A 107,452-nucleotide genomic window follows, 5' to 3' on the forward strand; every position below is an offset into this window, starting at 1 on the left:
CCAGCGTTGCCCCCATCCGGCTCCCGGGGGACGGTCGCCATGCGGATGGCAACGGGATGTGGCCAAAGCTGCTGCAGGGTGAGGGTGCAGGAGCGGTGCCAGCGCTGGCTGTGCCGGGTGCCCGCGGGGATGGGATGGGATGGGGATGGAGAATGAGGAATGGGGATGGGGAAAAAGGAATGAGGAACAGGGAAAAGGGAAAGGGGAATAGGGAGTGGGGAAAGGGGAGTGAAGAAAGGGGAATGGAGAATAATGAATAGGGATTGCGGAAGGGGGGGTGAAGATGGAGAATGAGGAATGGGGAAAAGGAAAGGGCGGATGAGGAATGGAGAATGGGGATGGGGGAATAGGGATGGGGAATGAGGGACGGGGATGGGGAAGGGAGAATGAGGATGGGGAATGGGGAATGGGAATGGATCCCAGACCGTTTCTCCTCCCTCCTGGCAGAGGGAGGACAGGAGCTGGCGGGCATCAGGACTTGGCACTCAGGGGCTTGCGTTGCCTCGCCTGACCTGGCCCACCACTCCTGCACTGAGTTGCTCCGGGCTCTGCAGACACACACCCGGGCAGAGCCCGCCTTGGGGTTGGCTCCGAATCCAAGCCCACCCCTTTCCAAGAGCATCCTGTTGGCTTCGTGCCCCCCCCTTGGACACGGAGGACCCCAGCCATGCCTTAGCCCAAGGAGTGGGATGGGGGCTCCCTGGAGCCATCGGCAGGGTGGTGGGCCCGGGTCCAAGGCTGGGGTGTCCCGAGGGGACCCCGCAGGGCAGTGCCAAGGCGCCGGGGGCTTCCTGGGCTTGGCCGGGAGGGGAAGGGGAAATGAGGCAGTTTCTGCCCGCTGCCGACCCGAGCGGAACCAGGAGGTCCCGGCAATCCGGTGCCGGAGACACGGCCAGAGCCAAAGATTTCCTGTAAACAACCCCCCCCCGGCACCCCCTGCGCTGCGCCGGGACCGGGCGGGGGGGGGGGGGACGGGACGGGGACCACAGCCCCCCAGAACGGGCGGGACCCCCACCACCAGCCCCAGAGCGCCCAGTACCCCCAGTAACCCCAGTTACCAGCCCTGCATGCTTGGATAAGCCCAGCAGTGATGCTGGCCCCGTTAAGCCCTACTAGCCCCAGTAGTCCCCCAGTTAGTCCCAGTCAGTCCTGCTGCTCCCGTATCCCCCAGAAAACCCCGGTACTCCCCCCCCCATCCTTCCCAGCCCCGCTAGCCCCAGCAGCACAGACCGAGCAGTCCCTGCACCCGGTGCCCCCCCCCCGTACCCGGTGCCGCTGTACCCTGTGCCCGATGCCGCCCGGTACCCATTGACCACGTCCCCGCTGCCCGCAAAGCTCCCCCGTGCCTGCGCTCCGTGCCCAGACATCCCCCCCCCTCCCCGGTGCCCCGGTGCCCCGGTGCCGGTACCTGCGGGCGGCGGGCGGCAGCACGGCCGGGCTCCAGGAGCGGGCGGCGGGCGGCAGGAGCAGGCAGCAGCAGAGGCACAGGCAGAGCCGCAGGGGTGCAGGCAGCGGCGCAGGCAGCGGCAGGCAGCGGCGGCAGCAGCGCCCCCGGGCACGTCCAGCCATTGCCGGCGCTGCCCGGGCACCGGCACCGGCACCGAGCGGCGGGAGGGGCAGCGGAGCGGGAGGAGGAGGAGGAGGGATGAAGGAGGAGGAGGAAGAGGAGGAGGAGGAGGGACCCCCCCCGCCTCCCGCCTTCACGGTCTGGGCACACACACACCCGGGGTGGGGGGGGGCACGATGTGTGTCCGTGTGGGTGCGCACACGTGTGTGCATGTCCGTGTGCATGGGTGCACGTGTGTGCGTGCTTGGGTGCGCACGTATGTGTGCACGGGTATGCACATGGGTGTGCGTGTACATGGGTGCACGTCTGCGTGTGCTTGGGTTCATACGTGTGCGTGTGCACCCCTGTGTCTGCACGTGTGTGTGTGCATGGGTGTGCGTGTACATGGGTGCACGTCTGCGTGTGCTTGGGTTCATACGTGTGCGTGTGCACCCCTGTGTCTGCACATGTGTGTGTGCATGGGTTCACATCTATGGGTGCTTCCGTGTGTGCATGGGTGCACACATCCGTGTGCTTCTGTGCGTGCACGAGTGCACACATGTGTGCACATCCGTACGCACACAGGTCCACACATGTGTGTGCATGCACATGTGCATTGGCACACAGATGCGGGTGCATGGGTGCGCACATCCATGTTCACATGTGTGTCTGTCCATGCGTGCATGCGTTCAGCCCTGCGTGTGCATGAGTGCCCACGCGTGTGCATGTGCGTGCACATCTGTGTCCTCATGCCCTCACCCGGGGGGCTCCCATGGCCCATCCGTGTTGCGTGTGCTGCAGGTCCCTGCGTGTTCGTGTCCTGTGTTTGTGCGTGTCCGCAGCCTGGGTGTGTGTACATCCGCCTGTCTGTCTGCCTGTCTGTCTGCCTGTCTGCCTGCCGGTCCGCCTGTCACTGCTGCTCTTCCGGTCCCCTCTTCCATGTGTGTGTGTGTGTGGTCCCATGTTGGGCCGTGCAAGGAGGCCATGTGTGTGTGTGTGTGTGTGTGCATGGGCATGTGTGCGGGTGGTCCCTGCTGGGGGGGGGGTCTCACAGGCAGCGTCTGTCTGTGCCTGCAGACACAGCCCTGCACCAGCAGCACCCAGGACCCCCCACCCTCTGCTGTCAGCACCCATCACACCCCCCCCCACCACTTGCATGGAGGTCCCAAGCATCCGGAACCCCACCAATGGAGTGTACGGGGGTGCACCCTGCTTGTACCCCCCCCATCTATGGGGAGAACGGAAGAGCTGGAGCTGGTTTTGTGGGGACACAAGCAGGGCAGGAGGAGGGAGCACCCCCATAGCCCCCCCCCCAATGGGTGCCACCTTCCTCTGGGCAGGGGTGAATTGGGGTGATGGGGGTTGGCGCACCCCACACTGGGGGGACCCTCACCTTGGTCGGAGCACGGGGTGTCCCCGGCCCCCCCGGGGGTGGCCTTGCCGGGCTGTTTACCTCTGTGGGTGCTGCAGCAGCCGAAGGTCACCGTGCTCCTCCTCAGACTAAACAAGGCTGCAGCGGGCGCTGGAGTCCCGTGGGATGCTGCACCGAGGGATGCCCGTGTCCCCCCCTCCGGGTCTGGGTGCTCCCCTCCATGGGATGGATCCCACTTGGCTCTGCGGGGCTGCAGGCACTGGAGTCTCCGTCTTGTCCCCCTCAAGTGGGGCAGCCCCACTCCTGCTGCTCCCTCCTGGTTCTCCCCAGCACCAAGTGGAGCACACGGGGCCTGGCTTCAGGCTGCACAGGACATTGGCCCCATGGGTCTCTGAGTGACCCTCGGTCAGCCCTGGGGTCCCTTCTCCCATGGCCACCCCCTGCTCGAGGGCTGGAATCCCCCCAGGGCTCCTCGCCTGTTTCGGGGTGGCCCCATCCATGTCCACAAGCCATGGCCCTGGCCCAGCTCCAGGTCCCTGTCCCGGGTCCTTGTCCCCATGCCATGTTTCCATCCCAGTTCCAGGCCCCCATTCCAGGTCCCAGGCAGGGACCAGGGCTCAACGTGGGACACCCTGGGACGGGCACAGGCTGCTGGTGGGTCCCAAGGGTGCTGATGGGGGCCCCCCACCCCTGCCTGAGCCTGGCACAAGGCGCCGGCCCCTGCCCCATCTGCCCTGGGGAACGTGAGACCTGGGTGCAGCTCAGGGCAGGGATGGGGCAGGGATGGATGCGGGGCTCCTGCCCCTCGCGGGCTGGAGGAGACAGGGGGGTGTCCCCGTCCCCATACCCGAGGCCACCAGGGGTCACTGCGGGGCCACCGCTGCTCGGTCCTGCGCTGGTGCTGTGTGCTGGTGATGGTGCTGGTGCTGGTGCTGGGTGATGGTGCTGGTGGCGGGTTTAGGGTGCTGGTGCTGGGTGCTGGTGGTGGTGCTGGTGCTGTGTGCTGGTGATGGTGCTGGTGGCGGGTTTAGGGTGCTGGTGCTGGGTGCTGGTGATGGTGCTGGTGCTGGTGGCGGGTTTAGGGTGCTGGTGCTGGGTGCTGGTGATGGTGATGGTGCTGGTGGCGGGTTTAGGGTGCTGGTGCTGGGTGCTGGTGCTGGTGGTGGGTGTAGGGTGCTGGTGGTGGGTGTAGGGTGCTGCTGGTAGCTGCTGGTGGTGGATGCCGGGTACTGGTGCTGGGTGCTGGGTGCTTGGAGCTGGATGCTGGTGCTGATGCTGGATGCTGGTGCTGATGCTGGGTGCTGGTTCTGATGCTAGGTGCTGGGCGCTGGTGCTGGTTCTGATGCTGGGGGCTGGTTCTGGTGTTGGGTGCTGGGTGCTGCTGTTGATGCTAGGTGCTGGTGTTGGTGCTGGGTGCTGTGCACTGGTGCTGGTGTGGGTGCTGATGTTGGCTGCTGGCTGCTGGCTGCTGTGTGCTGGGTGCTGGTGCTGGGTGTTGGGTGCTGGGTGTTGGGTGCTGGTGCTGGGTGCTGGTGCTGGGTGTTGGGTGCTGGGTGCTGGTGCTGGGTGCTCCGGGTGCCCGGTGTCAGTGGTCTCCCTGTCGTGGTTCTGGCCTCGTGCTGGGTGTGGGTGCACTTGTGGCTGGTGCTCCGGGTGCCAGGATGGGTGCTGGTGCTGTCCCCAATATGGGTCCCCAATGCGGGGCACCGCTGCATGCCCTGTGCATGTCCCTTGGTGTGGGTGCAGCCCTGGTGTGGGTGCCCAGCCTCGGCGCAGGTCCCCGGTCCGGGCGCGTGTCCCCGCTGTGGGCGCCCAATCCTGGTCCAGGTCCCCGGTGCGGGACCGCAGCCCCGGTGCGTGTCGCGGGTGCTTGCTCCCGTTCCCGCTGCGTGACCCCGGTGCTGGTGCCCGGTCCCCATGCGTGTTCCCGGTGCCCGGTCCCGATGCGTGTCCCCGGCGCGGGTGCCCGCGCTGCCGTGCGCGCCGCCGCCGGTGCCCGTGGCTGCCTGGCGCTGGCGATCGCTGCCGCCGCCCGGCCCCGCGCCCGCCGCCGCTGCCGCCGCCGCCGCTGCTCCCGGTGCGGATGCGGGTCCCGCTGCGGCGGCCGGAGGTCGCGGTGAGGAGCGCGGGCGATGCCGGGCGGCGGCGGCCATGGCGGGGCGGGGGGAACCGGCTCCGGGGGAGGGGGCACCGAGCACCGGGGACGGGGGACGGGGGGCACCGTGCACCGGGGGCTGCGTGAACCGGGGGGACCGGGCACCGGGGGCTGCGTGAAGCGGGGGTGCGGGGGCTGCCGCGCACCGGGGGGACCGGGCATTGGGGGTCGGGCCTGGCCTTCCCCCCCCCCCTTCCAAAGCAGCCGGGGCCGGGGAAGGGGGGTCCCGGTGTTGGCGTGAGGCTCCCCCCGGCTCCGGCGGTGCTCGGGTCACGGAGGGCGCGGGGTGAGCACGGGGGGCACACGCGTGTGGCGGCGGGAGGCTGCGTGCGTGTGTGTGAGCATCCCCGGGGGGGCTGCGCTGCCGTGGGTCCCCCGTGTCGCTGTGTCTGTGTCCCGCTGGCTGTGTCACCGGCTGCGTGTGAGCCCGTGTCTCTGTGTCACTGTGTCTGTGCGTGCGGGCTGTGTCCGTGTGTCTGCTTACGGCGGCTGTGCAGCGAACACCCCCCCCTCCTTCAGACCCCCAACCCCATCCTGGGGGTGCTGAGGGTGGGCTCGGGGCTGGGACGAGGAGCGGGGGTGCCCGGACTCACCCCCAGCCCGATGTCTGCAGTGCAGATCATCAATCACTGTGGCTGGAGTGGGCTCGGGGTCTGCGGGCTCCCCGCACCCTGACAGCGCAGGGAGAGATGGGGACCCCCATCCTATGGGACCCCAGCCTCCTCCCAGGGCAGTGACCAGGGTCTCCTGTCCCCCCCCCCCGCGCCGTGTCCCCCTTGTCCCCACTGTCACGTTGGAGGCCGGCAGCCGGCCGGGGCTGGCAGGGAGCCCACGCTGCCAGGGCTGCGGGCACAGCGGCCTCGCTGTCCCCCGGCTCCATGGGGGTGATGGGCACCGTCCCCACGCTGCCACCCGTCAGGGACCATGGGGTGACCGTGTCCGGGGCCCTGTTTTGCAGCTGACACCCCCGTTTGTTCACCCGCGGTGAGGTGAGGCGCCGTGCGGCGGGGACAGCCCTGGAGCCAGCGAGGACGTGAGGAGGAAGAGGAGGAGGAGGAGGTGCCTTGGGGACCGGCGCGGGGGTCCCGGAGCCGGAGCCCTGCCAGCGCCGCACGGAGGAGCAAGGCCCGAGGAGGACCGCGGTGATGGATGCCCCCAGCGCGGGGTGCGCGGGGACCGGGCTGCGCGGGGACCGGGCAGGCAGCGCCCGCCTGTGCTGAGCGCCGGAGGAGCACCCCGAGGCGCTGCCCCCGTGTCGCTGTGCCCCGGCATGGCGCGGCAGGGAGCGGGGGCCATGCTGCCCGCCGGGGGCCTCGGCTTCCCCCCGCAGAACCTGGCCCGGGTGGTGGTGTGGGAGTGGCTGAACGAGCACGGGCGCTGGAGGCCCTACTCGGCCGCCGTGTGCCACCACATCGAGAACGTGTTGAAGGAGGATGCGCGCGGCAGCGTGGTGCTGGGCCAGGTCGATGTCCAGCTGGCGCCCTACATCATCGACCTCCAGTCCATGCACCAGTTCCGGCAGGACACGGGTAAGGGGATGGCGCCGAGACGGGAATAACCATCCGTGCATCCATCTACCCACCCATCCATCATCCATCATCCATCCATGCATCCTCTATCCATCCATCCTCCATCTATCCATGCATGCATGCATCCATCCCTCCATCCGTCCATCCATCCATCCATCTCCATCCATCTCTCCATCCATCCATGCATTCACCCATGCATGCATGCATGCATCCATCCATGCATTCGCCTGTCTATCCATCCATCCATGCATTCACCCATCCATCCTCCATCAGTCCATCCATCCATCCAAGCTTTCACCCATCTATCCATTCATCTATGCATTCACCCATGCATGCATGCATGCATACATGCATCCATCCATCCTCCATCCGTCCGTCCATTCATCCATCCATCCATCCATCCATCCATCCATCCATCCATCCCTCCATCCTCCATCCATCCACCCTCCATCCATCCATCCATCCACCCTCCACCCATCCATCCATCCATCCATCATCCATCCATGCACCCATCCATCCATCCCTCTATCCTCCATCCATCCACCCTCTATCCATCCTCCATCCATCCATCCATCCATCCATCCATCCATCCATCCATCCATCCATCCATCCATCTATCCATCCATCCATCCATCCACACACCCACCCATATACCCATCCATCCATTCATCTGTCCCTCCCATCCCTTCTTTCCTTCCCTCTTTCTTTCCCCCCATGGACCCCAGGAGGCTCCTCCAGGCCTTTCCTTTCCCCCTCCCCACTTCCCTCCTCCAGCATGGACCCCTGCCCAGAGGGGTTGTATCCCAATGTCCCTCCCTCCCCTCTCGCCCCTCAGTGAGGTGCTATGCTGTGTGACATGTCCCACTGGCCACCCCTTTGCCCCACAAAGCTGCTCCATCCCGGCTCCCCAGGGAACTGGGAATGCCCCAGTTTGGGCACTGGGAGCTGCTGACGGCACCGTGCTGCAGCACACATCCAGGCCATGCATCCTGGGGGAAATCAGAGCTGGTCCACAGCCCAGACCCCATTAATGTGTCCCATTAAAGTGGTGTGTGCCAGCTCTGCTGGTCCGGGCGCTGTCCTGGCCATTCCCACATCCCCCATCACTCACCTGGGGACACACAGGGGCCACCCCAGAGCAGGACCCCATGGCCACCGGTGCCACCGTTCCTGGTCACCAGCCATGGCAAATGGCCCTGCATGCGGATGTGGCTCCCACAGTGGGCTGGGGACCAAGACGGGGATGGAGCCAGGGACCTGTCACCCTTGTGCTGCCTCTGCCACTGAAGCTGGCTCCAAACTGGACTCTGGCTGGACTTGGCAAAGGGCAGCTTGGCATCCGCAGCCCTGAGTCAGCGTGGCAGGGCCCCATAGGGCTGCGGTGCCAGCGGGACACCCTGGCTGTCCCCATGCCAGCTCCTGCATCCTCTGACAGCAGGCGTCTGGTGTCACATCCCATGGCCAGGTGCTCCTGGGACCATGGCTGGGTTTGGGGGTGACACATCCCTGCTGGGAGCAAACTGGTGCTTCCTGGGATGTCTTGGGTACCGCAGAGCGTGGGGACAGGGATGCTGGGAGAGGGATGCATGGGAGGGGACATGGCTCCACCCTGTTGACCGTCACCTCTTTGTGCCCTATCCCAGTACCTGCCACCATCCATCATCGCTGCCCCTGGAGGCTGTTGGATGTCCTGGGGTCCCATGGTGCTCAGGAACATGAGGGTCCCTGTGTTGAGGGTGCTGCTGGTGCCTGCTGTGGCATGAGGACACCGGGAATGGGGCAGGAGGATGGGAGCAAGGAGGGGTTTGCTTGTGCCATGCCTGGGGAGGGAGGAACCCAATCGAGACCAGCAATGGAGTGAAACGAGGTGACCCTGTTACTAGTGCATTCCCTGCTGATGGCTCTTGGGGACACTGACTCGACCCTGCAGCTGGTGGAGGGGTCAGGGGATGTGGGGCTGGAGGAGCTGATGGCTCCTGGGGACCTATGTGTGCCCACATGGATGGGCTGGAATGTCCCCCCCCCATCCTCCCCTGCTCTGCGGCAGCGGGATGCGGGATGAGGCTGCGAGTGGAGAGTGGGATGTGGGACATGGATGTGAGTGGGATGTGGGATGTGGGATGTGGGCATGAGTGTGCAGCAGGACGGGGGACATGAGCACAGGATGGATGTGAACACAAGTGGAATGCAGGGCATGATTTGAGCAGGATGTGGGTATGAGTGGGCAGTAGGATGGGGATCGTGGACACAGGGATGGGTGTGAGCACAAGTGGGATGCAGGGCATGGATGTGAGCGGGATGTGGGCAGCAGGATGGGGAGCATGGACACAGGGGTGGATGTGAACACGAGCAGGATGCAGGACATGGACACGGGATGGGGATGGGACCGGGCAGGACGTGCAGGCTGGAGCCTTCCTCCCATGAGGCCGTGGCAGCGCTGCCTCAGCACCAGCTGGGCCGGGCCCTGCTGCCTGACCCGGGCACCGGCCCGTGATTAATGACCATCAATTAGCGCCATTAACGGGGCCAGGCGGGGATGGAGCCGAGCCAGGGGCAGCGGCAGCAGCACCCTCACACAGCGAGGGGCTGGGATTTGGCCGTGGATGAGGGATGGTGCCTCGGTGCCTCGGCTGCCAGCGTCAGGCAGAGCCACAGCAGCTGCCAGGAAACCCCTGCTGACCGGGAAGTGCTGCGGGGACACAGGGATGGGATCCTGGCAGGGATGGGCCTGGAGCAGAGGGATGGGGAAAGGGGGATGAGCGGCATCGCCCTTCCCATGGCGGCCGGGGCCGGGATCCTGCTACGGGAGCATCACGAGTGCCCAGGGAGAGCCCTGTAGACACTGATCCCTCATAGAGCCATAGAATCAGCCCGGTTTGGGTTGAAGGGACCTTAAAGCTCCTCCAGCTCCAATCCCCTGGCACGGGCAGGGACACTTTCCACTGGGGGTGCTCACCCCCCGTTGTCTCCCCAGGGACCATGCGCCCCGTCCGGAGGAACTTCTATGACCCCTCCTCAGCGCCGGGGAAGGGCATCGTGTGGGAATGGGAGAACGACAACAGCTCCTGGACCCCGTACGACATGGACATCTGCATCACCATCCAGAACGCCTACGAGAAGCAGCACCCCTGGCTCGACCTCTCCTCCCTGGGCTTCTGCTACCTCATCTACTTCAGCAGCATGTCCCAGATGAACCGGCAGACGCAGCGCAAGCGCCGGCTGCGGCGCCGCATGGACCTGGCCTATCCCCTCACCATGGGCTCCATCCCCAAGTCCCAGTCGTGGCCCGTGGGCACCAGCACGGGGACTCCCTGCTCCTGCCCCCAGTGCCTGCTGGTCAACAGCACCCGCGCTGCCTCCAACGCCATCCTGGCCTCCCAGCGCCGCAAGCTGTACCCGGGGGCCGTGCGGCAGAGCAGCACCTTCGCCGGCCCAGCCCTATGGCCCGTGGGCACGGGCGGCGCGGCCAAGGGCGAGGGGCTGCGGGTGCCCGGGGCCGGCTTCGCCCCCAGCCCCAACGCGCCCGGCTCAGCGCCGCTGCCGGGGCTCAACAACCTCAACCGGCCCGGGAGCCAGCGCGGGGCTGCGATCGGCGCCCGAGCCACCGTGCCCGCAGGGTGAGCGGGTGGGGATAAAGGGGGTGTCGCTGAGGGGTCGGGGCGGGCACATGGAGCTGCGGGGAAGGGAGGGGATGGAGGTGCCTTGTCCTCTGCTGGCAGCGCGCAGCAGAGCTTGTGGGACCTGCAGGGCAGGCAGGGAGGGCAGGGGAGGGCAGGGGCAGGAAGGGGCAGTCAGGACAGAAAGGGTCAAGCAGGGTCGGGCAGGACAGGCAGGGGCAGGCAGGAGAGGCAGGGCAGGCAGGAGAACGTAGGGTAGGCAGGGGCAGGCAGGGCAAGCAGGTGAGGGCAGGGGCAGTTAGGACAGGCAGGGATAGGCAGGGCGGGCAGAGCAGGCAGGGACAGGCTGGGACAGGCAGAGCAGGCAGGGTGGGCAGGAGCAGGCAGGGCAGGCAGGCAGGGGCAGGCAGGGACAGGCAGGGGCAAGCAGAGCAGGCAGGACAGGCAGGGCAGGAAGGGGCAGGCAGGGCAGGCAGGGGCAGGCAGGGCAGGAAGGGGCAGGCAGGGGCAGGCATTGGCAGGCAGTGGCAGGCAGGGGCAGGCATTGGCAGGCAGAGCAGACAGGGGCAGACAGTGGCAGGCAGGACAGGCAGGGGCAGGCAGGAGAGGCAGGACAGGCAGGGGCAAGCAGGGGCAGGCAGGAGAGGCAGGACAGGCAGGGGCAAGCAGGGGCAGGCAGGAGAGGCAGGACAGGCAGGGCAAGCAGGAGAACATAGGGTAGGCAGGGGCAGGCAGGGCAAGCAGGTGAGGGCAGGGGCAGTTAGGACAGGCAGGGATAGGCAGGGCGGGCAGAGCAGGCAGGGACAGGCTGGGACAGGCAGAGCAGGCAGGGTGGGCAGGAGCAGGCAGGGCAGGCAGGCAGGGGCAGGCAGGGACAGGCAGGGGCAAGCAGAGCAGGCAGGACAGGCAGGGCAGGAAGGGGCAGGCAGGGCAGGAAGGGGCAGGCAGGGGCAGGCATTGGCAGGCAGTGGCAGGCAGGGGCAGGCATTGGCAGGCAGAGCAGACAGGGGCAGGCAGTGGCAGGCAGGACAGGCAGGGGCACTCAGAGCAGGCAGGGGCAGGCAGAACAGGCAAGGGCAGGCAGTGGCAGGCAGGACAGGCAGGGGCACGCAGTGCAGGCAGTGGCAGGCAGGGCAGGAAGGGCAGGCAGGGGCAGGCAGGGCTGGCACGTTTCCTTCCCCTGCTGACGCACTGCTTTCTCTTCCGTGTGCCCTGTCCCTGTCCCCATCATTGTCCCTGTACCGGCACGCAGACCCCATCCATGCACCCCCATGGACAGGTAGGAGGGGGCCAGGAACACCTTGGTGGGGAACTGGGCTCTCCACCACCGCCCAGCCTTGGTGTGTGCAGGGCAGCTTTGGAAATGGGTGGGAAAACTCCTGCAGTCCCTGCTTGTGTGGGGCTGAGCACTGCTGAGCTCATCACTGCATGCAGCAGGGACCTGTGGCACCGGGCAGGGGCTGACCCTGGGGGGGGCTGCTGCCCGGCTGCTGAGCTGGGGCAGACCCCGCAAAGGAGAGCACTGGGGCACTGTGCAGGGCTCTGCTATGGTGCTTCCTGCTTGTTCTTCACCCCAGTGCGTGCCCTGTGCCTGCCATCCATCCATCCACCCATCATCCCTCATCCCTCATCCCTCCCTCTATTCCTCCCTCTATTCCTCCATCCATCCATCCATCCATCCATCCATCCATCCATCCATCCATCCATCCATCCATCCATCCATCCATCCCTCCATCTCCCTGCCCATCCGTTCCTCTGCTTCCCAGACCACACACACGTCTCTCCATCCATCTCTCCACCCCTCTGCTGGCACCGCTGTATCCCTACCCGCACATCAGCCCCAGCTCCACCCCCAGATGTGCCTGCACCCACATGTGCCTGCGCTTTGGGCAGCACTCCCAGCCTGGCACACATGGGTGCACACCAGCACCCTGCACACATGGGTGCCTGCCCACACACGTGTGCACACACGAGTGCACGCGGATGTGCCTGGGTCAGTGGGGTGAGCAGATGGGGAGGCCTCAGTCATCACCCTGGGAGTCTTGGTGCTGGTACCCTTGAAGGGGCTCTTGGGCCATGGGGGTGGTGACCAGGGTGATGGGTGAGCTGGTGAGGTACTGGTCTGTGGGGGGCATGAGGGGCATTGGGTATCACGGTGGAGCACCCCAATAAGGGACATGGAGCTGTTGGAGTGAGTGCAGAGGAGGCCACGGAGCTGCTGCGAGGGCTGGAGCAGCTCTGCTCTGGAGCCAGGCTGAGAGAGCTGGGCTGGGGCAGCCTGGACAAGAGAAGGCTCCTGAAGGGGAGACCTGAGAGCAGCTCCAGTGCCTGAAGGGGCTGCAGGAAAGCTGGAGAGGGGCTTGGGACAAGGGATGTAGGGACAGGCCAAGGGGAATGGCTTTAACCTGCCAGAGGGGAGACTGAGCTGAGCTCTGAGGCAGAAGCTCTTCCCTGTGAGGGTGCTGAGGCGCTGGCACAGGGTGCCCAGAGAAGCTGTGGCTGCCCCATCCCTGGCAGTGTTCAAGGCCAGGTTGGACACAGGGGCTTGGAGCAAGCTGCTCTAGTGGACGGGGTCCCTGCCCGTGGCAGGGGTTGGAGCTGGAGGAGCTTTAAGGCCCCTTCCAACAAAAACCAGGCTGGGATTCCATGATTCCGTGGTGTCCCCAGGGATGGGCACATGCCCTGGCTGACAGCCCTGCATGGTGGGACATCAGCCCCCTAAAGGCTGTGTCCCCCATCTGCCCTGTTGCCCATGGGGACTTCCATGTGCAGAGGGGACGGTGCTGAGCCCCTTCTCCTCCTGTCTCCATGCAGGGTCCCAGCTCTCCCAGTCAAGAACCTGAACAGCACCGGCCCCATCCACCCGGCCCTCGCAGGTAAGGGCTGTCACAGGAGGGGTGGCACCGGCGGTGGGAGGGATGCAGGGACATGGTGGGGATGGACGCACAGCTCCTGTTCCCGGCGCAGGGATGACGGGAATCCTCATGTGCGCTGCGGGGCTGCCCGTCTGCCTGACCCGTGCCCCCAAACCCATCCTGCACCCGCCGCCCGTCAGCAAGAGCGACATCAAACCCGTGCCCGGCATCAACGGCATCTGCAGGAAGACCAAGAAGAAGCACCTCAAAAAGAGTAAGGAGCTCATGGTGTCCTGCACACCCTCGGGTACCCTGCAGGGGGAAACTGAGGCACAGGCACTGCCGCTGCCCATGGTGATGGGACCCCAAGGGATGCACTGGAGGGCTTTAGGTGATGCCCATGCTCCGCATTGCCTCAGGCTGTCCCCGTGCTGGTGGCAGGGGGTGATGGGGTTCAGGGCCCCATAGGCAGGCTCTGATGGCATCCCCCCCTGTGCCCATGGCAGGCAAGACCCCCGAGGACGTGGTCCGTCGCTACATCCAGAAGGTGAAGAATCCCCCGGATGAGGTGAGCGGGGATCCCTGAGGCTGCCGCTCTGGCTGGGAGCTGGGGGTGACCTCCCCATCCCATCCATCCCATCCCGTTCCTGGCAGGACTGCACCATCTGCATGGAACGCTTGGTCACCTCCTCCGGCTACGAGGGTGTGCTCAGCCACAGGGGCATCAAGCCGGAGCTGGTGGGCAGGCTGGGCCGGTGCGGGCACATGTACCACCTCCTCTGCCTGCTGGCCATGTACAACAACGGCAACAAGGTGAGCGCATCCCTGCCCTGGGGACGCCGCCCCGTGCTCACCATTCCCTGCGGGTGCTGGGGAAGGAGGGTGCTGCCCCTGATGCCCCCGGTACCGGTGCAGGACGGCAGCCTGCAGTGCCCCACGTGTAAGGCCATTTATGGGGAGAAGACGGGCACGCAGCCCCCCGGGAAGATGGAATTCCACCTCATCCCCCATTCCCTCCCGGGCTACACCGACTCCAAAACCATCCGGATCGTCTACGACATTCCCACCGGGATCCAGGTGAGGATCCCAGTGCCGGGATGGGCACCCCGTCCCCCCTTCCTGGATACCTGCTCACCGGCTGCATTCCCACCAGGGCCCCGAGCATCCCAATCCCGGGAAGAAGTTCACGGCGCGCGGCTTCCCGCGGCACTGCTACCTGCCCGACAATGAGAAGGGCAGGAAGGTGAGGGAGCCAGGGCTGGGTGGGAGCGGGATGGGAGTGGGATGGAGAATGATGAGGATGGGATAGAATGGGATGGGAGAGCAATCAGACGGGAAAGGAATTGGGTGGGAGGAGATAGGATGGGAAAGGAATGGGATGGGACAGGACGGGACTGGGACTGGAATGGGAAAGGAAGGGGAGGGAAAGGAATCAGATGGGAAGGGAAGGGAGCATACAGATGGGATGGAATGGGAAAGGAAAGGGATGGGACAGGACAGGATTGGGATGGAATGGAATAGGAAGGGAAGGGAAGCGTATGGATGGGATGGAATGGGAAAGGAATGGAATGGGATGGGATTAGGGAAGGGAAGCATACAGATGGAATGGAATGGGAAAGGAATGGAATGGGATGGAACAGGACTGGGATGGAATGGGAAGGGAAGGGAAAGGAAGGGAAGCGTACAGATGGAATAGAATGGGAAAGGAATGGGATGGGACAGGACTGGGATGGAATAGGAAGGGAAGGGAAGGGAAGGAACGGGAATGGGATCGGATGAAGCATGATAAGGCTGGGATAGAATGCGAAGGGATGGGAAGAAATGGGGAGGATGCAGCACTGCTGCTGCAGGGCTGGGACGTGCCACAGGCAAGGGTGGCACCTGCAGGCACCGTGATGGGCACCCCCGGGGTGCTGGGGCCGTACCGGGCGGGAGGGGCGCTGGGGGTGCCGTGGGGCCAGCCACGGCCGTGCCCGCCCGCCGCAGGTGCTGAAGCTGCTGATCGTGGCCTGGGACCGGCGGCTCATCTTCACCATCGGCACCTCCAACACCACGGGCGAGTCGGACACGGTGGTGTGGAACGAGATCCACCACAAGACCGAGTTCGGCTCCAACCTCACGGGCCACGGCTACCCGGACCCCAACTACCTGGACAACGTCCTGGCCGAGCTGCTGGCCCAGGGCGTCTCCGAGGCCACCCTGAAGGACTGAGGCCACGGTGAGGGGCTCCCGCCGCCTCCTCACCCCCCCCCCCCGCCCCCGTGCCCCACCACCGCCTCCTGCGCCGCTTCGCTGCCGACTCCGCAGCCCAGCCGGGTGGGCTCGGGTGTCCCCGTGTCCCGTCCCCCCCCCGTGTTGTCCCCCATTCATCCCGCTCATCGTGGGCTGGTGCTTTTGTCACGCGTGGGCTCCCCACGGAGCCGTGTGTACATCTCCGGGTAACAGAATACACCCCGCGCCGGGACGGTGCCCCCGTCCGTGTGCCCTGTGTGGATCTGCTGCCTCCCGGTGGGAGTGAGGCTGAGGACGGGGGGGCATGGCGGATGCAGGGATGCTGGGGGGGCAAAGGGGCCGTTTGGGTGCCCCCCGAGGGCAGAGGAACACGTGTGTATGTGTGTGTGTGTATGTGTGGGTGCGGGGGGGCCAGTCCCGTTCTCCCCACACACGGGTACCGGGAGGGATGCAGGGACTACAACTCCCATCATGCCCCGCGGCACGGGCGGGCAGGGATGAGCGACGAGGAGGCGCGGGGCATGATGGGAGCTGTAGTCCACGCCGCCGCAGCGCTGGGCCTGGTGCCGGCCCCGCGGAGGCCTCGCCCGGCCCGGCTGGGCCTTGCCGTGGCCGGGCGGGCCGCGGAGCCGCCATGAAGCCGGTGGGAGGTGAGGGGGGCCCGGGGCGGGGGGGACAGCGGGGCCGGGGCGGGCCGGGGGCAGGCGGGCCGCGGTAACGCGCTGTGCCCCGCAGAGGAGCCGGTGCTGCTGGCGGAGCTGAAGCCGGGCCGGCCCCAGCGCTACGACTGGAAATCGAGCTGCGAGACCTGGAGCGTCGCCTTCTCCCCCGATGGCGCCTGGTTCGCGTGGTCGCAGGGGCACTGCGTGGTGAAGCTGATCCCGTGGCCGCTGCGGGAGCCCGAGCTGTGAGTGCGGGGCGCGGGGCAGGGACCACCGGGAGCAGGGGTTGGGTTGAAGGCACCTTAGAGCTCACCCAGCTCCAACCCCAACCCCTTCCACTAGAGCAGCTTGCTCCAAGCCCCTGTGTCCAACCTGGCCTTGAACACTGCCAGGGATGGGGCAGCCACAGCTTCTCTGGGCACCCTGTGCCAGCGCCTCAGCACCCTCACAGGGAAGAGCTTCTGCCTAAGAGCTCAGCTCAGTCTTCCCTCTGGCAGGTTAAAGCCATTCCCCTTGGCCTGTCCCTACATCCCTTGTCCCAAGCCCCTCTCCAGCTTTCCTGCAGCCCCTTCAGGCACTGGAGCTGCTCTCAGGTCTCCCCTTCAGGAGCCTTCTCTTGTCCAGGCTGCCCCAGCCCAGCTCTCTCAGCCTGGCTCCAGAGCAGAGCTGCTCCAGCCCTCGCAGCAGCTCCGTGGCCTCCTCTGCATCACTCTCTATAGTGAAAGCTTCACCTCTTGCTTGCTTCACCTCTCGGCCTGAACACGTTCCCCCTTCTCCTGCCCCTTCTCCAGCAGCTGTAAAGCCCCGGAGCGCAAGAGCCGCAGCAGCAAAGCGGAGGCCAGGAGCCGAGCGGTGGCCAAGGAGAAGACACTGGAGTGTGGTCAGATCGTGTGGGGCTTGGCCTTCAGCGCCTGGCCGGCAGCAGAGGAGGGGGACACAGACCCTGCCTGCACCGTGGGGCTTCCCTGCCTCATCCTGGCCACCGGGCTCAACGATGGGCAGATCAAGGTCTGGGAGGTGCAGACAGGTGAGGGGATGTTGCCAGCAGTGGGGGCACTCCTGGCTTCGTGTCTGTCCCCTTGGAGGGAGATCCCACCTCCGTCCTTCCCTGACTGCTTCCCAGTGTTGAGCAGAAGCCTCTGCCCTGTCCCAAGTGGGGCTGCCTGCATGTAAGGGGTGCTGCTTTGTGCCCTATGGAGGAATGGCGCTGAGCACGGCTCCTCTCTGCAGGACACCTCCTCTTCAGCCTCTTGGGGCACGAGGATGTTGTCAGAGACCTGAGCTTCGCTCCCAATGGAAGCCTCATCCTTGTGTCAGCCTCGCGGGACAAGACCTTGCGCGTGTGGGACCTCAGCAGAGATGGTAGGAGCATGCAGGGGTGTCGCTGTCATAGGTCACCCCCGGCTCAGGCTGGGCTTGAGGATAGGGGGGTGAAACCCCCCTCTTAGGGGAGATGGTGGGAAAGGATCTTTGGTGACAGGGATGAAGGCAGAAGGGGACAGTTCCACAACATCCCCTTCCAGATGGGACCTGCCAGGTGCAGGAGGGGGTTGCAAGTAGGCAGAGCTCAGGATCTGCCCAGGGAACCGCCAGCTCCATGTGTATTCCCTCTTGGGAAAGGGGGGGCAGAGCAGGGGCAGGGCACAGCACTGCCTCTGGTGCTCCCCTGTTGTCACTGCCACATTTCCTGTCCCCAGGGCGGCAGGTCCAGGTGCTGTCGGGCCACGTGCAGTGGGTCTATTGCTGCTCCATCTCCCCAGACTGCAGCATGCTCTGCTCCGCCGCCGGGGAGAAGTCGGTGAGTCCCAAGGGATGCAGCCATAGAATCGTGGAATCAGGGAATAGTTTGGTTTGGAAGGAGTCTTAAAGCTCATCCATTTCCAACCTGTGCCACGGGCAGGGACACCTTCCACTGGAGCAGCTTGCTCCAAGCCCCTGTGTCCAACCTGGCCTTGAACACTGCCAGGGATGGGGCAGCCACAGCTTCTCTGGGCACCCTGTGCCAGCGCCTCAGCACCCTCATAGGGAAGAGCTTCTGCCTTATCTCCAACCTGAACTTCCCCTGTTTCAGTCTGAACTCATCACCCCTTGTCCTGTCACTCCAGTCCCTGATGAAGAGTCCCTCTTCAGCATCCTTATAGCCCCCTTCAGCCACTGGAAGCTGCTCTGAGGTCTCCACACAGCTTCTCTTCTCCAGGCCGAACAGCCCCATCCCATGTCCCGCTGTATCCAGCACTGCCCTCAGCCCTCCACGTCCCCAGTGCAAGAAGCACCCATGGGGCCAGGCCAGATCCTCACTTGCCTCCACCCAGGCTCTGCATGGAGGAGCTTGGACCAGGGCTGGTGCTTCTTAAACCCTGAGATGTTTGTGCTATGCTCCCGCAGGCGCTGCTGTGGAGCATGCGTTCCTACGCGCTGATCCGGAGGCTGGAGGGGCACCAGAGCAGTGTGGTGTCCTGTGACTTCTCCCCGGACTCTGCTCTCCTTGTCACCGCCTCCTATGATGCCTGTGTCATCATGTGGGACCCCTACACCGGGGAGCAGCTGAGGACACTGCGGTACGGGGATGGGGACGGCACCGGGAAGGGGGACACGGCAAGAGGGGGTTTGGAAGGGCTGAACGTGGCCTTCTCCCCATGGCCACCACCTCTCCACTGTTTCCAGTCTGAAAAGGGGGCTCTGGCCCCTCTGCCAGCCCCAGAGCAGTGGGGATGGAGCTCATGGCAGCCTGGGGGTGATGCTGGGCTTGTTCTCCCTACCACAGCCACGTCCCCCTGCACTCAGCGCTGGATGACAGCAGCGAGGTCCACACCAGCTCCCTGCGCTCCGTCTGCTTCTCCCCTGAGGGCCTCTACCTAGCCACGGTGGCAGATGACAGGTCAGTGACCTCCTTGGGGACTGCCACTGGGAAGAGGGTCCCAGGAGGACACCACCAAAAAGAACCAGGAGCTCGGGATGTGTCAGTGGGGAGCAGATCTTGTGTGGAAGGTCCCCACCAATGCTTGGTGTTAAGGGGAAAGGGCAGGGTGCCTGGGACACCATGGCTGGGACAAGGTCAGGGCAGTGTCACCCCTCTAAGCAAGGAGCTGGAGCCTGTGTCCTGTGTGCTGTGCCACCCCCTCAGCACGGTCACTAGCTCTGTCTGCATCCAGCTCAGCTCTGCAGGGGACAGTGCCACCCAGTCCAAACACAACTTTAGGCTGGGCAGAGTGGATGGAGCAGCCCCGAGGAGAAGGACTTGGGGTGCTGGTCAATGAGAAGCTCCCCATGACCTGGCTTCAGTGAGTGCTTGAGCCCAGACCCCCCCCTGTGTGCTGGGCTGCACACCAAGAGCGTGAGCAGCAGCTCAGGGAGGGGATCCTGCCCCTCTGCTGTGCTCTGGGGAGACCCCCCTGTAGCCCTGATCCAGCTCTGGGGAGCAGCACAAGAGGGACGTGGAGCTGTTGGAGCGAGGCCAGAGGAGGCCATGGAGCTGCTGCGAGGGCTGGAGCAGCTCTGCTCTGGAGCCAGGCTGAGAGAGCTGGGCTGGCTCAGCCTGGAGAAGAGAAGGCTCCTGAAGGGGAGACCTGAGAGCAGCTCCAGTGCCTGAAGGGGCTGCAGGAAAGCTGGAGAGGGGCTTGGGACAAGGGATGTAGGGACAGGCCAAGGGGAATGGCTTTAACCTGCCAGAGGGGAGACTGAGCTGAGCTCTGAGGCAGAAGCTCTTCCCTGTGAGGGTGCTGAGGCGCTGGCACAGGGTGCCCAGAGAAGCTGTGGCTGCCCCATCCCTGGCAGTGTTCAAGGCCAGGTTGGACACAGGGGCTTGGAGCAAGCTGCTCTAGTGGAAGGTGTCCCTGCCCATGGCAGGGGTTGGAGCTGGAGGAGCTTTAAGGTACCTTCCAGCCCAAACCATTCTACAAACTCAGAGGCTTTATCTGACCTTAGGGCTGCGTGGATGAGGTCTGATGTGTTGTCTCCTTTTCTCCTTAGGCTCCTGAGGATCTGGGCCTTGGAGCTGCGCTCTCCAGTTGCATTTGCTCCCATGACCAACGGCCTGTGCTGCATGTACTTCCCACAGGGCGGTTTCATTGCCACAGGGTACGTATGTGTGAGGGACGTGTGGCTGCTCACCACATTCCCAGCTTCCCTGGGGCTGCAGGCTGGGAAATGCCTGTGCCTGCAGCAAGCTCAGGATATATGGGGATAATTGAGTCTTCTCGTGTCCTTCTTTGCCCTGTTGCAGGACCAGGGATGGCCACGTCCAGTTCTGGACCACTCCAAGGGTCCTCTCGTCACTGAAGCACTTGTGCCGCAAGGCTCTGCGCACCTTCCTCACAACGTACCAGGTCCTGGCGCTCCCCATTCCCAGGAAGCTGAAGGAATTCCTCACTTACCGGACCTTTTAAACCAGGGTGCAATGTGGATGCACGGAGGTGAGAGCCCTCTGCCTGGTGGCAGGGCTTGGCCAGGGTTGGAGGAGGCACCACACGACGACGTCTCGCTGATGCCTGAGCCATGGGGCAGGATTGCTGCTGCCCTCCTTTTGGGGCTGCCTCGGGGAGTGTGGAGGGGTTTTTTGGTGTAATAATACTAGAACCCAGCAAAAACGCATGCAGAGAGCAAGGGACACGGTGTGGTGGGCCCTGCAGGGGACATGGGTCCCACTGTCCCCCTGCTATCTGCAAGTTATGGGGTAGGTGCTTTTGCTTCCACGTGCAGTGTTGTGGGGTGAAGGTTTGCAGTCGGAGCAGAGCTTTTGGTGTTTGTGAGTTCAGGGCTACAACCACCCCTGGCAAAACTCATCCTGATGGGATCAGCCTGTACAGTAGCTTAATTCCCAGAGGAATGTGGGCTGTGCTGCTCACCGGTCAGGCTGTGAGCTGGAAAAGCCCCACAGCTCCCCACAGACTCAGTGGCAGTGATGACAGAATAAAGAATTGATTCCACCCATCTTTGCTCCTGGTTCTAGAGGTGACCTGGGCATTGCAGGCAGGGATGGCCCCAGCCTGGCTGTGGAGCTGCAGTGGGTGCTTGCCACCAGTGCAGCAGGTTCAGTGCTGGGAGGGATCAGTCCAACACAGCCCCCAGCTCCCATTGCTGCTGCTTGTCTGCGCTGGAGCTTGGTGGGATTGATCCGTGGGTGAGCCAGAGGCTGTGCCCCAGCTGATGCAGAAGGCAGGGAATGGCTGTAGCCTGAGCAGCAGGGCAAGGGATGCGCTTGGAGCAAGCTGCTCTAGTGGCAGGTGTCCCTGCCCGTGGCACGGGTTGGCACTACCTCTGCCCTGCAAGGAAGGGAGGCTGGGCAGGAGGGGGGTGACACAGGCAGACTCCAGCCTGGGTGGTTGAGGCACCTTTGCACTGGGGCAGGGTGTGAGCCTCAACCACCTGCTTCAGGAGGAAAAAGAAGAGCCAAGTGCAACCTGATGCGCTTTAGAGGTATCTCTATTTCCTGACGCACTTAGGGATGACGCTGCGTGACTCCTGCAGCCTGGCTGTGGGCTGGAGCTTGGAAAAGGGAAGTGGAAAGTGTCAGGGCATGGAGCCCATGATCCCTTCCTTCCACCTTCTGCTGATGCAAGGAAGGATCCACCCGGCAGGACTCAGGCTTCGGCCACGATCAGGTCCCTGGTGCACTGGAAAGCCGCGATGAGGGAGCTCAGCTGGATCTTCTCACTGGTCCCAGCAGCCAGCCGGTACCTGGAGCAGGGGCAAGGGCAGGTCTGGGTGCTGACACCGGCATCCTCATCCCACCAAGCAACAGGCAGGACCCAGCGTGGTAGCGGTGACCCCTATGGGGTGGGTGCCCTGGCAGCCCCCCAGCGATGGGGTTTGGGGGGCAAGGAATGGGGCTGAGCTGCACTTACTCAATATCTGCCATTTTGATCAGCAGCTGGATGCGCACCGAGGGGGGGAAATCCACTGTGGAGAGGACGAGATGGCACTTGTCATGCTGGGGGCACCCAGGGTTGTCCCTCGCAGGGTCAGCCCCACAAGCCCCTACCTCTGTGCACGAAGAGATGGATCTCGGTGAGGATGTCCTGCAGGGCCAAGCCCTTCAGTGTCTTCAGCTCTGTTATTCCTGAGGTGGGAGCGAGTGAAGGGTTTCATCCAGGCTTTGCCCCACTGCGAGATCCCACTCCTCATCCTCACCACAGTCCCAAGGACCCTCCCCATGGAGCAGCACCTCCCACCCAGCCGGAGCAGGAGGTCCCAGGATGGGAAGTGCCAGCAAAGAGGAGGATGTATTAGCAGGGATCAAAGCCAGGGGAGGGGAAAGGATACTGCGGTAGGCGGTGGAGAAGTCCTGGTTCAGCATCCAGTCGAGGATGTTGGCGATGTCGGACTCGAGGGGGTGGCCTGTGCATGTGTACACGTTCTCCCCCGTCACCTTCCCAAAGGCCATGGTGGTGCTCTGAGGAAGAGGAGGGTGGAGGAGGGATGAAGAGCTTTGGACCTTCCTCTGCTGACCCCTCCAGCTCCCTTGAGGAGAAAGAGGCCATGTCCATACCTGCAGGATATTGAGGGCTCTGCGCATGTCACCGCTCGAGAGGGTCACCAGAGCCTTCATCCCATCCTCGGTCACATCCACCCTGGAAAACAAGACCTGGGGCTGCCGGCAGGAAATGCAACCATGATGGGGCCCTCAGTGACAGGGGAGAGGGGTGGCTGTGACACTGCTGGGGAGTGGTTGGACTTGAAGAGCTTAAAGGGCTTTTCCAACCTGGTTGATCCTATGGGTCTGCTGGGGCTGTTCAGCCTGGAGAAGAGAAGCTGCGTGGAGACCTCAGAGCAGCTTCCAGTGGCTGAAGGGGGCTACAAGGATGCTGGAGAGGGACTCTTCATCAGGGACTGGAGTGATGGGACAAGGGGTGATGGGTTCAAACTGAAACAGGGGAAGGTCAGGTTGGATCTAAGGCAGAAGCTCTTCCCTGTGAGGGTGCTGAGGCGCTGGCACAGGGTGCCCAGAGAAGCTGTGGCTGCCCCATCCCTGGCAGTGCTCAAGGCCAGGTTGGACACAGGGGCTTGGAGCAAGCTGCTCTAGTGGAAGGTGTCCCTGCCCGTGGCAGGGGTTGGAGCTGGAGGAGCTTTAAGGTCCCTTCCCACCAAAACCAGACTGGGATTCTATGGAATACCGATCCCGCTGCTGCTCCCCGTGTCAAGACGGGGATCCCGGGCTCACCCCTCCTCCTGTATGACGTGTTGGAGCCGGGGCACCATGAGCTCCGGGGTGAGGGGCCCGAAGCGGAAGCGCGTGCAGCGGGACTGCAGCGCCGGGATGATCTTGGACAGGTAGTTGCAGATGAGGCAGAAGCGGGTGTTTTCGGTGAACTTCTCAATCACTGCAAAGGGGAGGGAGGAGAAGCTGGTCCGTGTCCACCCCCCCAGTCAGGCTGGGGCTGAGGGGTGTCAATGGGTCCCCCATGCCCCTCACCGCGCCTCAGGGCGTTCTGAGCATCCTGGGTCATGGCGTCGGCCTCATCCAGGATGACGAGCTTGAAGCCTTTCCTTAAAGAAGGGGGAAAAGGGAATGGGTTTGGTCCTGGCTGTGGCTCGGTGCTGGAGAAACCGGAGTGTGGGATGCTATTCCCAGCCTGACCCCCATGGATGCTTCAGGGGAACCCTCCTTAACCTTCACCCTCATCCCTGGCTCCTTCCTACGTGCTCCCACCCCGAGCCAAGCACTGGGGCAGGCTGTGTTGTTGGGGGGGGGGCAGTGTGATGATGGGATCGGGAACTCTGGGAAGCTTTGGGAAGCACAGACCCACCACTTACTTAAAGATGGTCCTGGTGCTTGCAAAGCTCAGGATGGGCCCTCGGACGATGTCGATACCCCGGTCATCGGAGGCGTTGAGCTGGAGGGAGGCAGCAGGGATCCGTATCCCCTCCTGAGGATGCTCCCGGGGGTGGCGGGACCCCCTTATCCCATCCCATCCCCACTCACCTCCAACACCATGGAGCCAAACTCGCGCTCCCGGTAGAGCTGCCTGGCGCAGGCGAGGATGGTGGATGTCTTACCGGTACCGGGGGGGCCATAAAGGAGGAGATGCGGGAGCCGGTCCTCGCTGATGAACCGCTGCACTGGAGCGGGGAGAACAGCGGGGCTGGGGGGTGCCCGGTACCGGGGGGGGGGTGTCGGTGCTTACCGGAGGGGGTATTTACCGGTGCTGAGGATATCGCGATGCGACACCAGCTCCGACAGCGCCTGCGGCCGGTACTTCTCCACCCTGCACCGGGAGAGGAGGGGGTCAGCCGGGGGTCATCCCGGGGGTCACCCTTGGGGTCACACCGGCCCCGCTCCGGTACCGACCGTACCACGGCAAGTTCCCGCCACCCGCCCGCGCCATGGCGCGCCGCCTCGCGAGAGAGCGGGAAAGGGGCGTGGCTTGGGCGCGGAGACCGCTTGGGGGGGCGTGGCTTGCGCCTTGGGGGTGTGGCCAGGGGCGGTTTGGCGGGGAGCGCGGCACCGCGTGGGTTTGGAGGGAGCGAGGGGTCGGTTGTGGGACTGGGAGGAGCGAGGGGTCGGTTGTGGGTCTGGGGGAAGCGAGGGGTCGGTTGTGGGTCTGGGGGGAGCGAGGGGTCGGTTGTGGGTCTGGGGGGAGCGAGGGGTCGGTTGTGGGTCTGGGGGGAGCGAGGGGTCGGTTGTGGGTCTGGGGGGAGCTGGCGTTGGGAGTTGCTAAGGTGAAGTTCTGGGGATGCTCGTGGGGGGAGCTTGGTGCTGGGAGCTGCTACGGAAGGTGGTGGGCCCGGTTTTGGGGAGAGAACTGCACTGGGAGCTGCTAAGGAAGGTTGCAGGCATGGTTTTGGGGAGCACACAGTGCCGGCTCCCTATGGGTGAGGGGGGCACCCATCGGTCTCAGGCTGAGGCTGATGCAGCAGCTCCAGGGGCTGGTTGTGGGGGGACCCGCTATGGTTCTCTGAGTGCAATGGGAGCAGCGAATGCCAGAGGTGCCCGTGGGGATGGGAACACCTTTATCCCTGCCGGTCTCTGGTTCCTGGTGACTAACTCAAGAAGCAGCTCTGTCTTCTGTCCCTCACTGCCGAGGTGGCTCCTGGCTATTCCCCGACGTGCCGGGTGCCTGCGTGGCTGCCCGGGGAAGAGCTGCTTCAGGCCGGGCTTTGGGAAACAGTTGGAATCTCCTTAGAAAAGGGGTTTAGAGGGAAAAACCACCCAAGTTTGCTGGTGTGGATGATGCTGCTTGGAGGGAGAAAGGAAAGCCGGTGGCAGCGAGAGAGAGCGCAGGGAGATGATGGGGAGCATCCATAGGGAAGTAGAGGGGATGGGGAACGTATTGGGGAGGCAAAAATAAGTCATGGAGAAATCCAGCTGGGAATGAAGTCATATCGAGTGGGACTGAAGCTGGCAAGGGAAGGGAAAACATCAAGAGCTCGAGGTCGAGCCCTATAGGATCCCAAAGAGCTGCCAGAGGGAAGATGTTCCAGGTTCCTGTTCCCGCCCCCCGCAGGGAAGGCGGGAGCTGGAGCCTGAGCTCCATAGCCTCGGCCGTCCCTCTGGGCACAGCACAGCGGTGGCAGATGGCATTCCTGACCGCAGGAGCAGGTCCTTCCCGAGCTGGGAACCGGCTGGGAGCTGCGACCTGGAGCCGTGACCAGCACTGGCTTCTGTGTGTAACGGGTCCGGAGCTGCTGCTCTCTGCCTGCCCCTGCTGCAGGCTCTTCTGCTTCCAAAGGGATTGTCCCAGGTGTTTCCTTGCTTCCCCCCCGTGTCCCATCATTAAGAAATCTTGAGCTCCGGAGCAGGAAAAGCCTTTGGAAGCGGCGGGTTTGTGGCTGGTGCACTCAGATCCATGGGCATGTTCTCATGGGTGATTTCAGCTCTTTGGAGCCATGGAATCATGGAGTGATTTGGGTTGGAAGGGACCTTAAAGCCCATCCAGCTCCAACCCCTGCCATGGGCAGGGACACCTTCCACTGGAGCAGCTTGCTCCAAGCCCCTGTGTCCAGCCTGGCCTTTGATGGATAAAGCTGTCAGGGGATGGCTCGTGTTCTCCATGGATTGGGATGGGTCCGTCAGCTGGGAACAAAGTCAAATCAACTGGGAATAAAGTCAAATCCCTGAAGCCAAGGAGGTGATTGGTGTGGGGAGGAATGGGGAATGCTTTTGGGACCGGAGCAGGTGGAGTTTCTTTGCAGCATCGTCCTGGCTCTGCCTTTCCCCAAGAGCTGCTGGGCTCATTGGCCTGGCTTGGCCATTCTGGCCTGGCTCTGGGTATCTCTTATAGATATATAGCTAAAAATGACATAAAGTGATGTTTCTGTGTGTATATCCACATACCTGCATTAAATGCTTTATGTGCGTCCACCAAGCTCCAGTAAAGCTTCTCCAGGGGCTGGCAGAGGGAAAGGCTCTTCCCCAAGGGAATGTCTTCAGCACAGGGGGGGTCAATGCCTGCACCCCCGTTCTTCTTCCCCCTCCCTGGGGCTGGGCTGAAGCCCCAGATACCTGCCTGTACGAGTGAGAAGTGGGGTTCACCCCCTACGTGTGTGGTCAGTGCTTCTGCAGGGGCTCTGGCTGCTGTGGAATGGAGATGCCGGGAAGAACATGGGGCTGGAAGGTGGTTTTGGCTTCTACCCATCAACCTGGCTGTGAGCGTGGGGCCATCACCGTGGCCTCTGGGTAGGAAGGGGTGTTGGGGTGCACCCTGCCACTGCATCCTTGGCTTTCCCTGCATCCTGCTGCAGGTTTCCATCCTGGCTGCCCCCTGCTCATTCCCCTCTCCACTGGGGACTCCCTTGGGGTCCATAGGGTGACCTGGCCCTGAGCAGAGGGGCTGCAGTAGGGGCTGGGGGCAGTTCCCTGTTGCACCACAATACAGCTTCCTTAGGCTTTGGGGGTGCACATCCCCTGTACCCCCCCTGCTGCTGCTCCTGCCCTGCACATAGCACAGCCAGGCCAGGGACCCCAATTGATGCAGGGACCCCCACTGCAGCTGCACCCCCAATGCACCAGGGTTCCCCATTACCTCAGCCCCCCCCGAATTGCCCCAGCCCTCCCCCAGTGCAGAAAGGTCCCTGCCCTCCCCAGCACCCCAGCTTCCCACATTGACCAGGGGCCCCAATAGCTCCCCAGTGCAGTGGGACCCCCATCGTACCTGCCCCCCTGTCCATTGCAGGAGCCCCCCATGGTGCTCCCCCCGCTGCACCATGCCAGGGGAAGGGGCTGGTACGAGGTGGCAGAGGGATGGGGTTGGAGATGGGATAGAAGGGGTTGGGATGCAATGAGATGGGACATGGATGTGATAGGATGGGGGGATGAAGATGGAGATAGGAATAGGGACGCGGTGGGATGGCATATGGAGATGGGATGCAATGAGGTGGGATGGGATATGGATGTGATGGGGGGGATGAGGATGAAGATGGGAATAGGAGTGGGATGGGATGGGATGCAATAAGATGGGATGCAATAAGATGTGATGGGATGGAGGGGATGGGGATGGAGATGGGAATAGGGATGGGATGTGATGGGGTGGGATGCAGTGAGATGGGATATGGATGTGATGGGATGGGGGGATAAGGATGGAGTGGGAATAGGGGTGGGATGCAGTGAGGTGTGATGGGATATGGATGTGATGGAATAGGAGGGATGAGGATGGAGATGGGAATAGGGATGTGATGGGATAGAGATGTGATGGGGAAGGGGGGATGAGGATGGAGATGGGAATAGGGATGGGATGTGATGGGATGCAATAAGATGTGATGGGATAGGGGGATGAGGATGGAGATGGGAATAGGGGTGGGATGGGATGGGATGTATAAGATGTGATGGGATGGGGGGATGAGGATGGAGATGGGAATAGGGATAGGATGTGATGGGGTGGGATGCAGTGAGATGTGATGGAGATGGGGGGGATGAGGATGGAGATGGGAATAGGGGTGGATTGGGATGTGATGGGATGGGATGCAATAAGATGTGATGGGATGGAGGGGATGGGGATGGAGATGGGAATAGGGATGGGATGTGACGGGATATGGATGTGATGGGGATGGGGGGGATGAGGATGGAGATGGGAATAGGGATGGGATGGGATGCAATAAGATGTGATGGGATGGAGGGGATGGGGATGGAGATGGGAATAGGGATGGGATGTGACGGGATATGGATGTGATGGGATGGAGGGGATGGGGATGGAGATGGGAATAAGGATGGGATGGGATGCAATAAGATGTGATGGGATGGAGGGGATGAGGATGGAGATGGGAATAGGGATGGGGTGTGATGGGGTATGGATGTGATGGGATGGGGGGATGAGGATGGAGATGGGAATAGGGATGGAATGTGACGAGGTGGGATGCAGTGAGATGGGATGGGGGGGATGGGGATGGAGATGGGAATAGGGATGTGATGTGATGGGATGGGTTGGATGTGATGGGGATGGGGGGGGGGGGTTACCTCGCGGAGCGGCGCGCAGCAAGCGCGGCCCCGCGGTACCGGAGCGCGCCGCCCCCGCCCCCGCCCCGCCCCCCCCCCCCCCCCCCCCCCCCCCCCACCCCCCCCCCCCCCCCCCCCCCCCCCCCCCCCCCCCCCCCCCCCCCCCCCGGGCCGCGCCGGTTCCCCCGCGGCGCTGCGGAGCTCTCGAGTGAGGCTGCGCGCTCTGCGGGTGGCCCCGCACCACCGAACCCTCCCGCCGGGGCTGCCCGGAGGGGTCCGGCCCGGCCCCGGCCCCGCAGCATCGCCCCCGGCCCCGCCGCATCCCTCCCGCCCGGCCGCATCCCTGCTCCAGCCCCCTGCATCCCCTCCCGGCCCGGCTGCGTCGCTCCCAGTGCGATTGGGATCCCACCTCCCCACCAGACTGCATCCCCCCCCGGCCTGGCTGCATCCCTGCCACTGCGCTGCATCCCTTTGGCTGCCCACCGGCAGCTCTTCTGCTGCGCTCCGGTCCTCCGGCCTGGCTGTATCCATGAGGCTCCTGCTTCCCTTCCTATCCCTTCCCACCGGCAGCATCCCCTCCAGCCCACCTGCATCCATCCCTCCCACCAGCAGCATTCCCCCGGCCTGGCTGCATCCTTCTCCCTGTTATTCCAACCTCCCAGACAAGCAGCATCCCTTTGCTGGGATGAAGGCCAGCATCCCCATCCCCGGTTCCTCCTCTATGGTACCCAAACCCTTTGGCCTATCCAGACAGTGGGAAGCGCTCTGGTGGGAAGGGGAGCCTTCACCAAGCCATGCTGCCGTGCCAAGGGAAGCACCAGCTGGATTTATCATGTTTCATAGATGGGCAATACACAACTAAGCAAAAGCTGCCAAGTGGGGCCCTGTCTGTTAGGAAGACGTAGGAAGACATTCCCCTTTGGAGCATGCCAGGCCCCAGCTGGGGATGGATTTGGGGTTCATTAGGAGGTTGTTGGGCTGGGATGGATGGGATGGTGTGGGCAGGTTGGGATGCTTGGAGACAGAGTGTGGCCATGAGGGTGCTGTGACCCCGTCCATGGGGCTGTGCCAGTGTGGAGCTGGGGCTGTGGGTGGAAGGATTTCAGAGCCTGGCCCTGCTCAGGCCTTTGGGATGGTGCTGGAAACACCAACATGGTGGCAAAGTGGTTCCAGGGCTCGGGTGCACAGGACCCTGCCCTGCAGCTGCTCTTCCGGGTGCCTTTTGGCTCTGGACCATGTCCCAAGTGTCCAAAGGCTCCCAAAGGTCCCAAAGTGCTGTGGGATTGAGCTGGGCATTCCCATGTGGCTGCTGTGCCCCTCGTGGGGGCACCCTGGGGTTGGGAGGCAGCTCCCGCTCTTCATCCCTGGCACTGACTTGTGCTGTGCTCCCACACTGATCCTGCTGTCACCTCTCCTTGATCCAGATCCCTGTCCCATCCCAGCTCTCCATGTGAAGGGCTGGTGGTCCATGTGTGGCCCTGGAGCAACTTCAGAGGAGGGACAGGGCTGTGGGGATGGAGCAGCAGCAGTTTTGGGGGGTGTGTGTGACTTTGTGGGGAGCAGACAGGCCCCAAACCCAGCCGGAAGAGCTGATGTGGGGAGGTGCAGGGCTACAGAAGTTTATCCCATGTGGGGTTGATCTCACATGGAGTTTATCCCACGTGGAGCGACGGCCTCGTTAGGGTCAGGATGGTGATGAGTTATTGCCTCTGGGTCTGAGGGATGCTCAGGAGTGTGGTGAAGCATCCTGGTGGATGTCCCTTCCCAGCCTCCAGCATCCTGGTGTCACTGGGGCAGCTCAGCCTGGCAGGTTCATAGCTGGCTGGGGGGATTCCACCCCATGAATCCCTTGTGCTCACAGGGAAGCATCTCTCCAGCCCTATGGATTGTGCTGCTCCTGCTGTGGGGAGCCCAAGCATCCCATTCCCTAAAAAAACCCCAAAACCATGTTGCCTGCTTCATGTCTCATCTACGGGCATCCCAGTTGATGCTCATCCAGGTCTTTCAGCACAGGGTGATTCCCAGGGTGAATCTGGGGCCAGATTCCCGATGCCGACACATTGGTGTGGGACTGGATCCCGCTGGTGTTGTCCTGGGGTGCTGCCAGCATAAGTAGGAGCTGAGCTTGGCCCCGAGTCCTGCTGCCACCAGTGTGTCCCAAGGACGTGATGCAGAGATCCGCTCGGCACCTCTTCCCTTCCCATCTGGCAGCAGCAGAGCGGGGCCAGGCACCAGCATGGCCAAGGGGATGGTGGCCAGGACACGAGCTTGTTATAACATGAGTGAATTCATGGTTTTTGGTTAATCCTCGGATGCTAAAGCCTGACTGTGATGAATTAATAGTGGTGTTTTCCTGTTTTTCTTCTTTAAACCACCCTAAGCTGCAAGCGAGTTCCCATCCTTCCTGTGTTGTGGTTGTGCGGGGAGCTGGATACAGCATCCTGTGGTGCAGCATCCTTACTTTGGGATGGGTACCACTGCATCCTGTGGTGCAACATCCTTCCTTGGATGGGTATCACTGCATCCGTGGTGCAGCATCCTTACTTTGGGATGGGTATCACTGCATCCCGTGGTGCAGCATGCTTCCTTTGGGATGGGTACCTCTGCATCCCATGGTGCAGCATTCTTCCATTGGGATGGGTACCTCTGCATCCCATGGTGCAGCATGCTTCCTTTGGGATGGGTACCTCTGCATCCCATGGTGCAGCATGCTTCCTTTGGGATGGGTACCACTGAATCCTGTGGTGCAGCATCCTTGCTTTGGGATGGGTATCGCTGCATCCCGTGGTGCAGCATGCTTCCTTTGGCATGGGTACCACTGCATCCCATGGTGCAGCATGCTTCCTTTGGGGTAGGTACCGCTGCATCCCGTGGTGCAGCATGCTTCCTTTGGCATGGGTACCACTGCATCCCATGGTGCAGCATGCTTCCTTTGGGGTAGGTACCACTGCATCCTGTGGTGCAGCATCCTCGCTTTGGGATGGGTAACACTGGCTGCAGCCGGGATTCAGAGGCACTTCTCAGGGCTGGAATGATTTGGGGTCTTGGTTGTAGCTTGGGATGGGCTCAAGTCAAGGCAGCGGCTGCGATCAAACACCAGCTACCACCACTTGGGATGTTTGTGCTGTTCTTTGTGTTACCCCCATCCCATTTAAAAGTATGGAACAGGACTCCAAGGGTAACCTCAGGATCAGTGGTTCCCCCGCTGCCTGCTGGGAAGGGGGAACCATCCTGGGATCCTTTTGGCTTCTGCTTGAACGTGTGGGTGAGGATGGGAAGAGGCACCTGGGGAAGAGCCATAGGAGGTGCTGCCTCAGCACTGGGGTTTTCCCTGCCTGGGTGTGTGGAATCTCTGGTACCTGACAGCATGGGTGAGCACAGCAGGTTTCTGCCTGGGCTGTATCCTCCTGGAGAGCCTGGCACTTCAGGATGCTGGGCTGAGCCATCTTGGCCCCTGTACTCCAGAGAGAGCCCCAGGGACCGTTCAGCAGTGCTTGAAACAAATGATGTGCGGAGCCAGAGATGGCGTGAGAGCCCTGAGAGGGAAAACAGAACCGTGGCCAGGAATTCCCCAGCCCCGGCTGCTCCAGGTGTCTGTGGAATAATGAGCCCCTTGGTAGGAGTCGGGGACAAGTCACCCTGGTGTGGCTGTGGAAAAGCTGGGAACAACAGGAGGTGCAGAGCATGAGGGCATCTGACACAGGCATGAGCTGATCCCACCATAGAATCCCAGCCTGGTTTGGGTTGGAAAGGACCTTAAAGCTCCTCCAGCTCCAACTCCAACCCCTTCCACTAGAGCAGCTTGCTCCAAGCCCCTGTGTCCAACCTGGCCTTGAACACTGCCAGGGATGGGGCAGCCACAGCTTCTCTGGGCACCCTGTGCCAGCGCCTCAGCACCCTCACAGGGAAGAGCTTCTGCCTGAGAGCTCATCTCAGTCTCCCCTCTGGCAGGTTAAAGCCATTGCCCTTGGCCTGTCCCTACATCCCTTGTCCCAAGCCCCTCTCCAGGTTCCCTGCAGCCCCTTCAGGCACTGGAGCTGCTCTCAGGTCTCCCCTTCAGGAGCCTTCTCTTCTCCAGGCTGACCCAGCCCAGCTCTCTCAGCCTGGCTCCAGAGCAGAGCTGCTCCAGCCCTCGCAGCATCCCCATGGCCTCCTCTGCACTCGCTCCAACAGCTCCACGTCCCTCTTGTGCTGCTGCCCCAGAGCTGCAGGGGGGCTCTCACGGCGCTGGGGTCCCCCCATGGCTCCCGGTTGCTCATTCCCAGGTTAATCCTCCCCTCGTGCTCCCGCAGGTGGATTTTCCGCTGCCTCTCCCCGGTCTCCAGGCTCGGAGCCGTCTCCATCCCGGCTGACGTCAGGCGGGTGCTGGGTGCCGGGGGTGCAGCACCCGCTGCTCCTTGGAGACCGCCTGTTTGCTCCCGTGCCCGCTGCTTGGTGCCGCTCTGGGTGCTGGGAGCGGGGGGAAATCCTGCCCGGGGTGATGGGAATAGGCTGGAATTCCCCGTTGGGTTTGCATGGGGACACTGGGGGCTCCAGCCCCTCGCCTCGCTGGGGTCACCCAAGGATGCAGGGGAGGACATGGAGTGGGGAAACCCGTCCTCTGCCTGCACCCATCGCCATGGGGCAGCAGGGCCCTGATGGGCTCTTGTTCTATATCCGGAGGTCTCTGCCTCAGGGAGGAGACGGGGAGCCCCTCAGCGTGGCCAAGGGGAAGGGGCTGCTGGTGTTTTGCCCTCTTCTGATAGAGCATTGCACCCTCAAACCGAGCCCCAGCTCCAGAGGAAGGAATATTGCCCCCCCCCCAGCATCATTCCCAGTTGGACCAGCAGCGCATCCCCCAGACAGCATCGTCATCTGTGCTGTTTGGACTCCAACCCCTCTGCTTGCCCCCCCCCCCCCAGCCCCAGCCCCCCAGGATATCCCCCTGCCCTTTTCCATATGGATGAAGTGAGGCAGGGAGCGGCTTGTGGGGAACACAGAACAGGACGTGGCCTTTACAGCAGGGCCGCGTTTAGCACATTGACCCGACCTCCATCCCATGCAGGGTGAGAGCATCACCAGAGCCATGGGATGGGGCTGTCCCCATAGCACGGGGCCGTCTCCATCACTTCCCCTTCCAGCCCCGCTGATGGAGCTTTTGCCTAAACAAGAAGTGCTTTTGGACTTATAGGGGCGGCTTTTCTCTCCCCATGGACCAAAGCATCAGCCTGGACATCACATCTGTGTCCTTGTTTGCCCTAACAATGCCCCCCCCTGTCTCTCAAGGGCTGGGGGGAGTGAACCTCCCCACCCGGAGCTGTGAATTAAAGCACCTCCACTTCCCACCCCTCCTTTCCCTGTTCCTGTTATGTCTCTGTATGTGGTGGGGGGGCTGCCTGGTCCCCAGCTCTGTCCCAGGACCCTTTTAGCACTAAAGAGGCTGCTGTGGCTCCGGCATCACCTTTGCTTCCCCCTGGGCTCTCAGCTTGTGGTGGGGACTGGAGGAGTTGGTGGACAATGGACGTGGAGCAGCTTTAAGCTCCCTTCCAACCCAAACCAGGCTGGGACTCAAGGTGCCTGCTGCTGCTTCCTCTCTGAGGCCTGGGGTTTAGGATGCGTGGTTGGGGCTGACCCTGAATCCCTTGGATGCTCTGCGTCAGGAGATTGATTTTCCTTAAGCAACTGGAGCTGGCAGCTGGTCAGGGTGCTGCTGGTGCTGCCCAGCCCCATGGGGCTCCCTGGGCATCCCCTTGGCTCTGTTTTGGGTGTTAATTGTCAGTATTTAAGCTCTACGGCTGTTATCCAGGTTGGGGCTTGGGACAAGTTGCATGGTTGGGTGTCTGGCTGGTGGTGGTGATGCTGGTGATGATGCTGGTGATGCTGGTGGTGATGCTGTCAGTGGTGATGCTGGTGGTGATGCTGGTGGGACACTTTGGTGGCTGCTCACTGTTTTCAAGTGGATGGGCACGAGCAGCCTCTTCTGTTTTCCCCCAAACGGTGCAGTGGGGCTGGTTTTACTTGTTACACATGTCTATGGGTGCATCCAGCTCACCCCAACCACCATGGGTGCGTGCAGGGGGCTGATTTCCCCCCCTTCTCTGCTCACATGCATCTCATCGCACCAAGCCTCATGCCCATCACTGGTGGTACCTTTGTGGGGTACCACCAAGGGCAGCAATGGGGATGCTCCCCCTAACGCTTCCATGGGGTTTCTCCCTTTGTCTATTCCAAACCATCGCATACTTTGCTCATCTGTTTTGGGGCTGGGCAGGGGCACAGCACCATCTAGTGCTGCTGCGGGCAGGGAATCACCCGGCTGGAAATCCAGGAGGAGGAAATCCCAACAGGATTCCAAGCCCGGCTCTGCTCTGTATCCCTAGGGATGGAGCCCAGTTGCTCCGTGTCAGGCTGTGGTTGCCAATGCAGCATCTTTGGCCTCACTGTGCTGGTGGGGATGGTTGGAGGAGGGATGAGACCGTTGCCAAGCACAAGGGGATTGAGGGTGATGAGGACGGTGGAGGAAGAAGGGCTGGGGCAGGTGTGGGGGGAATAAGGAGCAAAACACCTATATCCCAGCCTTGGGACTGTGTGTGCTCCCAAGGAGGGATGCTTGGGGGTCCCTTTGCATGGAGCCTGGGTGTATGTGAGGGGAGTGTGTCCCTTGGGTGCTGGGAGGGGTGGTATTTGCATCTGTGTCCCCCGTCCTCTCTGCTTTTGAGGGGGGGTGTTTGTGTGTGTGAAGGATGTGAATCCCCCAAGCAGCACCACAGCATTGGAGCACCCTGGGCTGGGGATAACGGGGCTGAGAAAGGGCTTTCTGGGGAGGGAAATGCTCCTTTTGGACACTCAGATGGATGCTAAAGGAGGCCTTGACTTCGCAGCAGGTAACAGGGGGTGTTTGAGGGCTGGATGGGCTGCGAGTGCCCCAGGAATGGGGCAGAGCCTGCGCTCACCCTCCTGCATCCCCATCCCGCTGCGGGAGCCATGGCAGGGGGGTCCCATGGGGCTTCCACCCTCTCTTCCAGAGCAAGCTGGTCAAGTACTTCAGCCGGCAGCTGTCCTGCAAGAGGAAGGTGGCCCTGCAGGAGCGCAATGCCAAGCTGGAGGGCTTCCCCCAGCTCCTGCACTGGTTCCGCATCGTCGACATGCGCAAGGAGGTGATGGAGGTGAGGGCCCTGCTGCGGCCGTGGGTACCGGGCACCTCCGGGGTGCTTCATCCAGGGGATTGTGGGGTCCTTGAGCAGAAGGGGGGAGCTTTTTCCATGATAGAGCCTGGTTTGAAGCCTTGTGCTTGGGCCTTGGTGCAGGCTGGGGCACCGGGATGGAGGAAGGAGATGGTTTCACTGCATGGAAGATGCTGCAGGTCCATGGTGGGATGCGCCTCTAGGGCCGCCCCACAGCTCTCCTCCAGTGAGGGCACCCCATTGGTGTTCCCACCGAAGGACATGGGTGCCAGGGGGACATTGTGGGTGCTGCTTCACCTTCTCAGTGGGGGCCTCCCATGTCCCTGTCACAGTGTAGTGATGGCATGGGCAGGTCACAGCTTCCTGCTGCTGCATCTGGGGCTCATGCAGGTGATGGGGGCAGCAAGGGGGTGGCACCCAGAGGTGATCCCATAGCAGCCTGGGGACAGGTCTGCACAGTGTCCCCGCATGTCCTGGTGTTGAGCTGGGTCTGGATGTGCCTGAGGCCGTGCAAAAGCTGAGGATCAAATGGTGCCCTTTGGGCTTTAGAATTACAGAATCCTTGCCTGCTTTGGGTTGGAAGGGACCTTAAAGCTCATCCAGTTCCAATCCCTGCCATGGGCAGGGACACCTCCCACTGGAGCAGGTTGTGTCCAGCCTGGCCTTGAGCACTGCCAGGGATGGGGTATTCACAAGTTCCTTGGGTTTTCCTGTAGATTGAGAGGGAAAACGAATGGTTTTGGGTCTGGGACCTAAATGGGGTTTCTCCTCTGCATGCCCTGATGTGCTGGGTTAGGGGATGCTCCAGGGGGGTTCATTCCTCCTTCCTCACCCCTGCCCCTGTTCCTCCCTGTCAGGAGATCACCCCGGGGCAGCTGAGCCTGGAGGAGCTGCTGGACATGACCGACGACCAGGTCTGTGCCACCGTGGAGAAGTTTGGGGCCAACAGTGAGGAATGCGCCCGCCTGAACGCTTCCCTCTCCTGCCTCCGCAGCGTCCACAAGTCCGGTGAGTCCGGCACCCCGGTACCCACAGCGGGTCCCCTGGAGCTGCCCCCCTCCCCGGTGCACTGGCGCTGCGGGGAGCATGGCTGCAGTGCATTGGAGGTGTTTGCAGGGTCTTCTCCATGGATTCAGAGCTCCTGCATCCCTGGGGGATGGCCGGGTACCACTGCCACAGGGGACATCGTCGCTCGGTGCATCCCTGTGGCTTGGGGATGTCTCGCCTCTCTAGGCATGAAATCATAGAGTCATGGTTTGGGTTGGAAGGGACCTTAAAGCTCCTCCAGCTCCAACTCCAACCCCTTCCACTGGAGCAGCTTGCTCCAAGCCCCTGTGTCCAACCTGCCCTTGAACACTGCCAGGGATGGGGCAGCCACAGCTTCTCTGGGCACCCTGTGCCAGCGCCTCAGCACCCTCACAGGGAAGAGCTTCTGCCTAAGAGCTCATCTCAATGGGTCACTTCTCTGCAGGGAGGTTCTGCCCCCCAGTGTTCCTTATGGGGTCCCCGTGACCCCTGTTCCTTGCAGGAGCACAGCCGGTGCCGTGGGTACCGCGGGGGTGTTGATGGCGCCGGGGGGCGCTGGTGGTGCGGGGGGTGCTGTGTGTGCGGGCTCCGTGTCCCCGGGCGGTGGCAGCAGAGCTCTGCGCTGGGGATGCTGCTGCAGCGCTACCGGATGCTGTGGATGCTCCCGCTGGAGCAGCGGCCGCGGGTCCGTGGGCAAGGGGCGAGCGGTGCCTGTGCAGGGCCTGCGCCTTGTCCCGTCCCAGCTGGGCCAAGGGGTCCCTTCCCTGGGTGGCTGTCGAGAGGTTGGGGTGAGCTGGGGGCTCCTCTTTACCTGTGATCCCAAGGAGAGGCCCAGCCTCACCCCCCCGTGTGTGATGGGGACCAGATCCTGCTGGCATCATGCTCATCCCTGCTGCTGATCCCCTGCTTTGGTGCTTGCCTGCGGGAGCGCTGCCAGCACAGGGTGCACATGGAAGGTAGCATATGGGTACGTGGGGAATGGGCATTCCCTTCTGGAGCAGATGGGGGCATGGTGAACCCCAGTTCCCAGTCTAACCCCCCCTATTGTCCTCTTACCAAGAGCTCCCCTCCTGCTCCTGGCTGGGACGATGGCCTTGGGCTGGTTTCGCTGTGGCCCCTGTGGTCTGGCAGCGAGTCTGGCCATGACCCTTCTGTGGGATGACCCCAGTCCTGGGGGTGTGGGGGCCTCAGACCCCTCTGCCTGGCTCCTGTCCCCTTGCAATGGATGCGGCTGCATCCCAGGGGCTGGGGGATGGAGGATGAGCCATGCTGGGATGCGCAGGTTCAGAGCAGCCCCTGGTGATGCGATGTGGATGCAATGAGGGGCAGCTCTTGGGGACCAGCAGCGTCTTCCCCGTTACCACTGGCACAACACGGCCCAGGTCCTGCCCAGGAGGGGACTTGGCCACATCCACCCATTGTGGTTCCTGCAGCTCCTCCGGGCATCCTCATGGCACGGTGTGGCACAATGGCAGCGCCAGCCTGCGCAGGGGGTGGTGGCAGAGGGTCCCTGTGCCGGAGCAGCGATGGCTGAACCCAGCCTGACATTTCCCATGGAGCACGAGTGCCTCCATGCTCCTTAACTCCTAAATCCAGCTCCCAGCTGTGCTCTGCCCTCCTTCCCTTTGGCATTTTCACTAAGTCTCTCTGCTATTTGAGGAAGGCCATCAGCGCTCCCTCAGCCTGCTCTTTGTTTAAACACCTTTGACTTCTAAAGACCATCGCAAACAAATCCTGCTTTGCTCTCTGTGCTGCCTGCATCCCCCTTCCTGCCCCTCCGCTTGCTCAGCCATGGGAATTCCCCCCCTGTGCTTTGGAAAACCCACGTGAGCCTTTGGAGCAGCTGCAGTGGAGATGCTGAAGCATCTTCTGCTCCTCTGGTGGCTTCAGAGCTGGGGGTACCACAGGGCTGCGGGATGCTTGCTGCTCCATTGGCGTTTTAATGGGGCAAGTAATGGGGCTGCTAGCCCCCATGGTGGGACGTGGCTTGGTGGCCCATTGGGTCCCTGCAGGAGGGAGCTTGCTGCTATCCAGGCAAAATGCCTTCCCCAGTGCTCCATTTAACTCCATCCATCACCGTGCTGTGGGCTGGGATGTGTGGGGAGGGCTCGTTTGGTCCCTCTGGCACTGCAGGGATGCTGCGGTGTCTGTTCCTGCTCTGCAGTGGTCCATGGGGTTTCCAGCTGATGGGGGTCCTGCTGGGGACAGGGAAGGGACCGGCAGGTGGGATGCAGGAGCTTCAGGGGACCAAACCTCTTTGACATTCCGGAGGGTTTGGGTGCAGAAAGCTCCATCCCGGTTGCCAGATGGTCTCCTTGTATCCCACTTGGCACCGCTGCGTGGTCCCTGTCTCTGCGCTGGTGTTTCCCTGCCTGGCAGAGCCTTTGTGTGGTCAAATGGCCCCATCTCAGCAGTCCCCCTGCTTTTTGTCATGTGGAAGAGAGGGAGCACAGCCCCTGCCCTGCTTCTGAAGGTGGTGGTCCCCCTGCCTGGCTGAGGGTGAGTTTGGGTGGTGGGATCAGATCACCCCATCCATGATGGGGCTGAGGCAGCACGGTCCAGGCATGGACCATGGACCGTGCTGCAGGGATAAGGAATGGGCAGGACAGCTGTAGTGCGTTTGCCATGTCCCTGTGCTGCAGGAACCAAGCAGGGATGGGGTGCAGCTCTGCAGTATGGGGTGTACTAAAGCAACAGTGTGCTCTTCGCGTCCTTCCATCCACTGTGTTTCAGCAGATGCTGAGCTCCACATCTCACAGCCCCTCCGTAAGCTGTCACACTCTGTGATGGACATGGGTTTTTACCTGCCTCCTATCTCCTTGTGAAGCAAGGACAGTCCTAGTCTGAAAGGATAATTAATGAACAACTTGCTGCCTCTTTAAGCCATTGTGTAATTCCTTTGCAAGTGCAGTAGTGGTCAATGTCTAGAAGCCAAGATGAGCATTAATAAAGCAGGAATGAGGTACAGGATTAACCTGTTCCATCAATCTCTATTTATTGAGTCATTAATTAGAGGCATCTGATTTCCCAGGGCCAGTTCTGCCTGGGGGTGGTCTGGGATGAAGCAGGGATGAAGCAGGATGCTGCTTCATTGCTTAAATGGGAGGAATTTTGATGGCTTGAATGATCCCCTTCCCCAAGCATCCTGGGGGCAACTCCAGCATCGGGAAAAGCCCTGGAGCACCCTTATAAACCAAAGCCGTGTTGCGCTTCTCAAACCCAGTGGCAGCCCCACATTAAAGCCCTGCTTTCTTGTGCTAACAAGTCCATACTGGGTTCTTCTGGCTGTGAAACCTTCCCCTTGGCAGGAGGATCTCGGCAGCCCAAGCATTGGTTTGGAGCTGGGAGAGGGATTAACTGAATGTTAACTTGGAGCAGAGCGGGGCTGCTGTGGATGGAGGAGCTGATGGGCTGTGAGGAAGAGCCGTGCGGGAGGACGGGCGCTGTCCCACAGGGCGCAGTGATCCAGAGTGGAACATCCATGACTTGTTCTGGCCCTGGGAGGGCTGCAGGGAGCTGGGGATGCTGCAGGGTGAGGCAAGGCCATGAGCAGCTGCTATGGGGGATGTAAAGATCCTGCCTGGTGTCTCCGTGTCCCTGTGTCTGCGGAGTGTGATGGAACAAACCTCCTCTGTATCATACAATAGAGCCTCAGCACCCTCACAGGGAAGAGCTTCTGCCTCAGAGCTCATCTCAGTCTCCCCTCTGGCAGGTTAAAGCCATTCCCCTTGGCCTGTCCCTACATCCCTTGTTCCAAGCCCCTCTCCAGCTTTCCTGCAGCCCCTTCAGGCACTGGAGCTGCTCTCAGGTCTCCCCTTCAGGAGCCTTCTCTTCTCCAGGCTGACCCAGCCCAGCTCTCTCAGCCTGGCTCCAGAGCAGAGCTGCTCCAGCCCTCGCAGCATCTCCGTGGCCTCCTCTGCACTCGCTCCAGCAGACCCATGTGTGTTGGGGCACCCAAAATATCACCAGAAAAGTCATTTTCCTCCTGTTCCACAAGAAAAAACTGCAACTTTTGCTTCCATTTCCTAAAGCAAAAAAATGCTGGGAATAATTTACTGCCCTTTAGGGAGCCGGTGGCTGTAGGGATCCGTACCCAAAGCAGCTTTTCACCCTGACTGCTCCCTGGGAGATGCTGCAGCCACTCTCTCTCCTTCGCTATAGCCAGCATCCAGATGAGCAAATGGAGATGTGCACAGAACCAGGGCAAGATCCTGCCTTGCTTTGCAGTGAGGGAAGCTCTTCCCTGTGAGGGTGCTGAGGCGCTGGCACAGGGTGCCCAGAGAAGCTGTGGCTGCCCCATCCCTGGCAGTGTTTAAGGCCAGGTTGGACACAGGGGCTTGGAGCAAGCTGCTCTAGTGGAAGGGGTCCCTTCCCGTGGCAGGGGTTGGGACTGGAGGAGCTTTAAGCTCCCTTCCACCCAAACCCAGGCTGGATTCTGGGATCTTCCATCTCTCTGCAGCTCTCTCTTTGCTGCATCCCAGCACCGTTTGCTCTCTCCTCCTCCTCCCAGGAGTTTGTTTCCTTGTTGACATTAATGGAGTGGTTCAGCGAAAGCTTCTTCCCTGGTGAAGCACAGTGGGGTGGAGGAGGCTGGGCTGAGCACGGAGGCAGCAGCAGCATCACAGACATAAGTAAAGCCAGATCTGGCCCCGACGAGCATCTCCCTTTGTGCCGGTGTCCGGGACTCAGTGGCCCATGGGGTTGGAGGGATGGTGGGCGGCTGTGGCTGATGCTCGTTTCGATATGCCCTCCATATTCCCTCTCCATACAAAACCAACAGGCTTTTAGGAGTGAACAGCACCGTTGAGGCAAGCAGGGCTTGGGGAAAACTGGGTAAAGGGGACTTTGATGCTGTGTGAGCTCTTCCCTTGCTTTTCCAGCTGGGAATCTGCTCTGGCAGAGCAGTGAGGCCTGGGGGAGCCCTGGCAGGGAGTGACATCCTAAAGCATGTAACAGGCTTTGCAGAAAGAAGAGCTTTCTGTTGTTGTATTTTCCCTTTCAAGTGCATTCTCAGTTTAAGCTTATCCCATCAAGCGGATGCCCGTTACCTGCAGCGTTCCTGGAAGCATCCGTGTGTGGAAAATGCATCTCCCAGCTTCTCCTGGGTATTTTTAACCCTTGCAATGAGTTGCTTCTGCTCTCAAGTGCATCCATTGTGCTCTGAGCCTCAAAAGGGGCAGTGGCAATGGGGGATGTGGTGGCCACAATGACCTGGTTGAGTTTTGGGTGGTGGGAAGCAGCCTTGGTCTCCTCCTTCATTAACTGCTGCTAATCACTGTTGGGGTGCTGCAGTGTTGAGTTATGCAAATCTATGCGTGTGGAGCAGCCAATGGGGAGCACCTTGATTTGCATACGTGCATGTTAGTGTGCGGGTTAATTAACCAGAGGGGTTGATGGTTTCCAAGAGGGTTTAATTAATGATGCCGTGTCCTTCCTTGCCTATGCACGGCTGGGGTTCCACCTATCTGTGTATGAAGCCATCAGCTGGGGTGGCCTCAAGGACTGGTGGCTCCAGTGGCCCTGGGGATGAGGAGGCAGCCTGGATGGGTGGCACTGGGTGCTGGTGCCTGCAAGGGTGGCCTTGCTCAGGGGGTATGGCCCCATGCAGGGCTGTGTTTGCTGGGGGTTGACAGAGAATCCCAGCCTGGTTTGGGTTGGAAGGGACCTTAAAGCTCCTCCAGCTCCAACTCCAACACCTTCCACTAGAGCAGCTTGCTCCAAGCCCCTGTGACCAACCTGGCCTTGAACACTGCCAGGGATGGGGCAGCCACAGCTTCTCTGGGCACCCTGTGCCAGCGCCTCAGCACCCTCACAGCGAAGAGCTTCTGCCTTAGATCCAACCTGAACCTCCCCTCTTTAAGCTTGAAGTGCTCCATGTTGTCACTCGCAGTGTCCCCACTGGGCTGTGCTGGTGAGGGAGGGCTTTGGTGTGTGCCCGTGGTGGGTTTGGAGATCATCTCCAGCCAAGGCTTCCCTACGGCGGGGTTTTGTCTTTAATTAATCAAAGCAAGGTGTTAACGTCCTCTTTACGAGCCTCTCGCTGAGCCAACGGGCGTTTGCAGCAGCCAGAGATGCAGCTTCACAGCGCTCGCTTTAGTTTGTGCTCTGGGAGCGCGATCCAGGAATCCTCCTTCTCCTCCTTCTCCCGCAGAGCTGCTTTTTCAACCCATTCCCAAAGCTTTCATTCCCAATGCCCTTTTCCTCCTGAGCTTGAAAGGAAACATTCCCCTTGAAAAGGCTGCGAAAGGGCCAGGCAGCTCCTGATCAAAGAGGGGATGGGGAAGGAGGCTTTTTGGATTAGAGCAATTAGGTTTGTGCCGGTGTTCCTGGCAGAGGTGATCAAAAGGTGTTGGAGAAGAGACCTTGCGTTGGGTCTATCACTTTGGTGCTCTGAGCTTGCTGCCACCAGGCCTTTGCTGGAGGGATCAGTAATTAGCTGTGGAGAGGAGCCCCACTTAATTACAGTCGCCCTCCTTGATGCAAATGGCACAACTGGGTAGCACAGGGCAGAGGTTTGCAGGAGCGAGATGGGAGCATCAGCCTGGGCAATGGGTGTCGCATCCCTACAGCTTGTTTGGGGGGTGGGGGGGTGGGAAGGGGTGACAAGTGGGGTGCTCAGAAGGTGGGCAAAGCACCTCTGTAACACTTGTAAAGGACCTGCTTGGGTTTGTATGTACATAACAGGAAGAAGCTTTCTTATAGAATCATGGAAGTGTTGGAAGGGACCTTAAAGCTCCTCCAGCTCCAATCCCTGCCACGGGCAGGGACCCCTTCCACTGGAGCAGCTTGCTCCAAGCCCCTGTGTCCAACCTGCCCTTGAACACTGCCAGGGATGGGGCAGCCACAGCTTCTCTGGGCACCCTGTGCCAGCGCCTCAGCACCCTCACAGGGAAGAGCTTCCTTATATCTAACCTAAATCTCCCCTGTTTCAGTCTGAACCCATCACCCCTTGTCCCATCACTCCAGTCCCTGATGAAGAGTCCCTCTCTGCATCCTTGTAGCCCCCTTCAGACACTGGAAGCTGCTCTGAGGTCTCCACGCAGCTTCTCTTCTCCAGGCTGAACAGCCCCAATGTTCTCACCCTGGCTCCACACAGGAGCTGCTCCAGCCCCTTCTTGCTGGCACTTGGGATGCACCGCTGGGTTGGGGACTCGTTTTGCTGTCCCCTCCCCCATAACCCCCCCTCTGTGCTCTATTGCAGGTGGCAGCCTCTCCAAGCAGGACTGGACCATCCAGTGGCCCACGACGGAGCCGGGGAAGGAGAACAGCCCGGGGTGCCCGGCGGAGCCGGCGCAGTGGGGCAGGACTCACCTGGTGCCGAGCCCCAAGGCGCAAGCCAAGTGCGGGCAGCACCACTGCCACGCGGGCTCTCCGCACGGGCCCATGTACACCCACGTGGACCGCTTGACCGTCGAGGGTCACCCTGGGCTCTGCCCGCCCGTGGAGTCGGGGCACCGGTCCCTGCCGCCATCGCCGCGGCAGCGCCACGCGGCTCACCCCCCCCCGCGCACCCCCAACATCGTCACCACCATGACCCCCCCGGGGACGCCGCCGCTGCGCCGCAGGAACAAGCTGAAGCCCCCCGGGACGCCGCCGCCGTCCTCGCGGAAGCTGATCCACCTCCTGCCCGGCTTCACCGCGCTGCACCGCAGCAAGTCCCACGAGTTCCAGCTGGGGCACCGCGTGGACGAGGCGCACACCCCCAAGTAAGCGGGAGGGCCCCCGGGGGGTGTGGGGGGTGATGAGCCCCATCCCAGAGCCTTCCGAATGGGTCCTGGGTCATGGAATGGGTTGGGGTAGGAAGGACCTTAAGGTCATCCAGTTCCAACCCCCTGCCATGGGCAGGGACACCTCACACTGAACCATGGCACCCAAGGCTCTGTCCAACCTGGCCTTGAACACCTCCAGGGATGGAGCATTCACAACCTCCCTGGGCAACCCATTCCAGTGCCTCACCACCCTCACAGTAAACTTCTTCCTAATCTCCAACCTGAACTTCCCCTGTTCCAGTCTGAACCCATCACCCCTTGTCCTGTCACTCCAGTCCCTAATGAAGAGTCCCTCCCCAGCATCCCTGTAGCCCCCTTCAGACACTGGAAGCTGCTCTGAGGTCTCCTGCAGCTTCTCTTCTCCAAGCTGAACAGCCCCAATGTTCTCAGCCTGACTCCATACAGGAGCTGCTTCAGCCTCTGCTCATCCCCGTGGCCTCCTCTGGGCTTGCTCCAACAGTCCTTCTTACCAGTACTGAATGCAACACCTTATTTTCACCTTAGAGGTAGAAAAGCCCTTTGCAGCTCAAAGTAGACACCACCCCAGTGGGGATGCTGTTGGGATGGTGGCTACTTTGCTCCCTGGGAACGTGTGGTGGATGGGGAGCACCAAGGGGCTCCAGGGCTCATGGAGCATGGCATGGGGTGGGCTGGGTGGTGGGATTTTGATACTGCAGCGTGGGGTGTAAGAACTGAGTGTGGATTTGAGCGTGTTCAAGAGGGACTCTTCATCAGGGACTGCAGTGATAGGACAAGGGGTGATGGGTTCAGACTGAAACAGGGGAGATTTAGGCTGGATCTAAGGTAGAAGTTCTCCACTATGAGGGTGCTGAGGCGCTGGCGCAGGGTGCCCGGAGAAGTGCTCTTGAGCTCCTGCAGAAGGCTTCCCATTCTCTGCCCATCCTTTCCCACTGCTCTTGCTCTGCGGCTCCGGCACCGGCAGAGGCTGCTGCAGTGCAGGGAAAGGGCTCCCAGCACCGAGGAGCTGCATCTCCATCCCCTGTGAGTGGTGCAGAAAGCCCTGGTGCTGCCTCGGCGCGGGGTGGCAGAGGGGAGCGATGCTCACCCCGGGGCATCCTCTCCTCTCCTCTCCGCAAGGATGCGTTGGGATGGAGCCTGGCTGGTCCAGGCTCCCAAAGCAGGAGCTCCAGGGCAGGCCCTGCTGCCAGACCCTGGTCTGCCCCAGCTTGAGCAGGAGGAGACCAGAGCAGGTTTGGAATGGGCTTGGGGTGGCCGCAGCATCCTGGTGTCACTTGTTCCCCCATTGAGTCCCTAAGGCTGCAGCATCCCCCGGGCTGTGGTTGCTGCACTAAATGGGGTGTTTGTTAGATGGGGAGGGTGGTTGCTGGTCTGGCCTGTGACCTGTTGGTGTCTAAAGGCTTTTAGAAGTGAATTTGTTCCATCTGCTCAATGCCTCCTGTCAGGCCGGCCTCCGCCTCATGCTTAGGCACTGGGAAGCTGTATTTACTTTGGTCCATCCCGGTGAGCATCCCCACGTTTGCAGGAGCAGCCCATCTCCTCATACTTACATTTGTGTTCCAGCATCCGATCCAAGCCCTACCCTCATTAACGGAGTGGGTATCTCCAAGGGCAAAGCCTTCCCTTGCTTCCCCACAGCCATTTGATCCCCAGCATGGTCATCACATGCTCCAGCTCACCCTGGTGTGGGTCTGGGTGAGGTTTGGACACAGATGTCTGGATCTTACTCCAGCAAAACCCCTTTGGTTGCTGATTCCCCAAGCCAGGCAGCAAACTGCTCTAGTGGAAGGTGTCCATGCCCATGGCAGGGGTTGGAACTGGAGGAGCTTTAAGGTCCTTCCAACCCGAACCATGGTTCTTTTGGTCCCTGTCTGTGTCCGGTGTCTCTGGTGCTCCCCTTCCTGGTGGTGTTGGACAACTTTAATTCACGGGTAATGAATTAATAGAGGGAAGAGAGAGCTGATGCTAACAGTGCTCCCCTGTGCATACGACTGGGGGTTCATCCTGTCTGTGTGGGGGTCCCAAGCTCCAGAAAGCCACTTGGAGAACAGGAAAGGTGAGTTTTCCCTAATGGCACTTCATGGGGTTTCAGGGGACAACCGCTAAATCACAGTTGCTAATCCCATTAGTGCTTTGGGAGAATAATTAGTGCATTAAAGAGGCAGCTGCTTCTCTTCCTCCTTTTCCCCAGCAGAGGTGTGCTCAAGTTTAGCTGTTCATCAGCCTGGATGTGATGGGTAGCACAGAGAAAAAGTGCTTTTGGGGCTGCTATCAGTTAATTCTTGTTCTGTGGCTGTGTCTGTGCAATGCACCTGTATTTTGGGGTGGGTTTGATTCTTTTTAGCGTCATAACTGCGGTGTCTGGGTCCTCCATGCTCTCTGTAAGAGGGAGGCTTCATCCTGACCTCAGACACGAAACGGGGCTCATCCCTGAGTTATGATTTCAGGTCTTCTCCCATCAAGCCCTTCTGGTTTTAGCTGTTCCAGTGGGCTCTTGGCTTGCTTTGGATCATGGTTTTCTGTTCTCTGTTTGTAGCCCGGCATGGAAATGGGGCTAGACCTGGAGAGCTGATGGTGTGGGGACACTGCTGGGGACCCCAAGTGTGCGTGGGCATCTCCTGGGGTGATTTTGGGTCTCGATTTGCCCCCATTCCTGCCTCTCTGCAGACTGGCCCCTGGTGGGACCCGTCTGAAACCCTCAGGAGGGAGGCTGGTGTCCCCCGAGGCTGATGTACCTGGTGAGCCCCATCTCAGGATGGTTGGAAATGGGCTCTGGGGAGCCAGGGATGCCCTTGGCAATAGCAAGGAGCTCTGTCCCCATGAGCTGTGGGTCAGTATTGATGGAGGGCAGCTCTCAGGGTGCTGTGGGGCTGCCCCACAGGTTATTCCATCTCAGTGCAGGCACTGAAGTAAAGCACCACCATGTACTTGTGAGAGCAACAGCGACTGAGTTCTCTCTGGAGCAAAAGGCCACCAGGTACCACTTGATTCTTGATGCCAGCTCCTCAGTTTGCTTGTATTTTGTGGTTTGGAGCTTATTTCTAGGGTTTAATCCATTGCTTTTGTGTGCCAAGACCTTCTGAAGCAGGGGTTAAGGGTTTTGGAGCTTCCAGACTCAGATTTTCCTGCATGGAGCCTCCAGCTGTTGACCGTAACTCTGGCGTATGGAACATTACTCCTAAAAAGATCCCCTGGCTTCCATAAAGCCCCAATCCAGAAACATCCTGGGAATGGCCTTGCAAGGGAAACAAAACATTTAGAGTGCTTGAGAATTTAACGCCCATTTACTACCTGCTGAATTCCACGGCCCATTTCAGTCCTTCATGGGTAGTTAATGGTTATCCATCAGCAAGAAGGCAGGAGAAAAACCCAGCTGAGTGCAAGGGCTGAAGAGGACCTCAGCTGGGGAGTAAAAGCCAAGCTGGTGAAGGGTGAGCCCAAGAGTGTGCGTTAACCCTTGAAGGGGGTGTGTAAAACAGCCTCTGGAGGGGAGATCTGCCCCAGCGTAGGGGGGTGCTTGGGTCCTCTCCATCCTTAGAGCCGTATAAAGGGGAGCTGAGCCAGAAACCTCATCGCCTTCCCAGCTGCGGTTCCTTTGGCCACGCTGGTGTCTGGCCAAGCTCCGTGGCTTCCAAGGAGCAGCCTCTGGGGATCAGATGGGAGGGAGGAGCAGAGCAGGTCCACAGTGGGTTAAAGCAGCGTGACCTGGCCGAGCTGAGCCCCAGGGGATGCTGGGCTCTCCCCAGGCTCTGTGGGTGCTGTACCCAGGGCAGGTTTGGGCTGGGAGGAGGCTCCTGCAGCTCAAGGCAGCTTTGGTCTGGGTGTGTTTTCAATGAAGATTCTTTATCCTGTATCATCGCAACCCCATCCGAGGCGTGGGTGCACGTAGGGTTGGGTGCTCTGGTGCCGAAGTCTTGTTTATCCGAAGCCATGCAATGGTGCCTCATTGATCCTGAGGGTGTATCCTGGTCAGGTCTTCTCCCAGTGCCTAAAGGGGCTGCAGGAAAGCTGGAGAGGGGCTTGGGACAAGGGATGTAGGGACAGGCCAAGGGGAATGGCTTTAACCTGCCAGAGGGGAGACTGAGCTGAGCTCTGAGGCAGAAGCTCTTCCCTGTGAGGGTGCTGAGGCGCTGGCACAGGGTGCCCAGAGAAGCTGTGGCTGCCCCATCCCTGGCAGTGTTCAAGGGCAGGTTGGACACAGGGGCTTGGAGCAAGCTGCTCTAGTGGAAGGTGTTGGAGTTGGAGCTGGAGGAGCTTTAAGGTCCCTTCCAACCAAAGCCAGGCTGAGATTCCTATCATACCCTGAATGGATGAAGTCAGATGTGACGTTCGCATCTGCTCTGGTGATAGAGCACTTATCCGCTTCCTTATTTTCCTCTTGTATTATTTCCAGCTTTAACTCGAAGCTTAGTGTATTGTGGGTGGTTTTCCCCCTCCCGTGTAGCAGAAAACCCCCTGAGAAACAGGACATCTCCTGCAGCACTTGGTCAAGTCCGGTGTAAGATCCTACTTGGGGCCTCGAGGCATGGAGGTAAAACTGAGTCACAGACTTATAGAAACCCGGGACCAAGTTCGTCTTTAGCACACCAAGCAGCCTGCGGTTGCACTGTCCCTAGAGTTAGCAATCTAAGCTGGAGTTCAATGCTACTGAGAGATGGGTCATTGATTCTGCTGCTCTGCAACCTTTATAATAGTGATGTTTTCCCTTGCATCGATGCCAATCAACTCTTCTACCAGGTAGATCAATTATTTGCTATTCCACACGGCCTGGATTTGAAAGAGCAGCATTGAGATGGATCTCGTGCTTGGCGCGTCTGACATTTCCCAGCCTTGGAGAGGCAAGTGGGCTCCTGGCATTGGGGATGAGCAAGGGATTGATGTTTGCAGAGCAGGTGGGTGCAGCAAGCCACTACCAACATGTGCAAATAACCCATCTGCAGCCCTGTGTTATTCATCCTCCAAAACGCAGAGACCCGCTTGGTACATCTGCAACGGGGAGAGCATTGAAGTGAGGGAATTTGAATAGCAAACCAAGCAGCATCTCTGTGTGTTTGCAAATCATCTTTGTGATGCATCTCGGGGCCTTTGGTGAGTCAGGGCTGTGGAGCTCTGCACAGGTCCTGGCTTGCCTCCAGCTCTCTCAAAGTACGGTCTGCACACCCCGGCTTGACAGTGATGGGTAGGCTCCGTAACCAACTGGCGCTCTGCTGCCATTATCCCACTGCTCTGGGCTGCAGCTCTCCTTAGCTATGCCATTAATGTTAATTACTGCTGTGGCATCCCATCAAGAGCAGCTTTAACGTGCTTGGAGGAGAAACTTCTCACCGTGGCCTTTAGTGAGAAGCTGAGCTTCCTTTTGCTGCTTTGGCAACAGAGAGTGTGGTGATGAGCTGAGGTAAGGATTAAGAGCATGAGGTGGGAGGTGGCAGAGCTCTCCTGCTGCTGGCACTGCTGCCTCCATGGTGTCCATGCTGGAGGGGAGGGCAAGTGCTGTGGGCAATGGCCCAGGGTGGTGAATAGGAAAGGCATTGTGGTGAATGTGGTGAATAGGAAAGGCATTGTGGTGAATGTGGTGAATAGGAAAGGCATTGTGGTGAATGTGGTGAATAGGAAAGGCATTGTGGTGAATGTGGTGAATAGGAAAGGCATTGCCCGCTCTCGGTCGTGGTACAACCAGGAGGACACGCTCCAGCTCTTCACAGTTCTCTCTCCCAGTTGCAGCTATGCAGGAAGGACATGAAGCAGCTCCTCTGTCCTTTTCTTTGTGGTCCAAGAGGTTGGTGAGCTCATTTCATCACCATCCTACAAGTCCCCATTGACCCATTGCTGCGGCCCAAGCACGTGGCGGGTTGGCCAAGTGCTTTGGTGGCTTCCTTGGTGATGATGAAGTGAAATACACGCAGGCAGGGAGAGCAGGCTTCCCCAGAAGCCATGGGACTGCTCCTGCTTCTCCTTTTCAATGAAAGAGCTGCCCAAGCCCACCGCACATCAGCAACCTGAGACCCAGAGGCAGGCTGTAAGCAAGGCACAGGGCAAAGATTGCCCCAAGTCTCTTCCGAGATGCAGGCTTGCAGAGGTGTAGTTAGGGTGATGCACCTCCAGCTCGGGGCTTTCCTCCAAAACCAGCTCCAAGTGCTCGTGCAGGTGCCTGGGCCACACTGTGTGTTACTCTGCTCATGTTAATGCCAGGGGTGTAGGCAAAGTGCTTGAGCTGATCACATCCTTTTCCGTAGCTGGGTTTTGCAAGCATGAAGGTGGTGATGGCTGGGGAATGGGGTCTAATACCAATGGAGAACTCTGGTCTTCAGCCCTCCCATTAGGACAGGCTGGGAGCTGGGGTTGTTCAGCCTGGAGAAGAGAAGGCTCCAGGGAGACGGTGCTGCAGCCTTTCAGTACTTAAAGGGGGCTTATGGGAAAGGTGGGGACAGACTTTTCAATAGGGCCTGTAGTGGGTAAAGGTTTTAAAGTAAAAGAGGGAGATTTAGAGGAGGTGTAAGGAAGAAATTCTTTATGATGAGGGTGCTGAGGCGCTGGCACAGGGTGCCCAGAGAAGCTGTGGCTGCCCCATCCCTGGCAGTGTTCAAGGCCAGGTTGGACACAGGGGCTTGGAGCAAGCTGCTCTAGTGGAAGGGGTCCCTGCCCATGGCAGGGGTTGGAGCTGGAGGAGCTTTAAGGTCCCTTCCCCATTCCCCCCTTCCAGGGGATGGATGGGGAAACTCGGTGCAAACAAGGAACACCCAAGACTGACCTGGTGCAGAAGTGGCTAAAGAAGACTCAATCTCAGCATCCTTAGTTGCCCATAGCCAGTGTTGCTCATCCCCAGTGCCCTTGTGTGTCCCTCAAAGAAACAGAACAGTGGAAAGGAAGAAAACAGAAGGGGCTTAATGAGAAACAGGATCCTGCTTCAGGATCCTGGCAATTAGCTCCTGGAGCAACTTCCACACTGCAGCCTGTGTCTATCCATGCGCTGCTCCTGCTGCCCTCCTGCAGCAGCATCTCATCGGCACACGAGTGCTGGGAGAGGGGAAAGAAAACCCCTGCTTGGCTCAAGCTCCCTTCAAAGAGTTTCCCAGCTCTATAATTTGCAGCTGTAATAAAAAGTTCTGCTTTGTGCTAGGAAAAGGGAATAATAGATCAGTAGGACTCGAACGTTAAAGTGCAGCCATCCAGGGAAGTGGGGACAGGCACTTGGATAAATATTTAACTGTTGAGGCTTTGATATGAAACTCCTGCTTTTCCTCTGGCTGGAGGAGGAGGAGGAGGTTTGTTGCCTCTTACAGTAATGGGGAGGATAAATGTAACATCTGGTGGCTATTCTCATTATACGATATCAAGCAAGTATTGCACAGAGCTTGTGCAGGCCTGGGTGTAGAAGGAAGAAATTTCTTCTCTTCAGATAGGTTCAAATAATCCCCTGGCTTTAACTCTGTGTTTGCCTTGACCACTGGTTATGCTGAAGCAGCTGGTGCTGTCCTGGCTACTCAGGGAGAGATGCTTAGTGGCAATGGGTGTAGATGCTGTTACGTTGGTTTTCATGCATGAAAAGTGATCCAGTGCCTCCTTTTCTGACTGTGGTGGCTCCAGCCATGGTGGTTTTGGTCCGAACTCCTCAAGGTTTGGAGGCAAGAAGAGAAGGCTCCTTAAGGAGAGACCTCAGAGCAGCTCCAGTGCCTAAAGGGGCTGCAGGAAACCTGGAGAGGGGCTTTGGACAAGGGCCTATAGAGACAGGACAAGGGGAATGGCTTTAACCTGCCAGAGGGGAGGTTCCTGTTCCCATCCACGTATTCCACCTTCTACTCTCCCATTGTACCCTGTTCTTCCAGCCTGTGACATCCCAGCTGCTTTTGCACAGCAAAACTCCGTGCCTCCTCACCAGGTACCTTTCTGTCTGGGACCCTAGAGCATCCTCACCATTCCCGCATCCCTCCTCACACCACAATTCCCCATCAATCCCCGCCCTCCCACCGGTCTTCCATGCCCGTAGAGCCTCGCTGGAGCTGAAAGGAGTGACGGGCCCTTTGTCCTGGGTGTCTGCTCCTGTTTTTCACGGCCTCTTGAAACCCTCTATTTGTTTCCCGCAGCCGGTGCTGAGCGTTTGAGTGATGGCACAGAGCAGGCGGGGATGCGCCATCCAGCCTGGATTGGCACCTGAAGGGATTTGCATTAAGTGCTTCAAACTCGCGGGGCTTTTATTTCCCCTCCTTTTCCCTAAAGCCTCCATCATATATTTAGCAGATCCTTGCATGAAATCACCTCTCTAATAGTTGGCTTTTACCTCTCGGAGCATGGAATCGCTCCCAAATAACGGTGTTTTATTTGCCCGAGCATCCGTGTCAGGCTGGGGCAGAAAATAGCCCTGATGCTCCTGTGACCCCTGGTTTTAGGGGGCTGGGGTGCAGGGTGCTGTGTCTGATGTCCCTGCTGAGAGATGCATGAGGAAGACATGGATTAAAGTAAGGGTGGTTTTGGCCCTGCGGAGGGTTAGGGGATGGTGAGAGGTAACGTTAAGCAGGTTGACTGAGGATGTCAGTGAGGGTCTGTGGGTCCAGGAGCAGCTGTGAGGCTTGTGATGTAGGAACCAGTGAGCTTGGAAAAGGTCTGCAGAGCTGAAGGCTGTGTGGGGCAGGATCCAGCCCCGTTTTCCCAGTGGGAAGCCTGGAATCCCTGCAGCAAGGGCTGCTTGGTGCTGGCAGAGCACCAGGGGCTGCCTGGCTTCACAGCCTCCTGCAGTGGGGCTGGGGCTGGGATGAGCATGGAGAAGGGACCTGAGGCTCCTGGAGTGTCCAAAAGGAATAGCCGGGATGTTCAGAGTTGGGATCTGCTCTGAATCTGTCCAGAAAGGAGCCACTGGGGCGGTGGTGGCACTTTCCCTGCCACCCCTGCATGATTCTGGGGGTGCTTCAAGCCTAGAGATGGGCTGTGTGTGGTCCGCTTTGCTCCCCACAAACCCTTTAAAGCCAGAATGAGCCCTCACTGGTACAGAACTGACTCCCCATGTCCCTGACTGGCGTTTTGCTCCCTTCCTCGGCTGGGTTGGTCTCATTTCAATGGTTGCCCAACTGTGACTGGAGGAAAATGGTCCTTCCCGCGGGCTGGGAGGTATCGGCACCATCTAAATAGCTCCTTACCGCAGCCCCGAGCTTTGCCAAGCCTTTTCCCTTCTGCTGCATTTGCTTCTCCATCAGCATTCCTGTGTAATCACCGGGATGTTTTAAGCAGCGCTTACTTCCCCCTTCCAGAGCCAAGCAGTGAGAACTTCCCAGCGTCTGGAGAGGTGTGAAATGGTCCTTAATGGGGGGATTAGTGCTGCCAACCCCCCCTCTTCCCCCCGAGCAGCCAAGCGAGCCCGGTTTGCATCCTGCAAGCACCCCGGACTTCGCTGCTCCCTCCCCATCCGTCTGGGGTTGCAGGGCTGAGGTTTCCATCAGTGTGCCCCCTCTTCAGTAGGGGGGTCTGCTGCAGTGTAGAGGGTTTATCCCTATGGAGAACTGACTTAAGCTGATGTTTTTCCTTGTTTTGAAGTAAGAACCCCCCTGTTTTGCTTCTGCTGCCCTCGGTGGGTTTGGGAGCGTGTGTGTGGGGTGATTCCCAGCGGGGCCTGGAATGGGATGCAGGGTATGGGGACTCGGGGGGGGAAGGGGGGGTTAGGCTGGCAGAACCACGATGCATTTCCAGCACTCACTTTTCCCCCCACCCCGTGGGATTTACACCCCTGTCTGCACTCACCACCTCAAAAGTGAGACACAGAGAAAGCCTGATTCGGGAGTGGCTTGTGGAGGAGAGGCTTTTGCAGCAGGGCTGGGATGCTGCAGCCCTAAGTGTGGTGGCCTCATCCTGCACCATCCTGGTAGTCACCAGCCAAAGCGCATCCCTCTGATAGCCAGAAGGGCTTTGAGCTTTACTGAAAGTCCTGTTGGGAGGTGATGGGGTGTCTCATCCCTCTCCTGGTGCTCCTTCTGTGGGCTGAGAATAGCACGGGGTGGGCTGAATGGTTGGACTCAACGTTCTCAAAGGTCTTTTCCAACTTGAATGATTCCATGAAACAGCATTCCCCAAAACCGCTGCCGGTGTGAGGCCGAGGGGAACCATCCCAGTTTCACACTGGGATGCTGCAGTGCAGATGGGTGATGTAGGAGGCCGGTGAGGAGCAGGCTGTGATGTATCCCCCTTGCCAATGCATCAAGTTCCTATGGATGCCCTCACTCCGCACGGCTGCTCTGAAGCCCATGCAGCGAGGGCACTGTTTGACCCTGGTTTTGCACAAGCAACCCCAAACTGGACTTGGTTTGCATGGCAGGGAGGGGTTTGCTCTGTGTCCTGTTGCACCCTGGGTGCCTTGTTCCCATATTGGTTGTTGTGGCCTTGGGGCTGCTTTGGAGCATCCAAGAGAGGATTGCAGAGGAACCGCGTCACCTCTTGGATGTCTTTGTAGCTTGTTTGTGCTGGCAGGGCTTGTGCTGCTCCAATGCTGGGTTATTTGCTGCTCCTGCCTTCTTCCCCATTGCCTTTGCTAGAGGATGGGGCGGAGGATTGCTCCCTGCAACCATGCACGGTGTTGGGACACCCACTGCCCACATCCTCTACACCCCAGCCAAGGGCTTGCCCATGGACCAGGGAAGAGGGGTCAAGGCCATTGAGTGGCCAACCCTCAGCTGGTTGGCTCATGGGGGTTGTGTGTATTTCTGAATTCATTTTTCATTCCTGAAGGAATAGGGAGAGAGAAAGATCCCTCCAAAATCAGTCATCCTTCCGAACAACGAGAGCTCTCACAGCCCTGCTTGGCGCGGAAATGATGCTCGTGGTAAATATTTGCTCTGGAACTGATTTATGGGTGGGAAAAATGGAATTAGTGGCTAATCAGTGCGTTTCAGGAAGCGCTATAGGATGGGTGCTGGGGCCGAGCTGGGGCCATGCATGTGCTGGGGGAGATGCTGTGGTCATGGCACTGGGATGGAATCAAGTGACAGTGATGGAGGGGTTGGTCTGGCTCTGGGGCTTCTTCTCACAATGGTGGCTGGCAGGTTTGCTATAAGGACTTGGGGTTTAGGACTTAGATTCCCCCTGGTAAGGCATGGAAAGCATCATCTATGGGGCTGCTGGTGCATTGGACCCCGATGGGCTCTAAGAAAGGGTTGTTCTGTTGGACCTGGCTGGTCCATCAGCCCCATCCCAAGGTTGGACACAGGGGCTTGGAACAAGCTGCTCTAGTGGAAGGGGTTGGAGCTGGAGGAGCTTTAAGGTCCCTTCCCACCCAAACCAGGCTGGGATTCTGTGATTCATTCTATGGTCCCATGCCCAGCACACCCAAAGAAGTCGTTGCAGCCACCCCAAAGGCAGCAGCAGCTTTTCCTGTGTGAGGAAACAATTAACTTATTAAAGGGTGGTTTAATTTTCCTCTGCTGAAGCTGCTGCAGTCATTTCCTATCTGCTGGCCTGGCCGGATGCCCATGGGTGCTGCTGGACCCAGGGCAGTGGGAGATGCGTGGCCCCAGGCAGGATGGTTCTCCTGTGGTGTCTGAGCTCTGGTCAGTGGTGCTGGAACGATGGCAGCTGAGCAGGACCCTGTGCTGGGAATGAGTGTGGAAGTGTTCAGGAAAGCAGCTGCTTTCCCCTCTGGCAGGTTAAAGCCATTCCCCTTGGCCTGTCCCTACATCCCTTGTCCCAAGCCCCTCTCCAGCTTTCCTGCAGCCCCTTCAGGCACTGGAGCTGCTCTCAGGTCTCCCCTTCAGGAGCCTTCTCTTCTCCAGGCTGCCCCAGCCCAGCTCTCTCAGCCTGGCTCCAGAGCAGAGCTGCTCCAGCCCTCTGGAATCAAAGGCAGGGGTTGCATTAGAGGCTGTGATTCAGTTGTACATCAGTGCTGACTGCATCACCTGCAAGGAAACCACCTCCAGCTCCATGATGCCCGTGAGCTGTCGCACTGCCCACCCCCTGCTCAGATTGGGGATCTCTGCCCCAAATCCTCCGGATCTCCAGTGGGACTGAGCTGCCCTTCCCTCAGCCTGCTTTGAGCAGGGCAGATGCTGCTCCTCTCCACCTCACACTGTCGCAGCGTGGCCAGGCTGGGCATGGCCGAGCCAGAGAGGCAGAGCAGAGCCAGGAACCTGCAGCCCAGCTCTTCAAGCTGTCGGCATCGCTCTGCATTGCAAACCCTTCGGTTTGTGTGCTGCTTTGGTCCCCTCTGAGCCACTGAAGTGATGCTGGTCCTTGTCACAGCACAAGGCAGCTGGAAGAATGGGCTGATAAATGGGAGCTGTGGGTCTCATCCCCCCCCTGCTCCCATGAACACCCCCTGGTGCTTCGGGTTGTCTGCCCCATGGTCCTGTGCCCTGGTGAGCTGCTCCTGGGCTTTCTGCTGGGGCTGCTCACAGTGTTAACCCTGCCTGGATTGCTCTGTTGCAGTGACCCCTCAGCTGTACTCTGCTCCCCTGCTTGGGCCCTGAAATGGATGTAGGTGACTTTAAATGACCATAGAATTGGAGCTGGTTCTATAGCATGCTGGTGATCTGGGTGCCTTGCTCCTAGCGGGAAGGAGCTGGGACCAGCACTGCTATGATGCACAGAGAGCAGCATCTTTCCAGTTTAGCAGCACTGCGAGTGCCTAAGTCCTTTCGAGGTGCTGTAATGAGCAGCTTGAATCTGCTCCATCATCTCTCCATGCCTCAGTTTCCCCCCTTTGCCACTGTTTTGGGATGCGGATGAGCCTTGGAGACCCAGGCTGGCAGCCTCTGAGCTGCTATAAAGAGGAGCTGTGATGGGCACAGCACCACATCCAGCCCTCTTGGTCCCTAATAGGACAAGGCAGTTACCTGGGGTCTCGTGCAACGATGTTCAAGGACTCAGAGCACAACCCCACCTTTTGACCATCAGTGGGGCTCCGGCAGGTTTGTGTTGGCCATCTCTGGGCATGAGGCACTGAGGGGTGACCGCTGTGAAGGGCTGCAGGCAGTAGGTGATTTGGGGGATGGATAAGGCTGGTGGTGGTGGGGCTTTTGGACCAACTGCCCCTTTCCATCCAGATCTTGCAAGAAGAAAAACTCTCGTGTTCCTTAATGAAAACTGCCTTTTTGTGACGATGAGGAGGGATGGAAGTTCCTGTAGGGAAATGGGTTTGATTATCACACAAGCTCACAGGGCAGAGCAGCATTTCCACATGAGCAGCCATCCTAGAGGTACCAGTCCCTTGGTGCATCGCTCTTTCTCCCTGCCCACTTCCTTGCCCTTCACTTTTCTCTCCTTTCTTTCTCCCTTTTCCTTGCAGAGTCAAGAAGAAGAACAAGCCCTTGAACCTCAAGATCCACAACAGCGTGGGGAGCTGCGAGAACATCCCCGCGCAGCGCTCCCCGCTCCTCTCCGAGCGCTCCCTCCGCTCCTTCTTCGTGGGGTACCCACCTTTCCTGCCCTCCACCCCTCCCGTCCACACCGAAGCCACCTTCTCAGCAAGTAAGTCCAAGGCCCCCTTCTATGGGGTGGGTGATGGGTGATGCCAAGCAGAGGATGTGGTTGTGGGAAGCGCAGGGTGTCTCCGGTGGCTGATGGAGGATGTTGGTTGAGTGATGTGCAGGTGCCTCACAGCAGTGGTTGGAGATACGTGGGTGCTTCTGGGCAACTATAAGCCTGGAAACTTGATGAAATCCATGTACAGACCCGTTGTCACATTGAATATTGATTTATGCCATCAGAGCTGCTCCCCCATCGCAACGCCATGGGTGCAGGAGGGTGGCTGCTGTTGTTTGGAGAAGCCATGAGCCTTCCCATTGCTTGGTGACACTGGTTGTCACTGAGAGTGACTTTTCCATGGGTTCCATTGTAAATCCAGCAGTGGTTTTACCTTCGTGCCAGGAGGCTGCTTTCCTCCTTTTCCATGTTGTTTTCTCCTGCACGTGGGGTTTTGAGCCAACGTGATGAGTGTTGGATGAAGGCAGCCCCAATGCAGACAGGTCTGGTGCAAACCCCACGGAGCCTGATCCCAGCATCCAGCCCCAATCCTGCCTGTGGGTCTGCCTGATGGGGTTTGCCCTTGGTGGGACCCAATGGGTGGGTTTGAATCAATGTGCTCATGCAGGGCATTGCTGCTGGCTGGGGAGAACCAACCGGGCCCTTATTCCCCAGCCTCGGAGCAGTGCTTGGTGGATCCTGCAGGAACTGAAGCTTTCACAAGCTCTCAGACCAAACAAAACCCTCCCAGAAGCCGTGTGGCAGCTGCTGGGAGTGATTTGCATGCCAAGAGCTCCCTTTGCTTCCATTGCTCAACTGAAAACTTCCTCCAGCTCCACAGCCATGCTGGGTTTCTGCCACATTCCCCATCCCAGACTTTCCCTCCTTTGCTTTCCCAAAGCGTGGTCATCCTGGCTCAGTTTGGGTTCTTCCAGTGGTTTTACTGCATGGCTCTTGGCTGAAGAAGGGGTTTACAGGGAGCATCCCTCCCTGCCCATCCAGCCCCCCGGCACCAGCAGGTTTTCCTCTCGCTGACCCCACACGAGAGTGGGACGCAGCACCAGGACCCCTCTGCAAGGGAAACCCCTTCCAGTTTCTTCCTCTCTGTCTTTGGTTTACACCAACCAGCTGCTGTTTGGGGTCATTGAAGTCTCACTGAGCCATTTCTGGCATCCTTTTGCACCCCTTTCTTTGGCTTTGGGGACAGTGGGACCTGTCAGGAGCTCTGTGGGCATCTGGGGATGTCCATGGACCCGGCTCTCAGCGGGTTTGCCTGGAGCAAGGGGTGTTTTTCCACTGCTCTTTCCCTGTGGCATCAGCTGAGTTCAGCCTGCAAGGAAGGAGATGAGCAGAGCAGAAACCAAGAAACGAGACCTGTTCTCAACAGCCCCCCACCGTGTCTTGTTGCATTGGGTTGGGTTACATCCCGCGGTGTCATAACCTGATGGAATGTGGCACGGTGGCACGACAGGAACGGGATGCGATGAGAAGTGATGGGCTATCAAGTGACTAGCCCTGCTGGAAAGGTGTCTCTTTGCATTTCCCTCGGCTCTCCACCTTTCTTGGCTGCTGTACATGTTTGTTATGTGGGCTAGATATGAGACGTTGATCTCCATGGAGAGGTTTTAGCATCACTGAAACCATTTGGTCCTGGCAGGTTCAGCATCCATCCACTCACTGACCCTTAATCCCAGGGACTTGTGGGGAAAATAGGAGGGAAGGCCAAAAAACAATGTTTTTTTTTCTACCTCTCTTGTATTTCTGCATCATTCTGTACTGATGGCCTTGTCCTGGAGCTGCATCCCGGCTTTCTCTCTGCTTCCATGGTTGCTTTCTGGTTTGTGACCCTGTAGGAAGACTGGCACATCCTTCTTCCTTAGATCTAACCTGACCTTCACCTGTTTCAGTCTGAACCCATCACCCCTTTTCCTATTGCTACAGTCCCTGACGAAGAGTCCCTCTCCAGCATCCTTGTAGCCCCCTTCAGATACTGGAAGGCTGCTCCCTCATATCCCATCCCTATGACCATGGGTACCTAAACCTTTATAAAACCCCAACAGCAAAATGCCCCTTCCCTTTTTCCGTGGTGGGATCAGCCTGGCATCACCAGGTATGCACTGGATTGATGTGGAATGACTTCCGTAAGCACTGAAAGAGCAAACTATTGTCGTTGATGGATTGAGATGCAGAAGAGGAGCCCAGCGAGCCCTTGGCCAGACCCTTCTCTCCCTGGCTGTCTCTCAGTGATCTCTTTACAACAGGCAGCGTGTCTTGCTGCTTGTGGCAGGAGCATGCTCCCATCTGCATCACCTTTGGTCCCACTCGGATGCGGGTTTGGATGCCTCTCGCTTGTTTTTAACAGCCACTTTGCCCTGATGGGAGCTGATTGCCACAGCAAGGGCATGGGGGCTGGAAGATGCTGTGAAGGAGCATCTTTCTCCTGCAGCACAAATCCAGCTGGAGGGGTAAAGTCCTCTCCACGCAGGGCCAGGATCCCTGTGAATTTGGGATGCTGGGGTGATCTTGGGGTGCTCTTGAGCTCCAGCTTGGCCATGGAGTAGCCCATGGCTGAGGGACAGAAGATGCTTTGTCTGGCTGCATCCAGGCCCCTCTCTTGGTGCACCTGGTCCCTCACAGTGAACAAGTGACCACCAGAGACGTGTTGTTACTTGGAAACAGGATTTAGGATTCAACACCCCGTGACCTGGCTACAGGCACCAGAAATCAGGTTGGATCTTCTCCTTTTGACTGTAAAGGCTCATGTCGAGCAGGTCGTGTTTGTGTCTCTGTTACCTGGGTGTCCTGGAGCTGGTTGGCATTGCTTTCCTCTGCCTGTCCCTCTGCTGCAAATCCAGCCACTGTCACCGTGTGCATCCAGAGCAGGTCCCCTGCTTGGTGTTCTCCAGAATGGGCCAACATTTGGGTTAGATCACAGGCACAAATTCTTCCCTGTGAGGGTGCTGAGGCGCTGGCACAGGGTGCCCAGAGAAGCTGTGGCTGCCCCATCCCTGGCAGTGTTCAAGGCCAGGTTGGACACAGGGGCTTGGAGCAAGCTGCTCTGGTGGAAGGTGTCCCTGCCCGTGGCAGGGGTTGGAGCTGGAGGAGCTTTAAGGTCCTTCCCAACCCTTTCTCCTTAACCCTGTTCCAGCCCAATCTCCTTCACAGGGGACTTCCCAAGGGGGCCATCATTTCTCTGTGACCATCAGTGCCCTTCTCCCTGAACCTGCCCTGCAGCCATACATGCTGGCAGCCCAGCTGGGAGCTCCCTGCAGCCCACATCTGGCCACAGCTGGCTGCTTTGCCATCAGGCAATGGGAGGGTTTCCTGTGCCAGCAGTGCTGTGTGGAGCTGGAGAACCCAGCTTTGAATGGGTAAAGCCGATTCCTGCAGGGCTATGGACTGGGGTAGGAAATCCCAATGAGTCTTTGAGGCAGCAAAGTGGCTGAATGTGACATTTCAGCTGTATAAACAGGGTTGTCACACTGCAAAGAGGGGCTGCGGGGTTGTAAGGTGACTCTTCTTACAAGAGCTGCTCTGCAAATAGCTCTGCTGCCATCGGCTGCTGCGGGTGATCCCACTGCACAGGGTCATCCATCCCTCCCTCCACAGCAGGGACACTGCAGGGCTGGGATTGTGTGCAGGATGTTTGCCACGGGCAGGTTTGGCTCCTGCTTCAGGTTGAATCCTACGTGGTCCCTGGGAGTGTTCACACCCCGTGTAGACGAGGCTGGCGGTGCCATGGGTTAGTGGTGACCTTGGCAGTGCTGGGGTTGGACTGGATGAGCTTAAAGGGCTTTTCCCACCTGGTTGATTCTGATTCTGTGGCATGGGGAGGGGAAGCTGCTGCCCTGAGCAGTGCTGCAGTTTCCTTGCTGCTGCAGCTGAGCTCTTCGGGGATCTCTTCCCTCCTAGTTTGGCCCTAAAGCCAGCTCGGGTGAGGACTGGGGTGTCTTATGGAGGGACTGGATGAGCTTTAAGGTCCCTTCAAACCAGGCTGATTCAATGAATCTCTGCCAGCATCCTTCCCCATCATATGGCCCAGGGCTGCTGTTTCTGCCTGGGTGTGCTGTGGTAGATACACCTGACACCGTCCCTGTCGTGGTCGTCTTCCATGGGATTGTTGAGCTGTTCTGGGAGGAGGCTTCACCCGGTGTCACCCCATAATCTCTGTGGGGGACTTAAACACACTGGGGCTGGTGCCTGGAGTGTTTTGGTGGCTGCTCAGGATGGATGCGGGTCTGTAGGACGTCTACAGACCAGCGCAAAGTCTCCTGGCTGTCCCTCAGCCTTGCGGTGATTCATCCCGGGATGCTTTCCAAGTGCACTTCCATCGATTTTATCCGTCCCATTCATAATGCGAGCATCGCCTGACGCCGTTTGTTGTAGTAGGAGGAGGAGGGTTTGTTTATGGGGCTGTCTCCGTGATGGATAACACATTCACACCAATTCCCTGGGCATCCAGAAAGGTGCCAGGAAATGAAGGAGGGCAATATCGTGCCAAAGCACCGTCCCCATCGGTGTGGTTTGGCACGAACCAGCCCCGGGTGATGCCCCTGGTGTATTCAGTGTTGGGGCTGGGGGTATCACTGCCCTCCTGATGTGCCCCAAGGGAGGGTGGAAACCCAAACCCAAAGCACCAAGGGAGCTCTGGCTGCTCTTCTCTTCCCAGGCATCCCACAGACAGGGAGCGAAGGGGGAACATCCACACCCGGGATGGCAGCGGGGGCGAGGAGAGCGTCACGGCCAAGGTCCCTGTCACCTCCGAGGCGCACGGGTGCCACTCATGGACCGGTGGTGCCTGTCACCGCTGCCTGTCACCGCGGCGAGCCGGGCTCCTCTCCGTGTCTGCTGTCACCGACGTGCCGGAGGCGGCTGTCACCCCCGGTCCGGGCGCTTCCCCCCTTCTCTGTCTCCCTTGATCCCGTCAGGCGTGGGCTGTTGACTCAAGGCTGGGCTGTGCAGGAGCCCTGACGCTTGCCGGCGGGATGCTGTGGGGAAGGAAAGCAGTGGAGGTTGTGGGGTGCCTGGGTGGTATCCCCTGGCATTGGGTGCTCTATGGGGATCAATGTGCTGGGTAGGACTGCTCCACTGAGGAGCAGGGTTTAGCTTTTGAGGGTGCCTCTAGGTGATGGGGAGGTGGGAAAGGGACGATGCTTGGCCCTGTTGGGTGCTCAATGGGTACCAGCTGCTTTCTACCGTGGGAATTCACACCCATGCCCATTAATTTCCGTCTTGGAAGAGGAGAGAAGGGGAAAACCATCCTAAACCAGCCCTCACACATGTGTGCGAGGGGAATGATGGCTGAGAGAGGCCTGATTCTCGAGCCATAAAGGAGGCTGATGGTGATAAACGTGTGAGTAATGACTGACACGTGGGCAGGGAGGTCGGGAAGCATCAGTTGCTCATGGTCATTGCGTGGGGTGCTGAGCTGCCGGCAGCAGGAGGAGGGAGGGAGGTGGGGAATGGGCTGTCATGCTTCAGAGCTCACGAGGACGAGCTCATCCTTGGGTCTGGCCCTTCTCCATCATAGGGTCCTTGTGACAAAGCCAAGCCCCCCGCCTGGCAGCAGGACGTGATCCTGAGCCTATGAAGGGCTTTTCCTTGCATTTACATCTAATTGTGGCAAATGTGGATTTTTGAGAACATTCCCCCTGTGCTGGCTGGGAGGCTGCTGCATTCCCACCTTCCCTTTGGGCATCACCCTGATTCCCTATTGCCCGGGGAGGACCAGCTTTTCCTTTGGGTGGGAATCTCACATGTGCAAGTTGAAGGGAGAATCACCAATGAGCTTCAAAGCCTCCCCCCCCCCCCGAGCCCTGGGGGCTGTTCCCTCCCTCCTGCCCTGTTTTGCTTGTTTTCTCTCCTACAATGAGCAGGTCTATTGTTAAACACCACGATCCTCCATGTATCGTTCCCTCTAATGAGCGTAATGAGCTGTGAATCACGTAGGGCTCATTTCTGGTAGGAGGTTAAAATCCCTGATACACTTTAATACATTTTTGCAGCGAGCCCATTTAGAAAGTAATTAAAAGGCTCAGATGCTTTTGCCTACGTCCCTTCTCCTCCTCGCCGGGATGGCAGGATTTAATTGAGGCCATCAGAACCTTAGTGGAAATAAATTGTGGCTGGTAAAGCAGAGGATGTGATTTCATTCTGGGAGAGGAGCTGCTCTTGTCCAGGTGTTCAGTTCATCGAGGACCAGCGTTGGGGATGGGCAACGGGGACTCACTTGTCTGATGTGATTCACTGATGAGAAAATGATGTTGCGGGAGGGATGTGCTTGCGTGTGGAGCGGTCCCAGTCCTCAGAGCATCATCTCCGGGGCTGGTGGACACCCCCAGGGGGCTGCAGATGGTACAGGGAGGGATGCGGGCTCAGGAGGTGGTGAGAAGCGTGGTCAGGAATATTGGCATGTGTAAAACAGCCACCGTGGGGCTGGGGGCAGCAATTACCTTAATTGACTTCGCAGCCCTTCAACATCTTCATTGCCAGCTCTGCCTGAGGGATGAGCGGGATGAGGTGGTGGAGTAAGAGAAGGGAGGTGCAGGGGATGGATGTGGTTTAGGGTGCTCCCAAGGCTTTTAACGGCGTTGCATGGAAGGGGGATGTAAATGTAACCTTCAGAAAGGGAAGTGCAATTAAAGCACCGCGCCGCCCGCTATATTAAAAGGGGATATTAAAGCAAACAGCGGCTCTCCCCGCTCGCAGGGATGATATTGGAAGTGTGTTTAGTGAGGGATTTGCCGGCGTGCTGAGCAAACGGCCGGGCTCGGATCCGTGATGGGGCTGGTCGCTGGTGCCCGGGAAACCTCTGGAAGCCCTTATTGAACATCCATCCATCCAGCCTCTGAATCCCTGGCACAGCTCCACTGCGGGCAGCACCTCTCCTGTGGCAGAGGAGGAGGAGCAGGGTCTGTGCCCTTGCTGAGGCTGAAGGGGGATGCGGAGACCGAGCATGGCTGTGCCTGCTCCAGCGGGCATTAATGAACTTCTCTCTTCTTCCTTACCCAGCCAGGGTCCTGCTACTCTTTCTCCCTCCCTCTTTCCCTTAGGAGAGTGCTGAGGCTGCTTTTCACTCTGCTCTTCTCCTTGAAGCCCAGTTAAATGGCCTTTATTCAGCCGCGACCACAAGTGGTGGCTCATTAATAAAGGATGCAGCTTCAGCTTCGTTTTCCCTTTCTTGTTTGGACATCGCAATGTGGCTCCGGTAGCTTTGCAACCCCTCTCTGTGTGCACATGGGTGCAGCACCCATGGGGTGGGTGCATCACCCCGCGCCTCTCTCTTTGGCCCAAAGTGGGTGCTGGGGGTTATGATGGGGGGAGCAGGAGACTCCAGTACCCTGGAGACCCAAGCACAAGGGCAGAGACCTCTTGCTTTCCAGAAAGGGATCATGTCTAAGGGGAAATATTGGGCAAACCCCTCTTTTTGGTGCACATCCTTTGCTCCCCTCGCACAAAGCCGGAACCCTGGCTGCCCCCCTTGTCACCACCTGATGGTTTTGCTTGTCTCTCCTCTCCTGCAGATACGCTGTCAGTGCCTCGCTGGTCCCCGCAGATCCCCCGTCGAGATCTAGGAAACTCCATCAAACACAGGTACCCAACCAGTGAATCCCCCAGTGCCAGCAAGGAACGTCTTCCTTTCTATCCCTGGTCCAGGAGGGGGGACTCGGGGCTGTTCCCCCAGTTTCCTATGCTGGGCAGTGCTGCCCTAGTAGCCCATTTAAATTCCATCTCAGTTCAGATCTGGTTTAGATAAGGCTGGAGCTGCTGTCAATAAGTCATGTATTATCCATGACCTTGCCAACCTTCAGCACATTTCCCATCTCTGGATTATTGCCTCCTCAAGGAGGAGAAGTTCTAGAAATAGCTTTGGTTCTGCTATTCAATAGGGCAGAAGCTTCTCCAATGGACTGGAACCTTGGGGTCCCAGGGCAAGGAGGTGTTTTGGGGGCTCTGGCCAAGGCAGAGATGGGGAGCTGCACCCAACCAGTGCCTAATGCCCAGTTTGGTCTCCCTTCTGCACAAGGGGGAGCTCAGATTTGTGCTTTGGCACCCCTAGAATGATGCCTCAACACCCACAAAGGCAGCCAGGAAAGGATAAACCAGGGCTCGGGAGTTAAGGGACGCTTGGGAGCTGCTCCTGCAGGAGCACAGATGGGGTGGTTCAGCTGCTTCTCTCTCTGGCCACTCTCTGTGTCCCTCTCCCCAGGTTTTCCACCAAGTACTGGATGTCTCAGACCTGCACCGTCTGCGGTAAAGGAATGTTGTTCGGCTTAAAATGCAAGAACTGCAAGTACGGCGTGGGGCTGGAGCTGTGGGGCTGCTCCTTCCTGTTGGGATGGGGATCACTGGGGTTTTACTGCTGCAGCCAAGCAGGGGCACAGGCATGGGGAAAGCAACCAGCCTCTCTCCAGCTCATCCTCATAGGATGCTGTAATGAGGCATGAAATTGGGTGAAGATCACCCTAAAACAGGGCTGAGGTTGGGTGCTGGGGATGGCAGCGGGGTCCTTGGGGAGGATGCTGCCCACCAGACCTCAGCTCCAGAGCTCCGAGTAGGATCCTGAGAGCCTCCCTGCTCACCTCCATCCTTGGTCTGGCTTTAGACACCCATGTTATAGGGTTACCTGTGAAGTTATCTACAGGAGAGAATGGGAGGGACGTGCTGGACCAGGGGCTGACAGCAGCTTGGTCGAGAGCATCAAGGGTAGCTCTGGGCATCAAATGGGTTTCACCCACAGCCTGGAGCTGTATCCTCGATTTTCTTGCAGCAGCAAAAGGCTTGGGGGCCTCTGTTTCCTGGCACTGTCATGGCACCAAGGAGCCAACCCACCCCAAACAACAATAAAGTAACAGAGAGGCTGTGCTGGCTGTGAAGTTGGATAGGGCTGGAAAATTGGATAGGGCTGGATAAAGAGTGAGGTGCAGAGGCCACTTCTACTGCTTTAAATCCCAGCGTGGCAGAGCCCAGCTCTTACACGGTATCATGCAGCCATCAGCACTTAGAAAAGCTGCTCCTGGAGACAGGATTGCCTTTCCTAGGGATGAGTGCTGGGAATAAGCTGATTGACCGTGAGTAACTGAGTTAGCTGGAGCTATGAAGTGATAACGATCGCTGTTGCTATTGATTAAATGCTGATGAATTAGCAAATTGGGATTAAAATGTGGATAAGAAATGCCCCATTACTCTGCAGCTGACGGTGGCTTTCTGGAAGTGATATTATCAAATACATAGATATTAAAGTGGGGATTCCGATTGCATTCAATGCTCAAGCAACCGGAGGCTTTGCTGCCTGCCTGCTCTGCCTGCCCAGGGCTGGTCCCCATGCAGGAGGGATGCAGGACCTGCCCCTGTGATGCTCTGGCTCTGGGTTGATCCTGCTGCCTGCAGTCACTCAGGAAAGAAGCAAACCAGTTCCCTGGCTGTAAGAAGTTAGAGGGAACGGAAGTACTCAGGTTCCCCAGCTTTCCCTAGGAACAGGAGGGAAACAAGCAGGAAAAGCAAACAAACAGACCCGAACCCCCCCCCCCCAAGCCTCCAATAGCAAATTAATCTCTGCCTTTCCCTCTAGGAATGGTTCTGTAATAAAAGCTAACATGCACAGTTCCTGAATTTTCATTACCCAGCTCATTGACTTGGAGCTGCAGTCTTTTTTCATCCTTTACCCTTGTTTTTTTTCAGTCCTTGCCTCCTTTTTGCCTCTTCCCCCGTGGCTCCCTCCCCTTCACTGGGGTAGAGCAGGAGCCAGAGACTCTTTTCCATCCCTTATTAAAGCAGGTTTGGGAGAGGCAGGAGCCAGCTCATGCCTCTATGCATGACTCAGGGGTGAAGACCTCCACAGACTCCTGCAGAATATTCAACCTGGTCATAAATGCTGTCGTTGTTAAATGTCCTGGTATTAAAGTGAGGAGAGGAGGGCGCAATGGCAGGGATTCACTGGGAGCCAAAGGGGCCGGGGCAGTCTCTTCCTCCCCCTCTGTTGCCCCTGCAATTTAAGCAGAAAGCAGAGTTAGTGGATGGTGGTCAGGGCTTTCCCCAGAGCTCAGGTCTCTGCTCCTGCTCTTTCAGCCAAGCCTGGCACAAGTGACAATACTGGGTATCCTCAAGATAAGTGCTGGGTGCCTGGTGCCCCTGGAGCTGAGCAGCACCCCGGGTTTGGGGGCTCCTGCATCCCTCCATCGGGACTGATGCACTTGTCATGGCTCTCATTTGCCTCTGCATCCTCCCAGCCAACCCCCTTGATGCATCAAGACTTGCACCCTGGACCACTTCTTACCCCTGCGCCTGCAGCCTGGGAGGCTGCTTGGGAACAGTGGCTATTCCTGAGGGCAAGCTGCAGGGATCTGACAAGGTTCGCCCATGGGAGCGGACACCCAGGGGCTGTGCACAGCACCAAGTCACCTTCCCGGGTGCAGAAATGCTCCTTGATCCGCAGCGATGCTCCCTGCTCCCACCCGCATCCCTCTGCCCGTGCCACGATGCTCCTCGATCCCTCTCTCCTCACACCTTTTCCTCTGCTCCCCGCTAGGCTCAAGTGCCACAACAAATGCACCAAAGAGGCCCCTCCGTGTCACCTGCTGATCATCCACCGCGGAGGTAAGGACCTTCCTTCTTCCTTCTGCCTCCGTGGACGCTGCCAGCGGGTAAAACATCCCAGCAGCCCCCCGGGCGATTCGGGAGCCTGCTCCTTGCTGTGCCGGAGGCTCCCGAACCGCTCGGGCTCTCCGTGGAGACGTTACCCACCGTTTTTTCCGCTTGTAGGGAGACGAGCCGTGCGGGGCGAGGCAGATTTGCATTGCAAACCACTTCCACCCACCCTTCCCCTGCCTCCTTTTCTTTTCAGATTCCCCACGGCACGGGGTAAGTGCAACAGGTTTTAGCCTTTCGCTACCGTTCAGAGCTTAGGGCGGACGCGGCATCTCGGTGCATGGGGGTCCCCGCCACGGGGATGTGGCCCTGCGGATGCTCGCGGTGCTTTTGGAGCTGCTTTACCCCGCTCTTCTCCCGGAGAGCCCGTCCTAACCCCGCGGAGGAGGGAGAACTTTGCAGCAGGACGACGGGCGCCGCTTCCCACCTCTTTTCTTCCAGATTTTTGGCTCCCCGGCGGCCAAAGGACTGTGACCACCTAAGGGAAACGCTTCCGCTTTCCATTGCCTTCAATTCTGAGCTCTTGAGGCTGCTGCTCTGTGTTCAACACCACCACAAACGCGCTCCTTGCTTTAATTATGGGGAGATGCATCGCGCTGGTGGCACCTTGCAGGGAGAGTGGGGATGCTGTGGCTCAGAGAGGGGCAATTTTGCAGCCTCTGCTCCGGCGCCCATGCCCTTGCTTGTGGCAGATTTAGGTTGAAGACCCCCGTGTCATGCTCTGAGCCGCTGCAAACTCTGACCAGGAGGCAGGGAAAGCAGCATCCTACATGCTGGGATGGTCAGGAATTACAGCCTGCAATGCTGCAAGGGGCAGAGATGCCCGCTGTGTGTTTTAGCGTGAGAGCAAGGAGCAGCGTGGCTTTAGGGTGGCCTCAGCATCAGTGAGATGGCCCCCACCAAAACAAGCTCTTAAATATAATGCCTTGCAGCCAGCCCCTTCCTGAGTCCCCCAAGCTGGAGGCTGGCTTTGCTCCCCACCAGAATCTCCCTGCTGAGAGCAGGATGCTCTGAGCCAGCTCCTTCCCCTCATCCCAATGAACCGCAACGAGGAAGAGGATGGTGCCTCCTCCTGATGCTCTTCAGGACAGGGTGGCTGTGGCAGGTGCTGAGCCTCCCAGACTGCAGCCCCTTAGCAGGGCGAGAAGGGTGCAGTTTGCATCCTGACACCAGGGGCTTTAAGCCCCCCATGTCCTGGTGGGGTTTGGTTCCATCCTGGGTGCAGGGGGGGAGCCCAAAGGCTGGTCCTGGGGCTCATCCGCAGCAGCTGGAAGGTGCTGCTGGGGCTTGCTTTGGAGAGCGATTCAATAGCAGTTTGCAAGCACAGGGTGACCTCAACGTGCCCCTTTGGAGCTTTGATGTGTCTCCATCTCTCTCCCCCTCCTCTCCATCCCCTTCTCCCCTCTCTCCCTTCTTAATCCAGCAAGGTTAGTCCGGACAGAGTCGGTGCCCTGCGATATCAACAACCCCTTGCGCAAACCCCCCCGGTTTTCGGACCTGCACGTCAGCCAAACGCTCCCCAAAACCAACAAACTCAACAAGGTGAGCCCCCAGCGCTGGGTCCAGCCCCAGGTTGTTCAAATACCTGCAGCTTTTGGTGCTTCTGTGCATGCAGCTGCTGCTCCTGCAGACGAGGGATGCTCTGAGCAGCCCAGCTCAGGCTTTGCCACCCTGTTTCCCAACAGGGATGTTCCCTGCATGAGGAGCCACAGCTTTCCCAGGGCACATCCTTTGGGAGCATCAATCCTGTTGGCTTGGTGGGAGCACAGCTTGCAGAGTAATTCCTAAAGGGAGGAATTTAAGAGCAAAAGGGACCATGCCCTGACCTTGTGGTTGGGGCAGGAGGGGACTGGTGGGTTGTCTCCAGGATGGGGCATCTTCCAGCCCCATAACCATCTGCCAGGACCAGGCTTTGTAGGTGTCTCCGTGGGTCTCCATGAGCATCCACTGCTATGGGGCTGTATGGGTAGGTGCTGCCTAGAAACCTGCCTGGGGCCTTAAAACAAGAATGATCCCATGGACCGTGGTAATTCAAGGAGCAAAGCAAGGGTGTGCTTGGTGTGGAGGCAGGATGAGCCGTGATGGTTTCCTTTGGGTTTCCCAGTGTGGGTTACATCTGCTGAGGTTATTTCTTTCCAATATCAAATGGGATCAGCACCTTCAAAATACCCTGTCCCTCACTGCTCTTGCTGCATTGCAGCCTCCAGATCTAAGCTGATTTCGGGGTGGTTTGAGGCCTCTGCTACCACCTGAGACTTCCATAAGAGACAGATTTATTGTTACAAATAAAAGAAGCCCGGAATTTGATTGTGTCAGTGGCAAAGCTGGACCTGAGCATGCACCAGGCTTGCTCCTGCCCTGCATTAATAGCAGTAGACCTGGCATGGGTTCTTTTGCCTTCAGTGGAGATTCCCAACGGGCTGCTGGAGGCAGAGCAGGGTGAGGAGTTTGCAGGCTGGAAGCACTCAAAGCAAGGGAAATCCTTGTTGTGATGGGGAAGAGGATGTGAAAACCCTGGCTTCCCACAGCCTGGCAGCATCCCCAGCTCCTCAGCATCCTCTGGCTCTCGGCACAGGCTGGGTACCAGGTGATGCTCTAAGGATGCAGTTTATAAACCTAAATCTCCTGGGACATCCTTAGTGTATGAGTAATGATCTGCTCTGTGGCTGTGAAGGGGTGGTGCAAATGGCTTTTTGAGGCTGAAGAGCTGCTGCAGGTATCCAGAAGAAATAGAGCTGCATTTTCCCTCTTAGTGCCTGTTCTTCCAGTGATTTGTTTCATTTATGAGAGGGCAGCAGGGAAGTGACTCAGCTCTGCTAAAGGCTTTGGGTGCGAAGGGCATCAGCCCTCTTTCTCCTGCCTCTGTCACGCAGTCCTTTCACCTTAGCTTTCCTCTAACCAGAGCCTGATGATGCTCAACATCATATATATATGTATTTATATTCGGTTTTAACCTGAGCACTCCCGTTCTGGTTACAGTCTCCTCTATGAATACGCTTTATGCAACAAGGTCCACTTCTTACTTTGATGTTTCTGAAAGCATTTCCATAGAGATACTCCATTCTCTGTGAATACCATTGACGTCTGATTGTTTAGTGGCCTTCAGCTTTGGCTTAAAAAGTGATTTATCTACCCACGATCCTCCTGTGTGTCAGGATGGTCTATATGGAATAAATGTGGCTTTCCTGGAAAGCCCAGCTCATCTAAAATGAATCAGGCTGTGGGAGGCTGGTGCAGGTTTGCTAGCCTTGGAGAGATCTTGCTATGGGTTGGGAGGTGGGAGTGCTTGGTGCTGCTGAAGGTCAGACCCCATCAAGTGTCTCATTGGGCAGCAAGGTGGCCTCAGTTTTCCTTCCTCAGATCTAAGATACCCAGGTGGGTTCTGCTCCCTGTTTGCTCCCAGCTGGTCCTTTCTCACCCATCACAGTGAGCCTGCAGATGCACACCTGAAGCTGCCATCCTTGCCTTGATTAGGAAGGGTTGATAAGGGGCAAGGAGTGGCTTGGGATGTGCTGGCTGATCCTCTTAGCTCCGCCTCAGTGCTCTGAGCAAGGCACTGGGTACTTGGCTTGAAGGAAGTCAGCTGAAGCTACCAGCTCCTCGATGCCTGTAGGGACCAAGCCCAGGGATGTGGCCCCCAGCTCTGGTCTTGGTGGCCATCCCCAGCCAGCAGCACTGGGGAGCCCTCAGTGTGTGTGCGCAGCAGGGAAGGGCTGCAAAGGAGCCCCATTTCTTGTGCACACTGTGAATACAGCTTTGGGAAAGGCCAGGCTGTGGCTCTGGTTGTTTTCTAGGGCTTTTGGAAATAGGGGACTGGGATGACCTGCGTAGGGTGACCCCTCACTTGTCACCCAGCTCCTCAGCACCGGAGCACCTCGGGGTGCACTGCTCCCACTGACTCCTCTCTTCTCTCCTTCCCCGTGTCCTGCAGGACCACATCCCGGTGCCCTACCAGCCAGACTCCAGCAGCAACCCCTCGTCCACCACCTCCTCCACACCCTCCTCGCCAGCCCCACCGCTGCCCCCCAGCGCGACCCCTCCGTCCCCCCTGCACCCGTCCCCGCAGTGCCCGCGCCAGCAGAAGCAGTTCAACTTGCCAGGTACCGTGTCCTCCCCTCGGCATCTGCTCCTGGGATAAGGGTCTGGTCCGGGTGATGCCTGTTCTGGGCTCACCCTGGGATGGGGAAAAGCTGGGAGCAGAAATGAGCAGCAAAGATGAGTTTAGGATCATTCAGGAGGGAGCTTGGGAGTCTTCAGTCAAACCTGCTTCGAGGAGGGTCAGAGATGGAGGCTTGATGCAGTTTGGTCTTGAAACCTCCAAGGATGGAGCCATCACAGCCTCCCTGGGTGACCTGATGTGCTTGAGGCTACAGAAACCTTTCCAGGCATGAAAGTGTGTGCCCCCCTATTGCCTCAACGGCAAATGGGAAACAAGGTCTTACCCCTCTACAAGGGTAACTCGGGTTGGTTTCACTGTGTCTTTGGGGTGACAGGCTTATGGCAGTGTGTGTGGGGTGATAGTGGGGCGTAGCTGATGCTGAGGGTATCTGATATAGCTTGTTCCATCGAGTCTTGTGTGGGTACCTGGGACCCATCTGTTCCTGCAGCTCAGTCTCTTCAGGAATGGTGGAAGAGGCAATTTGGCTGCAGGACGTAGGAGTTCCTTCAGAAGGATAAAGAGGCTCCTGTAGCCTGAGGATGTGGCAGAGGCTGACCCAGCATTGCTGCCTTTGGGATGTCCTTGGTGCAGTGCTGCTGCTCCAGGGAAGGTCCCTTCTTGGAGGGAATGTCTCAGCATCACTCCTAGCAGTGCTGGGTGTCCTCATCCACCCATCTGCCCCTCCAGCCCTTCCCAAAAGGGCCTGGTGAGGGAAGAGGAGGGGAGCCATGGCCCTGACCCATCTCTAGATGCTGAAGCACTCATGCCTGGTGACCCATGTTTGGTCTGTGCCCTTTGATGGGGCAGCAGCACGGAGGGTCCTGCATCCCTAAACCTCCAAGGATAACAAACTGGTCCAGTAGGAGGGCAAACAGCACGTACCTGGAGAGGCTGCAGCTGCGCACAGCTCTCTGGAGAGCCTGGGGTGCTGGAGGAGCACGAGGAAGACAGTGGAGGAGCTGTGAGGAAGCACTGATCAACCCAAGGAGCAGTTGAACCCAACTGTTAAGGAGGGAATCGGATCCTTCTCCTGCTCCCAAAGTCAGGCTCCTCCAAGTGCTGGGAGAGCTCTACAGAATGCCTGCCCAAAGGGTTCTGTGCCAGTTTAACGGGGTTCGTGGTGCTCCAGACAGAGCAGAAGCATCCTGATGTCTTCCCAGTGTGATAGCCAGGCTTGCAGTGATTCACACCCCAAGCCCTGGACCCTGCCTGGGTCTGGGGGAAGAGACAGGATCCAGCATCTGGTGGCCCCATCGTGCATCACTTGTGGAGCAGGCACCTCCCTGCAGGTCACCTGAGATGTTATTTCATGTTGTTTAAAGCACAGACCACAGAAGCAACCCCCATAGTGGGCAGCAGCATCTCCTTATGGACGTGCTGTCACTGCCACCACTGCCACAGCACCGGGAGCTCCTTGTCCGGCCAGCAGGAATGGAGCAGGGCAGGATCAGACCCCAGCAGCTCAGTGGGGTCACTGCTCCCTGCTTCCGTGCCTGTGATGAGCAGAGCCCTGTGGCAAACGGGACCTGGTGTGACACAAAGCAGGAGTCGCTGCTTTCATCTGCCCTTGCGGGATGCTCTCCATGGCTCATCTCATCAAAACAGGCATCTTGGGGATTAGGATCTGAGCTTGGAAAGTGCAAAAGGGTGACCTCCTTCTGCCAGAATTACCTTTGGGTCTCCTTTTATCCCAGCTCAGGGGTCCTGCTGCAGAGCTGGGGTCACTCCTCAGGGTCTTGAAGCTGAGGAACAGCCTTTGGGGTCTTGCAGCTTAAGGAGAAGGTGCCTTCTGAGCTGGTGCCAACCTCGGGTGGCCTCAGCAGCTCTGCCTTGCTTCATACCCATGACCTGCCTGCGGGAGTCGAATCAGCTCTTGGGCTTTGCCTACTGGTGCTAGGGAGATAATGGAGGGTACCAGCGCCCAGAGCCCTCCTGCAGCACTGGCTTTGGGCAGTGGTCCCCAGGGGACCAACCAGTGCACCAGGAGCAGGCAGGAAGGTCACTGCTCCACGGCATGGCAGAAATGCACACAAAAGGCACAGTTAGATGGGCTGGATCAGACAAAAGGGGGCAGAATCAGCTGGGGTGGAAAAGAGCTTTGCAATCATCCAGTCCAACCATATCCAGCACTGCCAAGGCCACCATTGCCCCATGGCACTGAGGTCTCATCTCCACGGGGTGTGAACACTTGCAGGGCCGGTGACTGCAGCCCTGCCCTGGGCAGCCTGTTCCAATGCCTGAGCACCCTTTCATTGTCTCCATGATGCCAAGTGGTTCCTGCAGGCTGGATGGGAGCCAAGTCTTGATTTGGCACCCTGCGTGCCATCGTGGTTGCATCCTCCAGAGAGATGGGGATGGAGGGGACCCGGACTTAGGGCTGGTGTTCCGTGGTGCAGGTTGGAGCTTCTCCAATGTCTGCCTCTGCAGGCCGGTGTTTAACTCCCCTTTTCTCTTTTCCAGCTTCCCATTACTACAAGTACAAGCAGCAGTTCATTTTCCCAGGTAAGTCTCTTGGAGCACAGGGCGCTGAGCTATCCTCTGGGAGGCTGGGTGCATGGCTGGCTCTCCTAACCCCTGGATGTGTGCAGGGGATTGTGCTGGGGTGGGATTTCTCCCCCAAACCACTCTATTACTGCAGGGCTGGATGGCCTCGGGTTACACCCAGCTATAGCTAAGTGGGTAATTAAATTGGACCTAAGGATGAGCTTTAAGGTCCCTTTAGTTGAGCTTTAAGGACCCTTCCAACCCCAAACCATTCCAGACTTGTAGGAAGGGAGGTTTCCAGCACTGAAGGGGCTCCTGGTGCCTCCAACCTGCTCTTATTCTGCTCTCTCCTCCCCAGATGTGGTCCCTGAGACACCGACCCGAGCACCGCAGGTGATCCTCCACCCCGTCAACTCCAACCCCATGTGAGTGCCTCCCTTCCTCCTGCTTTAGCATCACCTTCCCCTCCCCACGCAGAGCACCCTTTGCTCCACGCCTCCTCCAGGCACCCATGGGTGCTCCCCTGGTTCTACAGGAGCAGACTGGGCTCAGGGATGCCTTTTGGGCAGTTGTGGTGGGTGGTCAGGGATGCTCCTGCCGCCCTAACCCAGCTCACGGCTCTGGCTTGTGTCTCACAGAGGAGAGCGGCTGAAAGGAAAGGGCAGGGGACTGATTGATGACCACAGCAGTGCACGTGCCCAGCGCTTCACCATCAGGAATAGAAATGACTTTTGGTCTGAGAAACCAAAGCCCAAGGGATGAATCTTTTACTAAACATGGAGCTGTTGGAGCGAGTGCAGAGGAGGCCACGGAGCTGCTGCGAGGGCTGGAGCAGCTCTGCTCTGGAGCCAGGCTGAGAGAGCTGGGCTGGGTCAGCCTGGAGAAGAGAAGGCTCCTGAAGGGGAGACCTGAGAGCAGCTCCAGTGCCTGAAGGGGCTGCAGGAAAGCTGGAGAGGGGCTTGGGACAAGGGATGTAGGGACAGGCCAAGGGGAATGGCTTTAACCTGCCAGAGGGGAGACTGAGCTGAGCTCTGAGGCAGAAGCTCTTCCCTGTGAGGGTGCTGAGGCGCTGGCACAGGGTGCCCAGAGAAGCTGTGGCTGCCCCATCCCTGGCAGTGTTCAAGGCCAGGTTGGACACAGGGGCTTGGAGCAAGCTGCTCTAGTGGAAGGTGGACACAGGGGTTGGAGCTGGAGGAGCTTTAAGGTCCCTTCCAACCCAAACCATTCCATGACTCTATGGGGAATGATAAGCAGGGAACCAGGGTCTTTGAGACAGTTTTAATAAAGATGGTTCTTGCAGCCCTGCCTGTGATGGCTTCAAGTCCAACAAACTTTGCACTGATGTTAGCTCAGCAATGCAGTACCTCATTGCTGCTAGGGCCAGCTCTCCCTGGCAGGTAAAGTCTGAGCTGCTCTGCTGATCCCAGCACTCACCAAGGTCATCATGCCTGTGCCCCACGTTTCAGTTCACTGTTGCTTGCTGATCCTTTAGATAAATGCCCTTTTGGAAGGCTATTCCAAGCCAGCAGTTTAACAGAGAGGGTCTTGCTCCAGGTTTATGATGTGGTTTGTGTCTGGCTTCCCCATCCTCTCCAAACTGTGCTGGCGACTGCCAGGGGTCCAGTGGATGCCTCCTCTGGGGGAGGCAATGGGAGGGATGGGGATGGAGCCTCTGTCGCTGCTGGTAGCTGGGGAATTAATGTCAACGTGGTGAATTCAAAGCCTTTTGGGGCCTTTGGGGTGTTTTTTGCAAGGTATTTGGTGTAGAGCTGGCAGGATTTTATGGGAAAATAGCTTTCAGTTTATAAAATCAGCGATTCCCCTCTTGTTCACCCCACTGCAAATCACAGAACCATGGGATGGTCAGGACAGAGGCACCAAGCTTACCCTGGCCTTGGCTGGGTTAAACACCAGCCTCTGCTTCCAATACTCGGGAGACAGGTATTTGTGCCTGCGTTAAAGAGCAGGCAGGAGGAGGGAGCTGCTGCTCCTGCAGCCGCCCGTGCATCGTGATGGGCAGCAGAAGCCATCTGCATCCCCTGGGTTTTCCATGCGGATTAAAATACCAGAGTTGACTCCTTTTGTGTGTGCACCCATGCACCTCCTGGGGTTTATAGCTCTTTAGTGGCTGTTGAATGGGAGAGGATGCACAGGACCGCTGAGCGTTCAGGTTCTCCTGTGATCCTTGCTCTTTCTGGGAAGGGATGCTGTTGGTTATGTTATTGATCATAATAGCCTGTATTATGCTCAAAACCACCCAAGCTGCTCCAGCTGATCTTCCCCACAGAATTCCCCTAATCCCCTGTTAACTGTTGGGCACGGTGAGACCCCGGTGCTGGGGGGTGCTGTGGAAGTGAAGAAGAGGAGCCCTTGCCCGGGGAGCTGGGAAACCCGATGAATGTGGGTGCTCTTACAGCAGGGAGGATCTTTGAGACCTCCACCTCTCAAAGATGACTGAAAACCCCATTTTCTTCACTTGTGGTGTCCAACCAGCTGCGCTTGTGCTTTGGCTGGTATTTGTTGGGAAGGTGGTTCTGACCTTGGAGACCACCGTGAGCACATGCCCCAGGCTGCTTTGATATGGGCAAAAGCTGCAAGGGGGCAAATCTGTGCCTTCCCCTGGGTTAGCCTGTGATGACAGCTCCCAGGGCACGTGGTGGTGAGGGAGCCTCCTCACTGTGCTCTTTGGGGGATGGAGATGATGCTCCCACATCACCAAATCCACCCTGGAACTTCACACATCCTGCATGAATTAATGCAGTAATGAATGTTGCTCATCCCTGTCATCCTCCCTGCTCCCAGTGAGCACCCAGAGCTGTCCTTGGGCTTGGAGACATCCGGGGTGTGGGTTGGAAGGGGCTGTTCCCCCATATGAGCAACGAGCTTGGTTCTTCTCCCCCCACATCCCTTTAGACCCGGTGCGGTGATGCTGTGGGAAGCAGGACTCGATGCCCACGTGTGCTCCCCACCTATCTGTGTTCTCACTAACGCGATCATCCTTTTAACAGCCTGGAAGGAAACCCATTGCTTCAAATTGAAGTGGAGCCCACCTCGGAGGTGAGACAGCAGGACCTGCTCCTGTGCTCAGCAGACCTTTATTTTATACATGTCTTGGGGCACATTTCACAGCAGACAGAGAAGCTGAACATCTGTGCAGTGAAATTGCTGACGATTGAATTAATGGCCAAGGCCTGGCCCTGCCCAGGCATCCGTGTGCCCACCCCATGAAGCGAGACCCTCATGGGCTTCGTGTCTGCCCTCAGGTTTAGAACTCAGTGAGCTTTCCTGAGATACAGGGAAGGGGAAGGAGCAGGGGCTGAGGATGGGGATGCAGCTTTTAATGGGTGCTTTAATTCCTGTAGAAAACAGATATAGGGAGAAAACCAAGGGGAAAGTTAAGGGAAGAGATGAAGGGAGAAGCCATATCCATCCTGGGGTGCCTTCTGTGCGGACCAGGGCTGCCAGGGTGGGAGCAGTTGTATTAGCAGAGCACAGCTTGGCCATGGTGGGATGAAGCACTGCTTTCAGATGAATGAATTAAATGCTCTTACCTTTAACCCTGGAGTAGGTAAATGACTCCCTGTAAATCTGGGTTTCTGCCCCCCCCGGTTGCCTTTGGAAGGGACCTGCCTGGTTCCTTGTTGTCTTGAACAAGCAGTAGGAGGGTCAGTGGGGTGTTGCCCATCATTATCTTCCACGGGTGCAGTTTCTATCGCGCTCCCTTCACCCCACGGCAGAATGAAGAGGGCCCCGAGGAGGCGCAGGAGTCCGAGGATGACTTCGAAGAGATGAACCTCTCGCTGCTCTCCGCGCGCAACTTCCCGCGCAAGGCCAGCCAGACCAGCATCTTCCTGCAGGAGTGGGACATCCCCTTCGAGCAGCTCGAGATCGGAGAGCTCATCGGCAAGGGCCGCTTCGGGCAGGTCTTCCACGGCCGCTGGCACGGGGAGGTGGCCATCCGCCTCATCGACATCGAGCGGGACAACGAGGACCAGCTCAAGGCCTTCAAGAGGGAGGTGATGGCGTACCGGCAGACCCGGCACGAGAACGTGGTGCTCTTCATGGGAGCCTGCATGAGCCCCCCGCACCTCGCCATCATCACCAGGTAAGCCCCAGCTCACACCTCACGTGTGGATGGGGTTGTTTCTTCTTCCCAAAACACCTTTAACCAGACGACGCCATCGCCTGATGGTAGCAGATGATACACCAAGAGTGGCCGTGCCCCTCCTGCCCTAGCAAAGGGATGCTCTTCGTCTGCTGTGATCTATGCCGCGAAGCGGAAAGAAAACCCACCCAAGTATGTCCAGGCAGATTTATCTTCTGTACAAATGGAGCTTGAGACAGGAATGGCTTGTTTTAATTAGGGACAGGAATGATTTGTTTGAATCAGGAGGGATGTAACCTGGTGGGATCGGCAGTTTCTGTGCTGGTTGGGGTTCTTCTGTCATGATGCCTTGGTTGGGTGGTGGTGGGTCTGGACCATGCTTGAGTGGGGGAAAAGCCTCTAATTGCATAAAGCAGCGATAACTTGGGTGTCTGAAGGCTCAGCAGGGTGTGAGTGTTGGGACCAAGGGTCTGTAAAGCAGCCAGAAGGGCAGCAGGGGTGGGAAAACCAAGTGCTTGCAAGGAGGGCTCATCCTCCACAGGTCTGGAGCCCATCCACAGGGTCTCCTCGCTTCCAAGGAGGTGGGAGATAAGTCATGGTCTCCTGAAGCATTTCCTCCCTTTCCCAAAGCTGTTGTCCCTATTACACCCAAACTGGGTATGGGACTAATAGGAGTGAGTTTGGGATGGGGTCAGGGGAGGGAGATGGGGTTGAAGAGCTGCTGCTTGGGTGCTGGTGATGCTCAGGGACATCGCGTCAGGGGGATAAGGCTGCTGGAGGGGGCTTCCTTCAGCTAGTTGGGAGCAAGCTGGGATTTGGGATCTTCCAAACCATCTCAAACCCCTCAGAGCTGTCTGGCTCTCAATGAATTCCCATGTATCTGTGGTTGGAAACACAGCACTGAGCATCTTCATGGTCAATCAAAGGGCAGGCAATCAAAAATCCCCCTGGCCCCAAGGCAGGGAGGCTGCAGCTGCTCCTGGAGGAGCTGTTTTCATGCGAAATACCTTTATTTCTGGGTATTCAGCTATTTCCCTCACCTCTGGCCCATGTGTTCAGCCGCAGGGTTTGAACCCGGTGCTGCTTAGCACCCCACCATGGGTTACCTTCCCTTGGAGGAGCTTCCCCAAGGTGAGGTTGACTTTCCAACCTCCTCCTGGCAGTGTTTCCAAAGCCGTGCACTGAAACAGCAGCGTTTCCATCAGCCATCAGCAGTGAAATATTGCATCAGCCACCCCTAATGTCCCCTTGAAAGCAGCACCTCCCGATCCCAGATAAGGCGGCTTTGTGGGTACCAGGGTGGGAGCTTTGCTCTGCTCCCTCCTTGCTCAACAGCAAAGGATTTCAACCCTCGTGCCCATCACTTGCTCCCTGCTCTGGTGGGTTCATGGGCAGCGTTTGGCTCTGGAATTGTGTCCTCTCGGGACAGGCTGACTCCAAACAGGGGCTGGTTGTTCCCAGCTGGGACCTGGAGAAAAATAAGCTTTTCATTTTGGACCAAAACCCAGTCATCTGTGACAATGCAGCAGCGTTTCAGCTCCCTATCCATTAGCCAGCTTAGGCCAAAAGCTGTTTGAAAAGGGTGCAAACACCTGTATTGATGGATGCGTCAGACACCCCATCCATGCGCTACACTGCGTCGCAGCCTCTCCACGCAGGAGAACGCAGCTTCTCCATCCCTTTGCAGCCCCTATTTGCTTTTCAATCCTATTCAGTAGCAAAACCTGGGCAATATATTCTTTATTTTAATGGGGGTTTTTAGCTACAAAGTGTTTTCTAGTCTAATGCCTCTTTATATAAACCCGTAAAGGTGCCACTTTTGACAGCCTGACAAAATAAATCCGTGGCTTGATGCATTAATATGAGGGCTGCGAAGCGTGCCGCTCGCCTTCATTCTCTTCCCAGCTGCACTCGGTCCTTTATTTAAGGTCAAAACAGAGATTTATTGGATTGCCCTAAATATAACCTGTGCTCACAGCATCTCCGAGCCTCGCCTGCTCTTTGCCTACACCCAGGAACCTGCTTTTATCCATGTTCTTCGAAGGCTGAATCAACATCACCACAATTATTCCATCGCAACAGGAAACCTGGCTGGTTTTCTCCTGCTGGGAGCTGCGGGGTGCGATCGTGTCTGGTGCTGGGCTGGCCATGGGGATACAGGAATGATGAGGGGAATGCTGGAAGGGGGCTCAGCTCAGTCTCAGGGAATGGGAAGCCTGGAGGTCACTTCCAGACACAACTTACTCCCCTTTGAGGCTTTCTATTGGGCTCTGTTCTGATGGTGCTTCACCAGGAGCCACTTCTGAGGCTCTCGGGGCAAAGCATCCCTTCCGTTTCCCAGGCTGACAGTGCAGGGATGCTCCCTTGCCCTTGCACCCGCAGTCCTTGTCGGGTCTGTCCTTGGTTGGACATTTCGGGGGGCTTCCTGGGACATCTCTGATGATCAGGCTGAGAAAGCTGGGGCTGTTCAGCCTGGAGAAGAGAAGCTGCGTGGAGACCTCAGAGCTTCCAGTGTCTGAAGGAGGCCTATAGGGATGCTGGGGAGGGACTCTTCATTAGGGACTGTAGTGATAGGACAAGGGGTAACGGGTTCAAACTTAAACAGGGGAAGTTTAGATTGGATATAAGGAGGAAGTTCTTTACTGTGAGGGTGGTGAGGCACTGGAATGGGTTGCCCAAGGAAGTTGTGAATGCTCCATCCCTGGTGGTGTTCAAGGCCAGGTTGGACAGAGCCTTGGGTGCCGTGGTTTAGTGTGAGGTGTCCCTGCCCATGGCAGGGGGCTGGAACTGGATGATCTTAAGGTCCTTTCCAACCTTAACTATTCTATCACGAGGTCAGCTGGGCTTAAGTTGGGCTTGTTCAGCCTGGAGAAGAGGAGACTCGGGGGAGACCTTAGAGCAGCTTCCGATACTTCCAAACCCACCAGTAAAGGGGATTTATGGGAATAACTTTAAACCAAGCCTTGCTTGGCGTGGGGAAAACCAATCCCAGGTGCCTGATGGGGCTAACTAGACACAAATCCAGGATGTCCGAATTTCCTTGCCTGCTCCTCCCTGCGCGCATCCCTGGCCCTGAATCGGCTCTGTGCAAAAGAGAGGCTCCTTTTCCTGTGGGTGCTCAGAAGTGGGTGCTCGAGGATGTTTTTCCACCAAGAACAGCAGTTTCTTATAGCTGTTAAAGAAATCTCTGTATTCCTGTGGCATGCGGGAAGCAGCTGCCCATCCCTGGAAGGGGCTCTACCACGACGTGCTGCCCGGCGCTGCCGGAGGGGGGTTATTTATAGACCAGTTTATTTTTGCTTTCTCACATCCCTACGCTTTCCTTCCTGTTTGCTGTGATATTCATGGAACATCTCATTAGCAGAAAGAAATCTCCCCCTCCAAACACCACGGCCCACAGGCGACAGCTGGGGGGGGGGGAAACTGAGGCAGCAGCAGGATGTGTTGGGTTAATGCTCTGGTTTTCCTCTGCATTAACCATCGGTCTGGCCAGATGACAGGGACCAGTATGGCTTAATATGCTCATCAATGGCATAGTCATGGAGGGCAGCATCTGCAGGTGACACCAAGCTGTGTGGTGCACTTGATATGGCCCAGGGGATGGATGCCATCCAGAGGGACCTGGACAGGCTGGATGGGGTGAGAGCTTCATGAGGTTCAACAAAGCCAAGGGCAAGGTCCTGCCCCTGGCTTTATTAGGGCAGTCCCCAGCAGAGCTACAGGCTGGGGGAGACTGGATGGAGCAGCCCTGAGGAGAAGGACTTGGGGGTGTTGGTCAAGGAGTGGCAGGGATTGGAGCTGGATGAGCTTTATGGTCCCTTCCAGCCCAGCCCATTCTCTATGAGTCAATGATTCTCGAGGTGCCTTTTCATGCAAGTGTCCGGGTCAGCAGAGAAAGGGAGAAACCGAGCATCTTTGTGCAATGGGAGGTGGTTACTCCAAAGAGCGCTTCCATCAGAGCCACTAATAGATTCCCTCTTGGGTAATGAGTGCTGGAGACAGTTAACATTCATCTTAATTAGTCTTGAGCAAGAGTGAATGTGATCTTGGTGCTGCTTGGCGTGCTGCATAATGGATAGCACAGCGCAGCATCCAAGTCCTGGGCCCCGTGGAGATGAAAGGGCTGGAAAAGCTCCGTGTTGGCTGCGTGCAGGGAAATGACAACTTGTGTTTGCTGGTGTTCAATGAGACAAAGCCCTGGGTAAGCTCCTTACATCAGCTCCTTGGTGTTCCCAGTCCCAGCCTCCGCCTGTGGTGGTGCGGGGAGGGTGGTAAAGCCTCAGCCACCCAGGAGGTCCCTCAAAAGACAAAGTCTAACAGGGCTCTAATGCTATTGCAATGGCTCGAGCCACCCACGAGGGTAATGGGTTGCAGAAACGAGCAGATTTTAGGATTCTGCGTGTTCCTTCTGTGGAAAAAAGCAAAAAAAAAAGGGGATTTTCATGCTCATTGATCCTTCCCAAGGCCCCTGGGTCTCCCTGAGGCTGTAATGAAAGCAGGGGGATCAGCAGCTCTCCGGAGAGACACTGATGGCTCTTGCTGGATGGCAGCGCTGTTTGCAAGCGGGCTCACAGGTCTCAAAGGCAGGAGAGAGGAGGTTTGAGCCGGAGCCTTTGTGCCTTGAGCTCTTGCTGCCTTGCGTGGGGGATTTGGTGCAGCTTTCCTAAGGAGATTACACGGTTTTTAGCTAAAAGCTCCAGTGTGGCACCAGGAACCTGGGATTTGCTCCCCAAGGTGCCCCAGGCAGGGTTTTGGCCCCTCTCATCACAGCGTGATGCCAGAGCAGCTCCGGATTTAAAGCAGGACCAGGAGCCAACCGGATGGCTGCTGGTGATCCCCCCCCGGGGCTGCATGGCCATGATTTATGTCCGGGCTCGAATGTGCCAGGAAGCCCGAGGAGAACATTAGGAATTAAGGCTGACCATGGCAGGACTATATAAAGAGAAGGAATTTGTTGAAGGTGCCTTTCAGCACAGAAACCTGGAGGGTTTCTGTTGGAGCGGGAGCATCTCCCAAACCCTTCCCTGGAGCTGCTTGAGGGGGGACACCTCTTATGTGAGATACCGAAGATGAAAGGAGAGTTTGCTCTTTTTTCCTCCCTGCAAAGCAAACTGGCTTCAATACCAGGGTACGCGTTACCTGCCGTGAATTAATAGGGAAGGGGTGGGAGCAAGATGGGAAGAATATCCCAGATGCTGTGGCTGTATCTTACAGGGTAACTTCCTTGCACCACATGGACTAAATGCAGGGGTTTGTTTTGATTTATAATGTATTTCTATGCTGGCTTTCTACAACATCAAACGTTTGACTCTGCTGTTGGGAGGGACAAGCCCAGCTCCCTGCAGGGAATCCTCTCCCATTCCTGGGCCTTGTTTCCTGTGGGCAAGGGGGACCTCTGGACACAGCTCAGCTTTAAACACTGGGCTCTTGCAAGCCTCTCCCTGTGCCAAACTCCCCGACGTTTCCAGTGTCCCAGCTTGGCTGTGAGGGATGTGGGGCTTGTAAATCTGAGTACTTGGGGGGCTGAGGGCTGAGGGGATGTTTCAAAGGAAGTAAAGGGGAAGTGTGTAAATCGTTGCTCTTAAGATGAAACAGATTGGGGCTGCTTGGTTTATCCCCTGTGGGTGCTCCCTGGGGCCAGGATGAGCTGCTCAAGGCAGTGCCTGCTGCTTGCAGCCAGCCTGTTGTTCACTCCAGGGAGTCACATTGACCAATTGGGCATTGATGAACACCAAATTGCCCTTTTCTTCTCACCGAAATCCACCAATCTCAAGGTACAACCTATCAGCCTTCTTTCACACCTGGGAAGTTAAGCAGGAGCTCTAAATCCTGCTCAACAGGAGGGAAACTGAGGCAAGGTTCTTCCTCATTGCTTTCCCAGAGCAATGCATCTGAGGGTATCTGAGATGCCTTTCAGCTCTGGTCCTTCTCTCCCCACTCATGGTTATATTCTGGGAGCAGGTCCTGTCTCCTCTAACCCTCCCCATGTTAAAGCAACCCCTTTTGGAGCCAAAGCATCACCTCCTGGCCTGGCTCTCAGTTGTTTTCCCTCCTTAATTTTGCTGTGTTTCCCCTTTCCTAGCAGTTAAATAATGGAGCTCGTAGATCATATAATAAATAGGTATTGACTTCATGCCACAGGCTGGATCAGAATTGATTGACCCGTGGGAATACACTCCTTCGCAATCAATAAGAGGCCATCAGGCTGGATAAATCCTGATAACGACTGACAACAGCAAAGTCGATAGGTGTATTAATATGTACATTAAGCAAGAATTTGTCTTCCGCCTGGAGACAGCATTCCAGGGTGGGATGGGCTGGCGAAGGAGCCCGAAATATCCCAAGCAAAGAGGGTGATGGGGATGGGGAAAGGCAGCGGCTTGATCCTCTGCAAGGGTGTTTGATGTCAAAGTAAGAGCTGGCTGCTTCAGTGCTGGCTGAGCCGTTCTTACCCTCTGCAGCATCAAATCCCCACCGGTGGCTGCGTTAGCAGCACCTGAATGTGCTCCTCTGTGCAGGGGATGCTCGAGGGGGGATGCTCTCCTTTGTGTCTCAAAAGTGCCATGGAAATGGTGTTATTTTGGCCGTGACTTTGTGAGGAATGTACTTAAGGCAGCAGGACTCACACTTCACTCGAGAAGAAGGGATTTCAGCGGGTGTTTAAGGGAAAGCCTGTGATTAAGTGTCCTGCTGAGAGATGGTCCCACAACCTCTTTCTGCTCGTGCCAGTTCTTCCCTTTGCTATTGATATCTCAGCACGATTCCTTATGTTTCTGGAGCATCCTCAATGCCAGGGATCCTCTTTGGAGCCAGGCAGGGCTGTTTGCTGGTGGTGGGGAACCTGTGTGCTGGCATCCTCCTGCCTAGCCAAAGAGGAGGGAATTAGATCCCTCCTGTGACAGCATTATTAAGTTTTTATTAATAATAATCATTATTACCATTGCAAAGCAGAGTTGGGCTCTAGTCAAGCAGCCATCTCCATCAAAAGACTTGTTTCTTCCCTTTCTTCAAAAGAAGCATCTTTTCCCTCCTCACACTCAAAGCAGCAGGAGGATCAGGGCACAGGGAATATATTAGGCTCCTTCAAAGGCAAGGAGAGGTCCAAGCATCTTCGCACATCCCTATAGACCCATCCAGCCCTCTCGCCCTTTCCAAAGGCGGTGAGTACCACCTGAAGCAGTGAGTGTTTCCGGATGACTTGTTTGCAGTCAGGGCTCTAGCTAAGCCGCCGGGGCCGGCGCCTGCTTTGCATTCACCTGTCTCCCAGCTCTTCCCCTGCAGCTGTGGGAGAGCTCGTCTCTGACACCATCTCCTCCAAATAAAAATGCATGGAGTTGGCTTTTTCTAAATAACTTGGGTTCTTTTTTTTTCTCCCGAAGCGATGATGGAATTGGAGCTACTTTTGGGGGAGGCTGATCCCCCTCCTCCTCCTCCCCCTCCTCCTCCTCCTCCTCTTCCTCCTCCTCCTTCAGCCCTTGCGGTTTGGAGGCTCTGGCTGTAGTTATCTCGTGTGCCAGCTGCTGGGAGCTCAAATGCTCTGCCTAAATAATATCCATCAAAGGACAGTGCTTTCATGGGCTGGAGATAGGGAGAGGGGAGCATCCTGAGCATCGTCTCGCCAGGGCTTTTCTACGTCCCCACGTTCATTTTGCTCTACAGAGGCTCCTCCATGCAAAGTGGGACCTGGGGCTGGGTTGGGGACCTGGGCTTTGGTTTATGTGGCAGGTCATGAATTCCTGCCTCCCTGTTGGGATTGTTTTGGGAGACTTGTGTAAGGGGTCAGCTTGGAGGTGGAGTGTCATGGGAGAAGTATTTTCACCTAGAGGAGCTGAGCTTTAGTGATGCTGATGCTCTGTATCAGGTCTGCAGGCTTCTGGTCCAGGTGCTGCGCTGCCATGAAGCTCTTGGCTGCCGCTTTGCACCCTGCGTGTGGTGCAGTGTGGATGGATGGTGCTCCCTGGGATCTGGGGAGGAAGGAAACCACAGGTTGCTGCTGTTGGAAGTGATGGGAGCGGAGCGGAAGGGAAGGTCTCCCCCTGCTTGCCCGTGGGTGCAGTGAAGAGGAGGGAAATGGAAGGGCAGTTGTAGCCCTGGGGCTGAAGTGTTTCCGTGCTGGGTATGTGTGGCTCAGGGAAGTGCTGCTTCACTTCACCTGCAGGTTTTGGTGGTGGTTTGAATACCAGTGAAACCAGTCCTGAATACCCCGCAGTAGAACTGGGGGCCCCAACGATGCTGGGTGCTGATAGCATCCCACTGCGAATAGCTGGCCATGAACCAGCCAAGCCTTCCACCCCCGAGCTTTTAATTAGGGAGCAATATATATGTGTGTGTATATATATGTATGTATAGGTGCGAGTCTGACGCATGCCAGCCTTCTCTTTGGACCGAGACCTAACAAACTCATCGCAGCTCACGTCAGTGTGACCCTTGTTGTCCCAGGCCTGTCCCCGCTGTCCTGGGGTGGCAATCAGATGCAGAGGGCTTGGGAAGCGTGAGCTGGCTGATGGCACCGCTCTGCTTCGCTCGCGCTGGCGTAGCAGGGAGAGCGTGCGTCAGGGGTGCGATATTTCTTATTGATTTGGAGGAAAAAGAAGCCCAGGGATAAAATTAACCCAAACCCTTCCCTTTGCTGCTCTTCCAGCCTGGTTTCAGTTCCCATTTGGTGGCTGTCTGGTTGCAAAACATTGCCAGATGTTGGTGACGGAGGAAAACCAAGCTGCTGGGTGGAAAGAGTTCTGAGACAACTCGGGCACGGGCAGAACTCGTTCCTCCCCTCTCTGCTGCGGCTGGTCCTGCTCAAGCTAAATCAAACAAGGCCCAGCTCAGCAGCTCTGGTTGCTGTGGCTGTATCTTAATATTCCCCAAAGATTTCCTTCTCCGTGAAGCACTGGAAGTCAGTAAACTGCTGGGGATCGTGGAAGCACCCGAGCAGCTTCCCCCTTTTGCGCTGCCTTTCCTGCAGCACAGATGTAACCTGCTAGCAGAGGTATTTTTATATTAAAGCACTTATTATGAATTCCCACTCTCACTCTTTGTGTGTCTCCCCTGGGTGCAGCCTGCCGGCTATCACCATGGTATCTGAGCTGGTTGCCCATAAATCAACATACTAGCAAGTAATGAGCTTTCTGGGGACTAGCATCACTTTGGGGTGTTCAAATGAGCCTATTTAATTTAATGGGCATTTATGTGGATGGTTGGGCAGAGGCAAGAAAAGCACAAAACCCTGGGAAGTAATGGCATCGTGACCTGCATGCGAGCGCTGTACCATCAGCTCTGCTCTGCTTCTGAGCCAGGCTGAGGTCTTCAACCCTATCGAGGTGATGATAGTCTGTAGGGATGATGATCTTCACTACTGATGAGGGGGAAGAAACCCCCAATGGATGAAGGAGGGATGAAGTTGTTTTCACATCAAATAGGAAAATCAGCAAGAGGCAGTGCTCCAGCTCTTCCTCACTCATCCCTCCCAAATTGCTCCCCTTCACGTCGCTTTGGCTTTGCTCCCGTTGCTGATGTCTTCAGCCCACGTTGGTGAAATGCAGAGTGTTTATAAAGCAATTTGGGATTTGGCTTGCTTGGCTGAACACTTCAAGAACTCATTTTGAATAGAGAGTCGCATCTGCAGCGGGATGGGGCTGGGATTGTCCTGGGGCTGAGGTTGTGCCATGGGTTGAGGTGCACTCCTGGCTGCTGGGGACCACGGGAAGGACCTTTACATCTTCCCAAGCCACCCAGTGGGGCTGTTCTCACCACATGGTACCAGGGCACGTGTCATGCTCTGCTGATGGCTGGGATGGAGAGGTTTAGGAGAAGACAGGTATTTATCTCTGAATACGTACTTGAGTGGTGAATGAGCCTTGATCCATCTGAAGATGCAAATCGTCTGCCTTTGTTTCTGGTGTCAAGTGTAGGCAGTTTCTGGCCTTGTGATCCACAGCCCTGCTTGCTCACAGCCGGATGGGTGCCTCAATGCCATGGTTCGGCATAGACCTCTTGAAGTGGGAAGGTAGAAGATGATGTGGTGCTTTGTGCCTGCTGCTCCTGCCCCAATGGGGAGCGATTGACGGCAGATGAGGAACGAGAAGCAGTGAAATTGTGGAGCTCTGCCATGAAAAGGTTCCGCAGGTGGTGGTTGAATAGGCTCAGGTGCTACATAATAGGTATCGACAGGGCTTTATCTCTGCATTGGCAGCTCCTTATCCGGCAAGAAAACGCTGCACATACTGGCGCGGCGGTCGCTGTTTGGATTGATACGGAGGGGTTATTCATTGAGAGGAGGTGTGAGGCACCTGGGCTGCTTCGGTGGCTCTCCCGGGGTGTGAGGAGCGGTGCTGGCACGTCCCATGCCCACCGCGCTTCACCGTGGGCTGCTGCCACCACCGTGGCTCTGAGCAGTGGCTGCTGTCCTCGTGCCAGACCTCGCATCGAGTGCATCCACTGCCTCCTTTAACGCACTCCCTCAGTAAATGAAGTGGAGAGATGGGAATGTCATCGGAAAAGGGCTGCAGGCTCTGCTCCTGGGGTTAGCACAGCAGCGCAGATGGGCAGAAATGGAAGGATTTTTCTCTTAACCAACCCTTTTCCAGGAAAACAGCTGATCTTAACTCACTTCAGGGCTGAAATCAAGCCCGGTTCTGCTCTATTCATTGCATGTGCAATGTTGATTCGTGACTAATGCAGACCACAAGCCACTTTCTGCAATGGGTTTTTCTGGAGGGAAACAAGCATTGCCTGGGGAGCAGGGGGGGCTGAGGGGAACTCCTTTGTGCACAGGCAGGTCATGGGAGGTGCAGAACGCCTGTTGCACTGCAGAGCTTGGAGCTTTGCAGGTTTATGGAGCAGATTAGTGCAAATCCCTTGAATACTTTAAAGGTGGCGAAAAGAGAATGAGTATTTGTCGTTGTTTTGTACCCTTTAATCCCAGTTGCAGAAACCCAAGGGTTTTCTTGATCACTTCCAAGTGATTTGCTTTCCAAGTGGGAGTTTGAGGGCTTTGATCCCAATGTTCCGACAAGTTCAGATTTGGTTGCAGCCAAACTACTGCAGGAGATGGGGAGCAGCTGATTTAGAGGAAGATCATGTCTGTAATTGTGGGTGCCTTGGGTTTGCAGCCCAGCTGGTGGGTTCAGGGATGTGCTGAGGCACCTGAGCAAGGAAAACCATTACTAGAACGCAGTTGCATGGGTATGAAGATGCCTTAAAATCCCCACTGCCACTCATTCGCAAGGCTATTTCCAACACAACCCATGGCAAAGTAGAAGGATGCTGTTGTCTTTCCAAAACCCACGAGATATGGGTCTGGTCCCATTCCTGCTTTGCTGTTTGACTTGAAAACTGTGCTGCCAATGCAGGGATAAGGAGCTTTTGGCCTCTAACATCCCTGCTTTGAGGGGTTAATAGCTCACTGGGACCTTATTGACAGGTAATGATGTGGGACACCCTGGGATTGCTGCTGCCTTTTTCAGTGTCCCCAGGGAAAGCGTGGCACAGCCTGCCTGGGGTTTTTGCCTCATCATCCTGCTCTGAGCCAGCTTTGGGGTCAAAATGAAAGCAGGACTTTACCATCAGGTTGTGTTCCCGATTCCTCCAGATTTGCAACCTGGGGGATGTTCACAGAATCATAGAATCAGCTAGGATGGAAAAGACCTTTAAGATCATCAGGTCCAACCTTTAAGATCGTCCCTGGCAGTGTGCAAGGCCAGGTTGGACAGAGCCTTGGGTGACATGGTCTAGAATGAGGTGTCTCTGCCCATGGCAGGGGGTTGGAACTGGATGATCTTAAGGGCCTTTCCAGCCCAAACCATTCTATGGTTATCCAGCCTTTAAGGTCATCAAGCCCATGGTGCTGCAGGGCTGGGCAGCTCGCCTCTCCACAGGGCTGTGCTCAAGCATCACTGACCTCGGTGTTCCTCTTCCCCCTCATCCATGCCTGGGGTCTGAACCATCCCCTCTCCCTGTCTGACCAACATGGTACCCAGGCAAACCCGGGCCAGCTCAGTGTGATACTCCTCATCCTTTGCAAGGAGGCACAGATTAGGCTGATTATTTCCATCCCAAAAGGAGCAAACCCTATTGATCTCCCAGGGGACAAATCCAGTGCTGGAGGAGATGGGTGAGGAGGGGGGTGGTGGAGCTGAGTGTGGGGAGCAGAGGAATTAAAACCCATAGCTTTTTATTCGTTAACTAGCCCAGGATCAGATGAAGATGTGCGGTCGCTGAAGCCTCTTTAACGAGACATGTGTCAGGCTCTTTATTCCCAGGCACAGGTATCCAGCCTCATCTCTCCAAAGTTGCCTGTAATGAGTGTGGGTGGATAGGGAAAAGCAAAAAGGAGCCCTTATTTTTGTGGGCGCGAGTCGAGGCAGCAGCCACCCACGTTCTCCATTATGATATTCAAATGTCAATATATTTTTAATTGGTTTATATCCCCCCCCCCCCTTTCCAGCTGCCTTTGGTAATGAAGGCTCTGTAAATAGATTTTACTGTAACTGGTATGAGAGAAGGAAAATTGGAGGACGTTGTACAGTGCACGGGGTTCGGTGGGGGTTGCATTCTGCTCCCTGTCTTTCCTCTTTTGACTCATTACATCTGTGAGCATGGTATCCTCCGAGGGAAGAGGCGGGAGCTGCGGCCAGTTTTGCACAAAACCCCTCTGAAGCAAGAGGACCAGGTGGTTCCTGCGGGGATGGGATGTGGGGAAGAGCTGGGGACCAGCCCGGGGTTACCCCTTGTGGGGCTCGGTACCACGGTGATGGCACCAGCACGCATCTCCCAGTGCTGCAATGGGGAGAGCCCCCAGGTTCCATCCCAAACCTTCAATCTGCCTTGATATGGAGCCAAAGCTCCTGTGGTTATTTATAGTTCCCAGCCACAGCCACTGCCTTTGTACTTTGGGGATGTTTCTCAATGGGGGAGGTGTGTGCTATAAACTCTGCTTTTATCTTCTCCCTTTTCCTTCTCTTTCAGCCTGTGTAAAGGACGGACCCTCTACTCGGTGGTGAGAGATGCCAAAATTGTCCTGGATGTCAACAAGACAAGGCAGATAGCACAAGAAATCGTGAAGGTATGCTGTGCTGTGCTGTGGTGTGAAGTGGGACAGCTTGGCATCAATGGGGATCAGGATCCAGCCAAGCCCTGGAGTGAAGGATCCAAGAATTACCAAGGGCAGGGTAACCCCCTTTGGCTTTAAAATCCAGGTCTCTTAGACCTCCCTCATCCCAGTTTTTCCCCTGGGCTGGCACCAAGGCTTCCCATGGGCTCCCCATAGTAAGCCTGGGACTCATCCTGTCCACATCCCCTTGGCAGTGCAGGTGTTTAAGCCCAGCTTTGCTACTGTGAGTGAATTGCTGGTGGGATATTCCCCTCCTCTTGGGGAAAACCCAATGACCTGCTGTTGCTCGGAGGTTTCCATGTCTCCGTAGTGATCGCATCCCTGCAGCCCAGGCGCCGGAGGGGTCAGTGCCGTGGGGCTCGTGGCAGGAGGCTGCGTGCGCCACGAGGCAGAACACACACATTTTTCAGAGCTAAAAGAGCTTTTCCTTTCATAGAGATGACTCAGAGAGCATCTCCAACACTTCAGACGTGACCGTATAAATAGAGGCTGGGGAGCATCCTCACGTGGCGGGGTCAAGTGGCTGGGAAGTTGGGTCCTGAGCCATCAGAGCTTCCCATCGAGTGTCTGCAACGGCTCATTTCCTCAAGAGGTGTTAAGCTGTCTGCCAGAGGAGGGCTGTGCTGTGATTCCAAACGTACTTAACATCAAATGATGCCTGAAGCGTTTGGCAAGTGTCCTACCATGGGACTCATGATACTGGCCAAGGTCAGCCAATACCTTTGGCCCACAGCAAGACCAGGTCATCTGGGGCTGAGCTCATGTTTAGCATCTTTCTGTGGAGAAAAAGAGAAAAGGACGAAGTTTTTCTGGCAGGTCTTAAACCCCTTAAATACTCAAATCCATGTTAGAAAACAGAATATGTTCTGCAATGTCCCGAACAGTGCTGCTCCCCAGCTTCTGCTTATGTTGTTCCTTGTTAGATTACCTATTTTGCTTCTGTTTACACCCAAAGTGTATGCTGTTTCTAAAGTAAATTCCTTAAACTCATAGAATCCCAGCCTGGTTTGTGTTGGAAGGGACCTTAAAGCTCCTCCAGCTCCAACCCCTGCCACAGGCAGGGACACCTTCCACTAGAGCAGCTTGCTCCAAGCCCCTGTGTCCAACCTGGCCTTGAACACTGCCAGGGATGGGGCAGCCACAGCTTCTCTGGGCACCCTGTGCCAGCGCCTCAGTACCCTCACAGGGAAGAGCTTCCACGTTCCCAACTCCCCATGTTAACCCCCAGCAGATGTTAAGGATGTTTCGGTGGACTTGATGTTGGCTGGCGTGGAGAACCGAGGGAAAACCCCAGTGACTTGCTGTGATTGGGCTTGGTGCACATCGTTTGACTTCATCCTTCGAGTCCCTGCATGCAGGAGGGTCGTTAAGCTGATTGGATTAGTGGGTGCAAGGGCTCTCGTTGTTCCATGCTGCTCCGGAGGTGGAAGCTGGTTTCCTTGGGAAGCGGGGCCGGCAGAGGGAGCTGGCTTTTCGCTCTCCTTGGCCAGCCAAGGAAATTGAGGCGTTACTGGGCTGCGAGTGTTTTCTTACAGCTCATCCCAAGGGTGAAGGTGTCGGGGCTGGAATTTGCAGTGGGATCTGCACAATACCCCGTGGAACAAAGAGAGGGATTTGGGCTCGCTGAGAAATACCTTTGGCAAAGGCTCGCTGCGTTTGATGATTGCACGGGGGACGTGTTCCCATCCATAGGTGCAAAGCGCCTGCTTTGAGCTCCTGTGTGATGGGAGGGGGCTGCAGAGCATCCTCATGGTGCTGGGCCACATCCTGCCTCGTGGCTGCTCGAGGCGCTGCAGGAGGAACAGGCTCACATATTGAAATGCTGTTCCCGGGCACTGTGTGAAGGTGGCAGTGAAGGTGACATTTTAAAGCAGAACTTTAAACCTCATCAGTATTTCATGTGCTGGGACACAGGGACCCCTAATTAATCCCAGTGGCTGGAATGGTCCTGGCATCCGGCTGCAGCGGTGGCACCTCAGGGCCAGCCGCAGCACTGAATCCTTCCTCCAGCATCCCTTAGCAGAGGCACTTTGGGATTCGAGCACCGAGGGGTGAAGTTAAACCCCCATTACTTGATGAGTTGGGGTGTTTGCTATCCCCAGCAGCATGTTGTCCCTGGCTGCCACCAGCCTTTCCCACTCTGGAGTGGGTTTGTGCTGCTGCTGAGTGCTTGGTGCCTTCTGAATTTCCCCCCATATCCCAGGTGCTTACATTTGAGGATTTGTGGGGGTTTTCCGTTTGCTTTCCCGTTTTTTCCACATCATTCTGAATTTGGATCATTCCTCCCAGCTCCACATTGTCTGCAAACTTACAAATACATCCCTGTTCCACTGCCGGCGTGGTTAATGATGACATGTGAAAAGATCAGGCCTAGGATGGACCCCTGTGGAAATCCAGTGAATAAATCCCCCTATGTCACTGACAGCTGATATTCACTCTTAAGCAACAGTTTGCTGGCCCATTTGGCATTTATCCTTCAATAGCTTTCTCTAGCCCAAGATTCCCCTAGTCTGCTTGAGAATGAAAAGTGGGACAGCATCAAAAGCCCTGCTGAAGTGGGGATAGATGGCTTTCATCACCCTCCCCATTCCCAGAGCTGGTTATCCCATGGAGCTGAACGCCCTCCACACGGAGCTGTCGGCAGTCGGCTTGATTTGCTGATGCTCAGGCAGTGCAGGGGAGCTGGATTTCCCACCCATGGCCTCTTTTTGCATCATTAGCAATAATTTTAATTAACCACCAAGCAGCTTTTCCTCAGGGAAAGGAATCAAGGCAGGACTCCTGCGAGGTGCTTGTTTCCATGCTAATGGTGTCGGTGTGCACATAGGAAGCACTAATGGCTCGGTAGCGGGGATGGAGAGATTTGACTTATTACCCTCTGCTCCCAGTCTGGAAAGGGAAAACATCATCATCATCATCATCATCATCATCATCATCATCAATTTCCCAGCAGAGGATCTCAGGAAAGCACTGCCAGTTTGGTTTGCTGCTAATTTTCCTTGCGTAAGCCATTAATCAGGAAGACAAGTGGTGCTGTCGCAGCCCATCGCCCTCCGTGAGCACCAAGTGATGCCTGTCCCAAGCCAGAGACACCCGCCCGGACATCTGCAGGGACATTTGGGGATGTGCAGCCTCTGGTTGTGGCCAAGTCCTAGCTCAATAGCGTGGATGTGCTGCTGTGGCACAGGGATAGAATCATAGAGTCAAGGAATGGTTTGGGTTGGAAAGGAGCTTAAAGCTCCTCCAGTTCCAACCCCTGCCACGGGCAGGGACCCCTTCCACTAGAGCAGCTTGCTCCAAGCCCCTGTGTCCAACCTGGCCTTGAACACTGCCAGGGATGGGGCAGCCACAGCTTCTCTGGGCACCCTGTGCCAGCGCCTCAGCACCCTCACAGGGAAGAGCTTCTGCCTTAGATCTAACTTTATCATCTCCTCTTTCAGTTTGAACCCATCACCCCTTGTCCTATCACTCCAGTCCCTGATGAAGAGTCCCTCTCCAGCATCCTTGTAGCCCCCTTCAGACACTGGAAACTGCTCTGAGGTCTCCACGCAGCTTCTCTTCTCCAGGCTGAACAGCCCCAGTGTGCTCAGCCTGGCTCCATACAGGAGCTGCTCCAGCCCCTGAGCATCCCTGTGGCCTCCTCTGGACTTGCTCCACCATCTGGGCTCTCCCCATCTTGGCAATCGTGGGGCTGCCCCTGCCCTGGTGCTATTCTGTCTGTGCTGCTCATTCAGTTTTGGGGTGTTTTTCTCTCTCTTCCATCCTAGGGAATGGGCTACCTGCATGCCAAGGGGATCCTTCACAAGGACCTCAAGTCAAAAAACGTTTTCTATGACAACGGGAAGGTGGTGATCACAGACTTTGGCCTCTTCAGCATCTCGGGAGTTCTCCAAGCGGGCAGGTAGGACATGGCTTGGTGGAAATACCAGCATCCCTCCCCATGCCCTACAGCTACCCTTTGAGCTGGAAACGTGCAAAGGGAACCCCAAAACCTCCCCTGCAAGTGCCTTTCTGGGTCTGCAGTCTTGCTAGACATGAGGACGTGTCTTGGGGCTGCCATTGGATTTCACCATCCCACCTCCCAGGAGTTTGCTTTTGAGGAGAAATGCTTTGGGAAAAGAGCTCCTGCAGAGCCCTCTCTGCCCCACAAGTGATGCTGCTTTGAAATGCAGCTCCATGCTCAGCACCGTTGTGGGGTTTGGAGAGCAAAGCCCCAGAGGGATGGCGGGAGCAGGGCTGGGGTTTCTGCAGCAAGGTGGGTCTGGGCTCAGCACCAAGTGGTGAAACCCAACTGCTCCACTTCGTGGGGGCAGGATTTGCAGCTTGTTTTGATTTGATTTTGTTTGGGTTTTAAACCTGGTGTTTAAAGGCAGAGTTGCTTTTGATTGCTGGAAGGGGCATGATGCTGCGTGCGAGCCTGTGCAAGTTTGGTTCAGAGGGGCAGGAGCTGGCCCTGGGCAGGGTCTCTTGGACCCAGCCTCTTCCCATCCCAATGGGATGCATCATTTCTGTGGCCGAAGCACTCTGGGAGATGCTCCTTGGGCTCTGTTTCACTTGGGCTGGCAAAGCCAGTTCATTTCTTGGCTTTTCCTTAGGGATATATTATATATCCTTATATAATCCCCTGGGATCTGGTTCATCTCCTGCCCCTGGGCCGATGAGTGGTGCAGCCAGCACAGCATCCCGCACTGATGTCCCCATGGATGTCCCCAACCACTCCAGTGACCTTTTGGGTGCTGCAGACATCTGGGCGCAGTCTCTGTGCTGACACTGGAGCAAGACCCAGAGAAAATGAGAGCCAAGGTCGGGACATTCATAGTGCTGTGACATTATTGAGGTTTGGAATCAAGCCCGTTTGGTAAATGTGCCTTATTAAATGTTTGTTTGGGTGTTTTTTCCCAGTGCTGTGGGAGGTTTTCCAGCTGTAGGCTCGGCAGGGCAAAGGGTTTCTGTAGTTGTGGAAAGGAAGAAAAGCAAAGTGTGGGGGGGGAAGGAAACAGAAGAGGGGAAAAAAGACCAAAGCTTATATTCTATATTTTGTTAAAACTAAAGAAGTGTGTTGCTTGCTTCTCCCAGCAGCAGAGAGCTTTGCACTAAACCCTTTGTGCTGGAAGCAGCGCAGGCCAAGCCTGGTGTTGTCAGAGCCAGCAGCTCGGGCAGGTTTCTTCTCCTGCAGCGTGGTACCCACCTTCTGGTCATAGCATCATAGAAAGGTTTGGGTTGGAAGGGACCTTAAAGCTCCTCCAGCTCCAACCCCTGCCACAGGCAGGGACACCTTCCACTAGAGCAGCTTGCTCCAAGCCCCTGTGTCCAACCTGGCCTTGAACACTGCCAGGGATGGGGCAGCCACAGCTTCTCTGGGCACCCTGTGCCAGCGCCTCAGCACCCTCACAGTACAGAATCCAGAACATCAGGTACTGGACTGAAGTGTTCATTGTCTCCACTCATATGGTCCTTTCGGTCTCCATCACCCCTCATGATGGGCTTTGTCACTGGAAAGGTTGTTGTGGCTGATCATCACTTTACAGTGAAGCTGCTCAGGGGATAAAATGCATCTTTAAAGTTATATATGTATGTATTTCTAGTTCCCATGGGATGAGGCCAAAGGATTAGAGGCAAAGGGAACAGATGCCTCTGTCCCATGCCTCTCATGGTGAGCTGAGCAGGCAGCCTTTCCCTTCCATTTGTATAAATATCATCTGGTTTTAGCACAGACTTGGCCAAAAGCTCTGGAAAGCTGAGAAATCCAGAAGTGCTGCTGCTCTCCCTGCAGTGGAGAAGTGGTTTCAGCTCTGGTTTAGCAGCTGGGCAGGGGATTTGGGACTGAGGTCCTGCCAGGATGAGGTTGAAGCTCATTGCGGCAGCAGGAGAAGGATTTGGGCAAGAATGGCCAAATTTTGCTAGAGACCTTTGCTGTGAAGGTCAGAGATGCTGTGGAGATAAACCAAGAGATGAGATGCTTGGAAATGGGGTATCCAATGGAGTGGACCAATGCACAGCCATCTCTGCTCAAGACTGGGGTATCATTTGATGGGTAAAGGTCAGGAGACTACTCATGTGAGGAAGAATGGTCAGAAATACAAGGCTGGACAGAAATGAGCAGTGGTTTGCTAGAAAAACAGAGAAAATGGGGAAATCTCTGCCTCAAGGAGCTTTCAGTGTGGCTGCTCTGCTTGTGACCCACACGTCTTCTGCTGGTGGGGAGCTGAGAGAAGGCTTTGGGGATCTGCACTCCCCGGTCACTGTGATTTGGAAGCAGCACATGTCTGCAGGGCTGGTTCCCCTTTTCAGGGAGGGTTTTCTGCTGGTTCTGGCTTCTTGCAGATGAAGAAGAAAGATAAAGTCCAGTCTGGGGTCCGCAGAGGCTTGTGCAGGCAAGCCTGGATGGAGAAGGGAGCAAAAATTACAGGTCAAGTTGATGATGGTGATGCTGCTTCAGATGTGAATGAGAACTCCAAACTGACCTGCTTTCTCTAGGCTTAAAGACAAGGCTTACAAATCCTCCTCATTCTCCTAGACCAGGCTCACCTTCAGTTCATGAGAGCATCCAACACAAGGAGTTTGCAGTGGCCATCTGTGCTCTGACACACTTGTGCTGCTGAACACTGAGATGACTACCACAACTAAAACGCTCTCTGCAGAGACTTCCTAATCCAGTGTCTTTTCCTGGTGAAATCAGATGTATTTCTCCTTTATTTAAATGTTCTTTTGTCTTGGAAGGGCTGCTCTGTAATTATGAGGAGTATGAGGTGGGTTTTAAGTAGTTGGAAAAGCTCTTCTGCTCTTGCTTTTGCCTTGGGGCTGGTTTGTCCTTCAGTGGCTTTAGAAGATGCTCAGCTGGTTGTGCTGCTTTCTGCTAGTGGAAGTGGCCAGGTCAGTTATGAATTCAGGAAAACTTTGGCCATGAAACCTCAAATTGCTGCGATTGAACCAGGTTTGGAACTGCTTTAAAGCTCAGCCTTCATTAATGGAAGCTCAGAAACCCATAGCTACTTGCTCGGGTGTACATGCCCGGGAGCTCTGGAGCCAGATTTGGTCCCCAGAGCATCCTGAGGCCAGCCTGAAAGCCACTCGTGGGATACCACAGCACTTGGAGACTTGAGTGAGCAAAACTAAAAGCCCTGGGTGCAATCCTGGTCTTGCTGATGGTGGCGGAGCAGATCTGAGTGCTCCCCGCTGCCTGCCTGGGGACACAGACCGTAGACACAGGGAGGGACGAGCAGCTCCTCCGCCTCTGCTCTAATTGCCTTGATGCTTAATGGCAGCTCGTAATTAAGAGCCTCACAGGGCTGGGGATGGTGGTGGGAGCTGAAAGCCTCCCCCCCCTGTGCCAAAGTGCTCTCTCCTGCAGCTCCTGGGGCCTTAGGGTCTGTGCCTTGCCCAAGCTGCTGATTGCGGCCATGGCTGTGGCACAGCAGGGTGAGGAGCATCCGAGACCCCAGAGGGGGCATGGAAGGTTAATCAGTGATGCCCTGGCCCGGCAGTATCCTTCCCTAGGGAGAGCATCCTCCCCTGGTCACTGCCAGAGCCAAGGGGGGTATGTTTGGGGATGGGGATGGCTTTTTGGCTAAGAGGATCCAGACTGCACTGTCTTGGATCGCGCACTTTGTGTGTAAGCAGCCATGGGGGGAAAGCCAGCCAAGGAGACAGTGTTTGCAGTGAGGGCTCATCATCCTGCCTTGGAGGGGAATGGAGATACCTCAATGGTGTCCCCTGGGGCCTCAGCTCTGGGATTTTGGTCCCAGGAGCACAGATGACCCCACAGCCATCCTTTACCTGTGTTCATCACAGTCTTTGGGAGTGCATCAAAGCACAAAGAGGGAGGAATTCCTTGATACAAGTCATCGAGCTCTTCCTTCTCTTGTCTGATGTGACATGGGGCAGGTTCTGTTACCTCCTGCTAAAGTGTGCTGCTGAATTTGGGTTTGGACACATGATCAAGCTGCTTAGGGTGTTAACACCACTGGTAGTCCTTCCCCATTTCCCTGCTTGGGGACTCTGTCTAACCCAGTGGTGCATCCTAGGTGCCTGCTGGAGGATATAAAGGATGAAGAAGCAGCCAATGCCATCCTCAGCTGTTGGCCAAAAGAACCTCATGTATTTGTTATGAAGAGGGGGACCTTGGAGAGGTAGAGATGATGTCTGAGGTTAACTGAGGGGCTGGTGATAATAAAGCCATGCTGCTCCCATGGGTGATGGCATCAGAGGCCTGGACATGAAGGTGGGCTGGAGGCGTTGTCTGGGGGCCAAGCACCTAAACCCACTGATTTTCAGGCCATTCTTATAGGATGGGCTTGCTTGGAAAGAGACCCTTAGAGGTCCCCAGTCCAAACCCCTGCTCAAATCACAGCAGGGTCATGTCAGGTGTCAGTGCTGGTGGGATTTACCCCAGGTAATGCTCTGTCCCTGCTCTTTCAAGGTGTTTTGAAGTAGTGGTCACAGCGAGGTCCCCAGCAGACCCTGCATCCCCATCACCAGCTTGTCTGAGCCAGAGCTGGTCCAGAACTGTGGACCCAGCAGAGACAGGCACAAATCCACTAATGGCATCATTCCCCTCAGCAGGGTTAAAGCCGGACTTTGCAAGGATGCCATAGGGAAAACCAGGCCTAAATTCCCACTGGGAGAGGGTGGGAGGGCTGGGGGGCTGCTCGCTGGTGGTGATGTTCCCCCCTTTGGTAGCCATGGCTTCAGGCCCATGTTTTGCAGGCGGGAGAACAAGCTGCGCATCCAGAACGGGTGGTTGTGTCACCTTGCCCCCGAGATCATCCGCCAGCTCTCTCCTGACACCGAGGAGGACAAGCTGCCCTTCTCCAAGCACTCGGATGTCTTTGCACTGGGGTGAGTCCCTGCAGTGAGAACTGGCATGGTTGGGTCATGTGTGAGATGCTCTAAGCAGCCAGGAGGGGATGGGGACACAGTTTCCTTGCTGCAGTGCCAAGGGGATGCTGCCTGTGGGAATCCCCATCCCTGGGCTCAGAGCACCTTCCTGCTACAGGGAATTTTGAGTTAACACCCCCCCCCCCAGATCACCAAATCCTCCTGTTTGGATACAGACCAGAGCAATGGGATCCAGGGGGATGCCAGCCTGGTGTAATCTCTCCCCTGCATCCTCCTGAGGTGGGTCGGATGCTCTGGATGCAGAGGCATGGCAACACAGGTCTGGGAACCCCTGGGTACCCCCTGGGCTGGCTGCAGAGGGGCTGGTGCTGATGGCTGCCAGGGGAGGAGATGCCAAAAGCCCAAGAAGAGGAGAACTGATGAGTGTCCTTCAGCCCATCACTGCCCCTTTATCTGGAATCAAACCTCTCTTCTTGCAGGAGCCCATTTGTGCCCCAATAAAACCTTTCTCGAGGCAGAGACATAGGGCTTTACCCAGCAGATTAATTTTCTCATGGATACCTTAAAGGCTGCGGGGATGAGTGCACAAGGGGCTGTTATCAGAGGTGATATTCCCATCAAAACTGCAGTAATTACAGCTGAAAAGATCTGGCTTCTCCTTTTTATCCCCTCCCTGAGGTATAACTTTAGCACAAGAATAAAGAGGTAATTAAAGGATCGTATCGAACTAAGCGAGAGTTGGTTACTTAGGCTTAGGTTTTCCTCCTTTCTCTTGGAGTGAGAGCTCTGCCCTTATGTAAAGCATCTTCCTTCAAAGATTAAAAGATTTTCCCCCATTTTTCCTCTTTCTTGTTTCTGCTGAGCTCGGGATGCTGCCAGATGACCCAGAGGGTTATTGCCACCACACAGGGATCAGTGATAGCGAGAGGAAAAGACCTTCTAAAGGGGATAAAAATGTTAATGAAAGGGTGTGAGGATGGTGTGAGGCAGGGGGCTGAGGCTGGTGGTGTGTGCTCGCTGAAGCCTGAGACATCACAGCAGTGATCAGTATTAGAGATGCAAACGGAGGTTGGAGCAGCAGCCTGCTCTCCATAGGGCCATCCATGCCCTGGGAAATGCAGCCCAGATGTTTTGAATGCATCCAAAAGTGGGAAAGTGGAAAAATAAAGCCCCAAACTCCCAAGTAGAAACCTGAATTTAAATGCATTGGATGCATCTTCAGAATCCCTGCTCCCATCTGAGCATCTCATCTGGTGCTGCCAGCACCTGCCCATCTCCAACCCCGCTATTCCTCCCCTGCAGCACCAATGGGTATCTATCTCACATGAATCCAATATTTGAAGATTTACAGCCAAACTGTGCATATTTTCCCCAAATCAGGAGAGCCGATTTCCAAAATCAGGGATTCCCCTCTCCAGAAGTGATCCTTCATTTACCAGACCCTCTCCACCAGATTTTTCCACCCTGGTGCCGTTTTAACCCCGTTTCTTGTTGCTTTAGCTGGTGGTCACAGCATCACTTGAAGGGGAAAGCAAGTCCAGGGAATTTGCCTTGGAAATCAGGGTGAGTGCTGCAGGAGTTGGGACTCATCCAGCCTCTGGGTGCCAGAAAATGAGGATGCAAACCACCCAGGTGGTAGCAGGGGTGTAGGACCACGGGGGAGGACAAAGCTCAGCCAGGGACACCCTTGTTTTGGGATATTCCCTTGGATTTGGGAGTCCTCATGGAAAGAAAGGTTTGGCTTAGTGATAGGAGTGGTGCACTGGCAGATGGTTGGGGTTTCATGTGTGCCATCACCCTGTGAGATTCCCACTTGATGTAGCAGCTTGGCTGGTGCCTTTGCCCGTGCATCCATCATCCTCCTGCCCACAGCATCCTCCTGATGGCTGAGCACTTCTGATGTCATATCTAGGATGAAACATCTGGATGGGGATGATTTTGCAGCAGGGAGAGGCTGCTGATGTGGAGCATTGGCCAGATGCGGCCCCTGGATGCCTCCCGGCTCCTCTCATCTCTAATCCCTTCTGCCTCCCAACAGCACGATCTGGTACGAGCTGCACGCACGGGAATGGCCCTTCAAGACGCAGCCAGCAGAGGCAATAATCTGGCAAGTGGGAAGTGGGATGAAGCCCAACCTCAGCCAGATCGGGATGGGCAAGGAGATCTCGGTACGTGGCGTGGGGCAGGCACTGGATCCTGCTGTGTGCATGGAGGAGGAATGGGATCTTGACCTATGGGTGGAGGGTCCCTTTGAAAACCACTCTCTGCTGCCCAAAATCTGCAAGCACAAAAGGAAGGGCTGCATCCCTGCCCTTGCTGCTGGTGAGGCTGAGTCCTGCTACTGGCACAAGCATCAGCTCAGCTTGCACGTTCTCTCCACCCCAGCCCTTCACAAGGATGGAGTGATGGAGATGGGGTTCACATGGGATGGATGCATCCCCTCCACCCCAGCCCTTCACAAGGATGGGGTGATGGAGATGGGGTTCACATGGGATGGATGCATCCCCTTCACCCCAGCCCTTCACAAGGATGCAGTGATGGAGATGGGGTTCACATGGGATGGACGCATCCCCTCCACCCCAGCCCTTTGCAAGGATGCAGAGATGGAGATGGGGTCCTCACAGAGTGGATGCTGGGCACAGGGGTGGTGATGGAGAGGCACTGGCTTAGGTTTGCTCAGGTTCTCGCCCTGTGTGCCTGCAGGACATCCTTCTCTTCTGCTGGGCCTACGACCAAGAGGAGAGACCCACGTTCACCAAACTCATGGACATGCTGGAGAAACTGCCAAAGCGCAACCGTCGCCTTTCCCACCCCGGGCACTTCTGGAAGTCAGCAGAGTAAGTCCCTGTCCCTGCTTGCCCTTCCGTGTGCCATCAGGCAACTCTGCCTGTACTCTTCAAGCCCCCACTATTACAGCCTGAATTGGTGGTGCTGGTGACAGGGGTAAGCTGCAGGTACATTGATGGCATGCGGAGAGGCAAGGATGGGTAGGAAGAGTGGTCACAGAGTGCTGTGCCTGTGCTTGCTCTCACTGCCGTACTGGCTGTCCTTTGTTGGGGTGACAAAGCCTGTGGAAGTAGTTGGAGATGATCAGGAGGAGCCTGGCAATGTGCTCCACCAGCACCAGAGGAAGAAGCAGGATAGGTCCAAAGGGAGGCATGGGGACATCTCCACTGGGGATATCGTAGGCTCCATTGCCTACCTATTCACTATGCTCAGAGCAGCTTTCCTGCCAGGGAAGGTGTTTTTTCTTTCTTTTGCCCAAATTTAACCAGTGTTGGGGGGGGGCCCTGCTCAGCAGTTGCAGCTTCCAGTGGTGGGAATGGTCTCTTCTCCTCCAGACAGCTCGTGGCCACGTCCTGCTCTGTTTCATTGCTTTGCCTTAGTCACTTCTCTCTGCTTCAGCAAGCGCTGCGTAAATGGGTCCCCAGTCAGGGTTTCAGGATCTGGTTTGTTGGTAACAGCAGGCAAAATGCAGCAGAATCACTTAAAAACTCATTTTCTTCCCTTGAATTCATCATATTGTGACAAATAGGAGCCAAAGCCCGATCCGTGCAGGGGTTGCGTTCACAGGGGGATATTTCCTTCTCCTGACGTGCATCCCTCTGATCATGGAGGCTGGAAATGGGGATGGAGGGAGGCAAAGGTGAGCTGAGGGAGAGAAGTGAGAGTGCTTTCAATTGCTCAGAGCATCCCTCTTGGACCTCACCGAAGGTTGGAGGTGCTGATTTCTCCTCCCACATCTGATAACCGATCTCCTGCTTCGTTATCTGTGCGCCAAGCGCGGATGGCCCTGAGGTTATGGGTACTGATGCCACCTCCCATCCCCATGTGCTCCCGGGAACAGCACAAAGCCCCCAGTCAGATGGAGCCCGAATCACCCTGAAAGGAAGCTGTTAATTAGCAGGGAAGTTAATTACCAAGCTGTGCTCCGAGCAGGCACTGGGGCAGCTCAGGGAGCTGGGCAAGGAACACTGAAGGATGCTGAACCCCCAAGCAGCAGGCTGTGTAACTGCCTCGTTGGGCTTGGGAGGGGTTTTGCCATGCTCTGCCTGCCATGGGCTGTGGCTGCCCGGCAGCTTCTCCTTCATTACCAGTCCCCTGGGGAGGGAGGATGCTTCAGTTCAGCACGGAGCTGCCTCCTTCCTCAGCTGCTTCAGACACTGCTCCCATGTTATGTCCCGGCTTCCTCATGGAGTCCTGGCTGGCACAGGGATGAGCTGGCTGTGGTACCCGGGGGCTCTGCCATCCCTGCATGAAGGGGATGGGGGGAAAAAGCCCCTCAGGCATCCTGTTGCTTGGAGAGCAGGGATGCGCAGGGATGCGGGTGAGGTGTGTGGTACCCAACAAGCCCTTGTTCCTCCAGATTATACTGAACCTGGGAGCTGCTTGCACCAGGAAACCCCAACCCGGGCTTGTGGGGATATGCAGGAATGACAGCATCCCATGGTGCCGCTGCATTCAGGGCTATCCCCATGTCAAACCCCTTTGGGGAGGTTTGTTGCAATGAGCTGCCCTGCCAGAACCCAGTGTTGTGGGATGAAGCACCCAGTGTTGTGGGATGAAGCACCCAGTGTTGTGGGATGAGCACCCAGTGTTGTGGGATGAAGCACCCAGTGTTGTGGGATGAGCACCCAGTGTTGTGGGATGAAGAACCCAGTGTTGTGGGATGAGCACCCAGTGTTGTGGGATGAAGCACCCAGTGTTGTGGGATGAGCACCCAGTGTTGTGGGATGAAGAACCCAGTGTTGTGGGATGAAGCACCCAGTGTTGTGGGATGAGCACCCAGTGTTGTGGGATGAAGAACCCAGTGTTGTGGGATGACCACCCAGTGTTGTGGGATGAAGAACCCAGTGTTGTGGGATGAGCACCCAGTGTTGTGGGATGACCACCCAGTGTTGTGGGATGAGCACCCAGTGTTGTGGGATGAAGAACCCAGTGTTGTGGGATGAAGAACCCAGTGTTGTGGGATGAGCACCCAGTGTTGTGGGATGAGTGTTGTGGGATGAGCACCCAGTGTTGTGGGATGAGCACCCAGTGTTGTGGGATGAAGAACCCAGTGTTGTGGGATGAAGCACCCAGTGCTGACTCTGCTGCGTTGTTCCCTTCCAGGCTGTGACAGGAGGAGTTAAGGGACGGTGCCTTCCTCCCCCTGTGGTTCTCCTCTTCCTCTCCACTTCCCACCCTGTGCTACAGAGGAGCAGCGAGTGCCGCAGGCCAACAGCAGGATGGGAATGAGCCTCTTCCCCTGCAGCATTCCATCCCGTGGAGCCTCTCCGCAAGGGCTGGAGGAGCCGAGCCGGTGGCCGAGGCCCGGCTGCGATGGGATGGGGACAGCGGGTGGCTCTCCGTGCACATGAGGTCGGGGCTCGGGCCGGTTCCCTGCCAAGCAGGGACAACCCTCGAGGCAGACGGCTTCAATTTAACCCCAGGGCTCCTCTGATCCCAATCAGCATGGTCAGTGCTCACGATGCTCGGTTGGGGAGGGGTCGCTGCTTGGTTCTCGGTGGGTTCGTTTCATTTTCTTTATCATTATTATTATTTTTGATGAAAAAGAAAGGGGGAAATGTTGCTGATTCATGAGTTCAGAGCCGGAGCCTGCTGGGGTCCGGGAGTGCTGCTGCTATTAGCTGCCCCCCGTGGGGAAATGCATCTGCAGAGCTAGAGCTGGAGGAGTCCTGCTCCCCAACGCCTCTGCAGCCCCTTCATGGGCAGTGGTGACCTTTCACAAGTGGCTTCTCTACCTCCCGGCCATGACCACTTATGTTCCCCCCTGGGTCTCCCTCTTGGCAGGGCGCTCCTCCACGTTCCTGTTAGTTTAGCTGCTTGCCCCAGTGCATATCTCATCACTGAGCCATTCCCTCTCTTCCTCCCTGGCACCGCTTTGCTCCTGGTTTCCACCCTCACTCCCGAAGATGCTGCTGAAGCCCTGGGTTTGGGGATGCTCTGGAGCAGGGCAGAGCGGGCGCAGCTGGAGCTGGGGTCCTTCCCCTCTCCCACTGCTGTCCCCGGACTCACTGGTGGAGCCAGGGATGCAGACAGGCTCTGGTGGTGCAGAGCATCTCCCTTTCCACCCCACAGACATCTCAGCTGAATGAGCAGCCATCCCCAGGACCGTTTTCCCTGCATATTCATCTTCCATCAGCCAAATCCTGGATGTCCCAGAAGAAAATGCTCTTTGGGCAACGCCTCGGAGCTGGTGTTGCCATCTGAATGCTGTGTGCTGGTATTTCCCTCTCCTCGTCAGCTCGGATGGGCCCTTGAGTCCATTAGATGAGCTGTCAAGCGACAGATGACAGCAAATTGCATTTTCAGGCCCTTATTGTGCGTAATTGCTTGACAGGAACCATCCTGAGTAATTCAATTGGAGTCTAAGTTAGCTTTAATTTGGAGACATGGCGAGGC

The 107,452-nt window shown here is 57.4% G+C and overlaps 5 protein-coding genes across 14 annotated transcripts in view; 3 read left to right on the forward strand and 2 right to left on the reverse strand.

Annotated features, from left to right (window-relative positions):
- EMID1 (EMI domain containing 1) overlaps positions 1 to 1,642 on the reverse strand; it is a 13,964-nt gene extending 12,322 nt beyond the window's left edge. For all 6 annotated transcript variants that reach the window (XR_008972815.1, XR_008972814.1, XM_057414656.1 and 3 more), the window contains exon 1: positions 1,409 to 1,642. Coding sequence is in view for 4 of the 6 variants with exons in the window: in XM_057414656.1 (XP_057270639.1) it covers positions 1,409 to 1,569 (161 nt within the window). In the remaining 2 variants the exon portion in view is untranslated. The remainder of the gene's footprint in view (positions 1 to 1,408) is intronic.
- A 4,693-nt stretch (positions 1,643 to 6,335) lies between these two features.
- On the forward strand, positions 6,336 to 15,315 carry DTX1 (deltex E3 ubiquitin ligase 1). Its single transcript, XM_057414659.1, has 9 exons — positions 6,336 to 6,602; positions 9,577 to 10,219; positions 13,034 to 13,095; positions 13,187 to 13,348; positions 13,581 to 13,642; positions 13,729 to 13,887; positions 13,990 to 14,151; positions 14,228 to 14,317; positions 15,061 to 15,315. The coding sequence occupies exons 1-9, from the start codon at positions 6,344 to 6,346 to the stop codon at positions 15,283 to 15,285; spliced, it is 1,824 nt and encodes a 607-aa protein (XP_057270642.1). The 5' UTR covers positions 6,336 to 6,343; the 3' UTR covers positions 15,286 to 15,315.
- Positions 15,316 to 15,853: 538 nt separating this feature from the next.
- WSB2 (WD repeat and SOCS box containing 2) lies at positions 15,854 to 21,547 on the forward strand. Of its 3 annotated transcripts, XM_057414648.1 has the most exons (10): positions 15,854 to 15,956; positions 16,042 to 16,213; positions 16,760 to 16,995; positions 17,199 to 17,330; positions 17,666 to 17,766; positions 18,354 to 18,526; positions 18,733 to 18,846; positions 19,938 to 20,045; positions 20,191 to 20,380; positions 21,410 to 21,547. In XM_057414648.1, exons 1-9 carry the CDS (start codon positions 15,941 to 15,943, stop codon positions 20,351 to 20,353), a joined length of 1,215 nt encoding a protein of 404 aa, XP_057270631.1. In that variant the 5' UTR covers positions 15,854 to 15,940; the 3' UTR covers positions 20,354 to 20,380; positions 21,410 to 21,547. The 3 variants fall into 3 exon arrangements, with proteins under 3 accessions (XP_057270631.1, XP_057270630.1, XP_057270632.1); XM_057414647.1 differs by lacking the exon at positions 21,410 to 21,547 and having other exon boundaries at positions 20,191 to 20,897; XM_057414649.1 differs by lacking the exon at positions 21,410 to 21,547 and having other exon boundaries at positions 16,763 to 16,995; positions 20,191 to 20,897.
- Positions 21,505 to 24,327, reverse strand: RFC5 (replication factor C subunit 5). Its single transcript, XM_057414650.1, has 11 exons — positions 24,261 to 24,327; positions 24,108 to 24,172; positions 23,890 to 24,026; positions 23,721 to 23,800; positions 23,380 to 23,453; positions 23,128 to 23,287; positions 22,456 to 22,537; positions 22,230 to 22,359; positions 21,949 to 22,026; positions 21,812 to 21,866; positions 21,505 to 21,644 (listed from the first exon to the last, which is right to left on the reverse strand). The coding sequence occupies exons 1-11, from the start codon at positions 24,290 to 24,292 to the stop codon at positions 21,548 to 21,550; spliced, it is 990 nt and encodes a 329-aa protein (XP_057270633.1). The 5' UTR covers positions 24,293 to 24,327; the 3' UTR covers positions 21,505 to 21,547.
- Positions 24,328 to 35,343: 11,016 nt separating this feature from the next.
- On the forward strand, positions 35,344 to 107,029 carry KSR2 (kinase suppressor of ras 2). 3 transcript variants are annotated; one of them, XM_057414644.1, is made up of 20 exons: positions 35,344 to 35,480; positions 36,356 to 36,506; positions 43,726 to 44,230; positions 57,531 to 57,712; positions 65,230 to 65,299; positions 65,916 to 65,999; positions 68,235 to 68,302; positions 68,468 to 68,566; positions 69,777 to 69,895; positions 72,285 to 72,453; positions 74,973 to 75,014; positions 75,355 to 75,421; positions 78,005 to 78,053; positions 78,734 to 79,101; positions 92,065 to 92,161; positions 95,977 to 96,110; positions 100,916 to 101,047; positions 103,086 to 103,215; positions 103,751 to 103,884; positions 106,160 to 107,029. In XM_057414644.1, exons 1-20 carry the CDS (start codon positions 35,460 to 35,462, stop codon positions 106,164 to 106,166), a joined length of 2,628 nt encoding a protein of 875 aa, XP_057270627.1. In that variant the 5' UTR covers positions 35,344 to 35,459; the 3' UTR covers positions 106,167 to 107,029. The 3 variants fall into 3 exon arrangements, with proteins under 3 accessions (XP_057270627.1, XP_057270629.1, XP_057270628.1); XM_057414646.1 differs by lacking the exon at positions 68,468 to 68,566; XM_057414645.1 differs by lacking the exon at positions 106,160 to 107,029 and having other exon boundaries at positions 103,751 to 103,888.
- Positions 107,030 to 107,452: the final 423 nt, after the last annotated feature.

Source organism: Pezoporus wallicus, unplaced genomic scaffold (genome assembly GCF_028554395.1).
Source record: "Pezoporus wallicus isolate ANWC-B61680 ecotype Strahan unplaced genomic scaffold, APGP_CSIRO_Pwel_v1 contig_10548, whole genome shotgun sequence".
NCBI classification, from domain to species: Eukaryota; Metazoa; Chordata; class Aves; order Psittaciformes; family Psittacidae; genus Pezoporus; species Pezoporus wallicus.

What these genes read in the sequence shown, in the direction of transcription:
- DTX1 (XM_057414659.1), top strand. Translation starts at nt 6,344, where the DNA reads ATGGCGCGGCAGGGAGCGGGGGCCATGCTGCCCGCCGGGGGCCTCGGC. An exon ending in ACATTCCCACCGGGATCCAG is followed by an intron (nt 14,152 to 14,227) that starts GTGAGGATCCCA and finishes CATTCCCACCAG; the next exon opens with GGCCCCGAGCATCCCAATCC. An exon ending in ACAATGAGAAGGGCAGGAAG is followed by an intron (nt 14,318 to 15,060) that starts GTGAGGGAGCCA and finishes CGCCCGCCGCAG; the next exon opens with GTGCTGAAGCTGCTGATCGT.
- WSB2 (XM_057414648.1), top strand. An exon ending in GTGGGACCTCAGCAGAGATG is followed by an intron (nt 17,331 to 17,665) that starts GTAGGAGCATGC and finishes TCCTGTCCCCAG; the next exon opens with GGCGGCAGGTCCAGGTGCTG. An exon ending in GCCACGGTGGCAGATGACAG is followed by an intron (nt 18,847 to 19,937) that starts GTCAGTGACCTC and finishes TTTTCTCCTTAG; the next exon opens with GCTCCTGAGGATCTGGGCCT.
- RFC5 (XM_057414650.1), bottom strand. Translation starts at nt 24,292, where the DNA reads ATGGCGCGGGCGGGTGGCGGGAACTTGCCGTG. An exon ending in TCGCGATATCCTCAGCACCG is followed by an intron (nt 24,027 to 24,107) that starts GTAAATACCCCC and finishes TCCCCGCTCCAG; the next exon opens with TGCAGCGGTTCATCAGCGAG. An exon ending in TCAGAACGCCCTGAGGCGCG is followed by an intron (nt 23,288 to 23,379) that starts GTGAGGGGCATG and finishes TCCCCTTTGCAG; the next exon opens with TGATTGAGAAGTTCACCGAA.
- KSR2 (XM_057414644.1), top strand. Translation starts at nt 35,460, where the DNA reads ATGCGCAAGGAGGTGATGGAG. An exon ending in GGAAACTCCATCAAACACAG is followed by an intron (nt 65,300 to 65,915) that starts GTACCCAACCAG and finishes CCCTCTCCCCAG; the next exon opens with GTTTTCCACCAAGTACTGGA. An exon ending in GGAGTTCTCCAAGCGGGCAG is followed by an intron (nt 96,111 to 100,915) that starts GTAGGACATGGC and finishes CATGTTTTGCAG; the next exon opens with GCGGGAGAACAAGCTGCGCA.